At 36.6% G+C, this 144,179-nt stretch overlaps 1 protein-coding gene and 1 pseudogene across 2 annotated transcripts; one reads left to right on the forward strand and one right to left on the reverse strand.

Moving 5' to 3' along the window:
• Positions 1-9,629: 9,629 nt before the first annotated feature.
• LOC129397647 (embryonic stem cell-related gene protein-like) lies at positions 9,630-105,119 on the reverse strand. 2 transcript variants are annotated; one of them, XM_055112021.1, is made up of 3 exons: positions 104,935-105,119; positions 18,369-18,528; positions 9,630-10,349 (listed from the first exon to the last, which is right to left on the reverse strand). In XM_055112021.1, exons 1-3 carry the CDS (start codon positions 105,015-105,017, stop codon positions 10,242-10,244), a joined length of 351 nt encoding a protein of 116 aa, XP_054967996.1. In that variant the 5' UTR covers positions 105,018-105,119; the 3' UTR covers positions 9,630-10,241. The 2 variants fall into 2 exon arrangements, with proteins under 2 accessions (XP_054967996.1, XP_054967997.1); XM_055112022.2 differs by lacking the exon at positions 104,935-105,119 and adding an exon at positions 95,874-96,243.
• LOC100994867 (tRNA-splicing endonuclease subunit Sen2-like) lies at positions 38,460-39,827 on the forward strand (annotated as a pseudogene).
• Positions 105,120-144,179: the final 39,060 nt, after the last annotated feature.

The following is a 144,179-nucleotide window of genomic DNA, read 5'->3' on the forward strand; positions in this document are numbered from 1 at the left end:
AGCTCACGTGTAATCTGATTCTTCCAGTACACCAAGGTAAGAACTCAGGATACAGAAAGCCCTCTGTCCTTGCAACAAGGTAGAGGTAGAGGGTATAGTTAAGCTGGTTAACATAAGCTGCTCATAGACAGCAAAACTAAAAGAGCACATGGTAGCACATGCCCACTGGGGCTTCAGGAGCTGTAAACATCCACCCCTAAATGTAGCCAGGGGATTGGACCCCCACAACCTGCCCCTCTGTATGCTCCCCTAGAGGTTTGAGCAGCAGGGCCCTGAAGAAGTGAGCCTCTCCCCGTCACACTCCCTGTGATGGGCAAAGGGAACTTTATCCTTTTCTATTGGTTGGGGTGCCAATGGCTCCCTTCGGAGCGCTGGGTAATCCCTCTTCCAATGGCCAGTTTTCTTACAGCGTGCACACTGATTTATGGCCAAGGCCTGGTGACTCAGACACCCAGCTTTGGGCTTTCCACCTTTCAACCTCCCTTGTTCAGGCCAAGACCCAGGCGGGCAACCCCATGTGGGAGGTGAGCTTAAGGCTGGAGCCAAGAGCTGCACCTAGTGGGAGGTTCTTCTTGCTCTTTCTGCTTCCTCTGCTTTGTCCCTGATATTAAAAATTAAAAATGCCATATCCAAAAGCTGTTCATAGGAGTTTGGGGACCCAGAGCTGCTTTTTTTTTTTTTTTTTTTTTTTTTTTTAGCTTCCTACTGATATCAGGGACAGACTGGGTTATAAAACGTTCTCCCAAAAGGATTTGCCCTTCCCTTGAGGCAGTCTCAGCGTTCACATATTTCTTAATTGCCTCAACTAAATGCCTCTGAAACAAAGCTGGATTCTCATCTTTACCCTGAGAAACTTCCCTAACCTTGTCATAGTTAACATGCTTTTTCATACATTTCTTCATCCCTTCCAACAAGCAAATGACCACATGATCTCTCCTCCCCAAGTCTTCACTGCCCCTTTGATAGTTCCACTCTGGATCAAGATGGATCTTGATGGATCCATCAAGATGGAACTGCCATGCCTCCTGCTTGATATATTATGGTTCAGATTGTGAGCCAATACCTCATCTGCCTGGGTCCTAGCTGTTCCCAAAACGTGTTGTTTCTCTTCTGCTGTACAAAACAGAGACAACAAAATGTGCAGATCCTGATAAGTTGAACTATAGGTCAGAGTTAATTTCTCAAATTCATCTACGAATTTTCCTGGATCTTCAGAGAAATAGCTGAGCTTCTTTTTACATAGAGCCAAGTCAGACATAGAAAAGGGGATATGTACTTTCACTGTGCCTTCTTGCTCATTTGCCACCTCTCTAAGGAAAGATTCCCTTTAAGAGGTTTAGAAGAGGCTTCACTACGAGTGGTACTCACTGGGCTAAGTTGCTCAGGGAGTGGTGGGTATAGAGTGGGACTAGACAGGTAAGGAGGAGAGGATGAAGGGCTCCCAATAGAACTTTCAGCTGGACCAGAGGGAGAAAGGGTCGACACAGCTGAAGGTTCTGCTCCACCAAAAAATGCCTACTGAACTGCAGGAGCTTGCATCACAGGATCATCTAGTATGTCTAGTTCTTTTTCTTCCTTTCCTCTCATCAAACACACACGCGCCTGCTGCAGGGTTTTATCCTGACTGAGCAGCAAAAATGCTTGGACATATGGTATTTCATCCCATTTTTCTTCTCACTTACAAAACAAATCGAGTTGAAGTACAGTATTAAAGGCCTTAGTTCCAGTAGGAGGCCATTTCTCTTGTTTTCCCAAATAATACCGAGGCCAAATGTATTACATAGAAACACCAGTTTTCTCTTCTTAAGTCTATTCAGTTTAAATTGGTCTCAATGTTCAAAAATATATCCTAGTGGTGAGTTATTTGGAATTGATGCCATGGTTCCCATGAAGGAGGCAGGTGATGTTGAAAGTAAAGTTCCAAACCTGTGAGATTGTATTGTCACTGGCTGAGTTCCACTAAAAAGGATAGGAGAGGTTTTTAAGATCAGCTGCAGTAATGAGGGGGATCCCTGCCAAAAAAAGGAATTATCTTATTCACAGTGTCTGAATAATATAAATGAGGCAGCCATGAATCTCAGATAAATCACAACACAGACTCCAACAATAGAAATGTCGAATAAGGCAAAGGAAATGAAGAGGATTTAGATGGGAATGACCAGAGCAAGCAGGTTCTGGGCAATAGTGGCAACATGGATTGGACAAGCAAAGCCAGTTTGCTTGAATCCAAGAAAGGAAAGAAGTGTTTTTTGTGTGCAAAATGAAACAAAACAGCGAGGAAAAAAAGTCCCCTGATTTTCATCCTAGTGCTTCTGGATCACACCTAGTTGGCACAAAACATAACAGCAGCAACAAAATATAACCTAGCAGCAACAAAACATAACCACATCTATCTAATCTTATTGCTCATCGCTATGAAATACCAAACCACAATCAGCAATTTTAGAGAGGGAGCCTTCAATGCCTTTTTTGTTCCCAATGTTTCACAAGCAAATGGATGGAAATCAGGAGGCACACATAGGAAGAATAAGTTAAAATCCCTAAGACCAGTTGAATGAAGTATCCTGAAAATGACAGAGAAACAGAGACTGCAAACAAGAAATTGATTCATGCCACAAAGAGGACAAGGCAGATTAATACAAAGAGCATGGCAGTTAACATCCTGTGGTGCCAAACTTGTTTCTATCTGAGAGAGAATTCACGCTACTCCCTAAATCTTAGAATGGACTCTAACCCTGCTAAGTCAGGTCTCTAACCCAAGGTTGGTCAAGAGCCCTTGCTTTTTATTGAGAGAAGCCTTTAACCCTCTCTGTCTTAGGAGAGACTCCCCTAAGTTGGGTCTTCTAACCCAATCCTCACTTACCCAAAGTCAGCCAATTGGTGTGTGCAAATGACTTTCCTTTGGGTCATGGGTCTCTTCAATATCACCACTTCCGGTTTGCCAAAAAGATATCACCGGACCCCACCACTTACCCAAATTTTCCCTTTGGATTGAAGGTTTCTGCACTATAGGCTCTTCAGTGGTCACCAGAAAGACATTACAGGACCCCACGACTTACCTAAAGTTAGCCTTTGGGTCAAGGATTTCCTCACTGTAGTCCCTTCAGTGGTTGCCAGAAAGATATTACAGGAAAGGGATCCTGATCCAGACCTCAAGAGAGGGTTCTTGGATCTCAAGCAAGAAAGAATTCAGGGCGAGTCTGCAGTGCAAAGCAAAAGTAAGTTTATTAAGAAAGTCAAGTGGTGAAAGTACAGCTACTCCATAGACAGAGTAGGGCATTCCCAAGAGTAAGAGGAGAAATGTGTCCAGCCCAGGTACAAGGCTTGTATAAAAAGGATAAAAAAGGATCATGGGGAGATGGAGATGTGCTGTGCTTCAAGGGTTTGTGATAAAGGATTAATTTTCTTAATTACTATATTTTTGCAAGAATCAATGTTATTATCTTTACCACAAAATTAGGAATGCCTTTGTTCTCAAGATAGCAGGATATCTGGACACTCCCAAGTCTAGATGTTTAGTAAATATTATCAATCTATTCCCTTAACTGTAAACATCTAGAGTCTAGGAATGCCTGACTTTCTGGGAATGCAGCCCGGCCAGTCCCAGCCTCATTTTCCTAGCCCTCACTCAAGATGGAGTCGCTCTGCTTCCAACGCCTCTGACAGTTGGGGTAGATGAAAAGGTGTCGTGTAATAGCTCAGAAGGCAACGAACCTTGTTTTATCAATTGTTTAGGCATCTTTGTACCCACCCTTGATTTGGAGGGTCTAACTTTGACCTAATTCTATCCCTCAAATCCAGGCCCTTACAGCCTCACATGCCCACCTTTTCTATGACAGTCCTTGGGCCTAGAGGGAGGGTGCTTGTATAGTCTTAAAAGCAGCCATTTGAAGTGAAAAACAGATTAGGCCCAGTGGAATGCTAAAGGAGGGAGATTTGTATCTCTGCTCTTCAGATTACCATGATTTTAGCTTCCTTGCAAGTAAAACAAGGAGAGATAAGATTCGTATTTCTACAGAGTATTTGTGTGTCAGAACAGAAAAGAAGAACCTACTCCATTAGGGTGCCAACTAAAAATATGAAGAAAAATTATAATCTGGCACTCTCTAGAGGATTACTGTAGCCAAGAAATAATTAATGATTCAATCTGCACTCAGAAACAAAAGTCGGAGCTGAAATAACAAGTGTTACACTTTTCCTTTGAAACAATTTCTCTCTCTAGCCCTCCTTTTCTATTAGAGAGAAGATACAGTAAGACCAATCTGTGTGCAAAGTAAGTTATAGGCTTATTATGCTTGGCCTGATTATTTGCATAAAATGCAGCAAGAATTGATTGGCTATATAGGCTCATTTTAAGTTGGCTTTGCTGGAACTTTACCTAAAAATATATTATTCTAGTCAAAGCCTTGGTAAAATAACCAGTGTCTCTAGTTGTCCTATTTTAAAAGTAAAGACTCTTACTAAACCTATGCAAATAACTATATTGTCATAAAATCAGAATGATTATGAGCAGTTTCCATATTTTGGAGAACTCAGACAGAAAAGTAAACTTGTTCACAAAAATGTGCTTCAACCAATAGCTGTAAACTACAAATAACAAAAGAAAAAGATTTGCTTGTCTCTTCTTTAACCAGAGCATGGGTTTCAAACAGGATGTCACTTGTTCACCTTGGAAATACTATCCACAAGCCAAACAACTCTTGTTAGATGAGAGCTGTCTATCAGGCACTGTCCAACATAACAGCTCTAGAATCTATATGAGGATATAGTTAGAATCAGCGATGGTAGGGGGGAAAGGCTACCTGCTTATGAGTATTCTCCTCCTTGCATTCCCCAGGTAGCAAGATACTGCATCAAAAGGATTTGATCTTATATCAAAAGTTTGGACCAAGGCACTCAGGCCCTTTGGTTAATGTTTATCTTATTTGCCTCAACATTGCCCAGGCAATGCCATCTTTCTCATTATAAACTTTGGCTTTTTTTGTTTGTTTGTTTTTTTGTTTGTTTTAGTTCTCCAATGGGGGCAAATAGTGGAAACCCATCCAAAAATTTCTATCACTCTTCTGGGGAGAGTCCTTTGACTCCCTTTTTCCTTTCCCTTTTTATTTTTGTTGTTGTAGTTGTTGTTAATTACCCCAATGTTTTATTAAGCATCTGTAAGACCCATGAGGGACAGGAAATTTGATAAGGCTTCTCAAACAGTTGTGTGATTTTGTGGTAGTGATGTTACCTGGGGTATCCATGGAAAAGTGTAACCACCCACTGGGTTCACCTTGCCCGCCACCTAGACAGAGACAATTTATCAAGACAGGGGAATTGCAATAGAGAAAGAGTAATTCACGCAGAACTGGCTGTGTGGGAGACCAGAGTTTCATTATTACTCAAATCTGTCTCCCTGAGCATTCAGGGATTGGAGTTTTTGAGGACAACTTGGTGGGTGGGGGGAAGCCAGTGAGCCACGAATGCTGATTGGCTAGGTAGGAGATAAAATCATAGGAAACTGAAGCTGTCCTTTTGTGCTGAGTCAGTTCCTGGCTAGCGGGTCACAAGATCAGATGAGGCAGTTAATCCATCTGGATGGTGCCAGCTGATCCATCAAGTGCAGGGTCTGTAAAATATCTTAAGCACTGATCTTAGGAGCAGTTCAAGGAGGGTCAGAATCTTGTAGCCTCCAGCTGCATGATTCCTAAACCATAATTTCTAATCTTGTGCCTAATTTGTTAGTCCTACAAAGGCAGTGTAGTCCCCAGACAAGAAGGAGGTTTGTTTTGGGAAAAGGCTGTCATCATGTTGATTAAACTATAAACTAAGTTCTTTCTAAAGTTAGTTCAGCCTGCACCCAGAAGTGAACAAGGACAGTTTGGAAATCAGAAGCAAGATGTAGTTAGCTAGGTCAGCTCAGTTATAATTTTGCAATGGTGGTTTCAATAGGAGTCACCTTAACCCCTAAATTTACTATGACCTGTGTAATGGGCATATTTGGTGGGAGAATATGTTGGTTATCATAAGGTCAGTCTCATACGACTTACATATGAAGCATATCAACTGCTTCATCTGGTGTGCTCCACTTGATATTTTATAGGGAAATTCGGTCAGTCACCATCTCAGGGCAAACAGACTGTACAGAGGCATTTATCTGGTCCAATAGGTTAGTTGCAGGAATAACCTCGTGTGCCTTGGGATCACATTATTCAGTAGTGATTGTTTAATAGTGAGCTGTGGTTCCTGCATCAACAAACAAGCTCTTTCCTTCTGCAGCATTTAAAATTAAGAATTATGTCCTTAAATTAGTGATTTTTACAATTCATTATAGTAAAGGTTTCTCAAGAAGCTGATGACAGCAATCTACAAAATGGACCAATTCCTTTACATTATACCCTCTAGTTTAATAGTTACTTGGTCTTGCCCTTCCCCCACATTGCCTATCTTCTTGAAAACCACAGGTCTCAGAGGTAACATTTGTTGCCCTGGCTTAATAATTTTTATCCCTTTAGTTTTACCTGTATGTTTTCCTTTATCTTAAAGTGACTTAAATAGTTTCTTAACGAGAAAAAATATTACATTTTCTTCAGCAAAAAAACACATCCTTGTATTTTATAAGCTTCACCAAAAATACCCTTTACACTGTTATTATTTTAGATCTTAGGAACTCAAATTCCCAGTGAAAAAAACCAAAGTTACTTAATTTAACACAACAGGACTTTAAGATTTTAAACTACTGGAGATAATTTTGAAATTAAATTTACCAAATTAATCTTACCAAAGATAACCAAGGTCATATGAATTAAAAGGCTAATATCTACCAGCTAATATCTGAACAAATATCTACCAGCCTGATAAGCACTTACTTTTTTTTTAAATCAATTGATTACAGCTCTTTCATGTAGTTTGGTGGTGAAATATCACTTCCACATTGAGATGCGATAGTTCCCTTGACCTCTTCAGAGGACTCATGAAGAGGTGGTTCACTTACTCAGCCCACAGCTCTCAAACCCCTTGTGGGAGTGGAAGTGAGCAGGTGAGAGGGGGCAGAGACCGGGATGGGTGTTTCTAGGCACTGGCAGGAGTAGAATTCCGTAGCCTGGCAGCAGTGTCTAGGGGTTGCCCAGGACCCCCAGAGCCCCAGAAGGCATGTGTTATAGTGCTGTCCTTTAGCTTTGCCATTCATGGATGGCCTAAGTGTTAAAACAGCTCAGTGGAGAGCCAGTATGACAGCCTCCTGTACCTGCACCCAGATTCTTGTCCATCATCCAGGAGGAATGAAGTGGCATGAAAAAATTGGAGGTTGGTGAATGTGAAGGATTTTATTGTGCAGCGGAAGTGGCTCTCAGCAGCATGGGGAACTGGAAAGGGGATGGAGTAGGAAGGCAGTATTCCTCTCAAGTTCAGCCAATCCTGGCGGAACTCTTCTCCAACAATAATCTCTGATGATTGCTTGATAAATAAATGCAAATGAAACTGTATGCTGACGATTCTTAAGATATTTCTAATATTACTTTACCAATAATTTTAAAACCAGCTTATTTATGAAAGATGTTCCCTGAATCATGTGAACTTGAAAAGCATGTGGGCTTATTATTTAATTTATGAATACTCTTTAGCTTCAAGCCAATTTGCTACTTTGTGGCCAAAACCACATAACGAAATACATGTACATACACATAAACACACACAAACACATTTGTTACAAACAAGGATCTTACAGTTTTTACTTCAGAACTCTGGCCATGAGAGATTAATACAAACTCAGCAGTTTGCAAAAACAATAATAATTTTAAAAACATTGCAAACATTGGATTTTATGTTAGTAGAAAAGTAACAGCAGACTTCAATCAGGCAGAAAAGAAAACAGAGAATTTAGGAACATTATAGTTAGTTGCAGGTCAACCTTTGGGCTCTGAGTTTTCCATGATGTTATTTGCCCATCAGTTTAAAACGTACACAAGAACAGACCTAATCTGTAACCAGCTGGAGTATTAGAAAACCTGTTATGTCCTTCCATGTTCACAATCACTTGCAAGTAGAGGTGCCATAAAGCTGGGCAGGTTGACCAAGGTGGGTCATTCTCCTTGTCTTTCCTCATTCTTAGGTGATTTGTTTTGCACATTTTTTTTTTCTTAAAACAAGGAACTGGTCTGTGGCCTAGGGTTTAGTATAGTGGAACAAGATGTGCTGACTGTGGCCAGGACTCCACAGTGACTCACCACTGAGTTGTTTCTGCCCTCCTATTACATGCCTCAGTTTCTCTCTCTGGAGGTCTAGCACCTCTGAGAGGGCTCAAAACATGGCGTGGCAAACTCCTATATGTGTTTCCTGGATGAGCATTTTTAAACTAATTTTTTTGGGAGTTCCCTGTAGGGCTGCTGCACATCATGGGAAGGTCAACCCCCCAGACACTCCCATTCAGCCCCAGTCACCAAGGAGTACCTTTTGGCCAGAAGGAGCAAAATGCCCTTTCTCTTCAGAGCTAAGTAAACTCAATCTCTCATTTATCTATAAGAAGAGCGACAATTCAGTTCCTTATGCAAATGAGCAGACAAGTCAATCAAGACTAATTTTGGGAGGAAAGGTAATAGAGAAGACTATTTAGAATGCACCTTCAAATTAGAATTAGGATCATAAGCAACAACTTCCTTGGAGGAAAAACACCAGCCAAGACTACTTCCTGTAAACTGTGCTCAGCTACCCCTAAATTTGTAGCTCTCATCCGCCATTATACACACCAAGATCAAATCCTCTCACATTACAAGGTCATCTCTGGTACCCACAAAGCGAAAGTGGTCAGGTAATGAAATATAGGAGAGCTTCAGACATAAGAAGAATTTGCCCATGACTGTTGAAACGCCACAAAGAAAACAGAGCACCCCAAAAGGGATGAGTGGCGTCTTTGTTTTGAGTTCTTTCAGGGGCTTGAGTCATTAGAAGCCTTCTCTAGATTTTTTCTTGGTACTGAAGACAGCAAAGGGGAAAGCAGGAATAGGGTGAAAGAAAAGTAAACAAAACAAAAAAAGTTTTGTTTTTAAGAAGGGAAGCAAACATAGAAACCAAGTGCATGTTTTGTTGTTGTTGTTTTCTTCTTTTTGAAGCTGTGAGAAATTTTAGCCAATTCAGAAGTCTTGTTGCCCATAATCTGGGATTCTCATTTGAATTTGACAAATTTGAGTAGAGTTGGTCAAATCCGATGGGAGAAAGACCAGAACAACAACAACAACAACAAAACCAACAATATAGTCATTGAGTGCTCTTGTGGTAAGGAGAAATTAGGCTCAACTGGTTGTCAATTTTAACCTTTAGTCATTAAGGAGAATTTCCAAGACAAAAGTCCCCAATTCAGCTACTTACCTGGGAATGAGATTGGGGATCCTATGGAGGGAGGGGAGCTCCCGGGTCTTGGCAAATTGTCCTATTGGTTTGAACCATAAGGAAATCTCAAGCCGGTACCAAGCACCGATAGGAGATTTGTCAAAAGTCAGGGGAAACTCCACTCAGAATCCCTTCGTGGTTATCAGTTTGTCAACCCCAAATACCTGAGACAGGTCTCAATCAATTTAGAAAGTTTATTTTGACAAAGTTAAGGACACGCCAGTGACACCCTCAGGAGGTCCCAACAATATGTGCCCAAGGTGGCCGGGGTACAGCTTGCTTTTATACATTTTAGGGAGACATGAGATATCAATCAATACCTGGAAGATTTACTTACATTGGTTCCATCTGGAAGGGCAGGACAACTCATTAGTGGGGAGCTTCCAGGTCATAGATAGATTTAAATGTTTCCTGATTGACATTTGTTTGAAAGAGTTATTGTCAGTAGAAAGGAATATCTGGGTTAAAATAAGGGGTTGTAGAGACCAAGGTTTTATTATGCAGATGAAGCCTCCAGGTAGCAGGCTTCACAGAAAATAGATTGCAAACGTTTCTTATCAGACTTAAGGTCTGTGTTAATATTAATGCTGGAGGGTATAGTGAGGCATGTCCAACCCCCTTTGTCATCATAACCTGAACTGGATTTTCAGGTTAACTCAGGAATGCCCGTAGCTGAGAGGAGGAGTTCATTCAGATGGTTGGTGGACCTTAGAATTTTATTTTTTGTTTAACTTCAGAAATAAAACAAATGACTGTGAGTCCTTTTCATTTTTTTTTTTATTTGACAGACTAGCCTTGGGGTTGTTAAATATATTAAGGAAAGCATCTATGTATGTCTTTTTAATAAACTATCTGAGAAGAGCTCACATACTATGAAGTTATGTTATCTTGCATTCGTTCTGTTCAGCATCTGAGGCACTAACCAGTTTGTATCTATAGTCCATCCTCCATATCTGTGAGTTCCACATCCACGGATTGAAAATATTCTGAAAAAATAATTTAAAAAACAGCAATAAAAAAACCACAATTTTTTTTTAAAAAAATAGAGTACAACTATTTATATAACCTTTACATTGTATTAGGTATTACAAGAAATCTAGAGATTAAAGTATATGGGAAGATTGTGTAGGTTATATATATACAAATATTATGCCATTGTGCATAAGGGACTTGAACACTTGTGCACTTGCAGATTTTGGTATCTACAAAAGTTCCTGGAACCAATTCCTTGTGGATTTTGAGAAATGACTATTAGCAAATTTGTGTCATCATCCCTTTGACTTACGGTGTAAAGTAAAATCTTTGGCATGTGTTCATTCTATATTTGCATGAGAGTCATGTTTTTTAAATTTTTAAAAATATGCTTTGGTGTATTAAATGCTCTATCTAGCAAACATATTTTAGCAAACAGATTCTGATAATACCAGACCATGCTAAAAACAGCAGCTATTTATGTTAGTCTAGTTTTTCAAACCTTGTTAAATAAACACTGGTAATAACATTTGAGGCTAATTCTTACAATAGCCAGACAATTTCTTTAATGAAGAGAAAAGATTTATTCACTAAATAGATCCCAGGATGAATCCCTAAATCACTAGTGTACTGTGTGATTGGTAACTAACTTATCCATTGAAACCTCAGATTCTTCAAAATGAAGATGTTAGACTAATTAATTTCTAATATTAGTAGCTCATCTGTCTGGATATTATATTTTAAAATATAATTGTTATTAAGTTGCATTTTGAATTAACATCTTGATTTTTTGGTGGATTTATTCAATTAAAATGATTGATGAGTTCAAATAAATCAGAAAATATGTAAAGACTAACAAATAGAGATGGAAAAGTTACAGTGACACCTAAACTCCTATCTACTTAGAAAATAAAATTTGCTTGAGTATTAAGGGCCAAGGAAAATAAGAAAAAAGTTTATCCAATGAAAATGGACATTTTAAATGCTGGGATATGTCATTCTCAATGCCTGGAAATCATAGATCTTGAACTTTCATAGGTTAATTATCTGACCTGACAAAGACAAGTTTGGTAAAATTATTGGAAAAGTTTGTTTTTTCTATCTTCCCACTTACCTCATGCATTGCCTCTCAAAGATTGCTTTTCCTCAGTAGTACCCTGGGCCCTTATTTAGTCATTCATTCAGTAGATATTTATGTAATGAAATCATTATGACATGATACCATAAGCGAAAATCATAGACCTGAATAAGACATGCTTTTGTCTGCAAATAGCTAGTTATTGAGAAAAAAGAAACAAGTAAGTAGTAGAAGTAAATGCAATGTATTATGATAGAAAGGATAAGGGTAGAGAAAAGGGATTTGGCATGAATCCAGGAAGCTCTCAGAAGGCAATACTTAAACTGAAATTTGAGAAAAAATTATAACAGAATATGAGGTGAAAAGAGAAGAGTATTCCAATCAGAGGAAATACCAAGTTGATGATAGAGTGAAGCCACATTACACATTTAGAGAACTGCTAATATTTATTCACAGCTGAAGCAAAAATAGGTGTGAAAGTAACAGAAAGTGAAATCCCAGAATCAGGAAGGAAGTGATAATGAAGAGCTTACATCGTAAACTTGATTATTTGTAAATGTATCTGATAGGAATGAAAAAGCATAAAGCATGAAGGTTTAAGCTAGTAACATGACCTATTGCCATTTAAAAAGCTGTCTATAGCAGCATTTATAGTGTGAAGGCAGAGTTGGCTCTTTTTTTTTTTTTTTGCTCTGATATGAACAATAATGATGATTATAATAAAGGTCCAAGTTAAGGTAATGAAATTGAAAATAGAGAAAACAAACTTGAGAGAGAACTTGATTAAAGAGGACTTGAAAGAAAACAAAGAGTCAATGAGGGAAGAGCAGAGATGAGTGATCACCAGATTTTGCCCTAGGAAATTGGGATGATAACAGTGACATTTTCCACGGTGGGAAATAGCCAAAGTTAAGCCAATTTAATACTTAGAACCATAAAGGATTGTTAAAAATTGGTTTCGCGCAATTGGTTTTAGGTGTTATTATACACTCAGGCAGAGATTTCAATTAGGCAGTGATATATAGATAGCATGGGAGATTAGGATTCCAAATGTACATCTGGGATATAATTGGCAGCAGAATCCACAGAGATTTAAATGAGTTTATCTGGGAAGAACATATTGTTGAAGGACCGCGTGAGGCTAAGGATACAGCCTGAGACATCAGGAATATTTGCAAGCCAAGCAGAGGAGTGGGTCTCATGAAAAGGACCAGAAAGACCCCAGGGAGTTAAGAGGAAAACAAAAAGTCTGCTTATATGTAAGCCAAAGTTAAGTAAGAATTTGAAGAAAGAAAATGGTCAAAAGCATCATGAGCTACAGAAAAATCTAATTAAAGGCAAAAATAAAAAAGACCATTATCTCCTAAATTTTGGAATCACATTAAACTGTAGTTAACAATAACTTATTGTGTATTTCAAAATAACTAAAAGAGTGGAATTGGAATCCTCCTAACACAAGGGAATGATAAATGCTTGAGGTGATGGATGTCTCAATTACCCTGATTTGATCATTACCTATTGTATGCTTATATCAAAAGATCACATGTACCCCATGAATATGTACAATTATTATGTATTCATAATTTCATGCACATCCGTGTGAAGAGACCACCAAACAGGCTTTGTGTGAGCAACAAGGCTGTTTATTTCACCTGGGTGCAGGCGGGCTGAGTCCGAAAAGAGAGTCAGCGAAGGGAGATAGGGATGGGGCCATTTTATAAGATTTGGGTAGATAAAGGAAAATTACAGTCAAAGGGGGGTTGTTCTCTGGCAGGCAGAGTGGGGGTCACAAGGTGCTCAGTGGGGGTGCTTTTTGAGCCAGGATGAGCCAGGAGAAGGAATTTCACAAGGTAATGTCATCACTTAAGGCAAGGACCGGCCATTTTCACTTATTTTGTGGTGGAATGTCATCAGTTAAGGCGGGGCAGGGCATATTCACTTCTTTTGTTATTCTTCAGTTACTTCAGGCCATCTGGGGGTATAAGTGCAAGTCACAGGGGATGCGATGGCTTGGCTTGGGCTCAGAGGCCTGACATTCCTGCCTTCTTATATTAATAAGAAAAATAAAACAAAATAGTGTTGAAGTGTTGGGGCGGCGAAAATTTTTGGGGGGTGGTATGGAGAGAGAGAATGGGTGATGTTTCTCAGGGCTGCTTCAAGCGGGATTAGGGGCGGTGTGGGAACCTAGAGTGGGAGAGATTAAGCTGAAGGGAGATCTTGTGGTAAGGGGTGATATTGTGGGGATGTTTGAAGAAACATTTGTTGTATAGAATGATGGGTGATAGCCTGGATACGGTTTGGGATGAATTGAGAAACTAAATGGAATAAAAGAAGGAGAAAAACAGGTATAAAAGGTCTAAGAATTGGGACTACTCAGGACATCTGATTAGAGAGTGCCTAAGGAGATTTAGCATAGTCCTGCCAGCAAACATTATTTATTTACTTCAAAAGTTAAGAGTGGCAGTTTGGGGATAGCACTAGGAGATATCAGCTGTGATGGCTTGGAGAAACAGTGTAAACCGGCAGTGTAGACAAGAGCAGGGCATGTATGAGTAGTTGAGAACGGTGAATAGGAGTGTCACTAGACAGAAGATAGTAGGGATGACAAGTTTTTTTGGGGGCACAGTCTAAGTTGGTCTGGTGTCTGGAATGAGACTGGGGCCTAATAAAAAGGAGCGTCTATACAGGAGCTCAAATGGGCTGTACCCTGTAGCATTCTGAGAACAGGTCTGACTTGTGGGAAGGAAAAGTGCTAAAAGTATTGTCCAGTCCTTTTTAAGTTGGTGGCTGAGCTTGGTGAGGTGTGTTTTTAAAAGACGTTTAGTCCGTTCTACTTTTCCTGAAGATGGAGGACCATAAGGGATATAAAGGTTTCACTGAATACTAAGAGCCTGAAAAACTGCTTGGCTGATTTGACTAATAAAGGCTGGTCTGTTATCAGACTGTATAGAGGTGGGAAGGCTAAACTGAGGAATTATGTCTGACAGAAGGGAAGAAATGACTGCGGTGGCCTTCTCAGACCCTGTAGGAAAGGCCTGTACCTATCCAGGGAAAGTGTCTACCTACACTAAGAGGTATTTTAGTTATCTGACTCAGGGCATGTTGAGTAAAGCTAATTTGCCAGTCCTGGGTGGGGGCAAATCCTCGAGCTTGATGTGTAGGGAAGGGAGGGGTCCTGAATAATCCCTGAGGAGTAGTAGAATAGCAGATGGAACTCTGAGAAGTTATTTCCTTGAGGATAGATTTCCACGATGGAAAGGAAATGAGAGGTTCTAAGAGGCAGGCTAGTGGCTTGTGCTATAGCATAGCTTGCCTTTGCTGGTGTGTGGCGATTAGGCCTGGTGGAACCACCATCAATAAATCAAGCGAGATCAGGGTGAGGAACAGGAAAGAAGGAAATATGGGGAAATGGGGTGAATGTCAGGTGGATCAGAGAGATACAGTCATGGGGGTCAGATGTGGTATCAGGAATAATGTGGGAGGCCGGATTGAAGTCCGGGCCAGGAACAATGGTAATTGTGGGACTTAACAAAGAGTGAGTACAGCTGAAGGAGCCGGGGAGCAGAAAGTATATGCGTCAGGTATGAGGAAGAAAATAGATTTTGGAAGTTATGAGAAATGTAGAGAGTAAGTTGAGCATGGTTTGTGATTTTGAGGGCCTCTAAAAGTATTAGGGTGGCAGCAGCTGCTGCACGGAGACATGATGGACAGCCTAAAACAGTAAGGTCAAGTTGTTTGGACAAAAAGGCTACAGGACGCGATCCCGGTCCTTGTGTAGGAATTCTGACTGCACAGCCCTGCACTTCGGCTGTGTGTAATGAAAAGGGTTGGGATGAGTCAGGGAGAGCTAGAGTGGGGGCAGTCTCTAAAGCTGTCTTCAGGGAATGGAAAAAGGAGTGGGGAAAGGATTTAGGATCTATGGGGTCAGCTAGGTTTCCTTTTGTGCGTTTATATAATGGTTTTGTTAGGATGTAGGTTTCCTTTTGTAAGTTTATATAATGGTTTTGTTAGGATGGCAAAACAAGGTATCCAAAGGCAAAAGTATCCAACCATGCCCAGGAAGGAAAGGAGTTGCTGTTTTGTAGAAGGGGTTGGGGTTTGGGAGATTAATCGGACACGATCAGCAGGGAGAGCATGTGTGTTTCTATGAGAATTATGCTGAGATAGGTAACAGGTAAGAAAGAAATTTGGGGTTGACTGAAGTAATGGGGGCTGTCTGTGAAGCTTTGCAGCAGTACAGCCCAGGTAATTTGCTGAGCCTGATGGGTGTCAGGGTCAGTTCAAGTGAAAGCAAAGAGAGGCTGGGATGATGGGTGCAAAGGAATAGTAAAGAAAGCATGTTTGAGATCCAGAACAGAATAATGGATTGTGGAGGGAGGTATTGAGGATAGGAGAGTATATGGGTTTGGCACCATAGGGTGGATAGGCAAAACAATTTGGTTGATAAAGCTTAGATCCTGAACTAACTTGTAAGGCTTGTCTGGTTGTAGGACAGGTAAAATGGGGAAATTGTAAGGAGAGTTTATAGGCTTAAAAGGCCATGCTGTAGCAGGTGAGTGATAACAGGCTTTAATCCTTTCAAAGCATGCTGTGGGATGGGATACTGGCATTGAGCGGGGTAAGGGTGATTAGGTTTTAATGAGATGGTAAGGGGTGCATGATCGGTCACCAAGGAGGGAGTAGAGGTATCTTATAATTGTGGGTTAAGGTGGGGAAATAAAAGAGGAGGACACAAAAGAGGCTTTGGATTGGGAGGAAGGGCAGCAATGAGATGTAGCTGTGATCCAGGAATAGTCAGGGAAGGAGATAATTTAGTTAAAGTGTCTCAGCCTAATAAGGGAGCTGGGCAGGTGGGGATAACTAAAAGGAGTGCTTAAAAGAGTATTGTCTAAGTTGGCACCAGAGTTGGGGAGTTTTAAGAGGTTTAGAAGCCTGGCCGTCAATACCCACAACAGTTATGGAGGCAAGGGAAACAGGCCCTTGAAAAGAAGGTAATGTGGAGTGGGTAGCCTCTGTATTGATTAAGAAGGGGACGGACTTACCTTCCACTGTGAGAGTTACCTGAAGCTCAGCGTCCGTGATGGTCTAGGGGGCTTCTGAGGCGATCGGCAGCGTCAGTCTTCAGTCGCTAAGCCAAGAAGATCTGGGAAGGAGTCAGAGAGCCTTGGGCCAGAGTTCCAGGGGCTCTGGGAGTGGCTGCCAGGTGAGTTGGACAGTCCGATTTCCATTGGGGTCCCGCACAGATGGGATGTGGCTTAGGAGGAATCCTGGGCTGCAGGCATTCCTTGGCTTGGTGGTCAGATTTCTGGCACTTGTAGCAAGCTCCTGGGGGAGGAGGTTCTGGAGGAGTGCCTGGTCGCTGCGGTTCAGGTGTTTGGAAGTTCTTGTGTGCTGGAGATGTGGCTGGGGTTTGTCTCACAGTGGAAGCAAGCAATTGCAACTTTTTTCTATTATTGTACACCTTGAAGGCGAGGTTAATTAAATCCTGTTGTGGGGCTTGAGGGCCGGAATTTAATTTTGGGGGTTTTATTTAATGTAGGGAGCAGATGGGGTAATAAAATGTATTTTGAGAATAAGACGGCCTTTTGACATTTCAGGGTCTAGGGCTGTAAAGTGTCTCAGGGTTGCTGCCAAACGAGTCATGAACTGGGCTGGGTTTTTATATTTGATGAAAAAGAGTCTAAATGCTATCTGATTTGGGATAAAGAAAAAGGAGCATTAACCTTGACTATGCCTTTAGCTCCAGCCACCTTTTTAAGAGTAAATTGCTGGGCAGGTGGGGGAGGGCTAGTCACAGAACGAAACTGTAAGCCGGACCAGGTGTGAGGAGGGGAGGTGATAAAAGGATTATAGGGTGGAGGAGCGGAGGCTGAGGAAGAATTGGGACCTAGTTCGGCCTGGCAAGGAAGGGAGAGGTCAGATGGGTCTGTAGAAAAGGAAGATTAGAAAGACTCAGCGATGATTAGGGTTGGGACTGAGGGGACAGGCGGGAGGGAAAGAAGGAAGATTTGGGACAAGTTGCATTGGGAACAGAGACTAGGAAGGGACCGATGTGTAAAAGAATGCCTGGACGTCAGGCACCTCAGACCGTTTGACTATTTTACGACAAGAATTATTTAGATCTTGCAGGATGGAAAAATTGAAAGTGCTGTTTTCTGGCTATTTGGAACTACTGTCGAGTTTGTATTGGGGTCAAGCGGCATTGCAGAAGAAAATAAGATGCTTAGGTTTTAGGTCAGGTGAGAGTTGAAGAGGTTTTAAGTTCTTAAGAACACAGGCTAAGGGAGAAGAAGGAGGAATGGAAGGTGGAAGCTTGCCCATAGTGAAGGAGGCAAGCCCAGAGAAGAGTAGAGACAGGGAGAAGTGGTGGGGGGTTCTTGCCCTCCAGAAAAGCAGAGAAGGGGTTGGGGCACAGAGATAGGAGGTCGGGGCATGGAAATAAGGGATTGGGGCGCAGAGATACGAGGTTGGGGTACTTGCCCCTTCACCAGAAAAGCAGGACTTGCCGCTAAGGGTGAAGGAGAAGGGGTTGGGGGTTTCTTGCCCCCCAGAAATGCGGAGAAGGGGTAGAGACATGCGGAGAAGGGGTAGAGACATGGAGAGAAGGGGTTGGGGTACTTGCCTCTCCCCCAGAAAAGCGGGACTTGCTGCTAAGGGTGAAGGACCAAGGCAGGCGTCCCTGCGTGGTCTAACACCTCTGAAACCTGGGTGAATAATCAGAGAGGTGTCCCTGCAATGATTAAACACCAAGGGAAGGCTGCCTTCCCTAGTCCGTGACCTGCGCCGGAGTTTTGGGTCCACGGATAAAACGTGTCTCCTTTGTCTCCACCAGAAAATGAAAGGAATTGAAATTAAGAGAAGGGAGAGATAGAAGTGTGGCACCAAGATTGAAAGGAGAAAGAGGTTGAGGGATAGTGAGGGAGGTTGAAGAAGAGAGTAAAAAGAGGCTGCTTACCGGATTTGAAATTGGTGAGATGTTTCTTGAGCTCGTTGGTCTGAGGACCTGAGGTCGTAGGTGGATCTTTCTCACGGAGCAAAGAACAGGAGGACAGGGGATGGATCCCCCAAGGGAGGTCCCCCAATCTGAGTCATGGCACCAAATTTCATGCGCGTCCCTGTGAAGAGACCACCAAACAGGCTTTGTGTGAGCAACAAGGCTGTTTACTTCACCTGGGTGCAGGTAGGCTGAGTCCGAAAAGAGTCAGCGAAGGGAGATGGGGTGGGGCTGTTTTACAGGATTTGGGGAGGTAAAGGAAAATTACAGTCAAAGGGGGGTTGTTCTCTGGTGGGCAGAGTGGGGGTTGCAAGGTGCTCAGTGGGGGAGATTTTTGAGCCAGGATGAGCCAGGAGAAGGAATTTCACAAGGTAATGTCATCACTTAAGGCAAGGACCGGCCATTTTCACTTCTTTTGTGGTGGAATGTCATCAGTTAAAGCAAGGACGGGCCATTTTTACTTCTTTTGTGGTGGAATGTCATCGGTTAAGGCAGGGCAGGGCATATTCACTTCTTTTGTAATTCTTCAGTTACTTCAGGCCATCTGGGTGTATATGTGCAAGTCACAGGGGATGCGATGGCTTGGCTTGGGCTCAGAGGCCTGACACATAATAATTAAAAATAGAGAATATTTACAAAAGTCAATGATTGTCTTCACTTACAAATGACACCAGCTATGGATCTTTTTTTGTCAATTTGGCTTGGATTATTCCAAAATACTATTGTCCTGAAGGTACAGGAGAGAGGTCCAGAGCACAGAGAGGTAGTTTATTTTTTTATTTTTTTGCCCGAAATAATTACTGTTCTCAGGAAGTGATACAAAAGTTTAATTAAATACCAATATTTCTAATGTGACAATTTACTTGGAGAAATAAATATTTTAATATGCTTTTCTATTTAGTAATTGTTGCATGAAAATAAAATTGTTATCAAGTTCACCCATTGAAATCTGCAATTTCAATTCCCCTTCTTGTGTCCATGTGTTCTCACTGTTCAGTTCCCACCTATGAGTGAGAACATGCGGTGTTTGGTTTTTTGTCCTTGCGATAGTTTGCTGAGAATGATGGTTTCCAGCTTCATTCATGTCCCTACAAAGGACATGAACTCATCATTTTTATGGCTGCATAGTATTCCATGGTGTATATGTACCACATTTTCTTAATCCAGTCTACCATTGTTAGACATTTGGGTTGGTTCCAAGTCTTTGCTATTGTGAATAGTGCCGCAATAAGCATACGTGTGCATGTGTCTTTATAGCAGCATGATTTATAATCCTTTGGGTATATACCCAGTAATGGGATGGCTGGGTCAAATGGTGTTTCTAGTTCTAGATCCCTGAGGAATCGCCACACTGACTTCCACAATGGTTGAACTAGTTTACAGTCCCACCAACAGTGTCAAAGTGTTCCTTTTTCTCCATGTCCTCTCCAGCACCTGTTTTTTTCTGACTTTTTAATGATTGCCATTCTAACTGGTGTGAGATGGTATCTCATTGTGGTTTTGATTTGCATTTCTCTGATGGCCAGCGATGATGAGCATTTTTATATGTGTCTTTTGGCTGCATAAATATCTTCTTTTGAGAAGTGTCTGTTCATATCCTTTGCCCACTTTTTGATGGGGTTGTTTGTTTTTTTCTTGTAAATTTATTTGAGTTCATTGTAGATTCTGGATATTAGCCCTTTGTCAGATGAGTAGATGGCAAAAATTTTCTCCCATTCTGTAGGTTGCCTTTTCACTCTGATGGTAGTTTCTTTTGCTGTGCAGAAGCTCTTTAGTTTAATTAGATCCCATTTGTCAATTTTGGCTTTTGTTGCCATTGATTTTGGTGTTTTAGACATGAAGTCCTTGCCCATGCCTATGTCCTGAATGGTATTTTAGTCAATAATTTACAAGGATCGAAGATGAATTTCTGCTACCCAAATACTGATGTAACCTTGTGAAAAAATAATGGAGAAAACAGTAGCAGATATCTTTCTGAGCAGAAATGCTTTCAAATTTAAGTAAAAAGTCCAAGGTTCAGTGATTTAAATAGATGTTATTTTTTAACATAAAGTAAAATATGATATTGGTAGTTGCTATAATTCAGTGGTCAGCAATGTCATTAAATCCCAGATCTGGGAGTTTTTTCTTATATTTCTGCCTATGTTGTCCATTCATCATCATGTTTGTTTCCTCATGGTCACAAGAGGGCTGCTACAGGGCAATATCAGGGCTGAGTTCCAGGCAAAGGGAACATAGAAAGACAAAATACCAGCTACATTTGTCTCTTTCATTAGTCAAGCAAAAGTCTTCCTAGAAGCTTCCCATAGGAGTTCACCTAATATGTCACTGGAAAGGTTGCAGAGAAAATCAAGTTTCTGGCAAAGGACAATAGGATAGTTTTGACTGACTTAGGCAAATCGTGCTCCATGGCTAAGGGCTGGATTCCCTTACAAGGGAGATGAGAGATGGGTATGATTGTTCAGTTGAAAGTATATTTGATATTCTGTCATCAGTTGAAAGTATATTTGATTGTCTACCACCTAACCTCATGCACTAATCCCATGTTTTGCAGTGGTCAGTCCTGTCTCAGACAGGAGGAAACAGAGCTATTGCCCATTCTGGGTGCTGATTTCCCAGGTAAGCAGAGCTCTCAGTCCCCCATCTTCCTGTTTGATACTCCACATTTGCACATTAATTCTAGGGCTACGTTTCCAAAAATCTTTGCATTATAGACATAACTTGATGCTTTGTTATGGAACAAAAATGTTGGCAACAGAAGAAGCAGTAATAAATATCACAGGAAATTTATATTTTTAATTATTTTTTCTAGCAAATAAAATGGTAAAAACTATTTCAAGTCCTCTCAGAAGAAATGTTAAAATTCACAGCAAGATGACATTATTAGATTAGCAGATATAGTTTCAGACCAGTGGTTATTAAATGACAATAAAATATCAGGAAGTTGATTAGGGTCTATGCATATCAGTCAGGCTTCAGGTATAACGTCTTGGAAAGAGATGTTAATAGTTGGAAGGTATCAACTGAGAAACTGAGCTGATTCTTCCCATCCTGCTTTCAATAAAAAAGTAGTTGTGGATAGTGTGAATGGAAAATCTTGGGGGCCCCAAAATTACTAAACTAAGGGAAAAGTCAAGCTGGGAACTGTTCAGGGCAAACCTGCCTCCCATTCTATTCAAAGTCATCCCTCTGCTCTCTGACATAGATACATATTCTGATTGCCTCCTTTGGAATATGTCTTTCACCTGTGATTTGGAAGCCCCCTCCCTGCTTTAAGCTGCCTCTGCCTTTCTGGATGCAACCAATATACTTCTTACATATATTGATTGATGCTTCATGTTTCCCTAAAATGTATAAAACCAAGCTGTACCCTGACCACCTTGGGCACATGTCATCGGGACCTCCTGAGGCTGTGTTATGGGCACACATCCTTAACTTTGGCAAATAAACCTCCTAAAATGATTGAGACTTGTCTCAAAATTTTTCTCAATTGACAATAGATTTCTGATTAATCAGATGAATTCAAAGACAAACAGGCCTGTGAAATTATAGAATTATATCTTTAAAAAAGAAAGATATATGATTCCTCTTTTAGGAGAAATTCATGCATTTGAAAAATATTTTTAAAAAATTTAACAAGGAATAAATTTATAGTTCCATAGAATTCAAGAAGTTTTAGCTTTTGTAAAATAAAATATGAAAAGGCGAAATGGTAAGCACAAACTGAATGAAAACAAACACGTGAACAAAAATAGAAAAAAAATGACTTGAGGGAAGATAATTGGTAAGGCAATTAAATTGTCATAGCAGAATCCAAATCAGCATTAAATTTCAAAAACATTGCACATATTTAAACTTGGGTGAATTTGAGCTTGAAACTATGGACTGGCCAATAGTCACAAAGGGAAAAAAATACAATTACTACAAATTAACATTTAACAAGTGTGGCCAAAGCTGCACTCAGGACAGAAGTTCCCATCCCCAAATAGTTCATGTAAAAAGGAACAACGATAAGAATGCTCGCTATTCAATTTTTAATTTTAATAAAAGAAAAATAACAATAAGGCTAAAGCAAGGAAATGGAAGGAAAGAATAGAACTGTCAGGGGCTGGAAGGTAGGGCGTGGAACCAGAATTTAGTGTAATAAGAAAAATGCAATGCTTCTGCAAAACTCTTGAATAAATAGAGACACGGCTTATTTAAGAAATTCTTGAATAAAACTTGTAATATACTGGACATTATTCTATTTAAATATTATATTATTTCTGACTTCTCCCCAAGGTATTATTACACTACCTCTTACAGATGGAAAAATCTGAGGTACAGAGAGATTAGGTAATTTTCTCCAGTTCAGAAAGGCAGGGCCAGGCGCGATGGTTTACGCCTGTAATCCCAGCACTTTGGTAGGCGGAAGTGGGCAGATTGCCTGAGCTCAGGAGCTTGAGACCAGCCTGGGCAACACGGAGAAACCCGGTCTCTACTAAACACACACACACACACACACAAACACACACACACACACACACACACACACACACACACACACACACACACACTTAGCCAAGCATGGTGACGCGTGCCTGTAATCCCAGCTACGCGAGAGGCTGACACGTGAGAATGCCTGAACCCGGGAGGCGGAGGTTGCAGTGAGCTGAAATCTCACCACTTCACTGCAAAACCAGGATTAAACCTGGTAGTCTGTCTCTTGGCTCTGAGCTCTTAACATTAAGCTATGTAACTGATGTTTCTGAAATGTATCAATAAATAGGAAGTAATTTCAAGCAAGTATCAAAGGCATGCTTTTGAGACTAGAAAAACTGATTGTAAATTGTATTTTAAGAATATTCAAGATTATTTTGGTTTGGAAGAATAATAGAGGTTGATTTTACTACCAGTTACTATGAAACACAATTATGTGTTTTTATGTGTAATTATATTAATATGGTAATATTACCATATTAGTAATTGATTAATAATTAATATGGCATTTCATAATTAGACTATATGGAATCATCATTACATAATAGAAAGTAACAAAATTAACCTTAATAGAATGAAATATACATAATGATGAGATTTCAATAAATCACGAGAGGATAATTTAGCAAATGGACATGTTTAGTCTTTAAAAAATTTCTGATGTATAAAATGAATTACAGAAACATTTTATGATTGTTTTAAATGAAAGAACTACAAAATCTATAAGTGAATCTTTATCTAAACTTGCAATGAATGTTATTTTCTATGTATAAAAAATGACAAATTGGGAAACTGACAGATTTAAGTATAAAATGTTACAAGGTTCAACATGGCAGAAACATCACAAAAATAATGAAAGTAACCTCAGAACTAAAATAGATTAATATGTTCAAAGTATATACAAAAAGAAAAAATTAAATAAATATCAAATCCGCTCTACTAAATCCATTAAAGAAAATAACAAAACCCCCAATTTTAAAAGTAAAAGGCAATTCTAAAAATACAGACCTGAAAGAAAGGGAACTCAAATCATGAACAAATCTGCAATAAAATAATGACCTTGTTATGAAAGAAATACAAAATCAAGCAACAACGAAGTACTATTTACATGATATCAAATTAGCAAAGTTTTTTAGAAAGCATGTGAAGATAGCTCTGTGAGTGAGGCACTCTTGGACTTCATAACACACATAATGTACTGAAGTCTTCACAAGCACTTTTGAAGAATTCTGTCCTAAGAGTTTTTGGCTTTGTTTTTCAATTTGATGTATGGTGTAGTAGTGATAGCATGATGTCTAAGCTTTTATTCTCATCTTAGGTGAACCCCTACTTTGTGTTTGTCTGCACACACACACACACACACATACACACACAATATTCAAGACTGAACACATGTAGAAAGCAAAGTGCATAAAGGAAAACTGTAGCCATACAAAAGCTTACTTCAAAAGGAGGGAGAGTGAGAGAGATTCTGCCTCTAGCAAGCACAAATGCACAGTGCATAATTTATTGAACATTTCTTTCCAATTTTACTTAATAGCTTGCATTGTTCGAGGCACCAGTGTTAGCTCTACCAATTTGATTGCTTTTTTATGGCAGAGAATTACAGTGCTGTGAAGTCCATTATTTTTATATCACATTTAATAAGCTATTCATTTTACAATTTTGAAGCAGAGGAAATGAAAACTTGTATCTCTGGCAGATGGGTATTCTCAATGGCTTCTATATTTAAAGGAAAATGAAGCCTCAATACCTTGGTTACTCAACTGTTTCTCACAAGCACTGTATATCACTGGGTCATGCTTTCAGGTACTGGCCAGAAAATCTTACAGAAATTAGAATGCTTGGAGAAGTTAAGAATATCATAAAAACAAACTATGAAATGGCAATATAAGAAATATCAAATTGACAACCCCCTCCCTAAATCAAAGTTCTTTTACATTAAATTTACATCAAGATCACAGGAACAAATAAGGATTTGTCTCAGGAGTGTTATTTGTTCTTATTTATCATGACTTCTTTTTTACCTTCGGCCATTTTAGCTGGCCAGTGAAAGAGTAGCTTTTGTTATTTCAGCCTGTTTTGGTTACTTTATTTGATCAGACTCATAAAAGATGTATTATTAGGTATGTGATTCAATAAATCATTAACCTGAGTAAAAGTTTATTGCTCTTCATATGATATCTATATTTTGAACAGTGGTTTTAAAATGCTAAAAATCTTTTTTAAACATAATAGAGAAGTAAATGAATATTTTAGATGAAAAGGAATATAGGTAGACTAGTTTGTCGTTTCTTGGCAAAGTGAAATAATATCTTACAGAGATAATGTGTTTGTCATCTGTGGAATTTGGCTTTTCAGAGATATACAGCATATTTCACATGATTGATATATCTCACGTGCAATGTCTAGAAACTGAATAAAATTCTCTTTTAGATACAGACAATGAAGCACTATCTGTCTCAATCCATTCTCCCAAGGTAAAACATAAAAAGAAACATGAGTTTTATGAAAAGGGTTTTCTCCCTTTGGTCTGTGAATAGCTTGATATTGAGGTTCAAATTTACTTTTAAGTCCTTACACTCTGTAAATCCTATAAATATAATTTTCTTAGAAGTTTCAACTTATCAATATCCTATAGAATGGTGAAAAAAAGTGTAAGAGTAAAATTAAGCAATGTTTTCCAAGGTTGTCAAAACCATAAAAGCAACCTATCATAGTTTCCCAGGGCTAACTTAATAAGGTATCATAAACTAAAAGGTTTAAGGAAACAAAACATTATTATCTCAGTTTTGGAGGTCGGAAGTGCAAAATCAAAGTGTTAGTAGTGTCATGCTCCCTCCGAAGCCTCTGGGCAGAGGATCTTTCCTTGCTTCCTGCCGTTTCAGGTACCCCTGGATGTTCCTTGGCTTGTGGCAACATCACTCCTATCTTCACCTCCATCTTCACATGGCCATCTTTCCTCTGTCTTCACATGTCTTCTTATAAGGACACAGCCATATTGAATTAAGACTCCCCCTCCTCCCTACCATGTCCTCGTTTTAATTTGATTACATCTGCAAAGACCCTGTTTCCAAGTAAAGCCACATTCACAAGTACTGGGAGGGTAATATTTCAACATACCCTTCTGGGGAACACAATTTCATCCATAACATTATCGTGACCTTTGAGAAAAGCACTGTTTCCACATTTCAAAAATAGAGATATTGAAATTCAGAGTTAAACAGCTAGTACCAGAGTCAAGTTTATTCTGTCAAGTCTGGGAATAATTACCCCACGGTCCTGAATCTAATCAAAGAAGATTAATATACTTTCATATCAGAGATGTTAACTATATTTAGTGTCCTTTTTTCTTGACTTTTGTCTTTAGTTTCCTGGAAATATGTAGTTAACTGAGTTTTTGAGATGTGTTCATATTCTTATGAGCAGTATTTGGGTTTCATAGTCACTAATTACAAAAAGAAAGAATTTAGTAGGATATGAATAAATAATGAATAAAATAAGCAAGTTTTGAAAACCAAATGGAACCTTTAGAGTAATTATACTTTGGAAACATATCTAGTTTTTTTAATCTATTTCTTAAAATGTTGATATGAACACTCAAACTCATTATTTTTGGTAGAAAGTACATGTTCCCTTTTGAAATGTCATAATATCCTTTTAATGTCTTCAAGTCTTATATAGATTAAAACTATGGAAGATTTGCTGTGACATGACTTTTATTGCTTCTCTATTATAAGTGTAATATGAAATGTAAATATTGTAAAAAATGTAATGCAACAAAATTCCCTTTGGTGGAAGTAAAAGTATTCATATTAATGATGTAGGGAAGGCAAAGCTTTACCTCAACCTTCATAAGGTCCCCAGCTGGGCCTTATTAAATTAACGTAAGATAGATAATCAGAAGAAAAGCCTACAAATATAATACAGGTGTTTTTTGTTTGTTTTAACTTTTTCATTTTAAGTTGAGGGGTACACATGCAGGTTTCTTACATAGGTGAACTTGTGTCACGGGGGTTTGCTGTACAGATTATTTCATCACCCAGCTATTACGCCTAGTACTGATTAGTTATATTCCTGATCCTCTTCCTCCTCCCATTTTACACCCTCCAATAGGCCCCAGTTGTTGCCCTCTATGTGTCCATGTGTTCTCATCATTTAGCTCCCACGAATTTGAGTTTTAATGTGACACAAGAGCCCTCATCAAAGGAAGACCCGAAGTCACAGAGTTGAACACTTGTATACTAAATAGAACAAACAGTGGTAATTATGGGAAGTACCTAAATGATGTGGAGAAGTTAAAGGTAATGAGAATTATTTTGAGAAGGTCTGTTTTTAAAGACTATGATTCCTTATGAAAGAATATTTGTTCAGGGAGAACATCTTTCATATGGGAGTTTTTACCTACTTTTCTCAGGAAGAAAAGGGGAGATCAGAATGCACTTCTAGCATCTGTTGCTTCTCGAGTGCCTTTGGCTCAAAATAATCTTTCTGACAAAATGGCATATCAGCTGGTGTCATATACTGTTAATCTTCAATGGCATACATTGTGCGATCCTCACTAACAATGTACAATACCGTTTATAATTTTAATGGCAAATTTTCAAAAATTATTATTCAACAAGCTGATAGGTATGCTATAAAAATCAAATCAAAGGCAATTTTTACCACCTTTCTGAATTCTCGCCAATTTTCACAAATTTGCTGTGTCAGAGAACTGACAATTTTTTTCTGGTGCAAAGAAACTGGAAACTGGACAGATGGAAAACAGCTTATTGGAGCATCAGCCATTGCTTGACTGCTAAGTTTGATTTTGAAGTTGACAAATGAAGAGGGGTTTACTTTTTCAACACCTTCTCTTTGAGCATATCCCTAAAATTAAGGCATTGGTCAGTGAAATTAAAGAACACTTGTATACTAAATAGAACAAAAAGTGGTAATTGTGGGAAGTAACTAAATGACATGGAGAAGTTAAAGGTAGATAAGAATTATTTTGATAAGGTTTATTTTTAAAGACTATGATTCCTTATGGAAGAATATTAGCATTAACAGTTACATAAGTATTCATTTCAGTTGTCCTTTACTTGTTATATGCTTAGTTTTCCAGTTAAGTAAATTATTTTAGCCACTGGGCTTTAAAGAATATTTAATGGGAGAATACATACTCTTGCCTGCCTGAACTTGTTTATAATATTGCTTAAAAGCACACCTTATACTTTTTTAAACACTTAAATAATTTATACAATCAAAAAATTTTAAAGGCACACATTCAACAAAGGCAAGCTTAAACCAAAGCAATAAACATTTTGGTTGACACTCCACCTGCTCTGATGGCTGAGGGCATATTGAATTAGCAATCTAGAACTTGAGATTTCATGCCCATGCAGAGACAGGAGATGACGCCTTGGGTTCAGCTGAGCAGGGAACTGATACTGAGACACCTGCATGCACCTAGAATCGTCAACAAGCCACAAATTCAATAAAGAATTTGTGGATGGTGACTCATGCCTGTAGTCCCAGCATTTTGGGAGGCCAAGACAAGAGAATCACTTGAGGCCAAGAATCTGAAGCAAGTCTAGGCAAGATGACAAGACGGTCTCTACAAAAAATATTTGAAACTTAGCTGGGCATAGTGATACATGCCTGCATTTCCAGTTACTCAGAAGTTCAAGGCTAAAGAATCCTTTGAGGCCGGGCGCGGTGGCTCACGCCTTTAATCCCAGCACTTTGGGAGACCGAGGTGGGCGGATCACGAGGTCAGGAGATCGGGACCATCCTGGCTAACGCAGTGAAACCCCATCTCTACTAAAAATACCAAAAAAAAAAAAAAAAAAAAAAAAAAAAAAGCCGGGCACGGTGGCGGGCGCCTGCAGTCCCAGCTATTCGGGAGGAGGCGGAGCTTGCAGTGAGCCGAGATCGCGCCACTGCACTCCAGCCTGGGCGACAGAGCGAGACTCCATCTCAAAAAAAAAAAAAAAGAATCCTTTGAATCCAAGAGTTCAGTGATGCAGTGAGCTGTGATCACCACTGCACTCCAGCCTGGGTGACAGAGTAAAACTGTGTGTCAAAAAGCCAAAAAAGAAGTGGACTAGTAGAAAACTAGTCCTACTTACACAGGAAAAGAACAGGCAACAGAACGTGCGTGCAAAAGGATCACATGTCAGACTTACTGAAGATTTTAAAGCAGCCATTATAAATGTGTTCCAAGAAGTAAATGAGTGCTTAAAGAAGTAAGGAAAGCATGATGACAATATCTTAACTAGAGAATATCCATAAATAAATAGAAATTTCAAAAATGAATCAAATGGGAGTTCTGGAATTGAAAAGTACAGTAAGTGAAAAAAATTCATTAAATGGGCTCATCAGGCCGGGCGCAGTGGCTCACGGCCCTGTAATCCCAGCACTTTGAGAGGCCGAGGCAGGTGGATGACTTGAGCCCAGGAGTTTCAGACCAGCCTGAGCAACAGGGCGAAACCCCGTCTCTACCAAAAATACAAAAATTAGCCAGGCATGGTGGCATGCACCTGTAGTCTCAGCTACTCAGAAGGCTGAGGCAGGAGGATCACTTGAACCTGGGAGGCAGAAATTACAGTGAGCCAAGATCACGCTGCTGCACTCCAGCCTGGGCAACAGAGCAAGACCCTGTCACACACACACAAAAGGGCTCATCAGATTATTTGAACTGGACAAAAAGAATCTGCAAACTTGAAGATAGATTGATAAGGATGATATAATCCAAACAACAGAGAGAGAAAAGATTAAAGAAAAATAAACACTACTTTACAGTAACGAGGGACACCATTAAGTGAATCAACATATTCACAAAGTACTAAAAGCAAAGAAAGGGGAAAGGAGGAATAATATTCAAATATATAATTAACAAAAACTTCCATAATGTGAGAAAAACATTAATCTACACGTTTAAAAAGCTCAAAAAACTGCAAATAGGACAAACAGAAAGAGGACACCCTATCATAATAAAAATACTGAAAGCAAACAGCAAAGAGAAAATCTCAAAAGCAGTAAGAGAAAAACATCAAGCACTAAAGCAAATACTGATATCGCTTAATTTATACAAGCTAGAGGTATTCATATAATGTAACAGAATATTAAAATATTGCCTGCATTTTACATTCTTTAGATGCTTTTAATTTTTCAAAGTGCTCCAAAATTCTAATATTCGAAAGTCAAATCTAAGAATAAAAAGATTAAATATAAGTGGAATCTAAAGACAGACAGATGGACTGAGTGAAATTCAGCAGTAATGTTTTTTAACTCATCCTGGTTAATCACTTCCACATAGGAACCTTTATAAATCATTTGACCTGACTTTTTTCATGAACCCATAATGTAAACCTCAAAAGTAATGTGTAACTACCATTCCATTTGCAATGATGCAAATTTATCATTTTTTTAAATGAGCAAAATAATGTTAAAAATGTAAAATAATAAATAATCCAAGAAAGAAATATGTTTTATATTCTCTTTATAATACTTTTAAATTAGCATTTATTGGCAAAAGACAGCATCAGCTAATGGAAAGAAGGCATAATTGATTATTTAAAGATCAGATTTTAATTTCTGACTGCCAATGACTAACAAAATATATTTGTTCGTTTGAACAAAATTCTGTGAGCCTTAATGTTTTTATATATGAATTAAGCATATTTTCTTGAGACCCAAAGACATAAGTCACAGTAAAATGAACTGTGAGATATGAGTAATTTATAAAAATTACTTTTAATGCAGGCTGTCTTATGGTCATTGTACTTTTCCAAACCAGAAATTCTGTGAAGATGGATGTTTCACCTGTGTAAAACACCTCATCTATAAGGCTTATCAAATCATACTTGGGCCGGGCATGCTGGGTCACACCTGTAATCCCAGCACTTTGGGAGGCCAAGATGGGTGGATCACTTGAGGTCAGGAGTTCAAGACCAGCCTAGCCAACATGGCAAAACCCCATCTCTACTAAAAATACAACAATTTGCCAGGTGTGGTGGCGTGTGCCTGTAATCCCAGCTACCCAAAAGGCTGAGGCAGGAGAATCGCATGAACCCAGGAGGCAGAGGTTGCAGTGAGCCAAGATGGTGCCACTTCACTCCAGCTTGGGCAAAAGAGTGAAACTCTGTCTCAAAACAAAAACAAAAACAAAAACAAAAAACATACTTGACAGGAACCAATACATCTTCTTTTGTAAATTGAAAGCATTGAAGAGTGATGCATTCTTTGAAATACAAAATGCAGTTCTCAAAGTTATGCTCTTTTGAACTTTAATTAAATATGTATTTTCCTCTTTAACACATATGCCAAGATAATGAAATATTCAAAGCAATAAGTAATGAATTATAAAACACCAATAGGCAAAAGAAGAAACTCTTGGCTCCTCAAAGTTGCTTATTCTGATGAAAAAAGTTACATGTTATAAATTACATTTGTTTACTGATTTGACCAAATCCAACTTTCTCCTCCTTCCTACCTCATGCAGAAATACAAATTTCTAATAAAACCACTATATCAAATCGACTACATAATTGGAAGTAAAACACTCCTCAGCAAATGCAAAAGAAAGAATGGAAATCATAACAAACAGTCTCTCAGACCACAGTGCAATCAAATTAGAACTCAGGACTAGAAATTCACTAAAAACCACAAAACTACATGGAAATTGAAAAACCTGCACCTGACTGACTACTGGGTATACAACGAAATTAAGGCAGAAATAGAGAAGTTCTTTGAAACCAATGAGAACGAGGAGACAATGTACCAGAATCTCTGGGACACAGCTAAAGCAGTGTTAAGAGGGAAATTTATAGCACTAAATGTCCACATCAGAAAGGAGGAAAGATCTAAAAGTGACACCCTAACATCACAATTAAAAGAACTAGAGAAGCGCAAACAAATTCAAAAGCTAGCAGAAGACAAGAAATAATTAAGATCAGAGCAGAACTGAGGGAAATAGAGAAACAAAAAACGCTTCAAAAAAATCAGTGAATCCAGGAGTTGGTTTTTTGAAAAGAATAACAAAATAGATAGACCACTAAACTAATAAAGAAGAAAAGAGAGAAGAATCAAATAGATAAAATAATAAATGATAAAGCAGATTTCACCACTGATCCCCCAAAATGCAAACTACCATCAGAGAATAATATAAACACCTCTATGCAAATAAACTAGAAAATCTAGAAGAAATGGATAAATTCCTGGACACATACACCCTCCCAAGACTAAACCAGGAAGAAGTTGAATCCCTGAATAGCTCAATAACAAGTTCTGAAATTAAGGCAGTAATTAATAGCCTACCAGCCAAAGAAAGCCCAGGACAAGACAGATTCACAGTCAAATTCTACCAGAGGTATCAACAGGAGCTGTTACCATTCTTTCTGGAACTATTCCAAACAATAGGAAAAGAAAGACTCCTCCCTAACTCATTTTATGAGGCCAGCATCATCCTGATACCAAAACTTGGCAGAGACACAACAAAAAACGAAAATTTCAGGCCAATATCCCTGATGAATATCAATACAAACATCCTCAATAAAATACTGGGAAACAAAATCTAACAGCACATCGAAAAGCTTATCTACCACAATCAAGTCAGCTTCATCCCTGGGATGCCAAGCTGGTTCAACATATGCAAATCAGTAAACACAATCCATCACATAAACAGAACCAATGACAAAAACCACATGATTATCTCAATAGATGCAGAAAAGGCCTTCAATAAAATTCAACATCTCTTCATGCTAAAAACTATCAATAAACTAGGTATTGATGGGACATACCTGAAAATAATAAGAGCTACTTATGACAAACCCACAGCCAATATCATACTGAACGAGCAAAAGCTGGAAGCATTCCAAGGCAGCCCAAGACAAGGATGCCCTCTCTCACCACTCCTATTCAACATAGTATTGGAAATTCTGACCAGGGCAATCAGGCAAGATAAAATAAACAGTACTCAAATAGGAAGACAGGAAGTCAAATTGTCTCTGTTTGCAGGTGACATGATTCTATATTTAGAAAACCCCATCATCTCAGCCCAAAAACTCCTTAAGCTGATAAGCAACTTCAGCAAAGTCTCAGGATACAAAATCAATGTGCAAAAATCACAAGCATTCCTATACACCAACAAAAGACAAGCAGAGAGCCAAATCATGAGTGAACTCCCATTCACAATTGCTACAAAGAGAATAAAAAACCTAGGAATACAACTTATAAGGGACATGAAGGACCTCTTTGAGGAGATCTACAAACCACTGCTCAAGTAAATAAGAGAGGACACAAACGGAAAAAAAATTCCATGCTCATAGATAGGAAGAATCAATATCAAGAAAATGGCCATACTGCCCCAAATAATTTATATATGCAATGCTATTCCAATCCAGCTACCATTGACTTTCTTTGCAGAATTAGGAAAAACTACTTTAAATATTATATGGAACTGAAAAGGGCCCATATAGCCAAGGCAATCTTAAGCAAAAAGAACAAAGCTGGAGGCATCACGCTACCTGACTTCAAACTACGCTACAAGGCTACAGTAACGGAAACAGCATGATACTGGTACCAAAACAGATATATAGACCAATGGGGCAGAACAGAGACCTCAGAAATAACACCACACATCTACAACCATCTGATCTTCGGCAAACCTGACAAAAACAAGCAATAGGCAAAGGATTCCCTATTTAATAAATGGTATTGGGAAAGCTGGCTAGCCATATGCAGAAAACAGAAACTGGACTCCTTCCTTACACCTTATACAAAAATTAACTCAAGATGGATTAAAGGCTTAGATGTAAAACTCCAAACCATAAAAACTCTAGAAGAAAACCTAGGCAATACCATTCAAGACATAGGCATGGGCAAAAATTTTATTACTAAAATACCAAAAGCAATTGCAGCAAAAGCCAAAATTGACAAATGGGATCTAACCAAGCTAAAGAGCTTCTGCACAGCAAAATAAACTATCATCAGAGTGAACAGGCAACCCACAGAATGGGAGAAAAATTGTGTAATCTACCCATTGGAGAAAGGTCTAATATCCAGAATCTTCAAGGAACTTAAACATATGTACAAGAAGAAAAAACAACCCCATCAAAAAGTGGGCAAGGATATGAACAGACACTTCTCAAAAGAAGGCATTCATGCAGCCAACATATGAAAAAAGCTCATCATCACTGGTCATTAGAGAAATGCAAATTAACACCACAATGAGATACCATCTCACGCCAGTTAGAATGGCGATCATTAGAAGGTCAGGAAACACCAGCCTGGCCAACATGATGAAACCCAGTCTCTACTAAACATACAAAAATTAGCTGGGCATGGTGGTGCACATCTGTAATCCCAGCTACTTGAGAGGCTGAGGCAGGACAATTGCTTGAACCTGGAAGGCAGAGGTTGCAGTGAGACGAGATCACGCCATTGCGCTCCAGCCTTTGTGACAGAGCAAGACTCCTCAAAGAAAAAAAAAAAAAAAAGTCAGAAAACAACAGATGCTGACAAGGCTGTGGAGATATAGGAACACTTTTACACTGTTGATGGGAGTGTAAATTAGTTCAACCATTGTAGAAGACAGTGTGGCAATTCCTCGAGGATCTAGAACCCTAGAACCAGAAATACCATTTGACCCAGCAATCCCATTACCTGGTATATACCCACAGAATTATATATCATTCTCTTATAAAGACACATGCACATGTATGTTTATTGCAGCACTATTTACAATAACAAGGACTTGGAACCAACCCAAATGCTCATCAATGATAGACTGGAAAAAGAAAATGTGGCATATAAACACCATGGAATACTATACAGTCATAAAAAAGAATGACTTCACATCATTTACAGGGACATGGATGAAACTGGAAGCCATCATTCTCAGCAAACTAACACAGGAACAGAAAACCAAATACCTCATGTTCTCACTCATAAGTGAGAATTGGACAATGAGAACACATGGACACAGGGAGGGGAACATCACACACTGGGGCCTGTCGGGGGTTGGAGGGCAAGAAAAGAAGGGAGAGCATTAAGACAAACACCTAATGCATGCAGGGCTTAAAACCTAGATGATAGGTTGATAGGTGCAGCAAACCACCATGGCACATGTATACCTATGTAACAAACCTGCACATTCTGCACATGTATCCCAGAACTTAAAGTAAAATTAAAAAAAAAAACATGCACACACTATATCCTAGCATGTTTTCTTTTGTATATCCAATTTATGAACAAAAGCTATACACGTGAAATACATAAAAATGACATTTTTTGAGATTATATTATTCTTGTAGTTTTCAATGGAATTATCTTTTACTGTAAAACTAAATGACAACAAACAAACTGAAGTGTCTTTTTAATTCTTCTGTCCCCTTTCTCCATTTCCACTTTTATCCATACTAATCCTCCCCAACACCACTATTCAGATCTTAGGAGAAAAGGCGAATCATTGACATTCTGATGGCAAGGGGTTTTCTTTTTAAGCACTGTGCTCGGCAAGAGTTAAAACAAAGTAAATCAATCAGAATGAATAAATAATTAATCAAATATTCTCATGTTTGTAAGTGCTCCTTTCAACTCTGTAACAATAATGATCTTCAATAGGTCAGGATTGACTCCTTCTAATTTTATCATTTACTATCTATATGACCACCTACTTTTTTTTATTAGTTTATTCTTCTATAATTGTATATCAGGCACTATATTAAGTACTTTAAATTAATTATCTAATTTCATTACTATTTTATAAAGGAAAGAACTGAGGCTGAAAGAGGATGTTATTTGCCCAGTATGGTACCTTCAGTAAGAATTATGAGATGTGACCACATCAGACTGTTGGTCTTTAATTAGCAGTTAAAATCACTAGTTAGGCACAAGAAGTTGAGCAGCTAGTAAACATTCCTTGCTTGATTCCGTCTTTCTGCACGGTAGGCACAATCATAATGTCTATCTCCTAGAGTTATCATTATTGAGTGAGATGAGTTTATGTGAACACATTTAGCAGAGCATTTGTCATGTAATAAGCAATCAAAGGTTAATATACATAGACACAGAGCACTCCTAAAACATTTCATCCACGTAATATAAATGCCAAAATTTACAAATCAGTTATAATAGAGATGGTCTCTCCATCACCATTATTAAATTTCCATTGCATTTATTCAGAAGCAAAAGTGAATTTGAACATAGAGTAATGAGTGTATTCTAAATTATAGAATCTGAAAATTCTTTTCTGTGCAGTAATAATTCAAAAGCATTGGTTGTACAGTCTCAAAAAAGAGAATTTCTAAAATTTTTTGTTTTTCAAAATTAAGGGAATATTTTAAAGTATTTGTCTTATTATCATTTTCTTTTCCAATAATAGAGAAATTTATGAAACCCAGTATATAAAGACAGTGATGGGCCAGGAACCCAAAATTTAAGTTCCAAACTATACAAATCTAATATGCTGGAAAAAAATCATAAAATGAACACATCTTTCTTACTATAGCTCCAATAAATATTCTAATTACATTAACATAAATTAGCTCATTAATCTAGACAGTAACCTATAAGGTATGTACTATTATAATTTCTGGTAACAGATAAGAAAACTGAGGTATAGAAAGAGTAAGTAACTTATTCAGGGTCACACGTTTAATGAGATTCATAGCTGCACAAATAAGAGGACCCACAAGAAAGTTACTTAACCTCCCTGATTTTCTGTTCTCAATTGTGAATAAAGGGGTTAAAAATGACACAGAAGGTAGAATTTTAAAATTGGACTTACTTGAATCACATCCCTTACCCAATGCCATTTTTTACAGATAATTTGATGGGTACTGGTGGCTGTGAGACATAAGCAAATATGTAAACCTCTGGTATTGCTAAAGCAAATGCCTACATCTTTCCTTGATGTAAGACTACATATTGTGGCCCAGATTTAATATATGAGGTCTCTAAGTGAGCCATTCAGGGTATCATTTACACAATAAAAACCTTTTTAATTTTGAAACGTCTCTATTTTATACTCATATAAATGACATTTTCCAATGGACCATGCCTCTTAAATCCATATTTTCCTAGTTTGTTTGCCATAAGCAACTCAGACAGAGCATGTACACCTTGCTAAAAAGCATCTTAAAGCTTCGAATTGTCCACTACCTTTCCACAGAAAATAGCATCAGGAAGCACATTTACTAGGTGACTTCATCAGGCAGTTTCTCCCCAGGATGCCCTTGGTTAGAGGACACGGCTACTAAACCATTTTATCCTGAAGTTGAATTCGATTATTTCCAAACTATCTTTCAACCCTATCATTGTGTTACTTAAAAGTCAGTTGTGTTATAACTTATGAGTCTCGTATTTGACATGTTAAATTCTCATTAATACTCTAAATAATGTAGTATATTAAGGAGATAAGCATGGCAAAATACTATAGCTGGAATTTAATTCTTTAGTATAGAACCTAAAATGTTAAATATTTTTAAACAGCCCTGAAATTTTTGTCATAGAACTACTCAATGTAATATTGTCAGCCAAAAAATTAATAATTCAAAAAGCAATTGTAAAAGCTTCATAAGTGCACAATTTTTTTTCTCACCTTGTCTGGAATTGAACAGCCAGAGATTCAATTATAGCAGTCAGAAACTCATACCTCATCATATTACGGTAATAATGCATTATCTTGGAAAACCAAGGCCAAATATTGGCTATATCTTATAAGCAACATATTGATTTTTCAAAACGGTTTATATAGGTCAAAACAACTCAAAATCATGTTACTCTTTCAGAAATATGAGAAAATTTTGTGACATTTAATTTTAAAATACATTAAAAAGTTTTACTGGCTTACAATGATCACTTATATATGTTTTCACTATGCAATCAAAATGATAAGCAGCTATGCCAAAAACAGACTGAGAAAAAAATTATATTTTTTCCTAGGTTCTCTACTAATTTGCATTTGCTTCTTGTTTATTCATTTTATCATCTTCCGGCAAGTGATAGCTGACACTGAAGTGTTCAGAAAAATTTTGGTGACAAGTGTAAAATTAATAAGTATAAACAGTCTACTCAACTTAAAAGGGAAATATATTTATACTGTGTAATATTATATGAAGGATTAAGTAGATAAAGTAGAAAGACATAGTAAAAATAAAAGTAGAAGTAAGAAAATATTAACAAATAGAATGATGAGTACATCCCAGCTTTGGGTTAAATGCAAGGATGTGTAGACACATATTATGCATTACACACTTATGCTTATATTTTATTATTTAACCATATCAGTGACCTATGTTTTTTCAATTGTCACTTGTTTTATATTAAGTTTACAAATTTTTAAATCATGCATGTGGATTTTCCTTTGTGGTTTGTTTTATTTATCTATAGTTATAATTTCCTTTCTCTTTTAGTCGTGAGAGAAATGTTCACTTTATTTTCTTACAGTTTGAGTTTCACTCTTTATATGAAAGTCATTAATCCATCTTAATAAAAACAGTAATGAGAATAAATTCACGGTCAGTTAGAAAATGAAGGATCGAACGGCAAGCGCCTGGGGCCAAGAAAGAGCAGCTCCTCTGAAAAATGGCAGAAGCAGTTTTCCATGCCCCAAACAGGAAAGGAAGAGTGTATGAGACTTATGAGTCTCCATTGCCAATCCCTTCTGGTCAGGACCATGGTCCTCAGAAAGCAAGATATTCTATGCTGAAATGATTAACAACAATGTGATTGTGAGGAATGCAGAGGGCATTGAACTGCTCTATGGGGAAGGTTCTTTTGGAAAAGGTATTCTTTCAAGAAGCTGTCCAACCATCACAGTTTCAGATCCTAAATTGGTTGCTAAATGGAAAGATATGAAGACAAACATGCCTATCATCAAGTCAAAGAAGTATCAGCGTAGTGTTGAGTGGGTGGCAGAGCTGATGCGTAGGCAGGGACAGGATGAGAGTGCAGTGCACAGAATCCTCAAGGATTACTTGAATCCGCTTGAGCATCGCCCTGTGAAAAGGAATGAACAGGTTCAAATGCATGATGAGCTTAACTCTGGAATGGTCTCCAACATGGAAGGCACAGAGGTAGGAGAGAGACCTTCTATGATAAACGGGGACTCTGGAAAGTCAGTTGTTATGGGTGGTCCCAGTGAGCCATTAGGCTGCCTGCAGGAGGGCTCTGGGAGCGACCCGCCAACAGAAGGCTTTGAGGAAAGCGTGGGAGAGGACGCTTCACCTCTGCCCCAAGCATGTTACTGCAAACACTATGCTCTCGTCCTCCAGTCTGGCCCTCACCGTGAGGACAGCAGCTGGGGACAGAGGGCCTGACCAGTACGTGCTGGTGCAGGAAGCCGAGTGTGCCGTGAGCGAGAGGAAGGATGCCCCAAATGAGGAATTGGTGCAAAGAAAGAGACTAATCTGCCGAAGAAATCCATATAGGATCTTTTGAGTATTTGCAGCTCAGCCTAGAAGAGGCCTTCTTCCTGGTCTATGCTCTGGAATGTTTAAGTATTTGCTATGAGAAGGAGCCTTTAACGATAGCGAAGCTCTGGAAAGCTTTCACTGTAGTTCAGCTCACGTTCAGGACCACCTACATGGCCTACCATTGCTTGCCAAGCAATGGCTAGTGCCCAAAGTGGGGCTCAAGTACGGGACAGATTTACTGCTATATTGGAAAGGCCCTCCGTTTTACCATGCAAGCTATTCTGTCGTTATTGAGCTAGTTGATGAGCAGTTTGAAGGCTGTCTCTGCAGGCCTTTCAGTTGGATGTCCCTGGCTGCCTTGAGCAGAGTTTCCGTTAATGTCTCCAAGGAACTCATGCTGTGCTGTTTCATTAAACCCTCTACTATGACTGACAAGGAAATGGAGTCACCAGAATGTACGAAAAAAATTAGAGTTCAGGAGGTGATTCTGAGTGGATGGGTGTCTTTATAAGAGAGGAGTGACCAAGACAAACTTTAGCAATTCAACCTCAAATTTCTAATTTCACCAACAACTATTTATTGAGGGCTAGGTAAAAAGTTCTTTTTACTGTAATCCCCCATTAATTTATAAGTTTTAAAGGGCCTGGTGCTCCCAGCACCAGACAATGATCAGTGTTTTTAAAGATAAATTACACAGGGGAGGAGAAAGAGCCCTGTGCTGGGCCTGCAGATTCTGTCCTTGCATTGGCCTCTTCCAATCCTGAGCCTCCTGCCTCTGGCCTCAGTCTGTGCCCTCATCCAGTCACTGGGGAGGTTGGACTAGATGAGTGGATGAATCCCGAGGGGACTCTTCCAATAACAGGGACATTCACTCTCTGATTTTACCTGAAAGTGGCAGTAGTTTACATTTATACAGTACAGTTTATGAAGCACTTTCATACACAAGCATCTCTTGCTACTTACACTAACCTGTTCCAAAAAGAGTGCTAGCAGGTTTAACAATTACAGGATCTATGTTCCATTATTTTGAATGGAAAAAATTGTTATATGTCTCAGCATATCCAAGAACTTTAACCAATAGCTAAAAACATTTAAAAATCTCTTTAATATCTACCAAGGATTTCTGTATAACAAAGCCTTTAAAACATCAGTTACCTAATTATTTAATTATCAAATGAAATCATTTGTAGGCATGTTTATGTACAGAACACAACAATATTATACAATATTAGATAAGCATATCTTCACTGAACTTGTTTACAATGAGTGATGAAATAATGTTTGGAGACATAATGAAAGCAATTAACATTTAGCAAAATATAATAAAGCCTTTGTTTAATTGGTGAAATAAAACAGAAGGATCATCTACAATTGTACCATTTCCCGAAGAAATATAAATTTTCAAGTTGGCTTATGAAGGATTAGAAAATGTAAAAAAGCCAAAGATTAAGGGAGCCCATTTTAGCTTTCAATCAATAAATTCTTCAAATATTATTAAATTAATGGTTTGTGAAGAATATATAGCATGCTAGGCACTAGTGAGCGTGTAAACTGCTACAAACTTTCAGAATAGCAAATTGGCAATATAAATCATGAACCATAAAATCTTCCACACCAATAATTCTATTTCCAGGAAGCTATACTACTAAATAATCTCAAATTTAAATGACGACTTATGAACCAAAATATTAATTGTACCATTAATAATAATACTGAAGAGTTGGATGAAATTTAAATGTTCAACACTGGGAAGATGACTCAGTAAATTGCAGTATATTTGAGGGGGGAAATATGAGATAGATTTCAAAATTAATTTTACTAAAAATGTTAATGCCATGCATATGCTCAAGATTTCTTGAAAAATCTATGATATAAAATTATATGTATAGTATAATCCTTTTACATAAAAGGCATAAAGTTTATAATTTTTAGTTAATACACAAATATACTTACATAGAAAAATTAATACAAGAAAATGCACTAGAATGAGTAGTAATTGCCCCTCGGAGGAGAAATTGATGTATAATTTTTTTTACCTTCTTTCACTTTTCTTTGTCTTCCATGATAATACCTATCACATTATTTCATTCTTCATTACAGTAGCTAACTCTGAGTCCTAACTAACACAGTGATTTTTGAGGCTGACTTTCTCTTTAATAAAATGGAAAATGATCGTTTAACAACAATTTATAAAAGTGTTAAATGATCTTGGAGGGTCCTTCTTGTTTTACCAAAAGAAATTTTTTCCCATAAAAAGTAAAAAGTCTCAATCCTGAATGGCACCCTGTTATAATCTAGAAACTGCCATGCTGGGTTTATTTACTATCGCACAGCCCAGAAATGATCTCATTGACAGAGATGCCAAGGCACCATTTTGTTCCTTGGTCATCCTCTATATGATTTCCCCAACATATTAGCCATACTTTCCAAAGATCTCTAGCTTAATTTACTAACTCATTATGGACTTAGAGAAATGTGAAATGTGTATTCAATTGTTTCTCTGAACATTTAAGAAATGCACCAACAACATTTCTTACAAATTTTTTTTTGTTCTATCAACAGTGTTACTTTGTTGTAATAAATTAATGAGTTTGGTGCTTCTCTTTCAATTGCATGTGTGTGTGTGTGAGAAAGAGATTCTTAATGATATTCACACTATAAATTTTAATATACAGCTACTCTTTTTGTAACCATAAAGTCTGAGTCATTTTAGTGATGGTGAAGAGGGATATGATAGGTTTGTGGGAAAGGGTGAGCCAACAGCCCATCTGAACACCAACTGTTGAGTGCCCATTTCCCCAGGTGTCACTGGATTTCTGGGAAACAGCTTCCTAGACTTTAGTGTCCTCAATTAAAGAGCAGACAATTATGGCTTTTCTCTCTGTCTGTGGAGGGTAGAGTACAAAAATAATTTCAGTTGAAAGCCTTACTTAATGGCAGTGACATAAAGTGAGAGAGTTTTTAACACACTGTCTCCTCAAATCACCTACAGTTCCAGATTCCCATAGTTAGGGGATCTTGGGGGTGTTGCTTTTCTGGCTATAAATCTGTGGCCGGTGGCACCTTTGCCCAAGTTTTGCTCGGACATGCTGGGCTTGTTCCACCCACTTGGCATGGCAGGCTGCACTTGGTTCATGCTACCAGCCTGGATCCCACACCTTCAAGGAGAGTGTGAGTCAGGTGTGAAGCAGTGAGGGGTGTGTGAGCAAGTATGGGATCCTGCCACTAAGCAGTCATATACACCAGCTGCTGCCACAGCATGAGCAGCTCCAGGTGCCAGCTCTGTGAGGCTGTGGCTGCACCAGGTGCACTGCAAGCAGCTTCCCCAGCTGGCACTGGGGAATGTGGTGGTGCCTGGAAGCTTAGAGATGCTGGGAATCTCAGGGCCCCAAAGAGGGAGTCATAACTCTTGCTTAGGGAGCTCCCAGGTGTGGGGTCCTCAAAGGGCTGCAGCTCTTCTCTCCTTCTCTTCACTGGCAATGTGGCATGCAAGGAGCATGTTTTAGCTCTGTTTTGGTTACAGCTCTTTTAGCCTCTTCATTAAGCAGGTCCCAAATTATTGTCCTGCAACCAGGAAGAATGAGGTATGCAGACAATTGGAGAGTGAGCAAGATGAAGGGGAGATTTATTGAGTGACAGAACAGCTCAGAGGAGATCCACAGGGGGCAGCTCTCTTCCACAGCCAGGGTGTCTAGTCCAGTGTTCAAAGCAGAGAGGATAGCTCCTCTGCAGCTGTTTGTCCTGTTGTCTGCTCTGCCCTGGCTGAGCCTGAGGCTTTTATGGGCCTCAGAGGGGAGAAAGTGCATGCTGATTGGTCCATGGGTGGCCATGGGTGGGACTGGAAAGGACACTGCAAGTTCCTACTCCAATCTGTAATACTGGCAGACCAGCCCCCACCCTTCAGGCCCTCCCTGGTCTGAAGGTGGGCCCTCACCAGGACCCACTGCCTTCCACACAGAAGCCTGTCTGCCTCCTGCAACTGTTCATGGTGCCCAGGCTGCTTGCACAAAGCGGTACCTGCAAGCCAGTGCTGAGCCACCCTCAGCCCCCAAACCTCAGCTTCCCTCCCCTCCCCCAACCCCACCACTCATCAGCACCCAAAGTCTGGAGAGGGCCAAAGCAGCAGTGGGTTGGTGTGTCAGTGCTGCCCCCAAGGATGCACACACCCAGCTGAGCTGTGACAGCGCCCCAAGATCAGAGTTGGTGCCAGGAGTAGGGAGAAGCCAGGGAGTGTGAGCAGATACTCCTGAGCCTGTGGGGGAAGAGGGGACCTGCCCAGGCCCCCAAGGGTGAAGACTGCAGAGATTCCAGGTCCTGTACCTGGGAGGGCAGGTCTCCCGCCAGCTCTGTGGAGCCTATAGGCAGCCCCAGCTGTGCCTCCTCACAGCCTGGGGTTGGTGCTCCAGGTCCACACTGGGCCCTTCTCTGCATGCCCGTCTGTGGCTGACCCCACTGCTCCCCCACTGGCAGTGGCTCGGCCCAGCCCCATTGAGGCAGCCCCCCAGGGCAATGGGCTCTGGGAGTGCTCCACTCATCCCTGGCTCCTGCTGGCTCCGTGGAGTGTGGCACCACCCTGGGCCCAGTTCTGCCTCCTCCCAGTGCCAGCCCCACAGCAGTGGCAGGTGAGAGGGGTGATGTGGTCCAGGATCCAGTGTGGCAGAGGCTCTGGGCCTGGGGCAGCAGTGTGAGGGTAAGGGCAGTGCAGCCAGCTGTCTTGGGGATGCAGTGCACAGGGGTCCCACCACCACCACTGCTGCACCTGTAACCACTCCCTCTGCCACTGCTCACACCTCCCCACTGCAGCCATTAGTGGCAGCAGCTGCTCTAGATGGCCTGTCACTGCCATCGCCATCTTGCTTCCATGTCTCCCACGTCTAAACCTGAGACACCTCTGCAGCCCCTGCAATAAATTTTGCAGTTCTCTGGGGTTTTATGTTCCTCATATTCATCCCATTTACCTTCCTGCTTCAAGTGCTTTTTCCTAGTTGCTGGCCCCCTACGTGAAGCTATTCTTGATTATCATGATAGTTATAGGTTTTGTTTATCTTTTTAATAAATACTCATTCTCTGTCATTTCTAAGGATTTAAGTTCAAAGAAGTGATGGTACTTTAATAAAAAAATTAAAATCATCTTCCAAATGTACCTTAGATCATTTTATTCAGTTTTAAAATCCCTTAATTCTAGAAAATATTGTTATACTTAAAAACCTTGGGGAAATTTTTTTGGAAAATACATTTAGTTCTAAAGGTCATTTTAGTAAGGAAGATGGTTCTCCAATCTTCTTTTTATATTTTCCGTATTTGTTTTATAAAAGTCAGATATGCTTATTGATACATAGTTCAAAATTCTGGTTTCGTTATTAAATCAGTTATACAATTTGTAAGGTGTTTACTAATGTTTACTTGATTGTCATGGGTTTCCAGTAATTGAATTGTGTAGTATTTAATTCTTGTAGGCTTTACATTTTTTCTTTCACTTTTTAATATTTCCCATTACATTGGCTAAGATTTCCCGGAAGAAAATAGTTTTTGTATCTAATTGAGTTGAGCTAAATTTTAAAATAGCTATGTGTTTTCTATCAATTTCTTCTCACACTTTAGACAAGTCTTGATTGATAACTGTTTTGCAAAAAATGTGAAAAGCTCTGACTTTTATATCATTGTTACAGAATACATGAATTATTATTATTATGATTTTTGTCATTTAATTATTTTTAATGAAAATTTTTCTCTCTGATATTAATATTTTCCTTTTTCTGACATTAGTGTAGAAATTTTAACTTCTGTGGGTTGTTTTGTTTACATTCTTGTTAAACTTCTACCAGTCCTTTTTTTGTTTTTCAGATTTTCACAATGAGTAACAGTGTTATACCCATTCTATTTTGAAATATTTTTTTTTAATTTTATATTTTGCTTGTCAAACCTCAAAGTTTTTACTTTTCTTTTCTTTTCCTTTTTTTTTTTTTTTTTAGAGGGAGTTTCACTCTTGTTGCCCAGGTTGGAGTGCAATGGCACAATCTCGGCTCACTGCAACCTCCGCTTCCTGGGTTCAAGCAATTCTTCTGCCTCAGCCTCCTAATTAGCTGGGATTACAGCCATACGCCACCACGCCAAGCTAATTTTGTATTTTTAGTAGAGACGGGGTTTCTCCATGTTGGTCAGGCTGGTCTCAAACTCCCGACCTCAGGTGATCCGCCTACCTTGGCCTCCCAAAGTGCTGGGATTACAAGGGTGAGCCACCGCGCCTGGCCGAGTTTTCAGTTTTCTACTAGTGATTTTGACATTTAGATTTGCTTTAATAACTGACATATGTCTTAATTCAATTATGCAACTTATGCACTTTTATGTATCATGCTGTTTCTTTAATTTTGCTATGTGACTTACTTTCCTGTTATTTTTTTCTTTCTGTTACTTAAAATGTATGGACTCTTTTCTTCATTTAAGATATTTTTATATCCATGTGTGTTTAAACTGTGGTATAACTCATCTTTATTTGACTATCAATGCCAAGCCTGGAATAGTATCTATTGATTCCCCTGATGTGAGATGAAATTAGCACATTTGCTTCCTGCTGTCATTGAACCACCAGATTTTTGTGTGGCTACATTTAAAATAAATGAGAAATAAAAGGAATAAAAATACTAATTCAAATGTAATTTTAAAAAATTTCTTGATGAGGTTGAGGAGAATGGTCCAATGCATGGCATACAAAATCACTTCTATAAATGCCCCATCTGCATCTTTTTTACTCACATAATTATTTTTTTGAAGTGTAGTCTTGCTCTGTTGCCCAGGCTGGAGTTCACTGGCATAATGTCAGCTCACTGCCGCCTCTGCCTCCCAGGTTCAAGCAATTCTCCCGCCTCAGCCTCCCAAGTAGCTGAGACTACAGGTGTGCGCCACCAGGCCGGGCTCATTTTTGTATTTTTAGTAGAGATGGGGTTTCATCATGTTGGCCAGGCAGGTCTTGAACTCTTGACCTTAGGTGATCTGTCTGCCTCAGCCTCCCAAAGTGTTGGGATTACAGACATGAGGCACCGCGCCCGGCCTCCTCTCATAATTATATTCACTATGCCAATTGTGACTTTTCTATCTCCTTCACTCTCCCAAATAAAGTAGTTCTTCTTTTTCCTTTATCATCCCCTCTACTCTCTTTCCCTCTCTTTTCTCTCTTCTCTCTCTTCCTTTCCCCAGCTTTTTCCCAATCAGGCCTGTTCCTCTTTTCCTCCTCAACATCTGGATCAGCCCCTCCCAGTTATTTAACAGGGACATTTTTCCTCTCTCACCTTCCTAAGTCTCCACTCATCACCACACTCAGCAAATCAAATCATTTCAGGGAATCAACTCTCTTTAGAAGAATGGGTATAAATACTTAAACTTTTTTACCTGTGACATTCTTGCATAGTGAGAAATCATCCTATGAAAAAGAGAAACGATATCGAATCTGTGTCCTCTCTAAACATCTTGAAGTTCATAACTCAAGCCTCTTGATTTTTCTTCTCTCACAGAGTTAGTCTTGGCTCAACTTTAAAACCTCTAAGATGTTTTGTTCAGCTATTCTTAATTGTCTTCACTAAAACCTAGGAACTGGATTTGTAGCTGTCTTGAAATATATACACCAGTCTTGGTTCTCACAGGAGATCAGGCTGGTAAGCCAGTCACCCTTTGCTTCTTCCATGAGCATGCAGCCCCACCTCCTCTATCCACTCCCATATTTCCTAGGAAAAACAGCCTTGGATACATACCCTGCAATTTCATTCTCTTTCTGTAGGGTCTCTCCCTCACTAAAGGAAAAAGGACTATATACAGGGTTGCTTTTTGTTTGTTAACTTTTTTTTCCCACATGGCTATAATTCACCATAATATGTATCTTGCCCCTCTTTTGTTACTTGAAAAAAATTACAAAGTCATTTTTCTTCATGAATCCCTGGGTACAGGCTTCCATTTATCCATATAGTCATGCTGGAAGCAAGTTAAGTTGAACAGTACCTAAACTGTGTTGTGAATGGGTACTGAAGAATATCACTGGGAGTCAGGACCCATCTACCATGATTTCCCATCTCTCCCAATCCACGCCTCCCAGAAAATTTTGAATCTTCTTTTTCTTACATCAGAGTTGCCAAATTTTGATCAAGTTTGGATGCATTGTAGGCAATATGCAATAGCTCTTACTTCCTCTCACTGACTTTTGAATTTTTCTTCCTCCAATTTTTGAACAAATAATTAATATCATTCAATCAACTCTACTTTGCTGCTAGGATAATTTTCTTAATTCATTTGCATGCTCATGCTTCTCTTCTGCTCAAATAGTATTACATTATAAAATCCAAACTCCTAAACATGGCCCAACCTATCTCCAGATCTTAACTCTTATGCTTATTTCTTATTGGCTATAATGCATTCTCATCACACAATGAGGTCTTGCATTTTCATGCTTCTGTGCATAGTGTTTCCAGTTGAAATGCTACCAGTGCTTGAAATGCTATTTATCAAACCTATAATTTGAAATCTTACCAATTTCAAATGTCATATTTATCATGAGTCTACATTGCTCCCCACTGAGAAATAATCACTCTTGCCCCGTTAATCCCACTCTAAAACAATAGTCCTCTATTGTTTTTCATTGTAGTTACAGGCATATGATTGACTGTTACATTAATTCTCTTCATATCTTTTTTCGTATTCATGTTCTTCTACATTGACCTTAAACTTGGCTTTACTACTATTTGAAAATGGGACATTAGTAAATGTCCTACTAATGTATCTTATCAAGCAGATGCTTGGTAGATTCTTGGTAGTAGGTTCTTGAGCTTTTGCTTTTGAGAAATTTTCTTTTGGAATGCAGCTGTTATACAAAAAGAATGCCCAGGCTATCCTGCTCTAAAAAGCATCCGTAGGGAAACACTGGAAAGTTGTACAACAATTATAATGAGACTTATTAGAAGAGAAATGAGGTGCTCTGGCTTATAGTTATCACCACTGTACAGACACATGACAGAAGTGTTTTGAACATTTCAGCCCAGCTTACTCAACAGCTGCCTAATACATGTGGCAAAAGAATGCATGAACTAATAAAAAAAAGTCATTGTTGTTTAAGTCACTAAGGTTTCAGACGAGTTGTCAGGCAGTGATAGATAACTCAAATAGTATGTTTCTTTGTTTCTGCTGTATTGAAAATATTTTAAATGAAATTCAGTGCATTTTTATTTTATTGAACAACACTTAGCATATTGCATTTGATAAAGTATACCTTAAATAAATATTTATCTAAGTTAGTATGGACTCCTTTTATCTTCATTACAAAACTGAAAGATTTGCATGACATATTTTATCCCTATTTAAAAATTATACAAATAATAATAGCTAACATTTGCATAGCAATTCACTATGGTTACAAAATCAATATAAAGAAGACTAGCTTTGAAACTAATAAGCTATTATAGCAAGGTTGTAGAATACGTGACTAATATATAAAAGTATATTGCTTCCCTATGTGCCAGCAATAAATAATTGAAATTTGAATTAAAAATACAACAAAGAGGATTTTTAAAATGGAGATATATTCCATATTAATGGATAGAAAGATTCAATATTGTCACGAGGTCAGTTTTTCTGAACTCAATCTATAGATTCAATGCAATCCAAATCAAAATCCCAGCAAGTTATTTTGTCAATATTGGCAAACTGATTCTAAGGTTTATATGGAATGTCAAATTAAATAGAAAAGCCAACACAATATTGAAGAAGAATAAAAATGTCTAAGGGCTACGTCTACCTGACCTAAAGCCTTAATGTAAAGCTACAGCAATCAAAACAATGAGGTATTGGCAAAAGAACAGACAAATAAATCAATGGAAGAGAGTAGAGAGCCCAGAAATAGATCCACACAACTGATCTTCAACGAAGATCAGATGAAGGAGAGATAAAAGTTATCACAGTGAAATTTGCTCTAATAGCTAAAACTCTTGCTTAATATTCTATTTCCTGTGAAAACCGATTCAATTATATAAGTCTGGCATGTATCAATGGTAATTTCAAACATTAAAATTATGATTTTAAGTGGAGGCCATCAACCTGAGTTTAAAAAATTCTTTAATAATTTATGAATATTTAATGTATCATATTTTCATTTCCAATTATTTAAAATTTTATACGTAATTCCATCTTTCCAGTGTTTGATACTGGTTATAAGTAAATGAATTTTGTGATTCCAGCATGTTGCCAGTCTCCAAATCACTGCCTGTTTTGTTCAGTTTTGTACAATCACAGCATGTTGTTTACAGCAGCACTAGAACTTCAGGTCTGTGGAAAACATAGCACCAAATACGTAAAGCAAACCATTCCAATACATTAAATAAACTGCTGACCTGCCAAACCCTGAGTGGAATGAGCCTGACATAGCTGCCATGAAAATAGCTAGAGCTGTGTGCCCTTTAAAAACAGTTGAAATTGTTCAACGTTAAGAAGGAAAAAAGCAGAAATCATTGCAATGCAAACGCTTATTCCAACTTCAATATAATCTATCATTACCAAACACACAAATAGCTGAGCTAACTAATATTTTGTGTATGTAGAGGGATAGGTGGCCTTTCAAAAATACAAGGAATTGATCACTTACTGTAGAACATCAAAATAGGTGAGATAGAGGATAAAAATAAATCAATGTTGTTAAACCTGTTTCCTTAGCAACTAACCAATTGAGACAAAAAGAAAAGTTTTTTTTTTTCCTGTATGTTCTGAATTACATGCAGCTACATAATTTGCTTATTATGGACTTTATATAGACTCCTATGATGTAGGGTATTTTCCCCTCTAACCTCAATGTCCAAAAGTCATGAGATTTTATCAACATGTAAAGGTCATTTAAATACAAATGTTTTTTCTTTCATTATTTAGAACAAGACTATAAGAAACATAAACAAAATCAGAGAATTTTCAATATTATATTTAAATATCTGGAACGTCTTTGCATTATTTATTGTATAGAATTACATTAATATAAGAAATTTCATGGTGAGGGTATTTGGAATTGCATTTACATAAGAAATGTGATGGGGAGATAATTTCACAATAAAGAAAACAAAAATATCTTAAACCATAAAATGTACTCTTCCTTTGGCATTCTTTTGAGGAGAAGGCCTTCTGATATTTGACCCCTATTGCTAGAATTCTCAGTTTTCATAAAAGGGTGCTAACCCTACTGAAACATCAGCTATGGTATATGCCTGTGAAGTCAACTGCCCTTCACAGAATAGCTACACATATTATTCTGTTGTTATAACTCTTCCACATATTATTATATCTGCCCTTCTATCAAGTTAAAACAATAGAGCGATGCATAGCTAAACTATTTAATTTCACCTCCTCCATATTCTTTTTACTGAATTGTACTCTGGTGTGATAGCATCAGTATATATATTGGGGATTATTAAAACAACCCTGAAACGTTATCAAGGTATTGTCCAAAAAGTTGTGGGAAACATATTTGTTATCTACTTCTTCAGGTTTCATGGCAAGATGATTCCCTGGATAACCTTAGTAGCAAAATAATTACCCATAATCCCAAGAAATTGTTTCCATTGTTTTTTAATATGCTGTGATTTAGTTAGTAGTCAGACTTTCTTATTCTCATGCTTGACTAGTCATCCTATGACCAAATCTTCTCATAGTAAGTATGGAAGTTACTATAATGTGGGATTTTGGCTTGTTCCTCACTAAGCTATTGTCCCCACTCTTATTCTACTTTCTCTTTCATCTCACCTTAAATTACGAATTATGACATTAATTGGCAGCACTAGTTCCAGTAAGAGTAAAAAATAGACTTCAAAAGATCTCAAATACACTGAAGTTTATCTTATGTTGACATGAACAATGTTGGACAAGTGTTTCAGGTAGACTCAGCCTTCCTCCTTGTAGACATTACATAATGCAACTAACAAAGACTTTGCCATCTTCAACATGTGATTTTCTTATTTTTTGTTTCTTTTGTGTTTTTTTATTTTTATTTTTATTTTTATTTTATTTTTATTATACTTTAAGTTTTAGGGTACATGTGCACAACGTGCAGGCTTGTTACATATGTATACATGTGCCATGTTGGTGTGCTGCACCCATTAACTCTTCATTTAACATTAGGTATATCTCCTAATGCTATCCTTCCCCCATCCCCCCACCCCACAACAGGGCCCGGTGTGTGAGGTTCCCCTTCCTGTGTCCATGTGTTCTCATTGTTCAGTTCCCACCTATGAGTGAGAACATGCAGTGTTTGGTTTTTTGTCCTTGCAATATTTTGCTGAGAATGATGGTTTCCAGCTTCATCCATGTCCCTACAAAGGACATGAACTCATCCTTTTTTATGGCTGCATAGTATTCCATGGTGTATATGTGCCACATTTTCTTAATCCAGTCTATCATCGTTGGACATTTGGGCTGCTTCCAAGTCTTTGCTATTGTGAATAGTGCCACAATAAATATACGTGTGCATGTGTGTTTATAGCAACACAATGTGTGATTTTCAATGTAACAGAAGCTATCTTTATCTGATTCAATAGGAAGAGAGAAAAACCATGAAGAAGTATACGCAAAAGTGTTTTGTGAATCAGGCCTGGAAGGAACACTGACTGCTTTTGTTCCCATTGCTTAGCTAAAACTCAGTGGCATGGCCACACCTGACTGCATGGGTAGCTGGAATATGTACTGTAATTATGAGCCCCAAACAAATATTAATTTGTTGAGCAGCTAGCACCACCTGCTACAGACATATATTGTCAACTGCAAAACCTTACTAGACAGGTAGAGTAAGACTGAGTAAAGGTATTAAAGACTGTTTTTTGCAACATTTATAAAATATGTGTGTATATTCAGATTAAGTTAATGTGTCTTCATTTTGGAAGAGAAAACATAATCAAAATTGAATTGAAGTTATTGCAGAGTGTTGTTGACTCTGTTGATTCATATATACAGACTGTTACTGGAGGTTTAATTAGCATAACATTTTATTAGCAATGCCATCCTGTTACATTGAATTTTATAACATTTTAGAGAATGAGTCCAATGAGAAACAAAACTTTTTTACATGGTGTCAACAGAAAGACACACAGGAATCATAGATTCCATTATATACACAAACTACAGACATGCCATAACAACTTCATGAGTGGTGCATTCAGATTCTTACACACAAGCCTTCTAATGATGAAAATCAATATCTAGTTATTAATAGATTTTTATATATGTAGAAACACTTTCAAATAGGTTTAGCAGTGACTTTGTATGACCTTCAGATACTCATTCATTTTCTTATTCATTGGTTCCTTCTCAGGTAAACAAAGATAATACCAGAGAAAAGCAGTCTGACACATAGTGAAATTATTAACTGTCCAGCAATTGTTTCTAGCAAATTGTTATTTCCTTAAAAATATGGTTAAATCACCTGTTCTCTAGAGTGTGAATTATAAAACATCAGAGAAACCATAAAATACATTATTGTGGGTAATATCAAACAAATAGCCCAACCTCATATATATGACTGTGAATATCTATGTGAATCTGAATAGATATATCCACAAGCAGGATTCTTCATTTTAATTATTGAGCTAAGAATACGAGAAAATTCAATTGTATACATATTAATACTGAGTCGTGCAGAAATACTCAATATTGTATCCAGGCAATTTTCATTTCAAAGGAGTCCATAGCCCTTCTTCCCTCCAAGTTCCATCAGTGTCAGGGCTGAATCCCTCCACCTCCGTAACTCAAACAGCTCTACTTAAAAGTATTTATAATACTATTATAGAAGGTATTTACCATCAGTAATTACCTAAATATCTCTCTGATTGTGGTAGTCATTAGGGTTCATCTCTAAAAATGTTTAGCACACAGTAGGCTTGCAACTCTGGTCTCCTCCTGGCTGAATGACAGCATGGGATTTATTCTGGTCAAAGAGTTGAAGGTAGAAGTAATAAACACCACCCCAGGCTGAGCACTTAGCCACCAATAGAAAAGCCACCAGAGGTCGCTCTTATTTCCAGCATAATTGGCGGTGGTGAAGATGGGTTCTCAAATTACAAGGATAAGTAGAACTCATTATGCCACCCCTACCTAGGGTGAATATAGCATGAGGAAGAAATAAGCCTTTGTTGTTTTAAGTCACTTATATTTTGGAGATTGTTTGTTACAGCAACATCACTTAGACTTATAAGCTGAAATTTTATTTCTGTGTTGTTGAAAGTATTTTTTTTCACCTTGAGTAAGCGTTTCACTGGAGCTTATTTTAACTATCCTTTCAGCTTTTCTACCAAAACTGAGAATAGCATGGATTGAAAACTGTCCAAGGAACATTCAGTTTGTTTTGTTGTTTATTTTGTCAGTGAAATTGAGCAAAGTATGGGAAAGTAAGAAAAATTGCAGTTGAACAATTAGGGGCCTAATTAGAGAATTAGGCCCAATTTTGAATCACAGATAGCTCCCAGGAATTGTACCATTTGAAAAGATGAGTCTAAAGAATAGTATTTTACTAAAATTTTCAAGATTTTATTAAAATTCAAAATTTTAAGGAATATTTACAGGAAGTATAACCATGGAAAAATGAGATAAGAATTTATGTAAGTGTAATTGCATGCTAAATATCAGACAACTCATCCGCCAACTCACTTAGTAATCATCTTCCAAGCACTACGTTCCTTCAAGAAATACTAATTGAACATTTCAATGCTATGGTCAAAGTTTTTGCTTCGTTTATATTTCCTAAGAGTTGTATACTCTGTTTCCACCTTAGCTTCAGTTTCCCCATCTATAAAATGCAGATAATAGTCAATACTCCAACAAAATTGGAGTGTTTCATAAAATGTCTTTGTTCTCATAGCTACTAACCATCCAGACTTTATACTTTTTAGCTTAACTTGTATAGTATTTGTCTATAAAAATATTATTTGTCTTTAGCACTTTTCTTTAGACTTTTGTGAACATGAGCTAGGGTGTATGAGACAGTATGTCCTCAGAAGATTTTTAATAAATACATTAACATTAGATGAAATGAGAGTGTATGCATTTGTACTTTGCTCTCAGTTGCAGTCATAAAATACCCCTAAGATGCAAAGTTAAGTCATCATATTCTAGAGAATGGGTTTAATTAATCAATATTTAAGTGATCTTAGAAAATACCAAAAAATTTAAAATGCTTCTTAATATGTATAAGGCCTTTAAATACTGACAAATGTATATGTTTTATGCCATTTCCTAATGAGACGATAAAGCCATATTTAAAACCTGTTATTGAAGGTAAATCAACTTACAGCCTACTATGAGTTAGTCAAGCTGGCTTCATAAGAATAAAATGTGCAAAGAAACACAGAGATGAGCTGGACACAGTGGCTCACACCTGTAGTCCCAGCTTCTTAGAGGCTGAAGTGGGAGAATGGCTTGAGCCCAAGAGTTCGAGTCCATCCTTGACAACACAGTGAACCCCAGTCTCAAAAAACAAACAAACAAACAAACGAAAAGAAATACAGAGATGATAGAAAAGCAGGGTCTTGGGCAGGAAGGACCACAGACTTGCTAGTTAAACTGAACGATGCTCAAGCAGAGAAACAAAGGGAGAGAGAAGAAGAGGGAAGAGACTGCCATACCTATGGCCAAAGATATACAAGAGATTATGCAGACTTAGAGAAACTGAGTAAGCAATATCCATTTTGAATTTACAGTTCCAGTTAGAGTTAGGATGCTGATTTATTGACCCCCAGTTTCAAGTTTTCAGGTTCTTCAGAAATTTTTGTCATTTAACCATCCTGAAGCAGTATCTGTTTTCCAGCAAATGATACAACCTCATCAGAGGCAGTTAAGGCACATGAAACTATATTAGCCAATTGTAAGTATACACTCTAAAATGAAAAGGAACTCTTTTTTGTTGAAAAAGTACTTTAAATGGTACTTAAAATCTGGTTAAAGAAATAAAAGAACTGCTGAATTTGTCAAAGTGGAAAGAGAAGTCTATGGTGAAATGACCTGCTGTAGGTTTACCATGGTGTAGTCAGCAAGTACTTAACCTGCAGTTGCTCTTAAATAACAAAGTTATATCAATCTCATTTATATTTTGTTATGTTATTACAGAATAGGGAAAAATAAGAAAAAACACTGGAGGATAATTATTGTATAATATATTCTCAGGGTTTGATTTTAAAAACACACACACATATAACTGTATATATACGCATAAACACATATAAAATTTAGTCTTTTTGTCTGTCGAAAGGCAGTCGTCCCTGGATTTCCTCTACAGAGTCATTTGCCTCCTGAGCACAGGAAACTGACATGCCATAAAGAAAGGTAATATCTCCTTTTATTTTTCCTTAAGCCATTTACTCAGCACACTTTAAGGGTGTAACACCTACAGTCATCTGTCCCTTTGATAGTGGAGCCATGTGCTCCCATTCAGATGGTATAAAGTTTTGGATTTAGCAGTGAATAAAGCTTCAGCATAATGACTGTTTTTCCAAACCCAACGCTATTGACTTCTCTGATCTCCCCAAGGAATTATTTCTTTCCTGGATGATGCATAAGAAGTTGATTGCACAACTCAAAGATATTCACTACTTTGTCCAAGTATCACAACTTCTGTTGTATCTTATTTTCTTTTCTAAGTAGTAAATGCTTAGAGAGCAAATATTACGTGTGTATTGTTTTTGGATTTCTTAAAGTTCCTTGTAGAATATCTGAAATATCAGAAAATGTTAAATAAATTAATTAATAAGTGACTGACACTAGGATGTATGTGCCTCGATTTCCACTCTTCTAATTGGTGTGATTGACCTAAAATCGAATTAAAATATCACACATGACTATACATAGTAAAACAATATTTACTTTATGTTATGTGTTGAATGTTGTTCCCCCAAAATTTATGAATTAAAGTTCTAATACCCAGTGCCTCAGATTATTGCCATATCTGCTGTAAGGTCTTTAAAGAGCTGATTAAGTAAAATGAGGCTATTAGGGTAAGCCCTAGTCTAATCTTACTTGTTTCTTCATAAGAGGAAATTTGGACAGAGACACCAAGGATGTTTGCTCACAGAAAAAAGGGCCTGTGAGGCCACAGCAGGAAGGGGCCCATCTGCAAGCAGAGAGCTGAGGCCCATCTGCCTCAGCAGAAACCAGACCTGCTGACAACTTATCTTGGACTCCTATCCTCCAGAACTCAGAGAAAATAATTTCCCTTGTTTAAGCCACCACTTCGTGGTATTTTGTTGTAACAGTCCTAGTAAGCTCATATAATTTAAGAGGAGAACAAACAATGCAAGTTATAAACTGCTCTGAAAGTTTTTTATTCCATATGGTATTAGGAATATGTGTTCTGTAATACTGAATAAACAAACATGTAAAAGAAAAACTAACATAAATTTAGTCACTGTATATATATAAATGAGAAATATTCCAAAACCATAAAATAAATTAGAATTATTTTTAATATAAGGTTATGGCAAATACATTATATATAATAAAACATCTACTTATAATAAATAATATATAATATATGTAATCAAACATCTAAACATAAGTAAATCTAATAAATTATATATGTAGTCAAACATCTAATTATATATATAATTGAACATATTAATCAAGTAAAATATGATATTTTACTTGCCAGATCTAGGCCTGCTTAGACTTAAAGATTAAAAATATATATAACTTGCATTTTGGCTCTAGAATATCTAAAAGTTATATAAGTTTTCATTTGCAAGCCTTTCTATGTCAAAATGATCCTGTGATCAAAAGGCAACAATTTTCTGGCTGAAAAACTGCATGCCTGTGGGCCTGTCTAGACTACAGTAATGGGCTCCCAGTTGGCTTAAACATGTTCTCTGAAAAATGGGATATATAAAAATATAAAGACTACAAACTGAAGATCAAAAAGCCTCACACAATCTCAGAAAAATAAAATTTAAGTATGTAGTTACTTTGTTTTTCTTTAGGTATCCCAATATGCCAACTATAGAAATGGAAGTTAATTAGTCAGTGTTCTCCATAGAAACAAAACCAATAGCGGATAGATGATAGATTAGATAGATAGATAGATAGATAGGCAGACAGACAGATAGATAGATAGGTAAATAGGAAAACTTTATGTTATTTGAAGTGCATGTAGGGCATAATAATGATGAGAATTATATGATGTTTAATAGAAAGATGTTATATTTGGTGATAAGGAGGCATGTGCTATAGTTTGGATATTATTCCTCACTCAAGTCTCAGGTTGAATGCTCGTTCCCAGTGCTGGAAGTGAGGCCTGGTGGGAGGTGTTTGGATGATGGGCACAGATCCCTCATGGCTTGGTTCTGCCTTTGCAACAGTGCATGAGATCTTGCAAGATCTGGTAATTTAAAAGCGTGTGGCATCTCCCCCACCACCTTCCTTTTTTCCTTCCCATTCTCACTGTGTAAGATGCCTGCTCCCCCTTCACCTTCTGCTGTGACTGTAAGCTTCCTAAGGCCTCCCCAGAAGGCAAGCAGATGGCAGCATCATGCTTTCTGTAAAGCCTGCAGAACCATGAGCTAAGTAAACCTCTTTTCTTTGTAAATTGCTGGATTTAGGTATTTCTTTACAGCAATGCAAGAGCAGCCTCATAAACCATGTAATTTTTTTCTTTATATAAAAATAAACTGTAACAAATCTGCTATCTGTAACCTGGAGACCCATGGAGACCAGTGGTATAGTTCAGTTTGAGTCTAAAGACCTGAGAGCTAGGGGACTTGAATGTGTGAGTCACAGTCCGAGAGCAGAAAAAAACCAATGTTTCAGCTAAAACAGGCAGAAAAAGAGGTGAACTCTCCTGTCCTCTGTCTTTTTTCTATTCACACCCTTAATGGATTCACTGACGCACACCCATGCTGGGAGGGGCCTCGTGCTTTACACAGTCCACTGATTCAAAGCTAATCTCATCCAGAAGTATCCTCACTGACACACCCTGAAATAATGTTTAGCTAAATATCTGGGCATCCCTGACACCTAAAGTTAACCATCACGGGAAATCTTGTAATTTTAATTAAATAATAATTAAAAGCATTGTTTAGTACTCATAATGAGGATTTGGTAAGATGGCTCATTCAAATTATTTCAACAAAACATTTTCTATTAAGGAGGCTATTGAAGAAATGTGATCTGGAATAATGATTATAATACATTTACTTTTATGGATGATTGCATTGCAAGAGGGCTTTGTTTGCCAACAGTTATACAAAATACATTAAACAAATTACATGTGCCTTTTCTTTAGGCAAAAATGCTTTTAGTTTATTTCAGCTTAGATAATTAGAGATATCATTTTATAGGCTCTTAAAGTTAGTTATACAGACTCTTATATTGATTCTAGAGTTAGAAAGTTTTAATTGTCTGGCCAAGCGTGGTGGCTCATGCCTGTAACCCCAGCACTTTGGGAGGCCGAGGTGGGTGGATTACGAGGTCAGGGGTTCGAGACCAGCCTGACCAACATGGTGAAACCCCGTCTCTACTAAAAATACAAAAATTAGCTGGGCGTGGTGGCAGGCACCTGTAATCCCAGCTACTCAGGAGGCTGCGGCAGGAGAATTGCTTGAACCCAGGAGGCGGAGGATGCAGTCAGCCAAGATCTCACCGTTACACTCCAGCCTAGGCGACAGAGCGAGACTCTGTCCCAATAAATAAATAAATAAATAAATAAATAAATAAAAGGAAAGTTTTAATTGTAACTCCTCACTGAATTTATAAGTTTAGAAATGGCCATGTGTCATATTTTAATATCTGGCCTAGACTATCCAATAGGCAATACATTCTAAATATACAGTATTTTTGTAAAATTGATCTACTGCCCTAAGGTATGTTTTCCAAAGGAGTTTTTTTATGTGGAATTCATAGTCAGTACCTTCAAATCTAAATAACAACAGCTGTCCAGGTGTGGTGGCTCACACCTGTAATCGCCAGCAACTTGGGAGGCTGAAGCAAGAGGATCACTTGAGGACAAGAGTTTGAGGCCAGCCCGAGAAGCATAGCAAAATCTCATTTCTATAAAAAAGAAAATTACGCAGGCATGGTGGCATGTGCCTACAGTCCCAGCTACTCATGAGGCTGAGGTGGGAAGATCACCTGAGCCCAGGAGTTTGAGACTGCAGTGAGGTGTGATCATACCACTGCACTCCAGCCTGGGCAACAGAGTGAGATCCTGTCTCTAAGTAAATAATGAATAAATAAATGAATAAATACCTACTGCTGTGTTTAGAGTATGCCCCCAAAGTTGATGTGTTGGAAACTTGCCATTTTAACGCTATTAAGGGGTGGGGCCTTCAAGAAATGGTGAGGCCAGCAGGGCTCTGCAGTCATCACAGGAGTGGGCCCCTGCTAAAAGGATGAGCTTGGCCCCATTTCCTTTCTTTCTAGTGATTGCTTTCCTTTCTGCCGTGTTATGATGCAGTAAGAAGGCCCTAGCCGGATGCTGAGCAGGTGCCAGCACTATGTCCTTGGACTTTCCAGCCTTCAGGACTGTAAGAAATAAATATCTTTTCTTCATAAATTACTCAGTCTCTGGTAATCTGTTATCGCAGCAGAAAATGGACTAAGATACTTACCTTTATGCACACATCATGCTAATTTAAGCTTATAACATGATCTTGCTTTGTTAGTCATCTATAAACTGCCTGCCAGATATTTTAATTGTCTTCTATTGAACATGTTTCCAGAACCTCAAGACTTTTGCCACTAGCCCTCTCAAATAGCCAACCTAAGCCTGTTTCTTCAAATAGCTAACACAAGGGCATTATGGTGGCACAACTGGCAGATTGGTACTTCCATAAGCTTTCTGTCCCCAGTAATAAATCTAGAACAACCCTCAGTAAGATGGCCTCACAAGTATTTTCCTTTCTCAGCACTGACTGATTTTGCAATCAATAAATATTCTATCAATCAGCTGGGCACAGTGGCTCACACTTGTAATCCCAGCAACTTGGGAGGCTAAGGCGGGTGGATCAATTGAGGTCAGGATTTTGAGACCAGCCTGAGCAACATGCTGAAACCCCATCTCTACAAAAAATACACAAAAATTAGCCAGGCATGGTGGTGTGCGCCTGTAGTCCCAGCTACTGGGGAGGCTGAGGTGGAAGGATGGCTTGTACCCAGGAGGTCAAGGCTGCAGTGAGCCATGATTGTGCCACTGCACTCCAGCCTGAGCAACAGAGCAAGACCCTGTCTCAAAAACAAAAACAAAACAAACAAACAAAAACTCTATCATCACCTGTAAGAAAAAGAAAAAGATGAGTTTTACCTCTGATATAAGGCATGAGGAGATCTGCAGACCCGCTCCCAGCAAAACTCCCAAGTAAAAATTATTACAAAAATATTTTACAAAATTTGTTACAAATAACAACCATTTTTTCTCCAGAAATGGCCCAAAGTGAATAAAGCAAATAAAAATGAAACAAATAAAACATTTTATTTAATTTCCTGAAACTCAGAAAGAACTATGAGACTATGATATTTTATCTATGGTTTCTTTTTATCTTAATATTTGTTATTTAAGAGTATATTGTTTTAATTTTCATGTATTTATGTATTTTCCAATTTTCCTTCCATTATATAGTTCTAGTTTAATTTCATTGTGATCCGATAACATATGTATCATTTAATCCATATATATATATATATATATATATATGTATAGTAGCTTGTTATGGCCTAACATATAATTATCCTGGAGAATGTTCCCTGCATGCTTGAGAAAAATATGTATTCTACTACTGTTGTGTGGAGTGATATATATACACACACATGCACACACCGGTATATATATATATATATATCATTATCAAAATAAAGTATTGGAGTCTCTATTATTATTTAATTTTGTCTTTTTCCTTTAACTCTGTCCATTTTTGCTTCATGTATTTTGGACCTCTATTTTTAGATTGATGTATGTTAATAGTTGTTATAGTCTCTTGATGGATTGATTTCTTTATGTTAAAAATTCCCCCTTATTGTTATTAAACGTTTTGATTAAAATCTATTTTTTTGTGTGTGATATTAGTATAGTCATTCTAGCACTCCTTCCTGGCATAGAAACTTGCCCCAATGAGCAAGCTGGAGTTGGAGCAATTGGGGCAGACTCTTTACAGTTTACTGTGCCTGTGGTGGAGGTTTTGCCCTAAACTAAAGGATGGGTGGAGAACTGGTCCCCTCTGCTTCACCTATCTATAATACAGCTTCTATAACATGGGGCTCAGGGGGTGAGAAATAGTTTTGCTAGACTCCTGCTCCCCAGTTGAAAAACATGCCCCCAGGCTGGGAGCTGAGGGAAAAGGCAACCCCTGTCTTCTCCGCTGATGTGATGTTTAATTTTAAGTGTCAACCTGACTGGATTCAGGAGTACCTAGAGAACTGGTAAAGCATTACTCCTGGGTGTGTTTTTGAGCGTGTTTCCCAAGGAGATTGGCACACGAATTGTGAACTGAGTGGGGAAGATCCACCCTTTATGTAGGTGGGTGCTATCCAATAAACTGGAGACCCAGATGCAACAAAACAGGCCAGAAATGGATTTCTTCTTCCTCTTCTGGTGCCGGAACTCTCTCCTCCTCCTGCCCTTGAACATCAGGCTTTCTGGTCTTAGGACTACAGGACTTAGGTCAGCAACTCCTAGATTCTCAGACCTTTGGCCGTGGACTGAGAATTATACCATCAGCTACACTGGTTCTGAGGCTTTTACACTTGGAACTGAGCCACCGTCCTGGTACCCCAGGATGTCCAACTTGCCAATGGCCTGTTGTGGGATTTCTCAGCCTCTATAATTATGTAAGCCAATTCCCCAATAAATCCCTTCTAACTTCTCTTTCTTCTTCTCCTCCTCCATATATACGTGTGTGTATGTGTGTGTGTGTGTGTTTGTGTGTGTGTGTGTGCGTAACTGGTTCTGGATATACAGAAACAATAGATCTACAGAAACAATAGATCCAGAACCAATAGGATATACATACAGATATCCTATGGGTTCTGTCTCTCTGAGAATCCTGACATGCCCAAAGTAAACAGTCCAATGTAGAGATTCTACAACCCAGAGCTGGAGTAGAGCCGAGGGTGGTAAGAGAAGAAGATATTGTTTGAATAACACAGATTCTCACTGTTCTAATTGAGATTTAGTGGGTTTTACTGAACAAATTATTTCCCATCTGCTGTGTGCCCTAGGATAATTACCAAATATTTTAATTGCTTTCAAAAAAATGTTTTTAACCACCTTAATTGGTGGTTGCTGGACCATGCCTCTGACAAGTTCCTTTCTCTGCCACTCAGAAAGTATTGCCCCTTTCTATTAATTCTTATTAATTTTTAAACATGCTATATATCATAACAATCATATATTTGTAGGAAACATTTTCCAAATTTCTGTTAGAATTGTAATTTTACTGTCCACTTAAAAAATATATTCTTTGCTCAGTTGTTCATATTTTAGATTGAAGGACAAATTAAATATACATAACAATATTATTTTTATTGTTACTATTAATATTATTATTATTTTGCTGATTATTGGCTTTAATGAAAATTAAGTTCTTCATATTCTCTGAGAATCCTTATTCTTTGCATCCTCATCTCGAAGGATTTATTATGTATGCGTGTTGATGTATATGTATATAGTGGCAGGGGCTGAAAGAGTGTCCTATGCTTATTTCTATGTGGTAGAACTGAATTAAATCCTTATATCAGTTTAGTTAATTTTTGCAATTATTATATGAGACAAAGATTATTGTTCACACTTATAATATTGGTGATTAAATGACAAGATACATCTGAAAGGTTCTTCCTTGGTGCCTTACTAAACATTAATTTTCTCACTATTTTTATAAATTAAGTTTTTTTATTGTCTTCTAACTTATAATAGGTTATTACTATTTAACTTTTTTGATCTTATTTTCAAGTTCATTAGTTTTATTTTTTATTTCAAAGATATTTATAACAATACTGAACACATAATAAAGACCAAATAATTATGCGTTTAAGAGAATAAAAATATACACAATTATGTTCGAATAGAGAGTAATTCCAAAACCTGATATTTGTATGTTATTCCTCTCCGCCTTTTTGCTGCTTCTCAACTTCTTTTCCTTGAAGAAACAATTGATCTAAATTCTGCACACTCTTCGATGGCCTAAATAAATTTATCGCCCATACCTGATTTCTACTAAATAGTTCCATATGCATTTATCTCTTCCCTCTCCAAAGTTCTGTCCTTATTTAATTGTTACTTTTAATTTGTCTGCTTTATCTTACTGATTTTATTTTAAATCTTGAAGGTATTAGTTATATCTGCTACTTCCTTTTACCTTTCCGTCACTCCTATGACAGTGCTGAATACACAATACAGAGTTCATTTATTTTCCTTTCCTTGCTGTTTCCCTTAGGATGAAAGAATAGTTAGTGTAGGAAAAATCATTATTTTGCTTTGAAAGAATAGTTAGTGTAGGAAAAATCATTATTTTGCTTTCAGACAAGAAATTGTGACACAGCAAATTTAAGCTGTTCGGCTATATTGAGTTAATCCCAGATATTAGTAGGAGATGTTTATAAAAGTATGAGGGAAATGCATAATTTTTTAAAAATAAAATTGATCCTAAAGTAAAATTTAAGTTAGCAAAAGAAAATGATGTGCTAAATAGAGTGAAGAACTGAAGACAATATCTAAAATGACTAGAACTGACTTAAAAATCTGTTGGCAAAATATGGCTGACAAAAGTAATATATAAAAGGGATAAAATTTTTTAAATACCAATTTTTAAAAACTACTAGTTTTGTCTTTTGGTATGGATTGCTAAATTCAAATACAATGACCTCTGTGCAAGACCTTCCTTCATTTCTTCTTCTACAGCTTCCTCATTTCTTAGTACTAACTCTAAGATAATTTATCACACTTCATAGTTAATCTGATCCTAGCTTTTGCAACCCTATTGATCTAGAAAGTAGATTTGACTGACCTGGCTGGGCAAAAAATTCACATTTCGCTATTAAACTCTACTTAGACCTTCAGAAGTTGCAAATACGTACCTACCCAGATAGAGATGGGAACTATATCCAAATAGCTACATCAACATTAGAGAATCTCCATTAGTATTTATGCTTTTATTATTTATGTGGATGTCAGCTCCCCACAAGATGGTAAATTTCTTGAGTATGGGGTCATGTTTATTTATATATGTGTGTTCAGTATATCACATAGTCTCATAACATGTTTTCTGTAGAAGCACAGGTTCTTAAGTAAGTCATACTTAAGTTAAAACTGTAATTCTGCTTGCTGGTCATATTACTTTGAGCTATCTAATTAACCCTCTTTTGCCTTAAAATTCATTCTGAATAAATGACCAAAATAAAAACATCTATTTTCTTGGCTTACTGTGAGGATTAAAAGAGGTCATACATAGAAAACACTGATATATCATGAAATCCAACAAAAGTCAGTGACTAATACTATTGTTATTTTTTGTTGCTGAAATACAATAGAGAAATAGACAATTGTACTTAGTAAGAAAATTATCACGATTTTAATAATTACTAGTTAAAAATAAATAAAATATGGAAGTAATGTCAGCAAGATGGCCGAATAGGATGTCCCCAGCTCACATCTCCCTTGACAAACAACAATCTGGCAGCCGTCCACGCATGAAAGTGTCTTTGTGAGAGCTTTGAGATCCTAGTAAGAGGTTGTAAAACCCTAGTCAAGCCCAAGAGTGAGGAGAGCCATTTTGAGAAGGCAGGGATCCACTGCTAAGATTGTTCAACATGGTCCCAGCTGCAGACTGAAAGCAACCCCATCTCTGTATAGACTTGGACCCTGCCTCATTTGGAACGGTTCTGTGAGAAGCCCCATATGCCATACCTGTTCATGCCCCTGGTAGCAAGCCAACCAACCTTGAACCTGATGGCAGATCCTAAAGTATCCCTGTGACCCAGCACCAGCCCTACTCTACCGTGGAAGAGAATCAGTCCTGCAAATCAGGGGCCCAGCATTCCTAGTCTGTGGCCCCAGAACCAGGCCTGTTAACCTTGGTCCTGACTATGGACTCTAAAGCCGCCCTATGACTTGGTTCCAGCCATGCTTCACTGGGGTCCAAATACAGTCTTGCTCAACCATGGAACCAAGAGAAAACATGCCTGTTAGAATCACTGCTAAGAGGCCCCACCAGCCTTAAACCCAATGGCAGACTCTGAAGCAGCCTTGTGACCCAGTTCCAGCTTCTCTAACATGGTTCCAGGGGAAGTTCTGCTTACCCACAGACTTGCCCAGGGAGGGACCTAGTAGGACCTTCTTAGGGATCCAGCAGGAGTCACATCCATCTCTGCCCCTAACACTGAGCCCACCATCTGTAAACTTGGCTGCAGACCTGGAAGAGACCTCATGACATGGCACAAGTCCTGCTCCACTGTGTTCCTGGAAGCAATTCAATTCTCCAGGTGATCCAGTAGGAACCATGCTAACCTGAGCCCTTGTAAAAGGCCTGGCAACAGTGGACCTCGCTACAGCCACATTACTTGGCTCCAGTACCACTCTACTGCAATCCAGAGGCAGTCCCATCTATCCAGGGACCCAGGAGGATAAGGCTGAATCCAGTCTGTACAGACAGGAAGAGATGTTTGCTCCTTTAATTGCAAACACGTCAACACAAAGCTACAGAGATCATGAAGAATTAAACACAAAAACAAAAAACAAACAAAAAACCCCAAAGAACCACCAAAGGAAACTAGTAAAACTCTAGTAATGACCCACAAAAATAAAAATCTATGTATTTCCTGATGAAAAACTTCAAATAATTATTTAAGGAAGCTCACTGAGCTACAAGAAAACACATATTGACAACTCAGGAAAACAACACATGAACAAAATAAGAAGTTCAGTAAAAGATAGTAATCATTTAAAGGAACTGAATAGAAAATACAGAGTTGAAGAAAACAATGAACAGAATGAAAAATGTAATAGAGAGCTTCAACAGCAGACTCAGTCCTTCAGATGAAAGAACCTGTGAAGTTGAAGACAGATCAAATGAAATCCAGTCAGAGAAGACAAAAAAATAGTGAAAAAGGTCTATGGAAATTGTGAGACATGCCAAGTGAGCAAATATACACATTATGGAAGTTTGAGAAGGAGAAGAAAGAGAGAGAGCAGAAAACTATATAAAGACATAGTGCCTCAAAATATCTCAAATATTGGGAGGGATTCAGACATTAAGATCCATGAAGCTCTGTTGATCCTAAACACTGATCATAATTATTGATCATAATCAATCATTGTTGATCATAATCACTGGGGAAAAACTGAAAACTTTTCTTCTAATATGCAGTACAGGGCAAAGATGCCCACTCTCATAAGTTCTATTCAACATAGTACTGGAAGTCCTAGCAGGAGTGATTAGATACAAAGAAAAATGAAAGAAATCCAAATCAGAAAGGAAAAAGTGAAATGATCTCATCTTGAATATGACATGATTAAATATGTAGGAAGCCATAACAACTTAGCAAAAAACTTAAAGCTAGTAAAATATCCATTAAAATTTCAGGATACAGAATCAACATTCTAAAATCAGTGGTTTTTCTATACACAAACAATAAATTACCAAAAATGATATTAAGAAAGCAATTTCATTCAAAATAGCAATGAAAGGAGCTAAATATTTAGGAATAAACTTAACCAAAGTGATGAAAGTCTTCATCACTGAAAATTGTAAAACCTTATCAAATAAAATTAATGAAGACATAGATAAATGTAAAGATACTCCATGTTCATGGATTGGAAGAATTAATATTGTTAACTATTCCATACAACTCATAAAGATCTACACATTCAATTCAATCTCTGTCAAAATTCTGACAGCATTCTTTACAGAATTTTTTTTAATTTTGAAATTCATATGGAATCATAATACACCTGGAATAGCCAAACAATTCTGAGAAAGAAGAACAAAACTGAAAATATCATTGTTCCTGATTTCAAAATATAATACAAAGCTATAGTAACCAAAACATTATGGCAAAGGCATAAAAACAGACACACAATATAGGATAACAACAAAAAAGAGCATAGAAATAAACCCACACATCTACAATCTACTGATTTTCAGCAAAGTTCCCAAGAACACATAATAAGGAAAGAATAGTCTCTTCAATAAATGTGATTGAACAACTTGATATCTACATGCAGAAGAAAAATTTGGGTGCATATTTTATACCATACACAAAAACCAACTCAAAGTAGATTAAAGACCTAAATGTAAGCCCTGGAAGTAATGAATTCCAAAGAGAAAACAGGGGAAAAGTTTCTTGACACTGGTTTGGGCAATATTGTTTTTTTGGTATCCCACCAAAAGCACAGGCAACAAAAGCAAAAAAGAGAAAATTACATCAAACTAAAAGGATTCTTCACACAACAAAGGAAACAGTCAACAGAGTAAAAAGGCAACCTACAGATTGGAAAAATATTTTGTAAAGCATATAACCACTAAGGGATTAATATCCAAAATACATAAATACTCAAACAACTCAAAAGAAAACAACAACAATAACAAAATGCTTCTCCCCGGCCCCAACAACAACAACAACAACAAAATCAAACAAAATAATTTAAAAATGTTCTAAGGATCTGTACATGCATTGCTTTGCTCAAATAAGACATAAACATGGCCAACAAGTTTATGAAAAGGTGCTGAAAATCATGAACCATCAGGGAAATGCCAACCAAAACCATAATGAATTATCACCTCATGCCTATTACAATAAATGTTATCAAAAAGACAAAAGGTAAGTGTTGGCCAGAATGTGGAGAAAAGTAAACTCATGTACACTGATGCTGGGAATATAAATTGGTACAACCATTATAGAAAAGTTTAGAAGCTTTTCTATCAAAAAATCAAAATAGAACTACCAAATGGTCCAGAAGTCCCACTTCTAGGTATATATCTAAAGGAAATGAAATCAGAATCTTAAAGAGATACCTATACACCATGATCTTTGTGCCATTATTCATAACAGACAAGATATGAAAACAATCTAAGTGTCTGTAAATGGTGAATAGGTTAAAAAATATGTAAAGAAAATGTAACACACACACACACACACACACACACAATGGGATATTATCCAGCATTAAAAAAGAAGAAAATCCTGCCATTTGAAGCAACATGGATGACCCTGTAGAGAGTTGTGCTAAGTGAAATAAGCCAGGCACAGAAAAACAAATAATACATGATTTCACTTACATGTGGAATATTTCAAAGTCTGATTCTTAAAAGCAGAGGGTAGAATGATGTTTGGTAGGGTTTGTGAAGATGTATTGGTGAAGGATAGAAAGTTCAGCTATGCAGGAAAAATAAGTTACAGAGATCTAATCTACATCATGGTGACTACAGTTAATAAAACTGTGTTGTTTACTTAAAATTTGCTAAGGGAGTTGATGCTGTTTTCATTATACAAATTGTAACTAAGCAAGGTGATGGATATGTTAATTAGCTTTATTGTGGTAATCATTTCACAATCTATTCATTTATCAAAATATCATATTGTACACCTTCAATAATTTTTATTTGTCTATTAGCTGTCTCAATAAATTGAGAAAAAATAAATTATTTGAAATATAATTTCCTTTTTAGATTCAAAGCTTTATTGGTTTAATAAATGTTTCATGAACTCCTATGAAAACTAAAATTAAGTAAACTAGTTAGAAAAAATTAAAGTAAGTATTCATCATGATCGATAATGAAGCTTTAACGATGGCATTTTATTAGCATGAGAAAATTGTTTCTAATGGGTATAATAGATTAACATAAATCACAAAGTAAAATCAGGGAATAACTTTTTTTGACTGACAAAGGGAATTACAATTGTTATTTTATTAATGTTGTGATAGATTGTTAGCATCTCTGAGAAATAATTTCTCCCAAAACCTCAGTTCCATGTTCTTTCTGAGTTGACATCGCATAAAAAGTTCGAAGGTATTCTTTAGGCATTTTGTTATTTACTTAAAATGTTGCTGAGCATTTAGTCACCAATGCACATACTTCTTTGCTTCAAACCTGGAAACATACACAAAATAAAACTAAAAACTATTAACCTTAGAAAAATGTCACTTCAATGAAGTAAGTAGTTACTGAAACCAGAATAGGTTTGTCAACTGTGTTTTAATTGGAACATTAATGATATTTCAAACTCTCTCTTCTATTTCAATTCAAAAGCACTGACATGAACAGCATTTGCCCTTGATGTGGTTAGACCTATTTGGGGCATCACTGGAAATATCTGATTGCCCCAGTGAGCGGTAACATAATATCACAGTTTGGTTCATCTTATAGGCCTAGCCTGATGCACCAGCCAACTAGGCAGCAATCTGCATTAGTTATTTTCTAGGGGAAAGATATAGTATGAGATCACCTCTTCTAACAAATTTATAAGTGGACAAGGCGGTATTTTTAAACTATAGGCATAAGTTTCTATAGCAGATCTCTAGAGCTTAATCATCTTGCATAACTGAAAATCCACACCCATTGAGTAGCAACTTCCTGTTACCTTCTCCCCACCATTCCCTGGAAAACACCTTTCTCTCTGTTCTATGGGTTTGACTATTTTAGATGCTTCATATAGGTAGAATAATGCAGTATTTGTCCTTCTGAACTGACTTATTTCACTGATCATACTGTCCTCCAGATTCATCCATGTCGTGTATGGCAGGAATTTTTCTTTTTTAAGTCAACATATGTTCCATTGTATATGTGTACCAATTTTCTTTATTCATTTACCAGCTGATGGACCTGTAGGTAGTTTTCACATCTTGGCTATTGTGGATAATGCTGCAATGGACATGGGAGTGCAGAAATCTTTCGGATTCTGATTTCTTTATTTTTCTTTTTTTTGGATATACATATATACATACCCTAATGCTGGATTGCTGGATTATATGGTAGTTCTATTTTTAATTTTTCGAAGAACTTCCTTACTGTCTTCCATGGTGGATGCACCATTTTACATTGCCACTAACAGTGTACAAGTGTTCCAATTCCTCCACATCATCGCCAACACTTATCTCTCTCTTTATTTTTTAAATCACTCCCATGCTAACAGATGCGAGGTGATATCTCACAGTTTTGTTTTGCATTTCCCTGGTGATTAGCGGTGTTCAGCATCTTTTTTTTTTTTTTTTTTTTTGAGATGGAGTCTTGCTCTGTTGTCCAGGCTGGAGTGCAGGGGCATAATCTTGGCTCACTGCAACCTCTGCCTCCCAGGTTCAAGCAATTTTCTTGCCTCAGCCTCCTGATTAGCTGAAATTACAGGTGCACGCCACCACACCCAGCTAATTTTTCAATTTTTAGTAGAGAGGGGGTTTCACCATGATGGCCAGGATGGTCTCGATCTCAACACCTCATGATCTACCCGCCTCGGCCTCCCAAAGTGCTGGGATTACAGGCGTGAACCACCGTGTCTGGCCAAGCATCTTTACTTTTTTTGGGGGGGGGGGGGACAGAGTCTCACTCTGTCGCCCAGACTGGAGTGCAGTGGCGCGATCTCGGCTCACTGCAAGCTCTGCCTCCGGGCTTCACGCCATTCTCCTGCCTCAGCCTCCCGAGTAGCTGGGAGTACAGGCGCCCGTCACCACGCCTGGCTAATTTTTTGTATTTTTAGTAGCGACGGGGTTTCACCGTGTTAGCCAGTACCAAGCATCTTTTTATATCTCTACATCTCATTTGTCTTTTTTCTAGAGATTTCTACTCAAGTCTTTGGCACATTTTTAAATTAGTTATTGTTTTTCTTTTCTGTTGAGTTGTAGGAGTTCCTCATATATTAGGGGTATTTTTTTTTTACATGCTTTGCAAATATTTTCTCCCATTCATTCATTTTAGTTAATTTTAATTTAAATAGCTACATGTGTCTAGTGACTCCCTTATAGCACAGAACAGCTTTAGAGTATTGAACTGGTGAATTGGTAATAAAATACATGGGTTTTAGAGGCAGACTGTCTGAATTCAAATCTCTACTTCTTTATTTACTAGTTTTGTGACTCTTCTGTGCCTCAGTGTCCTATTCTGTAAAAGGGGGATAACAATACTATTCACCTTATTAGTTGTTTAAAAGACTAAATGCATTCATATATAAAAAAGCACTTAACAAAGTGTATGTGTTTATTAGGAGGGTAATGGTCAAGCATCCTGGGTTCTTTGGGAGTGAGGAGAAAAGAGAGGGACAAGGTATTACGGAGGCCACCCAGTAAGGAGCACTAGGCACTTTGTGGTTTCATCCTAGAACTGACCTTTCAATCGCTGAAGCTGTTACATTATTTTGCTTATGAGTTCAAAGAGTTCTATACAACAGTCACTGAGAATAACAACTGGGACATAGTTTTCCACAACTAAGGTTATACTGGATAGATACATTGCCACACAAAGGAAAACCTAGTTTTTAAAAAATCACAGAAGCTAAATTTGTCATCATATGACTTGTGAGATATTTTATTGCTAGGCTGCCTATACGATACATTGCCAAAAGAGAATGATAACAGTAAGTGTTAGAAACTTACTTGAAACAATAAGAAAATGTGCAAAAGAAAAGAATTCTGTGTTGGCTAAATGAACACAATCTCAAGGGTAAATTCAACCCTATGTGACAGCAAGCTTGAAAATCCCTAACCAAATCAGCTCCTCCTCTCAGTCTGGTATTGTCCTGGAGAATAAACTGCTTTTGGTTGGAAATTCAGTTGTGTTGACATGAGTCTTATTTTAATATTTGAATAGCCTTCAGAGGACAAGAGAACCTTTAAGTCATTTGTCCTCTGCTATGAATCAGTTGATGAGACTTTTTTTTCCCCTCAGCCCCTACCAGAGACTAAACCACTAAGAAGATGGAAATTTTGTAGGGACCAGAGAAGAGATTCAAGCATAATTTGAATGCAGGGTCTCTTTTAAGGGAGTGAAAACACTTTAACACTTTTAATATTTTGTGTTGGTGTTGGGCATCTAAGATAAGGGGAGAAAGGTGATTTTCGAAATGGTCAAACCCACTTAGAAATGAAGCATCATATTCAGAAAACAGCCAAATGAGACAGTGGTGCTTTGGTAAAGCAAATTAAAGAGTGAAAGTGAAGTACAAGCTCCATGAAATATTAAAATAATAGGCTATTATAATGTAGTGCAATTCCTCTTATCGCTCCTTATTTTTCACTAGACAAAATTCCAGGTACTCCTTACAGGATTATTCGATTGCTATACTTCTGTTTAGCCTTCCCTCTTAAGCTCCCCAAATGGCATCTCACAAACCAAACCAATCTCTCTCCTTCGTGTTTCTATGCACCATTGCACATACTTTTCCTGAGGTATTCACCAATTTGAATTTAGTTCAGAGGCTCCTGAATGTTCTCAATTCATGGAAACTTTCATGCCTCATAATTATTTTCATAGCACCCCTGGACCAAAAGAAATGCCTGATAGTTGTGCTTATTAAGTAATTAGATCCAAATCACTTAAGAAGTATCTATGCCCTGATAACATAGTAACCAAAACAATGACATAAATGGAAAGAAAAAGTAGTATTTTAATTTAACTTTTAAACAACAAAATTACTTTTGAATGGCATGTGTTTGCCTATTGGGCACTGAACAACTTCTCAAATATTAGAATCGGATTGAACAATGCCACCTTTCTTTTCTGTTCCATATTGATTTCCTATGCAGTTCTTGATTTTTATCACAGCACACTGTGAAGACCCAACCGAGCAAGGTCTGACATCAATGAAAGGAATATAGCAGGATATCATATAGAAATTGTGAAGCACCTTGAGTGAGTAGTTTGAGCAGTATTCAACAAATATTGAACATCTGTCTTTTCCTTGAAGTTTTACAATACATCATGTATCCCTTATGACTTCACTGGGGAGCACTAGGATGCCTCATCACACAGGTCGTGAATCACCACTTCAGGTATTTTTAAAAATGTATACCATTCCCCCCAGAGTATGAGCATCTTGAGGACAGAAATTGTGTCTTATTTGCAGCTGGCATTTGAAACTTGCCACACTGTGAATTATCTAAACTGCTAAATCAATACATGATTTCAGATGAGTAAAAACTAGAATGTTTTTTAGTTTGTATTGCTACAGGGGATGGACCATCATAACTTAACTACTGCCTATCACCAATGAGGCAGAGCATATTGTCATTGATTTTGTGTACAACAAAAAGCCAGAAAATGACACAATCTGAAAATGGGCAACTCAACAGAAGGTTTCCAAATGACTGGCTGGAGAGGAAACAGTGGGCACTGGAAACAGAATGGCCCCTTCCTATAGAGTTTGGCCCAGACAGAAAGAGTACCTTTTCTGACACTGTAAGGATTGTGTACCCAGTGGCAGAAAAGATCTCAAAGTAAGACCAGATGTGTTTCACAGAGCGATATCCTCCCTCTGAATGCTGAAGGAGACGTGGCTGGAATCCTTTATTCTAGGGGCACAGGTGGACACTTACCACTAAGTTTCTTGCTAGTTACTATGAGACTTCTGGTGAATTAGCTTCAGAGTTTATCACTTTTCATCTAGATCTTACATTACTAATGTTTTAAACAGCATTTTCTAAATTATTTTCTGAAGGATGTTACTGTGTTCCAGAAGATGTTAATAAGATGCCATGAAACCTAGGTCGTAGCTATACATATCTGAGAACCACAGCATCCCCAAATTCAACTCTTAGACATAAGCAATAAATACCAGCCTATTAAAAGCTCTGAGAAGTCCTGAATTAATTCAACTTTCAACTTTATTCAGGACTTCTCAGAGATTTGAATATGTATTATTATATGTTAAAATATATGGTTTAATATATAGACAAAAATAATAAATATTACTAGTGTAATAAATATACATTACTGAGTGCATAATAGATGCTGGGTTGGCAAATAATTTTTTCTATAAAGGGTCAGAGAGTAAAGATTTTAGGCTTTGTCAGTCTCATACGGTCTCTTTCATGTGTCTTAGTTTTGTTTACTTGTTTGATTTACAACAACCTAAAATTTTAAAAAACATTCTTAACTCTCAACCTCAAAACAGTTCAAGAAATAGAAAATTCAGCAGCAAGCAACATAATTTTCTACTCACATGGAACTTATATTCTTACATTACATTCCTACTCACATTCCTACATTTTTGGGAGAGAAAGAAATCAAAGAAAGAATTTGAGTTAAAGTGAGAAACATTCAGATCTTTCTTTCACTTGAATATTTAGACTCTAGTGTAGAAATAGTAATAGGCCTAATATCAATACTGTTGTTTCTCCAACGGAGAGGCCTGAGGCTAGGGAGAGAAAAGAGGAAGTGGCCAGCCAATGAAGCAATCAATAAAAACATTTTTCAATTAAGTTTACCATCTTACATGGGCACAGTTCTTGGTGCCCCCAATTACACTGGTAACAGCAAAGATCACCACTGATCACAGACCATGTAACAGATATGACAATAATGAAAAAGTTTCAAATACTATGAGAACTACCAAAATGTGACAGTGAGAAACAAAGTGAGCACATATTGTTGGCAATACGGCTCTGAAGACTTGCTCAACGCAGGGTTGCTAGGAATGTTCAACTTGTAAAAAATCCAACGCCTGAAAATTTCAATTACGCAAAACGCAATAAAATGAGGTATGCCTCTATAAGTATTATAAAATATACATATAAGTGCTATTTAAAAAATCTGTTAAGGAAAAAAAGTGAAAGGATGTTGTTTCACATATGTATTATCAGGGATGGGGTTTCTGAGAACTGAACTCGTGTGGTACCCTGAATGAAGTGAAGGCTTGAGCCATACAAATTTCTAGGAGAAGGAAAAGAATAGTCCTAAGGTCTTCAGTGCTAAAGGACTAAAAAGGGGCCATGGTCACTAAATAGGGTTTGATAGTAAAAAAAAAAAAAAAAAAAAAAAAAAATGGCCAGAGAGATAATCAGAGGTAAATCAAGTCTGGCTTTGTAGACGACAGTAAAGGCTTTGAATTTCATTCTGAATATAACAAGAAAGCTTTGGATGGATTTGAGCAGCAGAGTGACTCATCTAATATTTTTATAGAAAGGTCACTCTTGCGGCTGTGAAAATACACTGAGGAGCTTGAAGAAGAATTGAATCACAGAAACAACAGAAGCTTGGGTGGTAGTGGAAGTTGTGTTAAAAATTGACTGAATTTCTAATGTATTTTAAAGAGTAAAATATATTAGAGTAACAAAATGTTCCAATTAACTGAAAGTAGATAAGAGACAGAAGCATCAAAGATGTCTCTTAAGCGTTTTGCCCAATTAAGGAGATGGAGATGACATCAACTGCAATTGGTTTGCAGACCAGAAACTCAGTGTTAGGTGAGTGAAGCTTGAGATGCCTGTGGACATGCTAATATTAGGTAAATCAATATACATAGAAACTTGGAATTAGCCATGGGTCACTATGACGATATGCATTTGGGAAGCAGCAAGTATTCAAAGATATGATACTTAGTGATTATTAGACAAACCAGAGGTCCTTGGATAAAAACCTGGGACATTACCTTGTTTAGGGGTCAGGAAGACAAAGAAGATTCAGCAAAGGTAACTGAGAAAAAAATAAAATTAGGTAGTGTCAAAAGAAAAGTTAAGAAGGAAGTTTTAAGAAAGAGGAAGTAACTAGCTTAAAAAAAAAAATCCTATGACATATCTATTAACCCCTAGTTTCTAGTTGTATTAGTTTTCTAGGGCTGCTGTAATAAAGTACTACAAACTGAGTGGCTTAAACAACAGAAATTTTTTGTCTTACAGTATTGGAGACTGGACGTCCAATATCGAGGTGTCAGCAGGGTTGACTGCTTCTGAGGCTGCGAGGGAGAATCTGTTCCATGTCTTTTTTATAGCTTCTGGTGGTTTTCTGGAATTGTGTTCCTTGGCTTGCAATGCATCACTCAAGGTCTGCTTTCATCCATTCTTAGTATTCTCCCAGTGTGTCTGTCCAAAATTCCCCCTTTATAGAAGGACAGCAGCCATGTTGGATAGGGAAGAAGGTCCAGCATGACCTCATCATAAGTGTCCCCCTAACAGCCCTATTTCTTTTTTTTTATTGTTACTAGAAATTATTTTATTTTATTTTATTTTATTATTATTATACTTTAAGTTTTAGGGTACATGTGCACAATGTGCAGGTTAGTTACATATATATACATGTGCCATGCTGGTGTGCTGCACCCATTAACTCGTCATTTAGCATTAGGTATATCTCCTAAAGCTATCCCTCCCCCCTCCCCCCACCCCACAACAGTCCCCAGAGTGTGATGCTCCCCTTCCTGTGTCCATGTGTTCTCATTGTTCAATTCCCACCTATGAGTGAGAATATGCAGTGTTTGGTTTTTTGTTCTTGCGATAGTTTACTGAGAATGATGATTTCCAATTTCATCCATGTCCCTACAAAGGACATGAACTCATCCTTTTTTATGGCTGCATAGTATTCCATGGTGTATATGTGCCACATTTTCTTAATCCAGTCTATCATTGTTGGACATTTGGGTTGGTTCCACGTCTTTGCTATTTTGAATAGTGCCACAATAAACATATGTGTGCATGTGTCTTTATAGCAGCATGATTTATATTCCTTTGGGTATATACCCAGCAATGGGATGGCTGGGTCAAATGGTATTTCTAGTTCTAGATCCTTGAGGAATTGCCACACTGACTTCCACAAGGGTTGAACTAGTTTACAGTCCCATCAACAGTGTCAAAGTGTTCCTATTTCTCCACATCCTCTCCAGCACCTGTTGTTTCCTGACTTTTTAATGATTGCCATTCTAACTTGTGTGAGATGGTATCTCATTGTGGTTTTGATTTGCATTTCTCTGATGGCCAGTGATGGTGAGCATTTTTTCATGTGTTTTTTGGCCGCATAAATGTCTTCTTTTGAGAAGTGTCTGTTCATGTCCTTCACCCACTTTTTGATGGGGTTGTTTGTTTTTTTCTTGTAAATTTGTTTGAGTTCATTGTAGATTCTGGATATTAGCCCTTTGTCAGATGAGTAGGTTGCAAAAATTTTCTCCCATTTTGTAGGTTGCCTGTTCACTGTGATGGTAGTTTCTTTAGCTGTGCAGAAGCTCTTGAGTTTAATTAGATCCCATTTGTCAATTTTGGCTTTTGTTGCCATTGCTTTTGGTGTTTTAGACATGAAGTCCTTGCCCATGCCTATGTCCTGAATGGTAATGGCTAGGTTTTCTTCTAAGGTTTTTATGGTTTTAGGTCTAACATTTAAGTCTTTAATCCATCTTGAATTAATTTTTGTATAAGGTGTAAGGAAGGCATCCAGTTTCAGCTTTCTACATACGGCTAGCCAGTTTCCCCAGCACCATTTATTAAATAGGGAATCCTTCCCCATTGCTTGTTTTTCTCAGGTTTGTCAAAGATCAGATAGTTGTAGATATGCGGCATTATTTCCGAGTGCTCTGTTCTGTTCCATTGATCTATATCTCTGTTTTGGTACCAGTACCATGCTGTCTTGGTTACATAATTGGAAGTAAAGCTCTCCTCAGCAAATGTAAAAGATCAGAAATTATAACAAACTGTCTCTCAGACCACAGTGCAATCAAACTAGAACTCAGGATTAAGAAACTCACTCAAAACCACTCAGCTACATGGAAAATGAACAGCCTGCTCCTGAATGACTACTGGGTACATAACGAAATGAAGGCAGAAATAAAGATGTTCTTTGAAACCAACGAGAACAAAGACACAACATACCAGAATCTCTGGGACACATTCAAAGCAGTGTGTAGAGGGAAATTTATAGCACTAAATGCCCACAAGAGAAAGCAGGAAAGATCCAAAATTGACACCCTAACATCGCAATTAAAAGAACTAGAAAAGCAAGAGCAAACACATTCAAAAGCTAGCAGAAGGCAAGAAATAACTAAAATCAGAGCAGAACTGAAGGAAATAGAGACACAAAAAACCCTTCAAAAAATTAATGAATCCAGGAGCTGGTTTTTTGATAGGATCAACAAAATGGATAGACCGCTAGCAAGACTAATAAAGAAAAAAAGAGAGAAGAATCAAATAGACGCAATAAAAAATGATAAAGGGGATATCACCACCGATCCCACAGAAATACAAACTACCATCAGAGAATGCAAACACCTCTACACAAATAAACTAGAAAATCTAGAAGAAATGGATAAATTCCTCGACACTAACTAAACCAAGACTAAACCAGGAAGAAGTTGAATCTCTGAATAGACCAATAACAGGCTCTGAAATTGTGGCAATAATCAATAGCTTACCAACCAAAAAGAGTACAGGACCAGATGGATTCACAGCCGAATTCTACCAGAGGTAGAAGGAGGAACTGGTACCATTCCTTCTGAAACTATTCCAATCAATAGAAAAAGAGGGAATCCTCCCTAACTCATTTTATGAGGCCAGCATCATCCTGATACCAAAGCTGGGCAGAGACACAACCAAAAAAGAGAATTTTAGACCAATATGCTTGATGAACATTTGATGCAAAAATCCTCAATAAAATACTGGCAAACCGAATTCAGCAGCACATCAAAAAGCTTATCCACCATGATCAAGTGGGCTTCATCCCTGGGATGCAAGGCTGGTTCAATATACGCAAATCAATAAATGTAATCCAGCATATAAACAGAACCAAAGACAAAAACCACATGATTATCTCAATAGATGCAGAAAAGGCCTTTGACAAAATTCAACAACTCTTCATGCTAAAAACTCTCAATAAATTAGGTATTGATGGGACGTATCTCAAAATAATAAGAGCTATCTATGACAAACCCACAGCCAATATCATACTGAATGGGCAAAAACTGGAAGCATTCGCTTTGAAAACTGGCAGAAGACAGGGATGCCCTCTCTCACCACTCCTATTCAACATAGTGTTGGAAGTTCTGGCCAGGGCAATTAGGCAGGAGAAGGAAATAAAGAGTATTCAATTAGGAAAAGAGGAAGTCAAATTGTCCCTGTTTGCAGATGACATGATTGTATATCTAGAAAACCCCATTGTCTCAGCCCAAAATCTCCTTAAGCTGATAAGCAACTTCAGCAAAGTCTCAGGATACAAAATTAATGTACAAAAATCACAAGCATTCTTATACACCAATAACAGACAAACAGAGAGCCAAATCATGAGTGAACTCCCATTCACAATTGCTACGAAGAGAATAAAATACCTAGGAATCCAACTTACAAGGGACGTGAAGGACCTCTTCAAGGAGAACTACAAACTACTGCTCAATGAAACAAAAGAGGATACAAACAAATGGAAGAACATTCCATGCTCATGGGTAGGAAGAATCAATATCATGAAAATGGCCATACTGCCCAAGGTAATTTATAGATTCAATGCCATCCCCATCAAGTTACCAATGACTTTCTTCACAGAATTGGAAAAAACTACTTTAAAGTTCATATGGAACCAAAAAGGAGCCCACATCACCAAGTCAATCCTAAGCCAAAAGAACAAAGCTGGAGGCATCACACTACCTGACTTCAAACTATAACAGCCCTATTTCTAAATAAGGTCACTTTCTGAGGTACTAGTGGTAAGCACTTCAACATATAAAATTTAGTGGGACACAATTCAACCCATAACATGATTTTTGTATGTAATATAGTTTAGAAGTAGCTGGTTTGGACATATTTAACAAGTCCAGTACTTGGGAAATGTGCTATTAAAATTTTTTCCATTATATTACAATTTATATAAATATACTTGGATATTGATGTTCTCTTTTTGTTAATGGAAGATAAGCTGATTTTAGAATTTTAACAAAACCTCCAATACTTCTTATTTTACTTTACATCAAGGTTGGGTCAATATATCTACATTGAAATTTCCTCAGATAACCAAAATATCAGACATTGAGAAATAATCTAGGACATTGTGGAATTTTTTATGAGTATAAATGTTTTGATTAACTTTTGTGTAGCCATAATTATTAAGATACTCTTTCTAACTGAGGAGCTTCCTGTTTGCAATACTGAGAACCAGCTATGTACTACAAGGTCTAGAGATAAATGCCAAAGGTTGAGGAGAAAAGATGTTTATACAAATCTCTAGAAATGGCATTTTGAAGTGAAACCTTGATGCCATTTGATTTGTTATAATTTTTTTCTTTACAATTTCATCAAAATAAAGATTCAAAAAGAAATGAATCTGGTTAACGAAGTCCCTATTTGATTTTAATAAATCGAACCAATTTGGTTTTTTTATGAAGTTATGTTTAATTCATATTGAGTCATTTTATTAAATATCTGAGGAAAAAAATCTCAAATTTTAAAAACTTTAAACCATAAAGCAGCTCATCATAGAACATGTATTGTTTTAGACTCTTGTGCTCATTAAACACAGAATTGGCAAACAATTTTGGAAATTGTATCATATATGGAATGAGAGGAGTTAAGACAACAATCTAAGTTATTGTCCGTAAACAAATTCTGCTTCCTAATTCAATAAGCCTTTAGAGAACCTAAGTTGCCACAGTTACCTCACTAAAGAAAAGACAAACAACGACACCTTGTGGCTAAAAACCTTCTTCCATTTTTGACAATTTTGAGTTTCCAAGGCTTGATACGAAGTTGTAGCCTTTCTAGATGAATACACAGCATTAGATAAAAGAATTATAAATATATAATAAAATTGAACATACATATTCAGTTTGTATGCTAATGAAATTAGATTTAAAAATAAAATTGATTTGAATAGCTCTGGTTTCTTTTTCCTATAAAAGTAACATTTAATGTGATTCAAAACTAACCACCTAAAATAAAATCATAACAACAAATTACAAATGAGCATTTTAGTTTCTAGTAATGTATCCATTATTTAGTATAAATGTATATTGGTAAATTGGATAAACTGACAGCCCGAGTACTTCCTACAGCTTCATGATTCAGCTAATAGAAACCATTATCACAATGCTCATACCTGAAGCACCCCAAAAAAATAATTTCTAAGTCATAGTCCTTTGATCAAGACTCAAAAACATACAGCAAAAGGGAAAAATGTAATCTTTTTTTTCTTTTTTTTTTGAGTTGGACTCTTGATTTGTCACCCAGGCTGGAGTACAGTGGCATGATCTTGGCTAACTGCAATCTCTGCCTCCCAGGTTCAAGCAACTCTCCTGCCGTGGCCTCCCAAGTAGCTGGGGCTACAGGCATGTGCCACCACACCTGGCTAGTTTTTGTTTTGTTTTGTTTTCTTGTTTGTTTGTTTTTTAGTAGAGACGGGGTTTCACCATGTTGGCCAGGTTGGTCTCAAACTCCTGACCTCAAGTGATCCGCTCACCATGGCCTACCAAAGTGCTAAGATTACAGGCATGAGCCACCGTGCCCATAATCATTAACTTTTCTTCAAACAGTTGTGTCGTCTGTCATAAATACCGAAGGTCCCATCATATTTACTCAAAATACTAAAAGACTAAAGACAAAGACACTGTTTTTTCATGACCTCATTAATTTCTCAGTCTGGATTTAAGGCATTTTTATATGCCAAATCATTATTTAGGAGACCTATTAAAAGCCATCATTTTCTCACAGGAAGTATTAAAATAAATAGGACGTTTTGAAAACTAGTCATTATATTTTGTATCTAGAAGTAGCTGGGGATAAGTGAGAGTCATGTAGATTTTCCCATGTTTGTCGAGATCCAGTTGTCTTATGATACTGCTTCTGGTCAAAATCATATGAATGCTTCTCAGAACCATTCCCTGAGAAAAAACATCTCCTCATCCTTTTAGTTTTGAATTTTTCTCTTTGTCCATTAGATCTATGACTTTATTGTAAACTACCTCAAATCCTTGGTGGAGCCAGCTGGTTAGGAAAACAAATTAAAATAATAAAGGATGAAATGAGTAATTATAGCTAGCGCCTATGGAAAACTTACTGCATAAAACGCAGTGTTCTGAGTGCTTTACATGATTTAACTACATTTTCACTTCAAAAGCCTGTATGTATGTGGTAGATACTATCCCCATTTTATAGGTGGGACAACTGCGGCATTGATTAAGTATCTCCCCCAGGGTTGCAGAGCTAGTAAGTGGCAGTTCTAGGATTCAAATGCAGGCAATTTTCTAAAGGCTGCTATCCTGATTCAAAAGGAGAGGGAAACACCATTGGTTACCCAGCTTGGAGACAGTTCAGAGATGGATGCCAGTCATGGTTCAAACAGGAGACCTCAGACAAGCTACTCAGCATCCATAAACTTCTAGAGGCTTAAATGTATTTAAGCAATACATGTATTTTTCAAGAATTCCAGGATTCAGTGAGCTTTCTGGTAAAGCTTTGGCCAGAAGACCACCATTCTATTGCTTATAAATTGTTTGTTGAGGGGAACAAAGAGGGCATTTAAAAGGAACCAGTTCCTATATTCCACTTGGAAGTCTTGGGCTTCTAGGGAACAATCATGTTTTGATTCTCCAGATATCACGATCATTTAACAAATGAAATGCTGCGTCTGAGAAAAATAAAACTGAATATTACATTCTAAGTCGTTTTGCCCTACCACGATATCTTTCATTGCTCCAAGGCATGTCATCAAGTGCTCAAAATATCCTCTAAGGAACTTTCATTTAATTTGCTTGATTTTTAAATATATATTTTTAATTCACCTGATATTTGAAAGAGCCACAAATCCCACAAATTACTGTATTTACTCTGTGGAGCCTGGGGAATTTAGGATTAACTGAGCAGTTGGGGTGTGGGGGGTGGGGGTGGAAAGTGTTAAACTAAAAATAAAAAGGTTTAAAATGTTTTCCAAAATTCTTGAGCATAAGAATGTAGGATTTAGTACTCTAATTAATGGGATTAGATGGTTTAGAGGAGCTTGAAAATGGATAAACTGGAATTTTTCACAGTAAAGTAGACAATTCTAACTTCATTTACCTTAAAGTAGAAAAATTGCATTAACTCATCTGTATCTCCAGAGTGCTGACACAAAGTGGATCTTGTTTATACTAAATAGAATAGAGAAAAAAATTTTCAAAGACTGGGCAAGGATAAAGCTGCAATAAAAGTCATCAGTGCTTGAAACACTCAAATGCTCCCTGAAGACTTGACTTTAAATTTCCAATTTAAATGGAAAAACTCTTAAACAGCATCACATTTACAATGGTGCACGCCAGTTATGTAATAGGAGGATAGACATAAATGCCAAAGGTTAAATAAATAAATTGGTATTTATATACAGCTCTAGAAATGGTATTTTGAAATGAACCCTTGGTGTCTGTTTGATTTGGACCATCTCTCTTTCTCTTACTAATCCAGTTAAATCAAAACAAAACAAGGATTCGATAAAGACTGAATCTGGTTAACGAAGTTCCTATCAATTTCAGTAATTTAAACCAATCTGTTTCTTTGAAGTTATACTTAATTTATATTGAGTTATTCTATTAAATTTTTTAAAATCCTCAAACTTTAAAAACTCTTTTAAATATGCCACAGTTCACCATAGAGTACGGATAGAACCTAAAATAAAATGTGGCTTTTAGTGAGTGACCAATAATTGCAGTACTTTTTATTGTCATTAAGAGTTTGAATTTAAGGAAGATTACATAACACGGAAATTTATCATTGAACTTACAAAAAGCGGCTGTAAAAAGGGAATGAATCATTTTTAAAATGTCTTCATCACCTAAGTTTGCTTATCTAAAGGGAATCTTTAGCTGAAATTTTAATTACCTGATATGTACACCTGTCTAGATCAAAAACTTTGAAAAGAAAACTTTTTTTTTCTCTAATTGCCACACTGTTTAAACAAGAAAATGATAATCATTTCTTCTATGTCAAACAGATGTAGATCTTTCCAGATGCTGATAGGGAATATCCTGACATATATAGAATGTCTTTAGCTAGTGAGTCATATCAATATAACAGAGTCATAAGAATGGAATTTCTTCAGGTAATTTTCCATTCAAACTTGTAAACTTATATGTGACCCAAGAGTGTGTGTGTGTGTGTGTGTGTGTCCGTGTGTCTGTGTGTGTGTTTTTGGGGTCTATATAGAAATAAAGCTTTGTAATAAATAATAAATCAAAAAAAATTAGAATTTTGTCCATACTATTCATTTGTTTTAATTATTTTCTTCTAAAGTTTCAAATTTGTAGAATTGTTGCTTACATTTTATATAGTAGTCTCACGAATGGATACAGTCTAGGAGATGCAGGATATTTTTCTGACCCCTTCGTGGGACTAGTGGCAGGGGTGCCATTTACTCAGCTCACCCCACTCAACCCCTTGCAGGAGGGAGTGAGCGAGAGAATGAATGTGTGAACCAAAATGAGTGAGTGTAGGAACCGGCAGGCTGCTTTAGGCCCAGCAGGAGCAAACTGTGCAGGCCCTGTGGCAGCGTCCAGGTGGGGGTGCCTGTGACCACAATGCCCCAGAGAGCATGCTACAAGGCTCTCTTAGCTCCACTGTCATGCAGACAGCAGCATGTTATTAGCTCAGTGGGCCCTTTGCCTCATCGCATGGGGCAGCTATCTTCTGCCAGCAAGGGCAAAGGGCCAGTGTGACAGCCTTTTTGGGTATCTGCACTTGGTGTTTCCCGAATTCTTGTTCAGTGTCCAAGAGGAATCAGGTCATGACAAACTGAAGGATGGTGAATGTGGAGAATTTTACTAAGCAATGAAAGTGGCTCTCAGGGAAGAGGGGAGCTAGAAAGGGGATGGGGAGGGCAGGTCACTCTCCCCTGAAGTCAGGCCACTTCTCTGCCTCTCTCTTCTGAAGTCAAGTTGCCTCTTTCCAACATCCATCTACTTTTCCTCTCCGCTGGCTGAGTCGGGGTCTTCATAGGCACAGGATAGGGAGCAGAGTAGGCCATAGGTAATCTTGGAAAAGGCAACATTCGATTGGTAAAAAGACATTATTCAGAAAGAACCAATTGGGAGAGAGCAGGCACACAGAGAAGGAAGTTCTCACTTTGGGCCACAGATTTCAGGCTTTTTGGCTCAAAGGTAAGGTTTTGCCAGGGACTCACCCCGGTCTGCCTAGAATTTCTCTGCCTCCTGTCACTATCACAGGGATTCCATGTTCCTTCATTAAGACAACGATGCTAAAAGAACAAATAAAATTGCTTGGTTTTGGTATGTTGGGGCTTTTCCTCACTAACATCTTTGTATAGTCTTGAACGGCCTTTTTCCAACCCCGCCACCAACATCTCTGTGTAGTCTTGAACTGCCTTTTTCCAACCCCCACCCCCGATAGAATGTTTGATTTCTCAGTCAAATGGAATCTGCTTCCTTTGCATCCTATTAAAGAATGAACATAATTAGCCAATTAGGAGAGGATGAGACCAAATCACCTGGGATGAGGCACCTTTAAAGTAATTGCCTAATTCAAGACAAATATGTTTTCATCATTGTGATAGGCAGTATAATGCCCTCCCTCACGCTCCCAAGATAGCTATGTCTTAATCACTGGAAGCTGTGAATATGATAGGTTACGTGGCAAAAGGGAATTCAGGTTGCTAACTGACTGCCCTTAAAATAGAGAGATTATCCTGGATTATCCATGGGTTTCCACTGTAATAACGAGGGTCCTTTTAAGTGGAAAATGGAGCTAGAAGAGAGTCAGCAGAAAATGTGCCTTGCCTTGGAAGATGGTCAGAATGCTGCATTGTGGGGACTCAGCTGCCTTATCTGGCTTAGAAGATGTAGGAAGGGCAGTGTAAACCGAGGAATGTAGGTGGTCTCTACAAACTGGTAAAGGCTAGGAAACGGATTCTCAGCTTCAGCCTTGAGAAGGAACATGACATTGACAACATCTTGATTTTACCCCAGTAAGACTCATGTTAGATTTCTACCCCACAGGGCTCTAAAATAATACATTTGTGTTGCTGTTAAGCCACTGAGTTTGTGGAAATTTGTTGCGGCAGTAATAGAAAACCAACACAAAAATTAACTGAGAGCCTTTGATATACTAAGGTGAGCACTAGGGATAGGAAGATTCAACTCAGTTAACTCCAGTGTTTCAGTGAATATTTCTCATTAGGGTTGCCAGATAAAATACAGGATGTCTAAATACATATAAATTTCAGATAAACAATCAATTCTTTAGTATAAGTATGTTTAATATTTAACACTTACTAAAAATTATTCAATATATCTGAAACCAAATTTCACTGAGTATCCTGTATTTTATTTGCTAAATCTAGCAACCCTATTTCTGATTCATATGTCTAGGAAGTTTCAGGAATTACCTCTGCTCAACAGAACTGCTCCCTGCTAAACATGCTGAAACCCTTTTCTTAGTTATGTTCCTACTATATTTTAGGTCTAATTTATCATGCAGGGCCTGGCTTTCTTTATGATAATAGGGCCGCCTGTTTCCTGGTCATGCTATTATTGTCATGAATTGCAAGTAGGGTCAGTGGATTTTTGCTAAATGTGACAGTACTATATTTATTTGGAGTCTCATATGCATTGTCTTTCTTGGATTTCATCCAATTTCCATTTCTCTCCTGCCAAAATACTATGCTGACTATCCAAGCACTGCTTAGAGAGCAGTATTCAGGCTCTGACCCTGGGCATAAATGTGCTCCCCCTGCTTGTTTTAAATAATCTCATTTCCACAGCAGCTGTTGATTCTGCTTTGCTGAACTGTTCAGTAAACTGTGCATTAATGCCATTAAATTAGAACAAATTAGCATGCCTTCTCCCACAGCACTTTCATCTGGCTGTTAACTTACATTTATGAAAATCATGACTCATGCGTAGCTGCACATTTAATAGTCTAATATTTTCAAAAAGAATTATATAGTTCCTTTCAATAGGTTTTTATATTGCCAGGGAATGGCTAAGAATAGAACATCTGTTTCTGTAAGTCTGAAAATATATTATGGTACATGCCCACTTATTTCAAATTGACAAGCTTTTATTCTCATAGTATAGTAGCTATAGATCAGATTAATCTGTTTCTCATTCAGCAGAATATAAAGAGAAAAGTAGAATGTTAATTCTAGATAAGATATAGGGGTACAATTTTAAGTTGATGTTACAGTTACATCTTCCCCTTAATATATTTGGAGTTTATTGCAGAAATAGTTTATTCCAATGATAAGAGATTTTTAATATAGATTCTTCAGGTAGCCTTAACATATGCAATGAAATCATTTTACAAATATATGTGATTCCCAACCATAAACAAAGTCCATTTCTGTTCATTAAGTTTATGAATTATACCAGTTTTCTTGCTTTTTTAGAATTTCAGAACAATTCCAAATAAAACTACACAAAATTTTCATTCAATACCAGTGTAATTTTTCACTATTTTGCCTATGTAATAAGTACCATTAGGCAATATAGTTATAACCCTTTTTATCTTTTCCTTTTGAGCATTACCAAAAAAAAAATGGTGGCCATTCTGATTTGATAAGATGTGTAAAACACAAATCTCCACAAACATACAACCATCAAATGTCACTTTACAGATAAAGAAACCATAGACCCTAAAAAGACAAGGAGTTTGCTTAAGGATTTGTGGTGGTTGATAAGGTTAGATAGAATACAAGATAAAAACGTGAAGATTGTAAAGCAAGAGCAGAATCGCAAAACGTTGAGAAACGAGGGTAAAAATTGCAATACCATAAAGATAAATATCTTGCTTAAAATTGCCCATGACTTTGGCACTATATGTTTTCTTAAAGATAAATAACAAAAAGTTACTGTTTCTGCATTTTAAACAACCAATTAAACTAATTGCTCAGGAAAAACACAAATATTATCAGTCTTAATACTACATATGAATTCTTTCTTGAGTTCCTCATAAGGAGTACACCACAGAACAAATAAGCAAGACATCTTACAAACTCCAGACAAGAAGCAGATCAAAAATCCAAGTCTGCTTTTATTCCACCAGACTACTAAGCAACATTGTTGGTTTCTGATTCTTCTCAACAAACCTGTAGATACACTATAATACGTTCCATTCCTTCTACCTTTCAGTGAGGTTGATATATGTGTTTTTTTCTATGAAGGCCAATTCCCTCCGATCATAACAGAAGATAACATTTTACTATCCGTGCCTTTTATTTTTTATAATGTTTAACTAGAATGAAAGTTACAGGAGGATGTGTTCCAAATGTGTAGTATAACATAGACAAAGGTACATCATTTTTGAAGAATGACTAAAAGGATATGGTCTAGCTTTAGTATAGATGAAAAGAGTGGGACAATCTCAGTTCTCTGTATAGATCCATATAAAAAATCACTGCAGTTTGGCAAATGTGCTCATCAGGTTTGGTTAGCATAACAGTTCTAGAGGAAAATGAAGCTGGGACTGCTAATAACATGCAAACTTCTGTGAACTGGCTTTCCAGGGCTTACTTTCCCAAAGTAGCCCTGAAAAGATGGCTTGCAATTCCACCCCGGCCCTGATTTCAGTGTACCATATGTCTAGTGGTGAGTTGAGTGGAGCTAGAAGACACTTCATTCCAATTTCAAATAAAATATTTATCTATCTACATTATCTCATTCAAAGAATCTTAAAGGCAAAAAATGAAACACTCCAAAGAACAGGATTCTTTTCAGGGTCAATGCACTAGTTGAAATTTAAAAAAATCAGCATCTTGTCTTGCCTAGTGTTTTCTTTCATTGTTTAATATAACTTTTCTAGGTCTGCTTTGTACCAATTAGAACTCTGTTTACATTCATGCATAGAGTAAAAATAAGCAGTGCTCATTTTCACTCTTGAGGCATGAAGTTTCTGAATAGTCAAATATAGGCTACATTTTATATTGCTAAGAACATCTCTTTTATTTACCATATCAGAAGGGCAGGTATTTTTTTAATATCCATAGGTTTTTATGTTCTTATTTCAAAAAAATCTCAAATATCCACAAAAGCAGAACAAATAATACAATCAAACCCCATGGATCTATTAGTCAGTGACAACAGGCTGCAACTCTAGGCCATTCTGGTTTCATCTATACCCTCACCTTCTACCTTCCCCCCTACACAATTACTGTAAAACAAACCCTAAAGATTCCTATTTCATTGTTTAATATTTGTATGTAAAGATCTTAAAGGAAACAACTCTTTCATTCAACACTACCACAATTCTGTTATCACACTAAAACATTTACTAGCAATTCCTTAGTACCACCCAATAACCTTGCAAACCCAACTATCACACCACTAGATAATCTCATGAATAGTTTTTAGCAGTGCTTGGTTCTAGAACTTTAGACTTTAGTATAGTAACAACTCTATGAGTTAGATATGATTATTATTCTCCTGAGAAATGAAGAAAATGTGTCTTGAGATAGTAACACAAGACAGTTTGGTTCCAGGTGATGTGCTGTATGATCTGACATGTTCTATTAATTTCCTCCTGTAAATATCATTTAAGGGCCTAATATACAGCGGGGAGAGTAAAGGGTCATTGGAATATATCAGTGAATATAGTAGACAAAAATATCAGCCTCCTTAGAGCTCATAGTATAATGAAATTAGATAGAAAATAAATTTAAAAATAATAAATAGGTAAATGCTCTCACTTGATAAAGGTAAAAGTGCTGTTGGAAAAAAAGAAAATAATATCACAGCTGACTTGCGGTTCCAGGAAGGATCATTGCAATTTTAAATAGGTATTCGGGGTAGGCATGATTGGAAAGGGCAAAGACTTTCAGGAGAGAGAAGTAATTATGCAAATATATGCCCATAGAGAGAGATCCCAGGACCAGGGCCTCAACTGGGTAAGAGAGGGGGAAGAATGAATTCTAATATCAGCTAACCAATTGTTTCATTCCTTGTGCCACTGGAGGTTTAAGCATGGAACTGTTGTACAAACCGACCAATGAGACCTGAGCATAAGCATGGTTAGAGTTTCAAATGAGGGTTTCCTCCAATGATTAAAGGACTCATACGAAAAGAGACATTCTGAGGATGACACTTCCTATCAAAATGTCAAAAAGTGGATGCCCTCAAATACTGCTGGCAGAGCATAAGTTGCTGTAATTTTGCTGATGGAAAATTAAATAATACACTTGAAAGAATACTAGTAAAATTACGTGATAAATATTATAATGCCTGTAGCTAAATTTTGTCTGTTGTCATGTTTCAGACATGGTGTAATGTGTCTTACATTTACCATCTTGTTTAATCTTTAAAACAACCCTACCCTATGAGTTAGATATGATTATTATTCTCCTGAGAAATGTAGAAAATGTGTCTTGAGAAAGTAACATTATTTTCTCAGTTTTGCACAGGCAGGAAGCTAGAAGAGATTTTGGAGTCTATACTTAAATATTTGATCTAAGAAAATGTTAAAAATAGGTATGAAATTATATGCATAAAGTTGTGTACCAAATGCTTATTATAATGTGAAACTTTGAGAGCAAAATCAAAATAGCATTGAGGACCTGTTCAATTAAATTTGGCTACTTCTGAATAAAGAGTTAGTTAAATACATTGCAATAGTTAAGATTCTTGAATAAAATATTGTACAGGGAAAAGACACCAGAGAAAGGATATTGTAAAACATCCATTTTTAGACATTGAGGAGAAGAAACATATCAGAGAAGTTGAAGCATAAGCAATAATTTTATGTGTCACAGGAGAAGAGGGAAGGAGTAGTGAAGGTGGATTAAACAAAATGACCAATTTTTCAAGGAGATGGATTTGCTATTGTCTTTGAAAACTGGGAGACTATTGATGACCCTTAAGAGTGAAGATTTCAGTTGGTATCTAAAGACAGATTTCAAGACATAATAAAAAGAAGTTGAAACTGTCATTTCAAGACATATTATGGTAAAGAAAAACAAGTAAAAAATAATAGATTTATCTTTGACTCTGGAGTGAACAGAGTATCTACAGAAATTTTTTTTTGAGGCATGGTTCTAGTAGTTCAGATAAGAATTGAACTAAGTGTGGTTCACACCAAGGTTTTAACTTGTTTTCTCCTTTAAAATCCAGCTTTTGCCTTCACCACACTAATAAAACTGTTCTGGATAAAAACGTTCCTTTTTATTTCTGTGCCTTAGATGTATTACATCATTTGAGCTATCTTTGTAGCCCAGGATATCATAACCATAGGGATCAAAAATTAAAAGTATAACTGAGGCTGAGGCTGAGACAGGGGACCTGCATGAACCTGGGAGGCAGAGGCTGCAGTGAGCCAAGATGGTGCCATTGCACTCCAGCCTGGGTGACAGAGCAAGACTCCATCTCAAAACAAAAACAAAAACAAAAACAAAAACAACTATATAATAGGGTCTTACTATTCTTCTAAGAATTTCAGTCTGAAATTTCAGTCTGAAAAAGTTCCACTCTTTTCGTGTAAACGTTAGATTTCTAGATATGTGTATGCATACTGTGGCTAATAAATTCAACAGAAGGAGGCCCGCATTTATTTCATAGAAACAATAATTTAGTGGTGCATGTGATCTTATGAATTCTTTAGACCTCTGGCAGTCATATCTGACAGATTTATGGCAAGGGAAATAACTATTTACCAAAGGATACATTTGCTTGTCTGACATGTTTGAGGAACCCTGCCTTTAATTACATAAGCAGATATTTATATCTTAACACCAATTATGACTTATTAATTCTGGCAGCAATAAAGCAACTAAGGACATACTGTCACTCCTAAATATGTCACGATGTGAAAAATTAACTCAATTCTAGCTAAGTTGCCATGCATTTTTAAATAGCAAAATAAATATGACTAAATAACACTCTGACTTCAATGGATTAAAATTAAGCAAATTTTTCAAGTAATATTTACTGCTACCCAGTTTATTAAACCACATCTATCAATGAAAGCAGAGCCACTATTTTTAGACTTTTAAACTTACTCAAATATAAGATAATTGCAGATGAGTATGAGCTAAAACTAGAGAAGCTCTAAAAATTGAAACAAATATTTTGCAAGGATACAGTTCACATTTACCACCTGATAGTTAAAATAATTACTTTGTGTTGTGAAATCTAGTATCTTAAATGAAAACAGAGGACATAGAAAAGTATAGGCTCTCGATTTATTTTGAAGAAAAAATTCTTAATTAATTTATACAATTCAATAGTCCTTGTTTATTTCTGAAACCAGACTTATCAAGATTTACAAAAGATGTATCTTCTGATGATCAATGTATTACATGTTTGTGACTTATTAAATCAAATGGTGGTGATGAATGTTTTTACATTAACAGTATCATGAGGGCACCCCAAAATTATTATATAGATATTAGGGTAATTCTATCAAGCCATAACTTTGCAGTGATCATCAGATTTAATCAACCTATAGAGTTTATTTGGTTGATATATTGACGTCCAGTTTCTCTCTCAGTAATTTGTAATAAAATTTGCCTGGGGACAGAATATTGTAACAGTTAAATGATAACTGTTTCATCAGCAGGAGTTTAATTAGGTTAGCAGCTGTATTCTAAAAGCATCCACAGAATGCTTTTTCCTAAGAGGCACGTGAGCCTAGAAACCAGCACTTCCACTGGAGTATATACTTTGCTGTCCTGTCATCTCTAGCTCATGCACGGCTTTAACCATGCACCACAAATGGCACCTATTACTTGAGTCATTCTCAGTCATAAACTTTTCCTAAAACATGAAGACTCCCTGTTTGACTCTGCCTGTCAGGATACTAGGAGAAATACACAGAATTCATTAACAATACTGATAAAACTATATAATATTTTTCATGTAATGGCACTATGGAATTCCTCATATTGTCTTCACTAGGTCTTTGACCCTGCTTTACTCTCCTAGAATGCCTTCACACGTGAAGCATCTTGTAATACCTTTTGAAACACTGTCTATACATAAAGCTATAAAAACATGGCAGGTGGAGGTAAAAGTCCTCTTTTCTGTATACATGCAGAGACGTTACAGGTAAAATATAACACCTAAGATTTAGTATATGTCATAGTTCAAAAAAAAAGAAAATTATCTGCATGTCTAAAGTGAAGAAAGACAATGATAAATTTGAAAGCTGAGGCTATGTTATTAGGTGCACAGACATTTAAGACTACTATATCTTCCTATTGAATTAACCCTTTTACCATTGTGAACTATCCTTGTTTTAGTCTAGCTTAAAATCTACTTTGTCTAATATTTAAATAGTGACATCACTTTCTTTTATTTAGGCTTGCATGGTATATTTTGTTTGATGGTTTCACTTTCAATGTATCTGTGTCTTTATATTTAAAATATATCTTTAAAAATATCATGTACTTTGGGAGGCCGAGGTGTGTAGATCACAAGGTCAGGAGTTCAAGACCAGCCTGGCCAACATGGTGAAGCCCCATCTCTACTAAAAGTAAAAAAATCAGCTGGGCGTGGTAGCATGCGTCTGTAATCCCAGCTACTCGGGAGGCTGAGGTAGGGGAATCGCTTGAACCCAGGAGGTGGATGTTGCAGTGAGCCAAGATGGCGTCACTGCACTCCAGCCTGGATGACAAGAGGCAGACTTTGTCTCAAACAAACAAACAAACAAACAAAAACAAAAAAAACCCACATGTAATAGGGTCTTACTATTCTTCTAAGAATTTCAGTATGAAAATATTTTATGTTATTTTAGTATATACTCTGTACTCATTGTCATTATTGATTCAATTGGGTTTAAGTCTACTGTCTTCTTTGTTCTCTTAGTCCAATTGTTCTTTATTTTCTTTATGCCTCTTTCCTACCTTCTTTTGGATTATTGAAGTGTTTCCTTTTATATTCCATTTAATATCCTCTCTTAACTCTTTTTTATAGCTTTTATACTATTATTTTAGTGACTAGGTATTGGTGACTTATTACAGCCTGACTCAAATTAGAATATTATCACTTTCCTTAAAATAAATCTTACCACGTTTTAACTTGAGTTATCCCCTTGCCCTTTGTTCTGTTGTTATATCTATTTACCTTCACATTTTATAAAACCACAGGCATAACTTTTAACACAGAAATTAATGTTTCTTTAAGTAGTCGCTGTTCTTTCTTATTTTCTCACATATGTGCCCTTTTCAGCATCCTTGATTTATGCCTGAAGTTCTGTATTTTCATTTGGAATCATTTTTCTTCCACCTAGAGAATATATTCTTGTAGCGCAATTGTAATGGAAACAAATTCTCTCAGTTTGTGTTTATCTGAAAAGAAAAGGCTTCCTTTTGCCTTTATTTTTTGAAGGTATTTTACTTAGTGACGAACTCTAGGTTGACCATTTTTCCAAGACTGGTAAGCTATATGCTAATTTGCATTATTTGTGTGCAAAGGAAGCTGAAAGTTTTATTGTTGCTCTTTTGATGCTATCACGTTTCCAAACCCCCACTCTAGAGGGTTTAGAATTTTCTCTTTATCTTTAATTTTCAACAGTTTGACTAATATACACCTAAATGTATTTTCTTTATTTTTATCCTGCCAATCTGTATGTTGCATTTCTCATCGTTTTAGGAAAAGTCATGCCACTGATCTCTTTAATATTTTCTCTGTCCCATTTTCTCTCCATTTTGCTGTCACTACAGTTACACAAAACACTCTGAAATACTCTAGGAGACAAATAATAGCTACCAATTTTTATTTATCTCTAAAATAAGTTGTATTTCTTACACTGTGTAGTATCTTACAACATAACATAGATGAGAGGACAGTTCTGTAAATAAAACATATCACCTGGGTAGTACCATGTATTTTCAGATTTTCAAACCAACACTTGTTAAGTCTGTTGGAAATAATATTATTACAAAGCAATACTTTTAGAAGTACAAACTTACTGTACAATTCTTTTATAGACCGATACAAAGTAGATGTTTTATTGCCTAATTTTGTTAAATCTAATGCAAATAATCTCTGTATAATTGTGAAATAATTCATTTTCTGCTTGCTGTTTGTTTTCTCTTCATCGCAAAAGCCTAACCTCTGTATCAGGGATTGCAACTCTACTCTCCAGTTTCCAAATAGTTAAATGAGGCAACCATCATCTGTGACTCTATAGTGAGTTCATTAATTAGCTGTTCCAAAATCACTATTTTTATAATGTTTCTCTTTCCCAATCCTATTATCCTCAAAACCCTATCCCACCGCCAAGGTCTGTATGTAGGAAAAAATAAGCTCTCCCCGATACGGTGTAAGTAATAAGCTCTTCCCACTAAGGAGTAAATAAGCAGTTCTTGAATTTTTTGGTCTTGGAAACTGATTACACTCTTAAAAATTTTTGAGTATGGCAAAGAGCTTTTGTTTACGTGGGTTAAATCTATTTATGGTTAAATCTATTGACACATGTTAGAAATGAAAGCTGAAGATGTGTTAAAATATTTATTTATTAGGCTATTTAAAAATAGAAATAATAAACCTATTGCAGGTTAACATAAGTAACACTTCTATGAAAAATAAGTATTTTAGAAGAAAAGGTGAAAAGAGTATCACTGTTGTACATTTTAGCAAATCCCTTTAATGTCTAACTTCACAGAAGAATGCTTCTGCACACAATCTGTTATGAAATGGTACATCTTATGATCTCTTAAAAATTCCCTCAAGGGAGTGAGAATTTTAAAAGGCAGATAGTGTCTTAGCGTTATTATGAAAATTATTCTGATTTGTAGATCCCAGAAAGGGTTTCACTCACCCTTCAGAGGTCCCCATGCCATAGTTTGAGAACTGCTGATGTAGATATTAAGATTTAGCATGAGTGGAAAGTATTGAATTAAATACACAGTCCAATGCCCTCGTTTAAAAAAAAAAAAGCTCATAAATTCTTACAGGCTTTCCCAGCTACTTGGTGACAGAAGCAGAATGATGACTCAGATCTTTCCCCTTCAGCATTTGTTAGAGGAAGTAAACCAAATATTCTTGGTAATGAGGATTAAAGTAAATTAGACAGTGGCATAGAACATTAATGATGGGACCTCAGACATCTGTTGACAGGTTTGGAGGTATTTTAGGAGAATAGGCCTTTCAGCTTCTCCCAAATCAAACCAATTAGAGGATTCCACATTTTGTCTGTGTCAAATCTACCTCCAATAGCATTCTGCCTCATCTTCTATTGTGATACAGGCACAAAGACATTCTAGGAGAAAATAATAACAACGAAAACAACAAAAAGTCTCTTCATTGTCTATTACTAGAGATACAAAAAAGTCAAATAGGGACATGGAATTCTTCCTTACTGGTTGTGACCCATGTTGAAGATACTCAGCTTGGTCAGCTGTGTTTTCTGCAGCCCCAGATCATCTAAAGAGGTTTTGGTTGTCCTTCAGTGCCTCAAGAGACTGTGGACTATTTCACCAACAGTGCTTCAGGTTATTAAGGATATGGCTTAGCGATACCATGATAACAAGACAGGGCAAAGCACCATCACTGATGGGCATACATGTTAAGATGCAGCTCCCTTGTCGTGTTACATGAGAAGAGACCAGTAGAGTTATGCATTCAGGAGTCGGGCTGCTGGAGTAAAAATCTCAAGTCTGCCTTTCACAAATTAAATGATTAGAGAAACTTCAAATAGTAACCTTAGACCACATACTGGAAATTAAAATAAATAACAATCAATGGGAGGGTTTTTTTTTTTTTTTTTGAGACGGAGTCTCGCTCTGTCGCCCAGGCTGGAGTGCAGTGGCGCAATCTCGGCTCACTGCAAGCTCCGCCTCCCGGGTTCACGCCATTCTCCTGCCTCAGCCTCCCGAGTAGCTGGAACTACAGGCGCCCACCACCACGCCCTGAGAATTTTTTGTATTTTTAGTGGAGACGGGGTTTCATCGTGTTAGCCAGGATGGTCTCGATCTCCTGACCTCGTGATCCACCCGCCTCGGCCTCTCAAAGTGCTGGGATTACAGGCATGAGCCGGGAGGGGATTTAATAAGCTAAGTAACATAGGCATATTTTTTAGAGAAACCAGAGTAATATAGTAATACACTTTGGGAAAATGTGTTTAAAATGGACACAAACACGTTTGTATGATATAATTATGATACTTTTCTTTTACTGTCAGATATCTTGCCATTTTATACTTAAGCTATGCTAGGTTCTTCTTGATATTCTTAACAGTGCTTTGCAGTTCCTTTAAGTGCCATAATTTAAGATGAAAACTTATTCTGAAACTTAATAATTACTTGTTAAGCATTTTCCACAGAGAAAATTACCAGTTTAAGGCTTTCATTTAAAATATATGCTACTAGAAATATAATATTATTTTGATAATTAATAAACTAGATTTTGCTTCTTTAATAAATATGGTTTTCCTTAAGTGTGTGTGTATGTGGACATACACATTACTATGTATTAACTATATATAGAAATGGATATATGAAATATACATTATATAAATATATATTAATAATATATATTCACTATATATTTGTAAAGAAAGTTTTCAATATATATTTATATATTTATATAGTAAAAATTATGTAGTGAAAATTTACTAGTTCTGAAAATTAGGATATGTTTTTTCATAAATGAATGCAAAGGAACAATAACAGCAGAACATGTGGCTTCGGAGGACCTGTTTTTGTTCTGTAATGTTTCAGCTTACTAAATTTTTCATGAACTCTTTACGTTGAGTATTAAATCTCAAAGCATTTTAAAATTTTCTCCAAAAATCAAATTTTTTTACTTTTCATTTTATAGGGAAGTTATCATTTATCTTCTGATTGTTTCACCCTTTCCTACCAGCAGTAGAATGAATATAAGATAAAAACAGTCAATGTATGGCAAAAGAATTCCAAAGGGTCAACTAACAGATGAAAAATATTTCATAAGCATATATTTTCCAGAGAAATGCAAATGTGATCCATCATTACATGCCATTTTACTTCTGTAACATTGGCAAAAATGGAGAACACTGACAATCAAATATGTAGCACATTATGTGGAGAAAAGGTCACTCTAATACTTTATTATCGGAATTTCAATCAATAAAATAGCTAGTAAACATGCATCTTTTTACGACTTCATGACAGAAGAATTCTGCTATTGACTATGCATCTCGAAGTAGTCATTGTGCATGTGCACAAGGAGACATGTAAACTATGTTCACTGTAACAGTGTTCAGAAGAGAAAAATTTGTAAACCTAAACCCTTAGTAAAGAAAGAAGATATATGTCATAATATACTTTTATATGACATATAACTTATAATAGGTAGACTATGCTTATCATCACGGTATGTTATGTACCAAATACTAGGATGAATTGAAGCTCTATAACAACCTGGTTAAATATACTTATGGTTAATTACATAAAGCTATATATTAAAGTGGCTGTATCTTCAAAACAATGTTAAAAGAAAGCAAGCTGCATAAAATATGTAATACACTGAAATATATCCATATGTACTAAAAGTCTATTAAAATACAGATAAAATGATGCACTTCTATTCATAATAGCTGTTAATTCCTTTTTGTTTTTCAAATTATTTATTATTCTTATTGTCTGTATTTAGGACATACGACATGATGTTTTGTTATACAGGTACATAATAAATGCTTACTTTAGGTAAACAAATTAACATCTCCATCACTTTCTATAGTTAGTTCCTTTTTTTGTCAAAGAGTGCCTCAAATCTACTCTGTTAGCAAATTTTCAATATACAATACAGTATTTTTAACTATAATCTTCTACTGTATTGACTTTATATCTTTAGACTTATTCATATTACATTGACTTTATATCTTTAGACTTATTCATAATACATAACTGCTAGTTTGTGCCCTTTGACCTTTGTCTTCTCATTTTCTCCCCATTCCCACACTATTATTTTATTGATATTTGTATTTGTACATATGTGTAGGTAATATGGTTTGACTGTGTCCTCTCCCAAATCTCATGTTATAGTTTCCATAATCCCCACATGTCATGGGAGCAGCCAGTGGGAGGTAATTGAATCCCAGGGGCGATTATCCCCATACAGCTGTTCTTGTGGTAGTCAGTGAGTTCTCATGAGATTTGATGGTTTTATAAGGGGCTTTTTCCTCTTTGCTCGGCTCTTCTCCTTCCTGCCATCATATGAAAAAGAAAGTGTTTGTTTCCCCTTCTGCCATGACTGTAAATTTCCTGAGGCCTCCCCAGCCATGCAGAATTATGAGTCAATTAAACCTCTTTCTTTTATAAATTACCCAGTTTTGGGCAGTTCTTTACAACAGCATGAGAATGGACTAACACAGTGGGGTACATGTGTTATTTTGTTACATGCATAGAATGTGTAATGATCAAGTCAGAATATTCAGGGTATCCACTACCCTGAGTATTTATTATTTTTATGTGTTGGGAACATTTCAAGTCATCTTTTCCAGCTTTTTAAAAATATACAATACATTGTCGTTAACTATAGTCACTGCACTCTGCTGCAGAATATTAGAACTTATTTCTTCTATTGAACAGTTTGCATCCATTAACTAACATCCATTCATCACCCCGCTCCTACCCACACACCTTCCCTGTCTTTGATATCTATCATTCCATACTATATCTTCATGAGATCCAATTTTTAAGCTCCCCCATATGAGTAAGAATATGTGCTATTTGTCTTTTGGTGCCTGTGTGATTTTGCTTAACATAATGACCTCCAGTTCCCCCATGTTGCAGCAAATGACATAATGTTTTTCATTTTTATGGCTGAACTGTATTCCATTGTGTGGAGGTACCACATTTTATTTATCCATTCATGCACTAATGGATATCTAGGTTGATTCCACATCACTGTAAATAGTGTTGCAATAAACATGGGGGTGGGTGTGGAAGTATCCCTTTGATATACTGATTTCCTTTCCTTTGGATTAATAGTGGGATTGTTTGATCTGTATGATTGGCAGAGCACTCATGAGGCCAATTTTGAGCTCCAGAAGAGGTGTGCATTAGGGGGGTTGGGCCCCAGTAGCACCAGATTCCTGGTTTCTAAAAGAAGACTGAGTGAGTGTTAGAGGAGGAAGAGCAACATCTAGGTAAGAACAGTCCAAGGCCACTGCACAGTTCGAGTACCACATGCCATTCACATCCAGCACAAATTGGCAGTGGGGTGTCCCTGGAATAGTCACAATACTCAAGTAACCTCTGCAGACAAATACTCCATTGAGAAATGAGCAGAAATTTGGCCAAATGGGACAGTACTCCACCTAATTTGGCTTATCACAAGTACCTGTAGTAATTGTTAAAAAGGGGATGATGACCTCTTTCTCAGCAAAGCTGGACTTTGGCGTGGAATACTGAATAACAAATATTCAGAGAAAACTGTCTTTAGATTTCTAATGCATTATTCACTAGAAGTATAGTCTATAAAAGCAAAACAGTTTCACTGACAAAATAGAAACATAATAGAACTGTTTTTTTTCTTTTTTAAAAACTATGGAACCAGTGATGACTTCTATTCATTTTAAATTTTTGATTGTATATATTTAAGGTACACAACATGATGTTCTGATATACACATATACGGTGAAATTATTACTACAGTCAAGCAATTTAATATATCCATCATCTGACATAGTTGCCTTTTTATATATGTGTGTTAAGAGCACCGGAAATCTGATCCCTTAGCAAATTTCCAGTATATAATACAAATATTAACTATAGTCCTTATGCTGTACATTAAATCTCTAGACTTACTCATCCTTTATAACCACCACAACTTTGGACCCTTTGACATACATTGCTCTATTTCCCACTCACCTTTGGTAACTACTGTTCTATTCTGTTTCTATGAATTTAGCTTTTTTGTTTTGTTTGCTTAGATTCCATATATAAGTGAAATCATGTAGTAATTGTCTTTCTGTATTTGGCTTATTTTACATAATGTTCTCAATGTTAATCCACATTATTGCAAATGGCAGGATCTCCTCAATTTTTAAGGCCGAATAATATTGCATCCTATATCCTGTATATGACAATTTCCTTATCGATTCATTCATCAATAAACACTTAGAAGTTCCCATATCTTGGCTATTGTGAATAATGCTGCAATGAACATGGGGGAACAGATATCTCTGTGAGATGCAATTTTATTTCCATTGGATATACACTCAGAAGGATTCCTGGGTCACATGGTAGTTCTGTTTTTAATTTTTTTGAAGAGCCTCCGTATTATTTCCCATAATGGCTGCACCAATTTACATTCCTATTAACATTGTACAAGGGTTCCCTTTTCTTGCCAATAGTTGTTTTCTCTTGTCTTTTTGATAATAGCCATCCTAACAGTAGCGAGGTGGTATCTCAATGTGGTTTTGACTGGAATTTCCCTGATGATTAGTGATGTTAAGTACCTTTCATATACCTGTTGGCTATTTTTGTCTCTTCTTTGAAGAAATACTTATTCAAGTCCTTTGCCTGCTTATTTATTTATTTATCTACTTTTTATTTTTTGAGACAGAGTCTTTCTTGCCTAGGCTGGAGTGCAGTGGCGCGATCTCACTGCAACCTCCGCCTCCCAGGTTCAAGCGATTCTCCTGCCTCAGCCTCCTGAGTAGCTGGGATTACAGGAGCACACCACCACTCCCAGCTCATTTTTTATATTTTAGTAGAGATGGAGTTTCACCCCTTGTTGGCCAGGCTGGTCTCAAACTCCTGACCTCAAGTGATCCACCCACCTCGGCCTGCCAAAGTGTTGGGATTACAGGCGTGAGCCACCGCACCCGGCCCTTTGTCCACTTTTTAATTGGTTTGTTTGATTTTTGCTCTTGCTTAGTGTGAGCCTCATATTTTCGATATTAAGTGCTTATTATATATGTGGTTCACTAATATTTTCTTCAAGTCTATAGGCTGTCTTTTCACTCTGTTGTTTTCTTTGCTGTGCTGAATCATTTGTTTAATGTAGCTCCAGCTCCACTGTTTTATTTTTGCCTTTGTTACCTGAGCCATTGGTGAGATAGCCAAAAAATGTCCAAGGGCAATGTCAAGGAGCTTTTTCCCTGTTTTCTCCTAGGAGTTTTACAGTTTCAGGCCTTACTCTTAGGTCTTTGATCCGTTTTGATTTGAATTTTATGTATGAGGTAAGATAAACATCTAATTTCAGTTTTTTTACATATGAGTATTCAGATTTTCCAGCACCTTTTATTGAAGATACTATCCTTTCCCCACTGTATTCTCTTGCTGCCCTTGATAGAAATTAGTTGATCATGGCCCGGGCGCAGTGGTTCACGCCTGTAATCCCAGCACTTTGGGAGGCCGAGGCGGGCAGATCACGAGGTCAGGAGATCTAGACCATTCTGGCTAACACAGTGAAATCCCATCTCTACTAAAAGTACAAAAAATGAGCTGGGTGCCATGGTGGGCGCCTGTAGTCCCAGCTACTCGGGAGGCTGAGGCAGGAGAATGGCGTGAACCCGGGAGGCGGAGCTCGCAGTGAGCCGAGATTGTGCTGCTGCACTCCAGCCTGGGCGAAAGAGCGAGACTCCATCTCAAACAAAAAAAAAAAAAAAAAAAAAAAAAAAAAAGGAAATTAGTTGATCATGAATGCTTGAGTTTATTTTTAGGCTCTCTATTCTGTTACAGTGGTCTATGTGTACGTTTTTATGCCAGTACCACACTTTGTTTTTGTAATATTATTTGAAATCCGGTAGTGGAATGCCTCCAACTTAATTTTTCTTTCTCAAGATTGCTGTGGTTGTTTGGAGTCTTTTGTAATCTAAAAAGCAGCTTAAGAGTAGTGAACAGATTTTGAAAATGATACAAAGGTAATCAGGCCTACTGAATCTTTAGATGGAATCGAGTTGAAACAGTCTCCTATAACACTGATAATTTGCAGAAAAATTTTGCCTTTAGAGGATTCTAGCAAACCTATTCTCAGTTCACTCAATTTATCAAGATCTTCTGAAGTTATTCAAGAATAACTTTCTATTTTGGCCATATTCCAAAATCAACTTGAGGTGTAGGAGCAGAGTGTATTTGCGAAGGAGTAGGAGCAAGACAGAGTCGAAGTGGGAGGGAGAAGCACATACGACTCGGAGGAATTCTGGACTTCCTTCCTTTAGGTGTTCTCTGATATACCCTTAGCCCATTTCCAATTTTCAAGCAAGCCTCTAAACTAATCCTTACAGCTTGTTACAGGTTCACCGAGGACGCAAACTCTTCACTACCCAAGAGAGCTATAATCTATCTATTTACGCATTTTTTCTCTCATTTTCTGGGTTTCTGACAGCTTAACTTGACTGAACTCACGAATAAGGGCACCAAGCTGATTACCTTGCATTTCCTGCCACACAACAATTGCCTGAGAAGTTTTGTGGAAAAATGAATGCAAATTCCACAAGGAAGGAAGTTCATACTCAGAAAGCTCTTTTTAAACTCATTAAATCCATGGCTTTTGGAAAGGGATCAAGGAGAGAAGCTATAACTGAAAAAAATCAAGAAAGCATTCAATGTAATCTGCTTTGCATAATAAGGTTTTTTTAACTATGTATATTCATCAATGAAATAAAATTAGATAAGCCTTGAAGAAGTGTACTAGCAATAACTATTGTACTAAAATTATAAGGTGTAGAAAATGAAGAAAGTAAGAGACAGAATGATAGAAAGAGAAAGAGGGAGGGAGGGAAAGAAGGAAGAGGAAAATAAAGTTAAAATGAATTCGACAGAATAGCTACATATATATTTAAAAACAAACTATGTAATGTTAATAGAACATGCCAAATACACAAAGCAAAACAGGAATGAGAAGTCTTACGGGGCCATAATTTTGCATGAATAACATCAACTTTTGTGGTAAAGCAGGGCAAAGACAGGAAATATAGGGAGAAGCACTTTAAAATTTCAGAAGAATTTAATGCATAAGAGGTTTCTTTCAGATTACAAAAGGTCCAAAGTCCAAGAGGTGGCAAGGCCATTTATAAAGACTTTATCCTGCACAATAAATAAAAAAAGGAAAGGAAAGGTAAAAGGAAGCAAAGAAATAAGGAAAGGAAGAAAATAAAGGAGAATCAAAGGAGAGAAAGGAAACAAAGAAATAAAGAGTGAGAAAGAAGAAAGGAAGAAGAAAGAAAGAAAGAGTAAGAAGAAAGAATAAAAAAGAGAGGAAGGAAGGAAGGGGGAGGGAGGGAGGGAAAAGAAAAGAAAGAAAAGAAAGAAAGAATGAAAAAAAGAAAGAAAGAAAAGAGAAAGAGAGAGAGACAGAAACATAAGAGAGGACTTTCTTCAGCTATATGCAAAATGTGGAGTGTAGCTGATCACAACATGTCCAGTTAGCCACAGTTTTTTCATTCTAAGTGTCAACTGTTTTATGTATAAAGAACCATAATAGAACATATAAATAAAATATATCCATCTGTGCATATCTGCAGTACATGGAAAGTATGTCCTGTTGTTAAAAGTCCTTCATAATTATGGATTTTGAGAGCCACTAGATGTCAGCATCTGATAATTCTATGAAAAACACACATGCTGGCTTTTTATTTCTGCGACAGACTTTCTGTTCAGCCATTTTCTTCATCTAAATGAAAGTGAACCAGAAATTCCATACCTTTTAAAATACTCATATTACTTGTAAGAAGATAAACAATTAATTTGATGTTACTATTTTTACAGTTACGAGTTTTATGATATGTTAAGCAGATATGAATAAAAATATCAGCTTCTGTGTGTTTGTGTATATGTATATATACACACATATATACATATACATGCATATATGCATGTACATGTATACCCACATATGTAATGTGCATTGCCACTATACAAGAAGAAACTGCTTAAAACATTTTTTACCTCCTTAAGCCCTCAGCAAGTGTTTCCTTTCTTCCTTCAAGAGAGCATTTCATCTGCCACATCACAGGAAATAATGAAGACATCTGAAGTTCTCTTTCTTGTTTTTATTCTATTGCAGATTTCATCCTTTCTACCTTTAGTGTGGATATTTTTGGATACTATATCTCCACACCTCTGCAGATCTGTTTCCTTGAGGGATAAAATGGTATCTTGTCCATCATATGTGCTGGGTAAAATCAGTGACTTTGTGAATGAATTAACACATGAGTTACTTAACTCATTGTAGGGAAATAATTTTTAAAGCAAGTTATATCTCTTAAGCCAGCCCATGAGTTTTGAAGAAGTCATTCTGGAGAATGCATATCATTAAATTTCCTTAGACTACAGATATTAAGTATCTTCAAATAATAACTGGGAAATTGCTGTTTGCCTTTCTCCTAATATCACTTTTTCTCAACACCTAATTTTGTAGAGGAGGGCAGCCAGAGAAAGAGAGAGAGGGAGACTCTGTCTTCATTCCAACTGTGATGGCAGATACAATCAAGTGACATCTACCAAAGCCCTTTGCTGCAGTTGACAATGGAATATTTTGCAAAGGCTATGTATGTGTAAGGGGCACAGATGGTGGACCTGGGGAACATTAACACAAAGGTCCTAAAGACTGGTTATGCAATGGTTTTCTGTTGTGAACTCGCCACAGTTTGGCTGCATTTATCCTTCAAGTCTTAGCTGTGAGATCCTTCTTTCAATCCCAATTCTAAAACAAGGTCTCTCCTTTTCTCTGGGAAATTGTAGCTACAGACTGAGACTGTAAAATCCATTCACTTAACAAAAATCTATTCATCCCAACTCTCTGTGAGGCACTGTATTAGGTTCTGTGGGGGGATACAAAGATATATTCAAAACAGTCCCTATTCCAAGAGTTTAAAATGAATCATCTAAAAAAATTACAATCCTTTATAGTCTTAATATTCCATGAGTGATTGGTACTTCAAACCCATATAGCACAATTAGTCAGAGGACATTGAATCATCTTACCAAAAAATTCTCATTGGTGCATTTAACACACACAAAAAATCAAATCTTAGCAGTTGACTTTTTTTAGATGAAGTAATTGAAATACTTAGAAGAAATTGTTTGCTTCAGGCTATGGAGTGAGCTGAGATTACATAACCATCTTCACTAGCATGCTGCTGGTGTTCAGTTCTAATGCCTGTAAAATCTTGATTGAAAACAATTTAAGCAATAGGTACAACAGCAAACATGAATTCATGAGTATGTCTTCATTCAGTAGCACTGTTAATACAACAATGTTGCACGATGGCTCCTGGACACCAAATATTTAGTGGAAGAGACTTTATTTCAGCTATCTCAGAAGAATATGTCAGATGAATTTCTCTTTTTACTTCAAATCTATTAAATTGAAGGTTTTTCCCATTTTTACCTATTTCCTCTCGATCTATTCACTCTTTAGTAAATACGCTAAAAGGATGATGAGGCAAGAGATCAGGTGTGTCCATGTGCACCTGGAAACATTTTCTGTCTCTTGCTGGTGAAGGGAGTGCTGGCAGAAGCAGACCTGTCACTCAGGCAGAGGGAACAGATGGAGTGAGAAAATTTCTACATACAGGCAGCCCTGAGGAGCTGTGTGGAGAACATACACAACAGGCATTTCATTTTCAATCTGCCTTCGCACTGTATTTATGATTTTGTGAAAATGTCTGGTTTCTTAACTGAATGCTGCATTGAATTGCCTCACAAACTTTTATCTTAATCAAACAATAGCTCTTCAGGTAGCCTAAAAAACAAATCACAGACTTCCCGGGGTTGTGCATGAAAGGCTGAAAGCAGAATTTTGTAGTTTAAATTTTATGTTTTATGTATGTATATTTTTGAACATGTTATTGAGAAGATGTCGGATATGGGTGATTACAGGTAATATAATGAAAAGTGTATTATATATGTGTGTATATATATATACCTATTATTTAATAAAATCTAGATGAAATGCTGTTAAAAATGAGCAAAATTAAACTGTAGAAAAATGATAGCTATAAATTTAAGGACAAGTAACTAACCAATCAGTTACCGAGCTGGAATAATAAATTACACTGAACAGGGACTGACTTGAAGACAGTAAAGCCTGTGACACTGTTCATTTTACCTGTGTCCTGTAAAAACTCTCAGACAATGGAAAGAAATGGTATTTACAGAAGAAAATAAATTACTTGTCATTGTAGGAAAAAAAAAGCTTTGACATATATAGATAATAAGATTTCTTAGAGTTGTTTATCCTTTTCCAATAATAATATTTCAATATACCAGTTTTAAGTATCTCACTGACCTTCAATTTCGTAGCTCCTAGAGGCCCCACAAAGATCTAGGGACTGAAAATTCAGGGGAATAAGCCAACGAATTTACCAAACGTAATGAGTGATTACTGTGTTTGTATCTAAATGAGCTTTCCCAGAGAGTAAAATAAATAAATAAGTCAAAAAATTATTTCCAAAGCCACTAGATTTCATCTTTATAATTTACACTTAATGATCAATGTCTTCTGTCTAAAAGGAATTGTAGGAAATGAGATATAGAAGGGAAAGGAAGAAATGACATCTGTCTTATTTGGTGCTATTTTCTTCCTCTTCCCTTTTTGCCAGGTAATTGTCTAAGCTGTGGCTGTGACAGTAAAGGAAGAATGAAGGAATCGTTCTGTAGTGGGTTAAATAGTGACCCCTGCAATGGACTGAATTGTGTCACCACAAAATTCATAGGTTGAAGCCCTAACCTTAATCACATACAAGGGACTGTATTGGAGATGTGGCCTTTAAGAATGTGATTAAGGTTAAGTGAAATCATAAGGGTGCAGCCCTTATAGATCCTATGGAATTAATGTCCTTATAAGAAGAGGAAGAGACACCAGGGCACCCTCCCTGCCACAAAAGAATGCAGCAAGAAGACAGTCATTTGCATAGGCAGGAAGAGAACCCTTACCATGACACAGACATGCTGGCATCCTGATCTCAACTTCCAGCCCCTACAACTATGAGAAAATAAATATGTATAGTTTGTTAGCCACCCATTCTGTGCTATTTTGTTATGGCAGCAGGAGAAGACTAATACATTCCCCAAAATATATGTCCACCCAGAAGCTGTGAATGTGATCTCATTTGGAAATATGTTCTTGGCAGATGTAACAGTTAAGGATTTCAAGAGGATATTATCCTGGATAACAGTGGGCCATAATCAAATGGCAAATGTCCTTATAAAAGAAGAGAAGGCAAGAAGACACACAGAGGGGAAGGTAATATGAAGATGGAGACAGAGGTTGGGGTGATACATCTATGAGCCAGGAAACACTAAGAAATGCTGGCACCAAAAGCTAGAAGAAGGCATTAAATGAACTCTCCTTCAGAATCTCCAAAATAAACCAACCCTGTTGATACCTTGCCTTGAAACTTCTTGCTTCTGGAACTATGAAAGCATAATTTTCTATTGTTTTAAGCTACCAAATTTGGACAACTTGTTACATCAATATTAAAAAGCTAATACAAGTGCTCATTTACAACCAATCCATCAGCTAGGCATTACTGAACACATTTCCTAACAAAAAGTTTGTTTGTATACAATACCAAGAGGCAATGAAGAAAGGTTCCAAGTGTGTTTTGTTTTGTTTTTGTTTTATACTCAATTACCATCTTCAGATATCTGGCTCCAACAAATACTGATCTACCTCTGTCACCACAGTTGGCTTTTCCTTGAAGGTCATATAAATGAAAACATACAGTATGTCATCTTTTCTGACTAGTTTCTTTCATTTATATAATGCTTTTGAGAGTCATCCATGTTTTTGCACATTTTAGAAGTTTGTTCTTTATATTGCTATGTAGTGTTCCATTAAATGAGGTATCCAAGTTGATTTCTGTGTTCACTGATGAACGGGCATTTTGGTTGTGTGAAACTTTGGGCCATAATGCATAAGTCACTATGAACATTCAGGTTTGTTGATTTGTGTATAAATATGTTTTCATTTTTTCTTGGTTATATACCCAGGAGTGGAATTGGTGGGTCATATGGTAACTCTATGGTTAATTTTTTGAGGAACTGACAGTCTTCTTCCCAAAGTCCCTGCACTATTTTACATTCCTGTCTACAGCGTGCGAGGGTTCCAATTTCTCACATCCTCATCAATACTTGTTATTATCTGTCTTCCTGATTATAGCCATCCTGGTGTATGTGAATTGCCATCTCACTGAAGTTTCAATTTGCAATTCCCTAATGACTAATAATGTCGAGCATGTTTTCATAAGTTAGATTCCATTTACATATTTTTGGTGACCTATTTATTAATATACATTTTGCTCATAATTGTATTGAGTTGTTTGTCTTCTGACAGATGAGCTATGGGTTATGTTTTGGATACAAGTCTTATTTTTCTTTTATTGTTGTGTCTTATGAAAAAAAGTTTTTATGTAGTCCAATTTATTAATTTTATCTTTTGTGCTAATTTTTATGTTTTATTTAAGAAATGCTTTACTAACCCAAGGTCACAAAGGTTTATTTTTGGTTCCTTTCTACATCTTTCATAGATTTAGTTTCAACATTTACATGCATGATGTTAATTTTAGGTTATGCGTGAGGTAAGGGTCAAGGTTCATTTCTTGTATAGGGATAGACAATTGTTACAGAACCATTTGTTCAGATGCTTATTCTTTCCTCATTGGATTACATTAGCACCTTTGTAAAAAAAATCAGTTGATGTATAAGTATCAATCTATACCCAAACTCTGTATTCTGTTTCACTGGTATCAGAAACTGCATTATCATAATTAGTAAAGCTGTACAGTAAGTCATGAACTCAAGTAGTGTAAGATAAGCAATGTTACTACTTTGCAAAATGGTTTAAAAGTCTTTTGTAGTTGTCTGATCTAGCCCTTTGTAGTTTCATTTCAAATCAATGTGCCAATTTCTAGAAAATAATAGTCTGGTGGGATTTTGATTGAGATTATATTTTATTAACAAATCAATTTATGGAGGTTGATATCTAACTACACTGAGTTTTCATAGCCATGAACAAGGTATAGCTCTCCATTTATTTAGATCTTGTAAATTATTACTCAGCAATGTTTATAGTTTTCAGTGTATAGGTGTTATATTCACTTTAAAATACATACCTAAATATTGTTAGATTATTATGCTATCATATTATTTTATTTTATTTTTCTTCTGATTATTCCTAATATACAGAATTTTAATTAATTTTTGTATACTGACTTTCAAAACTGCAACCTTGCTCAATACACTTAGTTCTATTGGCTTATGTGATTGTTAATTTTATGTGTCAACTTGACTGGGCCACAGAGTGTCCAGATATTTGGCCAAACATTATTCTGGCTGTTTCTGTGAAAGTGTTCTTGGATGGCATTAACATTTAAATCAGTAGATTTAGTAAAGATTACCCTCCCTAATATGGGTGGGCCTCACTCAATCAGTTGAAGGCTTGACTAGAACACAAAGGCTAACCCTCCTCCAAGTAAGAATTTTTCCGGCTTGATGCTAGTGGACTTTTAACTGGGACATTGACATTTTTTCTGCCTTCAGACTTGAGCTGAAACATGAGCTCTTCCTAGGTCTTGTGCCTGCCAATGTTTGGACAGATACTATTCCATAGACTCTCCTGGTTCTCAGGCCTTCAGGCCTAGACTAGAACTAAACCATCAGCTATCCTGGCTCTCCAGCTTGCCAACTCACCATGCAGATCTTGGGACTTGTCAGCCTCCATAAACACATGAGCCAACTCCTTATAACAAAAAAATACACACACACACATGCACACACACACACACAAACACAAATACCCTATTGATTCTGCTAGAGAACCCTGACTAATAAAGCTTATTTACAGATCCTTTACAGTTATATACATGGACAGTCGTAAAGCACATCTTCAAAAAAGATTACAGCTTACGTCATACTTAATGGCGAAAAATGCAAAACTTTCCTACTAAGATCGGGAACAAGACAACCACTCTTTTTCAATGTTGTACTGGAAATCTGAGCTCATACAATAAGGCAAGAAAACAAAATAAAAGATGTACAGATTAAGAAGAAAGTAATGAAATTGTGCTTTCGGAAAACATGATTATTTACATGAAAAATGCAAAATAAAAGACAACAAAACTCTTAGTTAATTTTATGCCCAGCAAAGTGGAGGGATGACTCCCTTGATTGCTGAACAAGAATCTCCCTAAGATTCCCTCTACCAACGTCTACTTTAAATATCTGATTGGAGTCTTATATTAGTCTTTCAGTTATTCTTGAAATATATCTGGAGGTTTCACTGAGATATTGATAATAAAATGTGCTGTTTGAACATGTACGTTGGCATCACGGTACATTCATTTAAAGATTTCTGTTTGGTGGAAGACAATCGATTCCCTTTCAAGTGGCATATGACTATTCATATGGATTTTTCTTGTTTCATTTCTAATTTTACTTATTTGAGTCTTGTCTCTTTTTCTTACTGTAGCTAAGAGTTTATCCTTTATCTTTTCAGAGAAACCAAAACTTGTTTCATTGATTTTATTTTTTTCCTTTTATTCATTTCTGCTCTAATCTTTGTTATTTTCTTTCTTCTGCTAAATTTGGGCTTAGTTTTTTTTCTTTTTCTTTTAGTTGCTCAAGATGTAGAGTTAACTTCTTTATTTTAAATCTTTCTTCTTTTGCATAGTAGGTGTTTATCACTATCAACTTTCCTCTTAGTACTGCTTTTGCTCCATTCAGTGAGTTTTAAAATGCTCTGTTTCCATTTTTCTTTGTCTTGAGATATTTTTAAATTTATCTTTCAATTCCATCTTCGACTTCTTGGTTGTTCGAGAGTGTATGGAATACTTTTCACATATCTGTGAATTTATCCAGTTTTTCTTTTGTTATTGATTACTAATTGATACTTGGTATGATTTCAGTCTTCTCTAATGTATTAAGACTTGCTTTGTGATGAAATATGTAACCTATCCTGGAGAGTAATCTGTGCACACTTAAGAAGAATATGTATTCTACTGCTGTTGGGTGGCATGTTCTGCATATGTCTGATTTATCCATTTGTTCTATAGTTTTGTTCAAATCTGTTGTTTACTTACTGACTTTCAGTCTGGATGTTGCATCCATTATTGAAGGAGTACTGAAGTCTCCTACTACTATTGAAATGCTTTCTATTTCTCTCTTCAGGTCTGTCAATGTTTGTTTCATATATTTAGGTGCTCTGATGTTGGGTACACATATAGCTATTATTTTTATATGTCTTTGTAATGAAATGACTTTTTGTCATTATATAATAGCCTTCTTTGTCTCTTTTAACAGTTTTTAACTAAAAGTCTGTATTATCTGATATAAATAAGTATCCCTGTAAAACAGGAAACTGTGGACACAGAGAAATCAGCAGATGAAGATTGGAGGTATGCAGCCACAAACCAACAAGCTATAATAGGAGCCTGAAATAGATCTTTCCCTGGAACCTATTTCGGCCCTGAGAACACCATGATATTGTACTTCTAGTTTTCAGAATTGTGAGACAATACATTTCTATTGCTGAAGCCATTCATTTTCTGTTACCTTGTTATGGCAGGCTTGGTAAGCTAAAACAGAGATGAAAGCCATGTTCAAATCTGTTTCTTTAAGAATAAATTGTGATCAAAGCTGGAGAGAAAGTGAAAAAGTCCAATGAAGGAAAGATATAGAACTTGACTTCCTAAGATGGAGGGGCAATGGAAAGGCACTGGCAGATATTATCAACCTCCTTTTTTCCCACAGGTAAACTCTCAAGGATAAAATATAACTGATCTTGTTTCCATGGTTTCCCCCCAGCCAGCATGCTAAATGCAATCTTCTCAGATTGGTATTCTTAAACTGCCAACTAGTCAATTTACTTATGAAATTTATTCCCACACTGTTACTTTATTCATCTCTCTTTTCTTCTAAATTTTGTTTTTTTCCTATTCTTACTGAAAACACTTCTCTGCAATAGAGAAAGCATATTTATGTGCAGATATGAAATGTCTCTGAGTTATTCAGTGACATTAAAAAGAAAGATATAAACAATTACTGACATCTGGATCCCTTAGAAAAAAAATTTTTTTAATGAGGCTGAACTCATTTTGGAATTTCTTAGTATTCTATGACGTGGTTCAATGTTAAGGAAAATTAATCTGGGATCAGGTTAATGGTATGAACAAAAGTACAAAGGGCTAAATGGTTATGCTATATGCAGGGAGCACATAAAATGGGGTAAGGAAATCAGATTTATTCACATTGAAGAGTAATTACAAATAAAATTTGGTGGAGATAGTGGAGCCAGTGTAGGTAGGACTCTTAGCCACTTGTCATGAAAATGAGAGACTTTTGTTGCTAGCCAGGTAAATCTGGACCTTAAATGAGAGATAATTGAAGGAGGAGGTTTCTCTTTCTCCTTGTCGTGTGAGGTCTTAAATTAAAAACTTTGTTCAGAGAAATGGGTGGTACAAACAAACAATGAATTAGGCTATAACTAGGACCATGGGAATCAATTCATCAGTTCGTAAGTCATACAAAAGTTTAACTCTGAAGTAGAGAAGCATCAGTATTTATGCAGGCATGAATCAACACACACACACACACACACACACACACACACACACACATGCACACACACACACAGCCTGATTCTTTGTCATATGTTCAGATCTGGAGGAGTATCTATACTCTGTATTATTTCTTATTCTACTAGATTTATTTGGTTCAGAGCTTCTATGTTGTGTTTAATGTGTTGTCACTCATAGTTTAAAAAACATGAATTAAGTTATAAATGAAAGTGAGAAAAGAAGTGGTAATTAGAATACAGAGTTTGATGAATTTGATGAAACTGTGGGAAGAAGAAAACAGAATTTATAAAAGATGATATATGGTGATGTACCTTGAAGTCTCTACACTACTATGGCACTATAGCACATAATTAGTGAAAATGTTATATTCTCTCAGGAGATGTCACCTGTATAAAATAATGTAAAGAATGCAAAGATAGTCTGGCTCAAAAGTTCCTTAGAGTCTTTCTATGACGTGCTTGCAAGGTGAGGTCTTAGGAATATACTTCTGACAGATTTATATTGGTCAAATTCACTATCAACAGGGCTATATTATTTTTAAATAATCGTTTTCCACCACAACAAAAATTTACACGCAATAATAATTAACAACTATATATCAAAAAGAGACATGGAGAGCAAATCAGCATATCAGGATTTTACTCACAATTTAGAGGTGTTGTCCTCAACAATTTTTCCTACTGATCTTGCTTGCTTCTTTTATGCTCTTAAAATTTTGTAAGGTAAGTTTCCCCTTTATTGCACTTGATTACTTTACCCAAGCAATCAAGGCACTCTCGTCACTTTAATGAGGAGTATAATGCTCAGACTGAAACAAGTCCCCTGCCACTGATTTGCAATGACAAAACAAAAGACTAAGAAAAAGATCTGATCCTGTATTAAACAAATATTAAACGAGGAATTGTTTGTTTTACCATTTAAACTACCATTATTGAAATTCAGTACTAGTAACAACTTGCAAAAGTAAAGGCAGTATTGATTTTCACCTAAGGGTCTTCTATATTCATGAGGAAACTTAGAAAATCAGCAAGTTAAGGAACAATGTGGACAACAAAAGAAAACTTACTAAAAGTATAGGAGTGTTTGAAATAAATACCTATTCATAACTTCATCCTTTAGGCTGAAGTTTTAGGCTGATCTTAACCTAATTCTGTGTGTTTCTCCCTTTTTAATATCCCCTAAATATACTCTGATTTATTATGCCAGAATGTCAGCAGTGTGCTGTAGGAGTGGCAAAAGCAGAGAAAGGGATTAATCTAGACTGGCTTAAGGATTGCGGTCAACAATGGTTGAATTGATGGAGTTTAGAGCTAGGCTCTGGGGATGAAAGGCACAAGGAGAGAAACTTGAAAAATGGGAAGAAGGGAAAGAAAAGTGATTTGGATCCTCTATAAATTTGATGAGCAAATTTTAATTAAGAATAAAAGTTATGGTTAACTATTTAAAGTATAAGAGCCAGGATGGTTGAGGGTGATAATATGATACAGGTCATGGCCATAGGTCAATGGCTAAAGATCATTGTGGATGAGTTGTAAGGGTAAAAACAAAGAAAACCCTGAGTGCTCTATGGATTGTTCACATGCTTGCTAAACACAGTGAGAATATGGGTAAGATTACTGGCAGAGAAGAAAGTAGTATCGGACACCCAGTTCTCGGTAGTTTGTTCAGGATTGATTTGGGGTGTGGTTATAAGATCAAGGAAGAAAGGTAAATAATGATATAACGAGATGGCTGCCAGTTTAGTAACTTGGAAGTGGCAAATTATGCCCAAACATCTGGTCTGTAGGGCACATGGAGATTCTGAGAAGGGGAAGCTCCCTATCTGCTGGGTTTTACATTGTTGAGATGTAGTATTTGTAATCTTTCGTAGAAATAAAGAGCTCTCCATAAATACATGTAAACGGGGAAGAGATTGTCATGGCTTTTATCAAAGGAAGGTTTCATAAATGATAGGAATATGATTCCAAAGAAAAAAGGTAGAAATACTTAGAATCAAGATAAAGGAAAAATTAAAGAGAAATGTATCAGAATCCAGGAGATGATAGGTGCTGAAACTGGGATCTTTCATTTTGCATTACTAACCATGGGAAGTGGTATTTGATCAGTGCATTTTAGATTCTTCATAGCAAATTTCTCTTTCTCCCCATCTTTTTTTTTTTTTTAACAAAATGGGCTAGTAGTTCCTAGTCTCATTGCTTTAATAATTTAATTACTTTAATGATCTGAGAAAGACTGTGGAGGCTCACAGCAGCTAAATTTAAAAAGGTATTTAAATGTAAAATATTGAATGTAATTTTACAAATTTCTAAAGTATATCTTTGCCCCACACATTCTGACAAAATTCATGCTCTAGACCTGTATCATTCATTTATGTTTCTACATGTAGTGCCTACACATTATGTGGTTTAATTAATGTGTTATTCAAGAACAAAGCAACAAATTAGCATTTCAACCAGGCATGGTTCTAGTACCAGATTTTTCATTTACACAAATATGTGATAATATATTTGTATTACTGAGATAATTTTTTGTATTTGTATTTTTATAGAAGATATATAAATGCATTCTCATACATGATATAAATACTTATGGAGGTAGGTCTATAGATTCTATCTGCTATAGATTTAGCAGGTGCTAAATCTGTAGATATAGATTTAGCAGGTGCAAGTGCAGTTTTCTCACATGGATATATTTTGTAGTGGTGAAGTCTGGGCTTTTAGTGTATCCGTTTCCCCAGTAATGAACATTGTACCCAATATATAAATTTTCTTTTTTCTTTTTTTATTTTGTATTTTATTTATTTATTTATCTATTTATTTTTGAGATGGAGTCTCACTCTATCACCCAGGCTGGAGTACAGTGGGGCGATCTTGGTTCACTGCAACCTCCGTCCCCCGAGTTCAAACAATTTTCCCTGCCTCAGCCTCCTGAGTAGCTGGGATTACAGGCGCCCACTACCATGCCCAGCCAATTTTCGTATTTTTAGTAGAGATAGGTTTTTACCATGTTGGCCAGGCTGGTCTCAAACTCCTGACCTCAGGTGATCCACCTGCCTCAGCCTCCCAAAGTGCTGGGATTACAGGCGTGAGCCACCGTGTCCGGCCCCAATAACGTCAATTTTCAACTGACACCCCTCTCCTGTCCTCCCATTTTTTTTGGAATATCTAATGTCTATTATTTCTTTCTGTGTGTCCACAGGTACCCATTGTTTAGCTCCTACTTATAAGTGAGAACAAGCAGTATTTGACTTTCTGATTCTGAATTATTTTACTTAAGATAATAGTCTCCAGCTTCATTCTCATTGCATCAAAAGACATGTTTTCATTCTTTTTATGGTGGCATTGTATTCCATGGCATATATATACCACATTTTCTTATTTAATCATCCATTGATGGACATTTAGGTTGATTTTATGACTTTGCTATTGTGAAGAGTGCTATGATAAACACACAAGTGCAGGTATGTATTTTTGATATAGTGGTTTATAGAGGAACTCTGAGTAGTTACCCAGTAGTGCAATTGCTGGATCTAATGGTAGCTCTATTTTTAGTTATTTGAGAAATATTCATACTGTTTTCCATAGAAATTATACTAATTTATGTTATTCTTCTCAGGCCACGGTGGAATAAAACTAGAAATTGACACCAAGAGGAACTCTCAAAACTATAAAAGTACATGGAAATTAAACAAACTGCTCCTAAATAATCTTTGGGCAAAGGAAATTAAGGCAGAAACTAGTTTTTTTGAAACAAATGAAAATACCAACACTACATACCAAAACTTCTAGTATGCAGCAAGAACATTGCTGAGAAGAAAGTTTATAGCATTAAATACCCACATCAAAAAGATAGAAAGATCTCAAATTAACAACCAAATGTTGTTGCAACTCAAGGAAGTAGAAAAACAAGAACAAACCAATTGCAGCACTAACATAATTTGCCTTTAGTATTCTCCAACTGGTATTTTCCCTGCTGGTTTGATTTTATTTCCATTTTACACGATCAGATGCTTTGAAAAATATTTTTCTTAGGAGCAGAATCAAATATAAACAACTTCAAGTAACATCTGTCAACCCAAGGTCCTCTCCTGCCAATTCCACTATTGTTTATTCTTTTATTGAACAAAGGTATTCACTGCAGCAGGTACAACTATTTTTGGACAATTGATGCTTTAACACTTTGCTGTTTGACAGGATGAGATGAAGATAAGTAATGATTTTTTTTGTGTGGAAGTATATTGAAGGACCCTGAAAACTGTATGGATTTGAGTATCTCCTATATAGGAGATATTACTCAGGACAGATACATAGCTGTTCTCAGTAATATAACTAAACAATTTACCATTTGAAATGAAAAGGAGTGACTATGGTTATTTATCCAAAGTTCATATTTATAAATCCAGATTTCTTCATCAAAACATGATATACGTTCACCTTTCCATGAAGACCCTTTTGTTTTATATATTTATTGGGGAAATGTTGATACATATGCATATTTTTAGAAAACAGCATAGTGAATCCATGTGTCCGTCATCTAGGTTCAGTCATTACCAACCTGTGGCCACTTGTTATTCTTTTGTACACCCACAACCTGGCTGCCTCACCAATAGTCAGGAGTAAACCCCAACCCAATGCAGTGTATTGAGTCATGTCTTGATCCAAACGCGAATCCATTTTCACCCATACCCTGCCCTTTCTCCTCTACCCTGGCCTGCTCATAATGCCACCTGAGTCTCTGCCCTTCTTTTTATTTTTTCTTCTAGTTGTACTGCTCTAATAGCCTGAGTATGCCACAAGACAGACCATTAAAGTCAGTGCTGCATACAGTCAACTCAAAGGGAGGAGATAGACCAGCTATACCTCCTGTCTGCCCCTCCTTTGCTGTCACCCATAGATTCATAGTCGTGGCTCCATAAAGGCTATAGGAGAACACCTGGTGCATGTGAAGATCACCCTTCTGCTGTTGTGGCTGCAGGTGTTTTTTTTTCTTTCTGGATGGCCCCATTAGGCACTTTCAACACCACAGCCCCCCAGAAGTGGCGATACTTCTAAAGGTAACTGGCACTTGTGGAGTCATGGAAACCCCAGGTTGGTTCTCCTATAGTCTGAAATTTGGGGGCCAGAGACACACTGTCCAAATCAAGGTCAAGAAGTCTTTAACTTCTAAACACCCGCAAGTGTTCACCTACACAGAGCAGGGTATTCTCCTTGAGGTTTTTGTCCAGAATGACTGCTGCTATCATGGTTATGTGGAAGGGAACCCCGAATCCCTGGTTGCTCTTAGCAAAGCCCTCGTATTGAGATAAAGGTATTTGATAAATAGGTAAATGTCATTGTTTATGAAATTAAGCCCAAAATACTTTCTACCACATTTGAACATCTGGTATGTTCCCACCCATGAAATGCGGATTAACAGAAGGAGAAATAGCAAGACCAAGTTTCAAGATAGTGATAATTTCCCTTTCATGCAAAGTGGATATGAGGGCTGGTGGAGTCACAAATAGATCCATGAACTGGCAGTGGTGGTAGACTATAAACAATTCTTCTATCAGCAAAGTCATATCTGAAAAGTTCAGGAGGAAGTAGTCATGGTTGTCCATGAAATAAGTGCTTATTTAACCACATTGGACATTGATGTGGTTTTACTTGGAACTGAGGTCTGGAATGCCACCCCTGTCTCTGCAGAAAAAAATCCATTTCTGGGACAATTTTGAGAATAAAAAAAACCAGCTTTAATTACTGCATACACCATAATGCTGCACATGTTTTTGTAAGACACAGATACCCTAAATATCTTGGCTTAGATTTATTATGTTGGAACAATATGCAGTCTTCCTCTTAATTGTGGAATTAGTAGTTTCATAGGTGACACATTTTCTTTTTTTTGCATTGATTGTGTTACATGCACTTGGTTATAATTTGGGAATGGAGTACAATAACAAAACCAAAGTCCATGAGGACAAAAAATGATACATAATGTTTGAAATAGTAACATATGAAAGTAGGTATAGCAGTTGCAGTTACAGTTATGCTAAGTTAGTGGCCACCACTGTTAAAAAAAAATTAAAGAGGTACTTATACAATTCACCAAATCCTGAGGTCATCTTCAAAAAGCCATGCTGTGTGAAAGGTGTGGTTGAAGAAAATGAGGATTATGACTGTGGTTCTTTACAGTTGTGTAAAAAAGATTCACGTGGTTTGGCGAACTGCACTCTGAAACCTGGGGCTGCTTGTGCTTTGGGGCTTTGTTGCAGTTCATCCCATCAGGTAAGGTGTGTAGAGAACAGGACAATGAATGTGATCTTCCAGAGCAGTGAAACAGAACTTGCATAATTGTCCAGAAGATGTGTATGTGCAGGACAGGGTTCCTTGCGTGATCGGAGGCTACTATAAAAAAGAGATGCAATATCCATGATAAATGGCGCAGACAAACTTTTGGCAAAAGGTCAAGAGTGCAAAGAATTTTTGCAAAGAATAGCAAAAATTTACAATTTCAGAACATAAACTCAATCCTTAATGAAATTTCCCCATGTTAATTACGTGTCCTGGAAGTAGAAATGTTAGTGTATATTTAGCATATATGCCAGAGACCATTGAAAGAAAATCCCAGAGATCTATTAAAGGATCATAAACATTAGCCATTAAATAAAGGGCATTTCTATTACATCTCTGCTTTTCATTATTTTAAGCATATTTTCTGATTTACTTTCCATGGAATTAGTCTTCTTGTGTATCCCAAGCAAAGGCACAGCTCATGAGTGGCAGTGACATGTGTTCATGTGTGCATGTGTGCCTGTGTATGTGAGTGTGCATGTGTGTGTGTATGTGTGTGTGTTGCTATCTCTCAATTCCAACTTTCTTCCTCTATTTACTCTCCTTTGTCACAGGGAAAATGGGAAACTAAAAATCACGTATCTTCTTTGTCAGTCCTCCCCTTATTAGTATCTGCCAACGAATGGAGCTAGAGGGAGACTGGAAAGCTGAGAGAACTGTTTGATGGATGTTTATGTCTGTGTTTCCTCAGTAACAGCTTTCACCTTGACAGCATCAGTAGCTTTCAGTCTGCATGTTATTAATATTGTTAGAAGAAAAACTTTGGGAAAATTAAATTTAGTAGAGTTTGTTTACATAAAGTGCAGCTCATAAATTGGGCAGCACTCAGAAACAGAAGTTCAAAGAGCTCCACTCAGCAGTGGGGGCAGGTAGTACCTATAGACAGAAAATTAACAGGATGTACCATAACAACTTGATTGATCTCAGCTGGGCATTGGCCTTATTTGGGCATGAGACGGTGAGACAGTTGCCATATATGGACATGTTCTGATCAGTTGGCTGCTGTATTAGTCCATTTTCACACTGCTATAAAGATACTACCCAAGACTGGGTAATTTATAAAGCAAAGAGGTTTAATTGACTCACATTTCTGCATGGCTGGGGAGGCCTCAGGAAACTTACAATCATGGTAGACAGGAAGCAAGGTACATCTTACATGATGGCAGGTGAGAGAGTGTGAGTATGTGTGAAGAAGGCTCTGTCAAAGACTTATAAAACCACCAGATCTTGTTAGAACTAACTCACTATCATGAGAACAGCACGGGAGAAACCACCCCCATGATCCAATCACCTCCCTCCCTCAACACATGGGGATTACAGGTCCCTTCCTCTACATGTGGGGAATTAAGGATTACAATTTGAGATGAGATCTGGGTGAGGTCGCAGAGTCAAACCATATCAGCCACGTATGATTAATTAAAGCTCAGCTGCTGTAATTGACTGGGACTTAAATATTTGTTACAGGATTATACTCTTAAGTTAGGCTGCAGTTTGTTTATACACTAAGTTAGGCTGCAGTTTTCTACATAGGGAGTTAAAGTAGGGAGGCAGCTTTAGGAAAATTTTAATTAAATTTAATGCTATATATATTTAGTAACTTCTGGATCCAACAGTATTTTCATTCCCAGAGATACCAGCACAGCTACCAAGCAACTTACCTTCAGAATTCCTAGGTCATTGAGCCCTCCACCAAATTCCAAAGGTTTCAGCAGCAGGTTGGCTCTGCTCTCTCCTCAGTGGTTGGAGCCCTAGAACAACAAGACCTATTCCAACTCTGTAGGTTCCAGGAACCCCAACCCCTTCCCTTTGATCTCTACTTCTAATAGTGATAGCTACATCTTGTTAATGCTTGTGATTATCTCAGGGTGTGGTTTCTCATTTTGTGAGAACTCTAAGTGACATAGTACTAACCTAGGTACAATGGAGGACCCAGGAAGAAGCTAGACAACAGAAGGTTTTTGATATGGTTTGGCTGTGTCTCCACCCAAATCTCATCTTGAATTGTAGCTCCCACAATTCCCATGTGTCATGGGAGGGACCTAATGGGAGGTAATTGAATCATGGGGGTGGGTTTTTCCTGTAGTGTTCTCATGGTAGTGAATAAGTCTCACTAGATCTGACAGTTTGATAAAGGGGAGTTTCCCTGTACATGCTCTCTCTTGCCTGCTGCCATATAAGATGTGACTTTGCTCCTCATTTGCCTTCTGCTATGATTGTGAGGCCTCCCTAGCCATGTAGAACTGTGAGTCCATTAAACCATTTTCCTTTATAAATTACCCAGTCTTGGGTATGTCCTTATTCAGCATGAGAACAGACTAAGAGCGTTTTGAACTTTTCTTAGTACCACCTTTGACCATTTTGGGGAAATGATTTAAAGTTAGATAGAATTTCTTCAAAATCTGAAATGAGAAGATGATAACACCACTAAACTTCTTTGTAATATTGCTTATAAAATAGGATAAAGAAGATACTTAGAATTCTATGTAGGATGTATGAAATCTTGGTTTCTTTGGGGAAAAAAAAGTCTAGAAAATCCCAATTAACCAGTCATATTTTCAGGCTGTCAGAGGACTGTGTAAGGAATGAGGACTAAGTGAATGAAAATGTTAGGCATGGAATGCAATTCTGAAATAAGTTAAATTTGCAGCCATGTTTCCCTCTGGAGCACTTGCAGATGCTGAATGTGAATTGAGGATTAGGCTTGACCCAGTTAGGAGACTGCTGAGAAAAAGAGAAACCACCAATCCTCTTAGTTACTACACAGAATCAGATTCATAAATTAGACATTTTGGAGCCTTCAATTCATAATGAATTTCCCCTAAATCACATTTGCTATATTTGAAGGCTTCGTGGGATGCTGGTGAGTTAATTTGAAATTTCAAAAAAGAATAGTTTCCTGAAATCATGTCATATTTTGGACATTAGTCATGGTGATACAGGGCTTGTCTCAAGCACAAGTGTGTCTCTTCCTAAGACATTTATTTGATTTTGAACTTGCATGTGGCAAGAGGCTGGAGAGCTGGCTTCTGGACCCTTAAATGATGGAGATTAATCCCCATAATCTTTCAGAGCTGAGGAAATAGAGCCACATAAACTCCCAATTGAAAGTCTAGCAGGCTCAGACCTGAGCAATATAAACAAATGAGAATTAGTCCAAGATTTACCAAAAACTCCTGTGATTCATTTAGGTAATCAAGTCCTCAGCCTATCTTTCTAACAGAAGAAAGATGAACAAATCTTCAGTGGAGCCACCTGGAGCTCCTATGGTTGCTTTTTACATAATTACTAGCATACAATAAAATATTTCCATACATGCTAAGAGTAAAAAAATTATAACCTTGTATTAGATAATAAACAAAGCAGAAGAAAATAAAGAAACAGAAGGAGAAACTATAAGTGTGGTCAAGATAATCCAAACAGTGGACCAAGAGTACATTTAAAAAATGACTATGATTAATGTTTCAAAGAAGGAGAAAAATGTATAAAATATAAGAAAGAATGTAGAATATCTCTTTACATTGAATTGGACATTATCAAGTAAATATTTTAGAACTAAAATTACAGTACATTATAAGAACTCAGTACATGGGTTAAACAGTAGACTGGATCAGATTACAGAATCACTCAACTGAAAGACAAGTAGGTCAATGGAAAAATTCCTACACTGAAGCACACAAAAAAGCATAAAAGTAAGAAAGTAAGAGGTGTACAGAATATACAAAAAGTTCCCACATTCATAATATTGGAGTTCCAGAGAAAGCATAAAGAGATAATTAAATAGAGATAATATTCAAAGAGCTGTTTTTAAAAAATCTTTTAAAGGAAAGAAAGGTTTCAACCCACTGCTTCAAACCAGGTCACATACTTCTCAGGGGCATTAACAATATTTTTTTCTTGTTTATTTTCTTCAGAGAGATTTCTGCTTGCTAATAATCTGTCTTCAAGTTTGTTTATTCTTTCTTCTGTTTGCTCAAATCTTCTGTTTATTTCCTCTATAAAATTATTTATTTTAATTATCATACTTTTTACCTTAAAAACTTAAATTTGATTCTTTTATATAATTTATAGCTTTTTTTTTTTTTTAAGACAGAGTCTCACTCGGTCACCCAGGCTGGAGTGCAGTGGTGCGATCTCAGCTCACTGCACCCTCCACCTCCCGGTTTCAAGCCATTCTCCTGCCTCCGCCTCCTGAGTACTTGGGATTACAGGCACCCACCAACATGCCCGGCTAATTTTTGTATTTTAGTAGAGACGGGGTTTCACCATGTTGGTCAGGCTGGTCTCAAACTCCTGACCTCGTGATCCACCTGCCTCGGTCTCCCAAAGTGCTGGGATTATGGGGGTGAGCCACTGCACCCGGCCAATTTCTACCTCTTTACTGATATTCAGAATTGCTTTTTGTATGGCCAGTGTTTGATCAGAAATTGTGCTTAATCCCTTAGACTCAGTGATTCTCCTATACTTTGCTAACAGATTTGACTGTGGCCTGAGGAATTCTTCAAGTCTGTAATATTTCATGCTCTGATTGTAATGGGTGCACCGTAGCACATGTGCACAGCCCTCTGACATTCTGTTATGACTGTCTTCCCAGGAGAAATCTTGCTGGCTGTCTCTTTACCTTGTTCTCTCTTTTAAACTTCTGGTTAGGTTGCCATTTTGCTTATTGCTCTGAAGTTCATGAAGTTACTGGCCCTTTATTAATTGCTTGCCACCCAACCTCCACTATTTTCTTTTTGTTTTTTATTATTATACTTTAAGTTTTAGGGTACATGTGCACAATGTGCAGGTCAGTTACATATGATACATGTGCCATGCTGGTGTGCTGCACCCATTAACTTGTCATTTAGCATTAGGTATATCTCCTAATCCTATCCCTCCCCCCTCCCCCCACCCCACAACAGTCCCCAGAGTGTGATGTTCCCCTTCCTGTGTCCATGTGTTCTCTGTTCAATTCCCACCTATGAGTGAGAACATGTGGTGTTTGGTTTTTTGTCCTTGCGATAGTTTACTGAGAATGATGATTTCCAATTTCATCCATGTCCCTACAAAGGACATGAACCCATCATTTTTTATGGCTCCATAGTATTCCATGGTGTATATGTGCCACATTTTCTTAATCCAGTCTATCATTGTTGGACATTTGGATTGGTTCCAAGTCTTTGCTATCATGAATAGAACCTCCACTATTTTCATCAATGTCCTTATTCATGAACTTCTTCATTTTCTAGTAAATAAGGTCAGTCTCCTCAGTCAGAGCTAAGACCTCTTGGTCCTTCTGAGTAGAACATCTGTGACACTATACAGGAGTTGGAACTGGGAACAGTGAACCACTCTACTGGAGTGATATCTCCTTTCTACAAGAGGGTATGGAATGAAGATAGTAGACCATGGTCTTCTTGGCTTGCTCCTCCTGGCATAGAACCTCTGATCTATAAGCACACTGGGGCAAGGAAAACAGAGGACTCAGTAATCTAGGCGTGTTGTGCCTGGGGAAGAACTCTCACCCTATGAGTGGAAGCTGGGTGGTTGACCTGGTTCATGGTAACACAAAATATAGTTTTTATGACAGGAAGCTGGAGATGGAATTAGGTAAGTCTGATATTTGTTCTTATTCAGGTGAATCCATCGCACTAGCCTCAGAGCTTGGGGTTGAGTGAACCCTCTTTTTCCTGGTCTCATCTGTACAGAATATAGACAGTATCACGGATAAAGGTCAAGTGCCACAGATTTTTTTCTCTTCTACCAAGATTTAGAAGATTTGTTCCGGTAAATATTTCTCCAATTGTTGTATGATCTTAGGACAATCGTCAGCAACATTAAACATTTTTAAATTTTTCATCATTTGAATTGTTGTTGTGTGGAGAAAAGGGTCTGTCAAGCTCCTCATATAGTCACTCTGAAACTCCCATCCCCATGGCATTTTGAAGAAAAAGAAAAATGTGGTATTTTGAAGGAGAAGAAAAACACTATCAGATTTTCAAGCCTATTATAAAGCTATGGAAATTAAAATAGTCAGATACTAAGCAGTGAAGTAGAATAGAGAGGCCAAATCACCTTTTCAGTAGCTTTTGATGGGTCCATTGATACCCATGTAAAAATGATGTATCTTTATCACTACCTCAAACTGTACCCTAAAGCCAATTTCAGATTGATTTAAGATGTCAATGTCAAAGAGATATCAATAGATCTATTAAAGGAAAACACAGAGAGATGACGTGTGACCACAGAATCGGCAAACTTACTTTAAAAATTGAATAAGTTAAAAATATTTGATATATAAGACATTAAAAATAAGAGTGTCTACTCTTCCAAAAACACCATTAAAAGAATGAAAACACAAATCCTTTATTTATTTGGAGAATATATTTGCAAAATGCTTCTATGGGAAAAGATTCACATACAGTGCGAAATATATAGGACTTGCTGTAGAATGAATGTTTGTGTTCTCCCCAAATTAATATACTGAAACCCTAATCCTAAATGTGATGGTATTAGGAGACATGGCCTTTGGGAGGTGATTAGGTCATGAGGGTGGAATCCTCATGAGACTGGGGGCCTTAGGAAAGAGACCCTGGAGATTTCTCTGACTTCCTTCTGCTACATAGGACACAGCTAGGAGTTGGATGTATATGAACCAGGACTTGGGCCTGCACCAGGCACTAAATCTACCAGTGTCCTGATCCTCAATTTCTCAGCCTCCAGAACTGAGAGAGATATACTTCGATTGTTTATAAACCACTCAGTTTATGGTATTTTGCAATAGCAGCCCTGAACTGACTAAGACAACTCCTTCAAAATATTAAGGTTAGAGAAAGACAAACCTACAGAAAATTGGGCAAAGAAATCCGTCACTTCTCCAAAGAGAGTATCTAGTGGCCCATGGGAATATGAAAAGGCAATCAACTTTTTAATTATCAGAGAAATGGAAATTTAATCTGCAATTTGATAATATTTTCCAAACTGTATGGCTAAAATTAAAATTTTGGAATATATCAAAGGTTAGCAAGGATATGGATTAATTAGAACTCTATTATATTGGTGTTAGTTGTGGAAATTGGTCGAAAAACATTGGATAATTGCTTTGATATGTCTGCTAAACATGAGCACGTCATGTATTCCGATGAATTGCAATCTGAGTTATAGGCTAGACATAAGTGCCTCCATATTTTTACTGAGGGACATGAACTAATATGTTCATAGAAATATGCATCATGGTAGCTGAAAACTGTTACCCACCATATAAATGCTCATCAGTGTTAGCCTAGATCAATAACTTACGGCATATTCACATGCTGAAATAGTATAAAGGAATAAGAAAGAATGCTCTACAAATGTTTGCTACAACATGGATAAACTTACCAAAAAATGAATGAAATAAATCAGCTACAAAATAGTACATACATATTACATTATTCCACTTAGATAAAGCAAAAAACAGGTGAAAGTAATCTATGCTGTTAAAACTGAGGATAGAATTTATTCTTGCAGAGGGGTTAAAAAGGGGAAGCAACACAAAGTATACATATTTTATTTACATGTAATTTTTAATAATATAAAGCACAGAAAGAATTAGGTAACAAAAAATGTAAGTTTCAAAAACAAGACCTTCAGAAACCTTTTCCTATGTACTTCTCAGCCAACCTTAACTACATTAGGTTTTTCCCTTATTTGGGTGTAGAAACAAGTCATGCCTTCTGAAATATACTTCTAAAATTCAGTACCCAAATATATGTTTAATTATGGTAGGTGGAGATGTATCTGTTTTAGTCCATAGCATATTTTTAATATAAAATGAGAGGTTTAAGAAATAAAACTAACAATCTAAGTAAAAAGTTGAGTCAGGAAAATTACTGTACAAAACGAAAGTCATCTAATTGTAGATAGATAGGAAACTATACTACAGAGTGCACAGGAAACAGATTAAATATGTAAAAAAACTTGCTTATCATTAATTCATAGCACCAGTATTTTGAAATAATAGGAAATATTGACTTGGGAAAGAAATGTAGCATAAAACACAATTCCCTTAGTTATTTTTAAATCATCTTGATTTAAATGCAGGCAAGCAGTGTATATTACCTCTCCAATTTATGTATCATGTTGGCTCTAAGTTCAATAACATTAAAAAAATTATTTTAAAACAGTTTTCCTGAGGTATAAAGTCCATACTTTGTACAGATTTCTTTTTTTTCCCCACAGTTCTTTTTCTGTAGTAGAGTCCCATCTGGGAGACCACATTACAGGTGGTTGTGTCTTCTTAGGCTCTTCTTGGCTGTGACTTTTTTGCAGGCTTTCCTGATTTTTGATGGCCTTGATATAATTGGGGAATGTTGCTCAGGTGTTTTGTAAAAGTTTCTCTAATTGGGGGTTTTCTTTTTGAGGTTAAACAGAGTTTTGAGTATGAAGGAGGAAAATGACAGAAGTAAAGTACCGTTTTTATCACACCATGTCTAGGGTGCATAATGTCAACATGACATATCTATGATGAGGCTAGCCTTTGTCACTTGGCTTAGGTAGTCTTTCTCAGATTTCTCTACTGTAATGTGACTCTCCCTTCCTCATTTCCATACTGTCACCATTGGAAATAAGTCACTGTGTATGTCCCAAAGTTAAGGGGTGGGCAGTTGAGCGCTGATCCAAACATTTTTATGCAGGTTTTGTGTAGACATGTTTACAATTCCACTGTATAAATACATAGAAAGATTTCTGGATCTCGTAGTAAGACTATATCTAGCTTTATAAGAAAGTGCCAAACTGTCTTTGAAAATGGTTGGACTATTTTGCATTCATAGCAGCAATGAAAAAGAGTTCTTGCTCTGCATTCTCTGCACAATTTGGATTTTATAGTTTTGAGGTTTTAGCCAGTTTAACAACTGTATAGTGGTTTCTCATTTATTGTTTTTAATTTGCATTTCCCCAGTAACAAATATATGCATTTTTTTCATATTTTATTTATAGTTCATTTATCTTCTTTGGTGAGGTGTCATCTGTTTGGATCTATGTTTTCTTTCTAATTGGGGTTTTTCTTTCTTATTACTGAGTTGTAAGAGCTCTTTGTATAGATTCATAATAAGTCTTTTACCAAATACTTGATTTACAAAAGTTTTTGTCCAGTTTGAAACTTGTATTTCTTAATAATACAGTCTTAGAACAAAAATGTTTTAATGTAAAGTTTAACAATGTTTCTATTCATAGATTATATTTTTTTATTGAATCTAAGAATTCATTACCAATCCCATCCTCTGTAGATTTTTCCCATGTTTTCACCAAAAAGTGTTATAATTTTTCATTTTACATTGATGTCTATGACTCATTTTGAGATGATTGTATAAGAATTTATTTTAGATTCTTTTCATATAGACATCCAATTGTTCCAGCAAAAATTTTAGCCATTCTCCATCAAAATGTCATTTTGCCTTTGTCAAAATTGGTTGAATATATTTACATGGATTCATCTCTCTTTCTGATCTCTCTATTCGATTTCACTGATCAATGTATTTATTCTCTCACCAGAATCCTTCTGTCTTGACTAAAGTAGCTTTATGATAATCGGAAAATTGGGTCATGTGGGTCTTCTATTTTTGTTCTTTTTCAGAATTGTGTTGGCTATTTCAGGTTCTTTGCTTCTGTATCCAGCTAAGAACCAGGATGTCAGTATCTCTAAAAACCTTATTGAGATTTTGACTGTGATTGTACTGAATCTACAGATCACTCTGACAAATTAACTTCTTAATAATAAGTCTTCTGATTCATGAACATAGAATACCTTTCCATTTATTTAGGTCTTTAATTTTTTCAATCAGTGTTTTATACCTTTCCATATGTAAATCCTGTACACTTGTACATATTTTGGAAGATTTTTGCCCAAGTACTTCCATTTTTTATAAAATTTAAAATTGCATTAAACAACTCCACTTTTACATTGTTGATATATAAATAAAAAATTAACTTTTGTAAATTAATATTGTTTCATATGACCTAGTTATGCTGGCTTACTAGTTCTAGGATTTTTTAGGATACTTTGAAGGTAATTACATAGACATCATGTCATCTGCAAATTCACAGATTTATTTTTTTCCTTCCAATATATAGACCTTATATCTTATTGGCCTGGCTTATTGCACAAGCTAAGATGTCCAATATAATGTTGAAGAAGGATCTCAGAAGAGGATATTTTGCCCAGTTCATGATGTTAGAGAGAAAGTATTTCATCTTTAACCATTAAATATAGTGGTAGCTATAAATTTTTCATATATACCATTTATTACATTAAGGAATTTACTTGTTTTTCTTTTGTTCTTATATTTTTGAGAATTTTGTGATTTTAAAGGATGCTAATATTGTCTATTTTTTCTACATTTACAGAAATAGCCATGCAGTTATTCTGAACTACAAAGACTGGTTTACATATGTTTAATCAGTCTGCATTTTTGTAATGAATTCCCCTATTAAAACTACCTGTGATTGTGTTTTATTTTTAGAAGTGTTTAACTCTGAATTGTATAGCTTTTATAGATATGGAACTATTCCAGTTATATATTTTTTTCTTAAGCAAGTTTAGCAGTTTGTGTCTTCTGTGAAATTTGTACGATCTAAGTAATAAAATTCATGGCATATAGTTTTTCAAAGTATTCCTTTGTTATCCTTTTAGTGTCTGTTGAATCAGCACTAATGAAACCTGTTTCATGACTGATGTTGTCAATTTGTGTCCTTTCCATTTTTTTCCCAATTAGCCTGACTAGAAGTTTCTTAATATTGTTAATTTTTTTTTGAAAAATCAGTTTTGGGTTTTCATAATTTTTTCTATTTTTAAAAATTTGAATTCCATTTATTTCTGCTATATTTTGTATTATTTTTATGGTTAATTTAACTTTAATATGCTATTACTTCTGCACTTTTCTAAGGTAGAATTTAGGAAGTTATTAATTGAATTAAGTAATTAATTCTAATTTAAGTTTTTAAGTCATTAACTTTATTTTCTTTTTTATATGTGCACTTACTGGTATAAATTTCCCTCATAGGTACTGCTCTTGCTACATCAACCAAATTTTCATGTTATTTTCATTCTCATTTAATTCAAAATATTTTTAAATTTCTCTTGAGGCTTCTTTGACTCATATATTATTTGGAAGTGTGTTGATTACTTTCCAACTATTTGGATATTTCTAGTCGTTTTTTTATTATTCTTTTCCAGATTAATTCCATTGCATCCAGAGAAAAATATGTTGCATGATTTCTCTTCTTTTAAATTTTTTCAGATGTATTTTATGGCACTTAACTGTGATCTACCTTGGTGAATATCAATGAAAAATTGAGAAATATGTATACTACTGTTTTGGGATGGGATGTTCTATAGATGTTATTTAGATCAAATGGATTATTTATTTTCAGGTATCTATATCCTTGTTGGTTTTCTGCCTGCTTTACCTATCAATTACGGATGTGAGACAGGGGAAGGGATATTAAGTTCTACAATTATGATTATGGATTTGTCACTTTCAAATTTCATTTTCATCAGCTTTAGCCTCAAGTAGTTTGAAGCTTTGTTGTTAGGTACATACAAGCTAGAATTGTATTCTTTTTGGAGAACTGACCTCTTTATCATTATGCAGTGGACCTCTTTATCCATGATAATTTTCTTTCTTCAAAATGTTACTTTATCTAAAATACATTTGTTACAGCTTTCTTTTGCTTAGCATTAGCATGGTAACTTTCTCCATGCTTTTAACTTGAAACTGTAAGAATTTTTATATTTAAAGTGGGTTTATTGCTGACAGATATAGTTGGGGCTTGTATTTTTATCCAGTCTGACAATAACTATAATTGTTAGAACACTCATATTCAAAGTGATTATTGATATAGTTGGATTGCAATGTACTACACTTATTTATAATATTTTTCTATTCATTAAACTTGTTCTTTGTTACTTGTTTTCCAGCTCTTTTCTACCTTGTCTGGTTTTTAATTAGGAATTTTATATGATTCCATTTTATTTGGTATATCAGTTATACTTTTTTTTTTACATTCTTTTGATGAAACTTGGTTTGCATTACATGTTGTTAAATAATCTTAGTTCATCTTGAAATAACACATAATGTAGAGATCATGTAGTAGTGTGTTTCATATTCTCCCTTCTGTCTTCTGATTCATGAACATAGAATACCTTTCCATTTATTTAGGATTGTTCTCTTCTGATACTGTTTTCATTATCTTAGTTATCCATATTCTATAATCATCCAATATATTGGTATCATTGCTTTAAGCAAACAGATATTAACTCAATTAAGAAAAATAAAAAGAGATTTTTACTTTACTTTAAATCATTCTTTCTTTGATATTCTTTTTCATGGAAATTCAGGATTCTGACTTATCCCATTCTCCTTCCTCCTGAAAAACTTTAAGTGTTTCCTGCATGGGAGGTCTGTTGTCAATAAATATCCTCAGTTTGGGCTTAAGAATGACATTATTTATCATTCATTTCTAAAGTATAATATGTAGACATAAAATTCTAGATTGGTAGGATTTATTTTTCAATACTTTAAAGATTTGTCTCTATTATCTTCTTGTTTCCATTATTTCAGTAAAGAATTGGCTGTCGTTCTTATCCTAAGGGTTCTGTAAGTGCCTCTCATCCAGCAGCTTCCTTCCAGACTTTCTATTTGTCTTTTTTTCCCCTCCACAGTTTTAGTACAATGTTTTTATGTGGGGTGTGTGTGTGTGTGTGTGTGTGTGTGTGTGTGTGTGTGTTTAATCTTTACCATAGTTGGTGTTTTCTGAGCATCCTGATCTGTGGATTATTTTCGTGTCCTCAATTTTGGTCATTATTACTTTCTAGTTTCTTTCCCTCTAGTATTCCCATTACATATATGTTACTCTTTTGATATTGTTCCACAATTCCTGAGTGTTCTTGAATGTTTATTTCTTTATCTTTTTTTTTTCTTTTTGTGTTACAGCTGAGAAGTTACTATAGACTTGTCTTCAAGGTCAGTTATTCTTTCCTCACTTGAGTTTACTGACTACCTCTTCAAAAGCATTAATTTCTGCTAATATGTTTTAGGCTTTAAAAACACTTAAGAAAATTTCTACCTTTTAAAAAACTCCTTTTTGTTTCCAGTGTGTATTCAGTTTCCATCTGTATTTCCAGAACTAGTTTGTGTAGATACCAAACCAGATTTTTGTTTTATGAAATTCACCAGTGAAACAATATTGTGCTGAGTTTCTCTGTAGAAAGGTTGTTGAAAATGAAGCCAATATAGAACTATTTGTATTTTCTGTTTCATCTTGTGTCACTTTGTTAATGTGTTTTTTTAAAATTTATTAATTATACTTAAGTTATCATAAAGGTGTCATAAACATGTTTATACTATTTTTTGAGCTATTATATGTCTACAGAATTTACAGGAATAATCTCTCTGCTGTTCTTGATATTGATCATTTCCATTCACTTAGTTTTTTCTTGATTGATCCACCTAGGTTTTTACCCATTTTCCTGCTGTTTGAAATGATAAACTTATTCTGTTCCTTTTTTTCTGTATCCTTTAGTTTGAAATATTCAGTAACTTATATTGTGATTACTTCTTTATGCATGGATTATTTAGAAGTTGTTTAGTTTACAAATTATTGCATCTCATAATATATTATTATTATATATTTAAACATCAATTTAAATATTTAAACATCAATCAATATAGTAAGTGTGATTTCTTTTTTTAAGTATTTAGAGTTGTTTCTTAATGCTGTACATGATCTCACACTGAGCATGTACCATGTGCCATGAGTTTTCTGCCTCTGTTAGGTGTATTGTTTCAAGTATACATTTGGTCATACTGCATGACAGAGGTTTTAAGAATACCTATTTCTTTAATAATTTTTTCTCTAGTTGTTCTATGTAGTATTTCATTATATGGCTGTGCCAAGTTTTGGTTATCCATTTACCAGTTGATAAACAATGTATTATTTTCAGGTTTTGGCTCTTATGTAAAATCTCTCTATAATCATCAAGTACATATCTTTGTGTGGTTATATGTTTTTATTTCTCTTAGGTCACATGGAAAATTTATGTTCAAATTTTTATAAAAACAAGCACACTATTTCTGAAATTGTCTATAACATATTACATTTCCACAAGCAACATGTAATACCTTGCTTTTTCACATCTTCATCAAAAGTCAGTATTGTCTTTTTATTTTACAATAGTTTTCCTTGTACATATAGTGGTATTTCTTTCTGGTTTAAATTTACATTTCCCTAATGACTAATAATGTTGAAAACCTTTTCATAAGCCTTTAAGCCATTCACAGATCTTTACTGAATGTCTACACAAATCTTTTGTCCATTTTATGGGTTTTGGCTTCGTATTAACAAGTTATAAGAATTTATTAGATATTCTGAATACAAGTCCTTTACAGATATATTATTTGTAAGTATTTTCTTCCAGTCTGTAGGTACACACACACTTCATATATAAATATCTTAAGAAGAGAAAATTGATTGAAATAAATACATAGTTAAAATATAAGAGCTAAGGAATCTCTGCTCATAGCAGGTAGAAGAAAATTGCTGCAGGGATAATTCTTCCTAAAATAAATAACCAAAAAAAAAATCAACTTGGCTCAAAACTAACAATCCACAAATTTGTAGACTAAATTGAGGCCTGGGGGAGTCAGCAGGATGACTAATTAAAAATGAATTCAATAAAGCTGTGAAAATTGGAATAAGCATCTGTCTTGAATAGACTACACATTTAAATATATGAATCAGTAGGCTTGAAAATGATGTTATTATTTCATTTGTTTTTATCTATGTTCATTAAAGCAAGCTGTGCTGCTAATATATTTTTTAAATTATCTTTTTATTTCAAAATTGTCATTTTATAATCATTTTATACATGTCAGTAGATACTTTGTATTTTCTTATTCATATATATTTTAGATTTTAATCATGAAACATTAACATTTATTAATATAAAATAGCTACTGAAAAAAGATAGAAAAATGAGAGACAAAATAAAGCTAATAAAACATATATGCTAGTAGTGAGGGCATCTTTCTCAAAATTTTGATATCTGAAATGCCTCAAATAATATAGCCAAATTTTCTTGATTATCAGGGAAATGTCTGCTATATTGTATAAATTATGTATTCAGGAATAAGCATGAAGTGATTCAAAATGGCATTTCATTTGAAATGTAGTAAGTCCTCATCTGATGTCATTGATAGTTTCTTGAAAACTGCAAATTTAAGTGAAACGATATACTGTGAAATGAAACCAATTTTACGATAGGCTAATTGATATAAACAAGAGTTAAGTTGCTATGGCATACAGCACATCATTTTGCTTAAAGTCAGAGTTTCCAAGAACCTATCAACAACACTAAATGAGGACTTACTATAGATGCGTCAAATATCTGGCTCATCCGATCATGAACTATCTAATTAGAAAAGAAGGAAAAACCACCTCTACTTTTCTGACCTAGAATAACTTATATTCTATTTTGTTAGGAAGATGAGAGAAGAAGAAAGTATGGATATAAAACAAGACTGAGCTCTGCTTCCCATTAGAGTACGAGAGGATGGTGTCGTACACAATTATATACATGGAAAAATGATTTTATTTTTCCTTTGTGCCTCCCTGGTGAAAGACATGCCTGCCTTCACTGGAAATCAATATTGTAGTTATCATTGGCTTATTGAACATGTCAACGTGCAATTGTCTTGCTTTATCCCAAAATCTTTAATCATTTCTAAATTATTAGATGAAATACATAAACACAAGTCGATTAAGCTATATAGAGAAATAAATATGAAAAAGTTTTCTCTATATAAGACCTCAAAATTTGATAAAGTGTAAATTGCCCTGTTTTATAATTGCGTTTATTTAAAGACCTGCTATTTATATTTTTCTCCACACGCTTTATGAAAAGAGCAAAAATCAGATGTGCATACCAAGTGTGCAAGTTCAGCTCCTAAAGGTCAAAGTTTATTCACTATACAACTTTACTAAACCTTACTCTTCTGATTTTCTATACACAATTACCTTGGAAAATACTCAAAGAAGCAAATCATATTTTACCTCATGCAGTAATTATTAGACTATCATCTTTATCGGTCACATCTTAGACTATCATCTTTACTGGTCATGTCTCTCCATTTTCAATACTCTGCAACAGGAATCAGATGTTACTGCCTAATTGACCTTGTTTCAGAGGCATTTTCATTATGATATCTCCTATTTAGAAATATTAGATTCTCACCTATTTTGGTTAGGACAAAGTAAACATGCTTTATATCAGATCTTGAAATGTATTGAAATCTAGCCTCACACTATACAGATACTAATCTGAAAAATAGACTTTAGCATTCTTCTCATCATTTCGTTTGTACATTAAGTCATTCCTCTTACCAGAAGCTTTCTTCCTTTCCCTCCTTACTGGTATTTAACTATGATTCATTCTTTTAAAGGCTGCTCTAGCTGCTCTAGCAAAATTAAGCACAGATTTTTCCCACTCCATGAAGTTTTCTGGAGCTGCACTGACTGTTGCTTCCTCAACCCCTGTATGTGTCTCATTCAGTAAAAGTTTCAACTCATTGAGGTATATTTACTTGTATTTTTATTTTTTGCATAAATTTTTTCTAAATCTCTAAATAAATGTGCTATTTTTTGTGGCTTAAAGGCACTACCTAGGAAAATATACCCATATATAAATACCTCCAAAACCGTATTTTTTAAAAGAGGGTGATGAACTTATCTTAGCACTGCAGAATCGCTCCATTTGTAATACCATGACTTTGTGTTCACGGTATTCAGTGCTTTACATATATTGGTGGTAATACTAGTCATAGTAACAATGACAATAGACAACACTTATTTGTGTTAACCACTGTTTTGAGCATGACTCATGTATTAACTCTTAATTCTCATAAGGTCTCTGTTATACAGTTGGAAACATTGCTGCACGTTTATCTAAGGCAATTAGCCCAGGAAATCTGGCTCCAGATTACATTCTTACCACAATACTGACTCTCCATAAAGTGTAAACTTGATTGAATTGACTATTTAAACATATATATAAATCCATTAAGAACTGAATTGTATACATCTTAAAATTCGTTGTTCCATATACATAACAATGCTTTAAAATCAGCAGTGCCAAATATGAAAAACTATTGTATATTTTCATGTTAGGTAAAGCTATGTTTTTCCTTTCTTCACACACACACACACACACACACACACACACACACACACAATAGATAACATGTTTCTCTTTTAGATCAATAATAATGAAATACATTATGAACACTGGACTTCATAAATGATAATTGATTTGGCACATGATTTATTGCCCTCTATAACAACCTTCCCGAATTTTCTGAACAAACAGATCAACAGAAAGCTCTTTCTTCACTCTTGTTTATCTGTATTATGAATAGGCTTAAAATATCACTTTGGAGACATCACTTTTAAATAACTTTGTTGTTCCATCAATTTCTGTCCATGTAGGAGTAAGAAGAAACATTAATCAGACCTTCACTGGGTCTGCTCTCTGCTCCATCTAAAGAAGAAAAAAATGGCTTCTCTGAAGATTCAGGCAGCCCATTCATTTCTAATAAGTAGAGGGCTATGATTGGTTTTTCACATGTGTCTTTAGTTACAATTATTAAGAATTATTTTTGGGAGAGTAATGAAGTCACCAATATGGAAGAGTAAGACATAGCATATTCTATCCCCCACAATAAAACAAATAAAGACATCTAACCACAAACAAAATAGTCCTGGGCGAGCCAAAGAACCCATTTAAAAATATGCAGCAATGGTCTCAATCTCCTGGGCTTGGGCAGTCCTCCTGTCTTGCCCTCCTAAAGTGTTGGGGTTGCAGGTGTCAGCCACTGTGCCCAGCCATACAGTTTTTAAAATAACACATGGTCTTATATTTGACATAATATAGCAAATTAGGCTATCTTTACTTTTTTCTGTTTCAAACAATGTTTAATAATTATATTTCCTTAGATAACTGTTTCTGTTATGAAAAAACCTGAAAACAAAATAATTTTTGTTTCTATTTATATTCTAACTGGGAGGCATTTGGGTTATGGGGGTGGATCTCTCATGGCATGATGCTGTCTTCTCAATAGTAACTGACTTCTCATGGGATATGGTTGTTTAAAAGTGTGTGACACCCCACCTCTGTAGGGAGATGCCCTGAAACTATTGCTACAGAATAAAAGATGAAATGCTCCTGATTATTGTAAATACAAGATTGCATGCAGGATTGTGTAAAGACAATGCCAGGTTGGACTGCCAGAATGAGCCAACAGTGCGTGATGTGCTTCCTCCTGCAGAGAGCCTATGAACGGATGTGCAGTCAGGGAGGTTGCACATCACCAAGATTCCTATCCCAGAAAAGCAGATGTTCATAGCTCTAGGAATGGGATGCGACCCTTGTGGAGAGCCTATAAACGGACGCATTGGGGGGTGCCTGTCCTTATGGATAAGATAGGGCTATAAACGCCCTCATCTTGCCACGGCTCTTCTGGGCCTCTTTAGGGTTAAGGCATACTCCCTTCTGAGAATTTCTGGTCTAACCTGTTGTCTAGCTTCACGTCCTGTTTCTATGGATTGTTTGTAACCAGCTTTTGCTGCAACTGTTACTGCTGATTAATATCTTGCTAATCATAGGCTATGGAAAGATTGTGTTTCTGTTTTAAGGCTCTGTTAGAAATTACTGATGCACACACTATATTGTAAATTCTTATCTCTGTATACTGTACTTCTACATACAAATGTACTGTACTTCTACATACAAATGTTATGTTAAAGAATTACTTCATCCCCATGTGACCATCTCACTTCATCACCAAATGACCCTAAATCCCTCACTAACCTACCCCTGCCCTCACTAAACTTAATAATAAATGCTGGTATATCCAGTGCATTGTTAGCACCACAGGACCAGAAGGCTATGACCCCCCTGGACCCAGCTTTCACTATCTTGTGTGTGTCTATTATTTCTCAACCTGCTGATCTGCCTAGGAACAAAGAGAGAGCCCTGTTGTATTGAGGGCTGCTGGCCAGATCCCGCAATGCACCTCCTCATTGCCCCTTTGATGTATCTGTTCCTGCTTCACCTTTTGCCATGAGTAAAGGCTCCCTGAGGCCTTCCCAGAAGCTGAGAAGATAGCGGTGCCATTCTTTTACAGGTTGCAGAACTGTGGGCCAATTAAACCTCTTTTCTTTATAAATTACCCAGCCTCAGGTATTTCCTTATAGCAATGCAAGAACAGCCTAATACAAATACATTGATTTAATTGAATGTGTTAAATTAAATGGATGGATAAAAGTTACCAGTGTCAGAAGAAAACAACTTTGCTGGATTCTTCAAGAAGTCAATGTCATGAGGAAAAAAAAGAGAGGGGGATGTTATGGTTTGAATGTGTCCCCATATTTCATGTGTAGGAAACCTAATCCCCAAATGCATATGTTGATTGTATTTGGAGGTGGGGCCTTTGGGAGGTAATTGGGATTAGATAAGGTTATCAGGTTGGGATCACCAGGATGGGACTAGTAGCCTTACACGAAGAGGAAGAGACCTGAGCTAGCACACACTTGTTTTCTCACCATGTGATGCCTTCCACCATGTTAGGACTGCGCAAGAAGGCCTTCACCAGATGCCAGTGCCACACCCTTCAATTTCCCAGCCTCTAGAACTGCAAGAGATAAATTTGTTTCCATTATAAAATAAAATAAAAATCTGCAGCAACAAAGTGGAGCAAAAAAGAGAACATCTACACAGAATGGATTTTTGGTGATAACAGAATAACTGAGATGCTAGGAGATGATCGAGGACTAAGAAAAAAAGTGGATGCTATCAGTACTAGTTTATGCAGGGGGAACAGCCATGGAGTGCAGCTGCCTGGTCCACAGACGACACGAGCGTGTTTTGCCACTGAGGTAACCAACAGTCATTCCTGTCAGGAAACACAGAGAGGAGATGCAGCCGCACCCCCTGCCCTAATAATCAGCTGCTGTTGTGATGCTCCAGGACTAGAGCTACCTCTTCCTACACCTGTCCGTGAGACCTGAGCCACAGCTGCTCTGCAAGTGTCCACACTTCAGACACCTCTCTGTGGCTCCACAGCTCACACTTATGCCTCATACAGAGGAGCCACTGCCATAGCAAGCTAGTTCACATCCTTGGCCTGGGAGTCAAAGTTTTTCTATACATATCTGTGCTCTAGATACCAATTCAGCTGCCAAAGAGAGCTCAGCTACACACTCAATCCCAGAGTCACTGGAGCTCTTCTCATGCCTGTGCTCCTGTCCTTGGCTTTCTGGTTGTTTCACAAGCTCAAGCACCTTGCACAATTACCAATGCAGTAGAGAAGATGGCTGTGTCCCAGGCACTGGAGCCATAGCTACTCCAGATTCCAGAGCTGAAGTCCTTACATGTGTGCCTAGGATTCAGGATTTGGCTTGGTGGCTGCTCCACAGATGCCAATTGTCAGATGCCAGTGTTACTGTCACTGCAAACAAGCTCCCAAGTTATCACTGGTGTCAAGAAGGATGCCCTTGACATTGACTTTCCCAGTGAAAGAAATAGACATTGGAAGGACCCTAACAGCCATTACTAATGATTACCACTGCTGCAAATAGCTAAAATGTTGGCCTCTGAGGATCCCTGCAATCTTCATCACGCTGACCTTAGTTGACAGAGCTGAATAAACATCATACTGTTGCACTTTCACATACTCCTATAGCAGGCTCTTTGCCATCAAAATCATCCTGTGACATCTAGAAGAGATGATTGCATCACCAACTGCACAGACATCAATATAAGCCAACTGGAAACATGAAAACCAGGCAGACATATCACCAAAACAACACAATAATTTTCTTTCTTTTCTTTCTTTCTTTCTTTCTTTTTTTTTTTTTTTTTTGAGATGCAGTCTCGCTCTGTCACTGGAGTGCAGTGGCGTGATCTCAGCTCACTGCAACCTCTGCATCTCAGGTTCAAATGATTCTCCTGCCTAAACCTCCCAAGAAGCTGGGATTACAGATGCAAGCCACCAGCCTGGTTAATTTTTGTATTTTTAGTAGAGACAGAGTTTCACCATATTGGCCAGGCTGGTCTTGAACTCCTGTCCTCAACTGATCCGCCTGCCTTGGCCTCTCAGAGTTCTGGGATTACAGGCATGAGCCACCGCACCCAGCGGACACAATAATTTTCAAGAAGCTGATCTCAAAGAAAGGGAAATTTACAAAACGCCTGGGAAAAATTCAAATAATTGTTTTAAAGAAGCTCAGCAAACTTCAAGAAAATACAGAGAAAAAACTCAATGAAACCAGAAAAAAACATAAATAAACAAAATAAGAAATGTCACAGAGATTGAAATTACAACAAAAAGGACTAGAAAAGCCGAATCTGAAAAATGCAATGAATGCGGTAAAAAATGTAAAAGAGAACATGAGCAGAATAATTAATTAAATGGTGAATCTGTAAAGTTGAAGACAGTTTCCTTGAAAATATACAGAAAAGAGAAATAAGAATAAAAATGAATAAGGAAAGCCCCCAGGATCTATGGGATTGCAACAAGAGTGCTAGCTTTCACATAACGGGAGTTAAAGAAGTAGAAGAAAGAGGAAAAAGAGTGACAGAAGGCTTATTTAAAGAGACAAAAATTGAAAACCTTACAAATCTGGAAAAAAGATATAAATATTTAGGTACAGAAATTGACATTTCTCAAAAGAAAACATATAAATGGCCAACAAATATAAGAAAAAAAAATGCTCAGCATCACCAATCATCAGGGAAATGCCAATTAAAACTTCAATGAGATACCATTGGACACCTGTGAGAATAGCTATTATCAAAAAGATAATAGATAAGTGTTGACAAGGATGTAAAGAAAAGGGAATCTTGCTATAATGTTGGTGGGAATGTAAATTTGTACAACCTTTATGAAAATCAGCTTGAAGACTCCTCAAAAAATTAAAAATAGAATTACCATATGATTTAGTAATTCCTCCTCTGAGTATATATCCAAAAGAAAAAAATCAATTTGTCAAAGAGATACCTACACTCCCATGTTCATTGCAGCTTTATTCAAAATAGGCGAGATACAGAATCAACCTATGTTCATAAACAGATGAACGGATAAAGAAATTGTATTGTACATACACAATGCAATAGTAATCAGACTTAAAAATGAAGGAAGCCTGTCATTTGCAACAACACAAATGAACCTGCAGGACATCAGGTCTAGTGAAATAAGACAGGCACAGAAAGGTAAATGATCTCCTTTGCATGTGGATTCTATAAAACATGAACTCAGAAGCATAGAGTAGAATGGTCTTTACCAGGCGCGAAGGTGGGAGACTTGGAAAGACATTAGTCAAAGAATATAAATTTTCATTTTGACAGGAGGAATAAATTCAAGAGATCTATTGTAAAACATAATTATAGTTAAGAACAATGTATTTTATATGAAAAATGATAAGTAGGTAATACCTATGTTAGTTAACTTGATTTAACCAATCCACAATGTGTATATATATTAAAACATCTTGTTTTATTTTGTAAATATATCCACTTTTTGTCATTGGAAATAAATATGAAAAGAAAAAATATTTTTGATTTTTTGAACCATTTTTATTGTATTTACAGATCTTGTAAGTATATTGTACTTACAGAAATGTAAGTATTAGTGATTAAAATTTTCACTGGCAATATTTAAAATGCAAGATGTTTAGTTCTATATAAATGTCCTTTAAAACACAATTGGTGATGATTTCTGAAAAAGATTTCATTAGTTTTTGATCTCTAGCTGTTTACTTCTTGTAGATCACAGTTTTTCCAGTGTTAATTCTAGCTTGTTAATTACTATGAATGTTTATAATTGTAGCCATTCTTTGGAATCATTTTACCAAAGGCGGTTATTACCATCAATTTAAAATACATTAAATACAATATATCTGCAAAAGTATAATTTTATTTTCTGCTTCAACTGAAGTTGAGTTCAGATGTCTAATGTCCTTTGACTCAGTTGTAAAGAGATTGGTACTATATCATCCACACAAAATGACAGACGTCCTCTTCATATTCCATTTCTTGTTAGCTAAATAGGTGCATCTCAAGTGGATCAATTTACACTGTGATGTGCTTTCTTTGTCTTTAAATTAGCATATTTGTTGTAGCTTGGTGGTTACGGTGTTTTTGTTTCTTCTTCTTATTTTATGACAAGCATGTTTTAATTATTCTAGTCCTAGACAATAACACTGATGTAAGTGTCAGATCCACTGGGATTCTTGTTAACAAAAAATTTAGTTGGTCTTGTCAGCTTTTGGCAATGATTATTTTACAGGGAGAGTACTGGTATATTTAACTAGAAAGCTCAAGAGAAGGATAAGACCTTCATAGGGTAACAGATCTGTAACTAGTTTTTAAAAAAATTGTTTTATTATACTTTAAGTTCTAGGGTACATGTGCACAACGTGCAGGTTTGTTACATATGTATACATGTGCGGTGTTGGTTTGCTGCACCCATTAACTTATCATTTACATTAGGTTTTCCTCCTAATGCTATTACTCCCCCATCCCCCCCACCCCATGACAGGCCCTGGTGTGTGATGTTCCCTGCCCCTTGTCCAAGTGTTCTCATTGTTCAATTCCCACCTATGAGTGAGAACACGTGGTGTTTGGTTTTCTGTCCTTGCAATAGTTTGCTCAGAATGATAACATGCAGTGTTTAGTTTTCTGTTCTTGCAATAGCTTGCGCAGAATGATGGTTTCCAGCTTCATCCATGTCGCTACAAAGGACATGAACTCATCATTTTTTATGGCTGCGCAGTATTCCATGGTGTATATGTGCCACATTTTCTTAATCCAGTTCATCACTGATGGACATTTGTGTTGGTTCCAAGTCTTTGCTATTGCGAATAGTGCCTCAATAAACATATGTGTGCATGTGTCTTTAAAGTAGCATGATTTATATTCCTTTGGGTATATACCCAGTAATGGGATGGCTGGGTCAAATGGTATTTCTAGTTCCAGATCCTTGAGGAATCACCACACTGTTTTCCACAATGGTTGAAATAGTTTACAGTCTCACCAATAGTGTAAAAGTGTTCCTATTTCTCCACATCCTCTCCAGCACCTGTTGTTTCCTGACTTTTTAATGATCTCCATTTTAAGTGGTGTGAGATGGTATCTCATTGTGGTTTTGATTTGCATTTCTCTGATGACCAGTGATGATGAGCATTTTTCATGTGTTTGTGGGCTGCA

Source organism: Pan paniscus, chromosome 3 (genome assembly GCF_029289425.2).
Source record: "Pan paniscus chromosome 3, NHGRI_mPanPan1-v2.0_pri, whole genome shotgun sequence".
NCBI lineage: Eukaryota > Metazoa > Chordata > Mammalia > Primates > Hominidae > Pan > Pan paniscus.

Bases quoted from the DNA above. Each gene is read 5' to 3' on its own strand.
- LOC129397647 (XM_055112021.1), bottom strand. From the start codon at position 105,017: ATGTCTTCATTATTTCCTGTGATGTGGCAGATGAAATGCTCTCTTGAA. The intron at 18,529-104,934 runs GTAAAAAATGTT...GTCTCTTCACAG, and splicing joins CTTGCTGAGGGCTTAAGGAG to GGACGCGCATGAAATTTGGT. The intron at 10,350-18,368 runs GTAAGCAGCCTC...TTATTTTTTCAG, and splicing joins TCTCACCAATTTCAAATCCG to AATATTTTCAATCCGTGGAT.